This window comes from Lutra lutra, chromosome 14, assembly GCF_902655055.1.
Source record: "Lutra lutra chromosome 14, mLutLut1.2, whole genome shotgun sequence".
In the NCBI taxonomy this organism is placed as follows: domain Eukaryota; kingdom Metazoa; phylum Chordata; class Mammalia; order Carnivora; family Mustelidae; genus Lutra; species Lutra lutra.
In genome coordinates, this window is record NC_062291.1 from 51,569,207 (window position 1) to 51,713,385 (window position 144,179).

Below are 144,179 nucleotides of genomic sequence, written 5' to 3' on the forward strand. Positions count from 1 at the left end.
CGAACGTTAATGTGCATGCAGATCACTTGGGAATCTTGTTAACAGGTAGATTTTGATTCTTTAGATTTCACAGAGGGCCCAAGATTCTGAACTTTAAACAAGCTCTCAAGTAATGATATTTCTGTTCTTCAGGTAAGAGTCTACAGTATTGCTCTTCGGATTTCGCTACACTTTGGAATCTCCTGAGAAGTTAAAACAAAACAAAACACTGGTGTCTGGGTCCCACCTCAGAGGCTGACTAAATGGGCACTATGATTTTTTTTTTAAATTTCTTTTCAGCGTAACAGTATTCATTGTTTTTGCACCACACCCAGTGCTCCATGCAATCCGTGCCCTCTCCAATACCCACCACCTGGATCCCCCAACCTCCCACCCCTTACCCCTTCAAAACCCTCAGATTGTTTTTCAGAGTCCATAGTCTCTCATGGTTCACCTCCCCTTCCAATTTCCCTCAACTCCCTTCTCCTCTCCATCTCTCCTTGTCCTCCATGCTATTTGTTATGCTCCACAAATAAGTGAAACCATATGATAATTGACTCTCTCTGCTTGACTTATTTCACTCAGCATAATCTCTTCCAGTCCTGTCCATGTTGCTACAAAAGTTGGGTATTCATCCTTTCTGATGGAGGCATAATACTCCATAGTGTATATGGACCACATCTTCCTTATCCATGGTCCTCTCAATTGATGCAGAAAAAGCATTTGACAAAATCCAGCATCCGTTCCTGATTAAAATGCTTCAAAGTATAGGGATAGAGGGAACATTCCTGAACTTTATAAAATCTATCTATGAAAGACTCACAGCAAATATCATCCTCAATGGGAAAAAGCTTGCAGCCTTCCCGTTGAGATCAGGAACACGACAAGGATGCGCACTCTCACCACTCTTGTTCAACATAGTATTAAAGGTCCTAGCAACAGCAATCAGACAACAAAGAGAAATAAAAGGTATCCAAATTGGCAGTGAAGAAGTCAAACTCTCTCTCTTCGCAGATGACATGATTCTTTATATGGAAAACCCAAAAGACTCCACCCCCAAACTACTAGAACTCATACAGCAATTCAGCAACGTGGCAGGATACAAAGTCAACGTACAGAAATCAGTGGCTTTCTTATACACTAACAATGACAATACAGAAAGGGAAATTAGAGAATCAATTCCATTTACTATAGCACCAAGAACCATAAGATACCTGGGAATAAACCTAACCAAAGAGGTAAAGGAACTGTACTCGAGGAACTACAGAACACTCGTGAAAGAAATTGAAGAAAACACAAAAAGATGGAAGACCATTCCATGCTCTTGGATCGGAAGAATAAACATTGTTAAAATGTCTATACTCCCTAGAGCAATCTATACTTTTAATGCCATTCCGATTAAAATTCCACCGGTATTTTTCAAAGAGCTGGAGCAAATAATCCTAAAATTTGTATGGAATCAGAAGAGACCCCGAATCGCTAAGGAAATGTTGAAAAACAAAAATAAAACTGGGGGCATCACGTTACCTGATTTCAAGCTTTACTACAAAGCCGTGATCACCAAGACAGCATGGTACTGGCATAAAAACAGACACATAGACCAGTGCAACAGAGTAGAGAGCCCAGATATGGACCCTCAACTCTATGGTCAATTAATCTTCGACAAAACAGGAAAAAATATACAGTGGAAAAAAGACAGTCTCTTCAATAAATGGCGCTGGGCATTACAATTTTTTAAAAAAACATTTATTTACTTTGAGAGAGAGACAGCATGAGCAGGGGGAGTGGCCACGAGATAGGGACTGCAAAAGGGATAAGCAGACTCCATGTGGGCCAGCCTCGGGGCTTGATCCCAGGACCCTGAGATCATGACCCAAGCCAAAGTCAGATGTCAACTGACTGAGCCATGTAGGCACCCAGCATTGTGATTTTTAAGTTCCTTAGGTGAAACTATTGCAAAGTTTGAGAGCCTCTGGTCTACAATATGGAAAATATAAACAGAATAAAATTAATTAGGCTAATAGGCTTAAGTCAGGGGATCCTAAATTCCTCAAGTATCTTGTTTTTATTTGAATCTCTCAGTATGTAACACAGTGCTTGGTATATAATAAGTCTAATAAAAGTTGCCTGAATTGAATTGCGTAGTATCCTGTCCCCACCTCTGAAAGCCTGCCTTACCAATTGACTCAAAACCTTTGAAATGGGTCCGAATCAGACTAGTTAGATAAACTCATCATGTGGCCTGATAAAGTCCAGGATATCAGGCCTAAGTTTATTTCTTTGCCTATTAGACAAACCAAAAAATATGGGAGTGGTTGTAATTGCCCTTCAGGTAATTTGCCCCTTCAAGAAAACAGAAGTGCCTCTTTCACAGCCTCTTGGAAGCTATTTTGTCGGCACTAAAGCTATGCTACCAGCCTCATGGAAGCAGAGATGAGTCCTTCCAACAAGTGGGTCAGCTGGCAGGAAAACTGGCTTCAGAGTAATGGACCTTTTAAACATACTCTCTGTCCTCTCTGCGTGCAGAGCTGATCTTAGCAGTTGATTACATGCTATCTGCTCGACTTTCAAGGGCAGTATAAGCCGTCAGTATTCTTTTCTACAAGTCCAAGATGCATATAAGCTCAGTTCAAGAAAAACCACATAGACCCACAGAACTTTAGAGCCAGAAGGACCCTGCTCTAACCAAATACATCAGTAAGAAAGTTGGGACCCAGACTGGTGACGTCACTTAAGATCTCCCATCTGCTTTATGGACTATAATTTCTTCTTGCTCCTGGTTCAGTAGTACTCTTCACTGTTTGACAGTTTCTACCTATAATCAATAACATTCCTTATACCAATTAAAATTTAATTGATAGTTTGGCCACGATGTGACTATGCCTAAATGACATCAACCATGATACAAGCAGGCCCAAGGATGGTTCTTTTATGGACTGTGCTTATTGTTGAGATTAAAGAACACAACAGAAATATAAAATAAATTAAAATATACCATGCTTTTTGTATAGTTGGTGGAATATAAGAAATGAGAATTAATTTGACCAACAATTAGAATCCTTTGAGTAGTTCAGGGACAATTACATTATAACCCTAGGGTAGTGGCCATGAGAAGCTCCTCTCAGATCTCTAGCTACAAGGATTATACTGACTGAGGTTCCCATCTGCTAAATATTGACATCCATCATTGCATTTGCATTGAGACCATTCTTCTCAGCATGGCAGGGACACTAACTCAGGTCCTGACCTGGGAGATGTACAACTCCTCTGACAGGTGACCTAGGCTCAAGGATTCCCCATCACCCTGGCCAAGTTTTACTCAAATCTATACTGTACTCTGGGGCACCTGCCTAGCTCAGTTGGTGGAACCTGCAACTCAATCTCAGGGTCATGAGTTTGAGCCTCATGTTGTTATAAAGATTACTTAAAAATAAAAACTAAAAAAACCCTTATACTGTACTCAAAGATGCTTCCACCCAACTTTTCTCCTCTCTCTCCAGCACTTGGAGTCAGACCTGAATCACAATCTGAAGGCTCTCCCAGCCTCTCCTTGCTCCAATCCATTTTTTCCCACAGATGTTTCCCTAATGAATTTATCATATTCAGTCCTATATCGGTGTCTGCCTTTGGAGGTCAAATTAACTCACCCAGTGAAAGAAATGCAATTAGATGACTCTAGTTGACTGTAGGGTAAATCATGTTCACATAATATCAAATGCCATTTATTGTTTTTCAACTTTTTGGATTGGTAATATGGTTGAAGAACAGAACATAATCTTTCCAACCTTGTAATATTTGAGTTGGAAAAGAAAAGGGGAAAGAGGTTAAGGGAGGGTAAAAATAAAAAAAAGACTTCTTCTTGTAAAAAGGGAAGTCAAGAGATTGAGTTATAACTTGATGGAAGAATAAATAAAAGTTTAAATATATTATTATAAATTATAAAACTGATAAAGTAACTAAGAATTGAGTCATAACTGTCAAAGTTGGGGGGAATTAGAATAGGAGTTCTTTCTTTTTTTTTAAAGATTTTATTTATTTATTTGACAGACAGAGATCACAAGTAGGCAGAGAGGCAGGCAGAGAGAGAGGTGGAGGCAGGCTTCCTGCGGAGCAGAGAGCCCGATGCAGGGCTCGATCCCAGAACCCTGGGATCATGACCTGAGCCGAAGGCAGAGGCTTAACCCACTGAGCTATCCAGGCGCCCCTAGAATAGGAATTCTTTAAATTCAGTAATTAAATCCTCTCTTAATATAGCAGGAAATCAATAAAGTCTACATTAAATAGATTAATAGCATTATAAGCACACCACAGGCACCCACTGCAGGTTGGGATAGCATCCTCCCCCAAACCTGAACTTTCTTGCTCTTCCCCTCTCCACAAAACAACAGAGCTGTTTTATTTATTTTTTAAATAATTACCTCTTGTTTTTTTTAAAGATTTCATTCACCTATTTGACAGAGAGAGCACAAACAGGGGAGGGACAAAGGGAGAGGGAGAAGCAGACTCCCCACTGAACAGGGAGCCGGATGTGGGGCTCGATCCTAGAACCTTACCCAAGCCAAAGGCAGACACTTAACTGACTGAGCCACCCAGGCACCCCAGAGCTATTTTATATTTAATGGCCACACATTTTTATCATGTAACTTTCTGCTCTGACACTTCCTCTTCTCTGCTTCCCCACTCCTCTCCCAGGACTAAGCCTCTTGTGTGTCTCCACTTCTCTTCTTAGCCAAGGTTCTCAGAATCATTGAGATGTGCTTTCTTCTCCTCTGTAGTCTCCTCTTTTCCTGTAGTCAAGCCATATACATCTCATCTGAGCCCAAACAAAACTCCCACCTTCTCTGGCAGTTTCATATTTACTAAAATAAACTTTCATTAATCCTTTTGTTGTATTTCACTATAACTGAATTAAAAAAAACAACATCTAATTACTAGAAACATGCACAGAAATGCCATGTGTATATTCCCATAATTGCTCTGAACCTATGTCTCTATAAGTGATGAATTAGAATTCTCAATATCTCCTTTCATGGTGGCATCTAGACAGAATAATCAATGAAATAATGAAGGGGAGATGCGTAAGGTTTGGGAAAGCCATAGCTCAGGAGAGGACATAGGTGCCTTACGGATAAACTCTGAAGTTCAAGCATGGATTGCTGTCACTTGAACTGAACACTGAAGACATTGAACACACTAGCCTTTCCTCAGAGAAAGCCATTTCTGTCTAAGCTTCTTCCATTCCTACATCTGGGGTAAAACAGGGTAAGGGTAAAGAAAGAGATGAACATGCTAGAGTTCAGAAGTCAGCCTATGGAGGAGTTTCCCCTCTACACGTCTCTAACTAACCAGTAAATTGCAGGAAAGCCCTAAGAAAAAGGGAATTCTAGTTTGGCCACATCTGTAGATGCTGTGACACACGAATAACCATACGAACGCCCACACCGAATGCACTAGGTACCAGGTACTGTTCTAAGTACATTACGTGTATTAAACTTACAAAATCCTCATGGAATCCCTATAGAAAAGCATTTTGTTCTTTCTTTTGCATGTGAATAAACTGAAATTTGAAGAAATTAAGTAAGCCCAAGATCACATAGCTGAGAAAAGGTGGAAAAGGGACTCAAACCCTAGATGTCTTGTTCTAGAATCTAACATCTAACCTCTCTACAGTATTTTCAAAGTATTCTTAAAATTTGGAATGAGGGATAAGGGAAGATAGGACCAATCTTTACAGAGATCCTGGGGACAATGTTACAGAGGATCATACCAAGCTCAGACATTCTACAATCATAGGTCACCCAACACTGTTTTACATAGGGTCCCAAAATTCCCTGGAAAGAATTGTGAAAAAGAATTCGTTGTCCTCCTTAGCGGTCTTTGATGCTGGGATTAAAAGTTGCTCTGAAACCCCTGGAGAGAATGACCTAAGAAATCAAGGAACTCAGGGTGCCTGGGTGGCTCAGTGGGTTAAAGCCTCTGTCTTTGGCTCAGGTCATGATCTCAGGGTCCTGGGATCAAGCCCCGCATCCGGCTCTCTGCTCAGTGGGGAGCCTGCTTCCGCCTTTCTCTCTGCCTGCCTCTCTGCCCACTCATGATCTCGGTCTGTCAAATAAATAAATAAAATCTTTAAAAAAAAAAAGAAAGAAATCAAGGAACTCAATTTAAGGGAGAGTTGGAGGAGTTGAATGTTGGAAAAGAGAAATTTGGAATAAATTCCCTAGGAAAAGAAGTAAACCCACATTGGAAGGCTGAAGAACCAGTAAACAAGTAGAAGCCAAGACACCCAGTCCTTTGTCCCTGGGAGAAGAACTATGTCTCCCACACTAAAGGGAATCAGAACCTCCTCCCAATGTGGAAGGCAGCACAACAAGAATGCAAGGAAGGAGAAAGTTGTAATCATTTAACAGTCCTTTAAGATAGTCTGGATTTGCCTCGAGCCTTTAAGCTGTGGACTTTGGGAAATGGCTCTGAACCGTAATTCCACTGAACATTAATTTAGTGTTAAGAATAGCTTCACCTCTCTTCACATGCTTTCCCTTCTCCATATCTCATGAACTCCAGCAACCTTATGCATCAATCTCATCAAAACAAACACAAAAAATAAAAACTACTTGCAGATGATTTGTACATAAAAACCCTTTATTGAGGTTTCAGAGGGAAGAATCAATTACTTAAAACTTAATATCACAGGGGCGCCTGGGTGGCTCAGTTGTTGGGTGTCTGCCTTCAGCTCAGGTCATGATCCCGGGGTCCTGGGATCCAGCCTCACATCGGGCTCCCTGCTCGGCGGGAAGCCTGTTTCTCCTTCTCCCTCTCCAACTCCCTCTCCTTATGTTCCCTCTCTCGCTGTGTCTCTCTGGCAAATAAATAAATAAAATCTTTAAAAAAAAAAACAACTTAATATCATATAATCCCCCTTTTTTATGAATGAAAGGAGGAGGGAAAGGAGAGAGGAGAAAGAAGGAAAGAAAAGTGAGAGAGGGATTGAGAGACAGAGAAGTAAAGGAGGAAACACCCTCAACTACTTGATGTTCCTGCCTCTTGTCATGATTCTGGACCTCACATCTTCCCTTCCTCTCTTCTCCCTCTGAAGTAAGAACCAATTCCTCCATTTTCCTTAAAGAGCAATTCAGTTGTAAGTCATCCTCACTCTCAGCCACAGATCCATGATGCATGGCCAAATTCATCAAATGCTTAGTTCAACAAAAAGCTCTTTCCTTTTAACACAATATACTTCCCTCTGAAGGCAATTGTTGTTAGACACAAATAGTATCCCTTCACAGTTTTGAAGGAATTACCCATTTTAAAGGAAATCCGATCACTGTCTCTTGCAATTTGCGTACAATGTAATAAACATGATGTTTTATATATGTTTCCAAATTGACACAGAATACACTCCTTTAGATTACTTGGTTTCAACATTTCTCAAAATTTGACTTTCTGATATGTGTTTAAGAGTCTGTCTCTTACTTTACTTTAACCCTTTATTAATTCAAATCAAATCAATTAACATATTAGTAGGGACTAGGAAGGGAACCCAGGATGGCAATCTGGATTCCTAAGGAAGACAAAAGGCTCAAAAAATTTATGTTAAATTTTACCAATGGTTATCCTTAGTTAAGTCAATCAAAACCATCATTCATATTAACTTTGATACTCCACATAGAAAACTGACATAGGCAATCAAAATGGTGAAAAACACAATACAGCATCTTTATTCCTATATTTGTACTGCAAAAGGAAGAGGATAAATGGGGGATGGGTAATGAGCAGGAACTGGAGGCGGAAAGAGAAGGAAACAATAACAAACTTCAATGTTTATTCTAAGGCACCACTGTCCATTTGAACTATAATTAGAAGTCACCAAATTTTGGGAGGTGGTCTCACTAATTCCAGCAGATGGCAGTGCTGTATAACATGTCAATTTAAAACAAAGTAAAACAAAACAAAAAACTTCCTGAAGCTCTGGACCCTTTAAGAGAGAAAACTTACAAATGATTCTTTTTTATTTATTTGGGTTTCTTTTAAAGTTTTATTTATTTAAGTAATCTCTACACCCAACTTGGTACTCAATTTCACAACCCAAGATCAAGAGTGGCGTGGTCTTTCAACTGAGCCAGCCAGGCGCCCCTAAATGGTTCCTTTTTCGAGTTGAGAAGTGAATATTGAGGTATAAACCCATTCTCTGAAAATTCCTGTTTTCAAATTATAGACACCAAATACAACCCCAGATCTTAGCAATACCCAAAGTTCCAGATATCCTATGGATCCCCTCATCATTAAACACAATTATACGTGTTTAACTAGTGTTTAGTGCTCCATTGGCCTTGGGTATCTGCTGGAACCTCAGGTAGTCACATAAAGTGGCTGTCCCACATCCCTTTCCCTTACTCCCAGCTTCTTCCCCTAGAAAGAGTAGAGGCTGATTCCAACCCATTCAGCCCTATACCTGAGTTCCTTGGAATGGCCTCCAGTTTCTCCAGTCCTTAATGAATTCTTCCTCTCCTAACCTCCATAGTACGCAGAGCCCTTAGCTTCAGGTCAGCATTTAACAACTTCATGGTACTGTTCCCATGGTGATGGTTTCAATTTACCAATTAGGCAATTAACTTGAAATCATGGAAGGTGTGCTCTTTGTATTTTTATTTCCCTACCATAAAAACGATATCAGATGCTGATGAGGTGCTTTAAAGATAGTCATTAATTGATTAAACCCTCTCATCAACTCTTAAAAAGGTTTACCAGCATGCTAATTTTCAGTAATGCCCTTTGAGTTTGAGGCCAGCCATAGGACTGTGCAGAAGACTCCAGTCAGAGACATCTGCTCCTGGTCAAATAGTGGTGTAGTTTTCCTGCGAAGTAAAAGCAGCTTGTGTGCTGCCTGTACCTGAAATCCCATTTTTCATGCACGAGGCACAAGTGTTCCACCTCTTCCTAACATCCCAGGGCTCCCTACGTAAGCCCCCACCCCTAGGCCTTCTACTCAATCTGAGCACAACAGAGCTTTCTAATTAAGCCTGTTTGGGTTGAACACAGTCGTACCATTTTTAGTTTCAGGCCTCAATGAAAAGTTTTAGTTATTTACTTTATTTCCACCAACTCTTCTCTTTGCTACCTTTATTTGCTTTTCCAAACCTGTGCCACAATACTCAGTGCTCTGAAGCTCCTACTAATCCCGGGACACATCTCACCAGGTATTTTATTTAGGCCCACAGATTATAATTATCTAACATATTGTATCCATTCTGGGGCCAAGAGCAACTTCAAGCACACCCAACCCTTCAATCAGCCCCAGTTCCAGGTGTGTTAAATTCTCATTAGCAGTTTCTTCATTCATTCATTTACACACCAAGTATTTGTCCAGTGCCTGCTATATTTTAGGCACTGGACTGACTAGTGAAGAGTCAGTATGATCCCTAGCCTCAGAAAGCTTGTGATTTTGTGGAGGAGACGACATTTTAAGTAAACGCACACATGAATATTAATTATAACTAAAATATATTCTTTTTTTTTAAGATTTTTTTTTTTTATATGACAGATCACAAGTAGGCAGAGAGGCAGGCAGAGAGAGACAAGAGGAGGAGGCAGGCTCCCTGCTGAGCAGAGAGCCCGATGTAGGACTCGATCCCAGAACCCTGAGATCATGACCTGAGCTGAAGGCAGAGGCTTTAACCACTGAGCCATCCAGGCGCCCCCTAAAATATATTCTTTAAAGGAAAAGAACGGAATGTTATGAGAATGTAATGTGGGTCATGATAGTGGGGATATAGAATTTAGATGGGGCAGTGGTTACAGATGGGCTGTCTAGAAAGTAATGTTTAAATTGTACCCCAAAAGTTGAGAAGTGAGCACACTGAAGGATCAACATAGGCAAAAATGACCCAGGGAACCTACCGAGAAGGTCACTGGCAGCAAGAGTGCAGCCCAACATCAAGTCTGTAAGTTAGGCAGGAGCTACACCCTGCTTGACCTTGGAGACCAGGGTTGGTACTGAAGCTCATACCAGACCTGTAACTTATGATTCTAAAATAGGCTCTCCTCGACGGCTGAACGTTGAAACTGAAGTCAGATGTCCAAATTCTTCCACCACTGCCTGAGCAGGGACTGGCAAATTTAGACCCAGAGGCTCTTTCAGAGTCTGCTGGAATCTCAGGTAACCACATATCCCTTTTCCTCATTCATATCTTCTTCCCCACCCTGAACCACACCCAGACTCTGCTCAGGTCCCTGTTGTAGAAACAAGTGCTTTGGGAATGAGAATATGTCTTCACCATTGCTAGGACTGGGGCCTTTCATTCTTCCACCATTGTGTCAGTGGGAAAAGACCTAACTTGCCATCACAAAAGAAAGAATTTTATAATGTTAATTTTAAATTAATTTTAATTAACTTATTATTTAATTATTAATTAAAATTAATTTCAAAATGTTAATTTTAATGTCTTTTAATGCCACTTTATATCTTAAGTCAATTACACATTAACTCCTTAAAAATAATGTGCTTTTTATTTAATTTTAGACCAATCCTAGGTCCAGACTCCACAAAGAGGCCCCTGACACTTAAATAATTAAGAATAATAATGAATGTAATAATCATCACTCTTTCCCAGAATTCAAAAGCACTTTTCACTTATTTGACACCTTCTTAAACTACAGGAAGATAAATCACATCAGACCTGGGGAGAGAAGGAAGAGTTGCAACTTGTAATTCAGACACCCAAATTCCACAGAAAGAAAGGGGACCCAATCATCTTCCTAATGATATGGTTCTTTAACAAGTGATACCAGCCACCCGTACCTTCTGCTTGCGTGAATAAATTATTCTTGCCAGGTTCGGTTATTCCTTGACAGCTGAAGGAAGACATGTCCTGTCAGCTTCATCAAGGGAGAGGGTAAAGGTAGATAATTGTAGATGTTATGGTATGGTTATGTCAAGTTCATTTCACTGTTCTATTTTGGTACATTTGAAAATTTCCATAATAAAATGTTTTATTTTAAATGTTAATCTTTTTATTGTGATTGAATATTTCTAGATTCCCTCTCTCAAATATTTCTCTGTGTTATGGGACCAAATCCCAGTCATCTCTCACTGGTAGCTGCTCTGGCAACAGTTATAAAAATCTATTGTTTGGGGTACCCGGGGGCTCAGTTGGTTAAGCATCTGCCTTGGGCTCAGATCATCGTGATCTTGGAGTCCTGGGATTCAGCCCTGCTTTGGGCTCCCTGCTGAGTGCTTCTCCTTCTCCCTCTGCCCCTCCCTCTGCCCCCCCATACTTGTTCTCTCCATCAAAGAAATAAAATCCCTAAAAAAAAAAAATCATTTAGAATCTATTGTTTGGTGGAGTTAATAAAAAATAAAGACTCAAACTTTGAAGTATGAGAAGGAAAACTCAGCTATCTACCTTGAGTTCACACTATTTCAATTCAATAAACAATTTCAGAATTAGACCCATCAAGACCAGGAAGGTGAGTGCCAGATAGACATTACCATCTTTGTCACCACTGGGCAATGGTACAGGCACTTAAAAAAAAAATTCAGGAGGGAGGAGTCAAGATGGCGGAGAAGTAGCAGGCTGAGACTACTTCAGGTAGCGGGAGATCAGCTAGATAGCTTATCTAAAGATTGCAAACACCTACAAATCCAACGGGAGATTGAGGAGAAGAAGAACAGCAATTCTAGAAACAGAAAATCAACCACTATCTGAAAGAACTCTACGGAAAGCGCTCAGGGAACAAAAGCTCCCGAAAGCGAACCCAGCAAACCCGAGCGGATTACTCAGCCCCGCCCCGGGTAAGGGCGGTGCAACTCTGACTGGGGCAAAGACGCTTGAGAATCACTACAACAGGCCCCTCCCCCAGAAGATCAACGAGAAACCCAGCCAGGACCAAGTTCACCTACCAAGGAGTGCAGTTTCAATACCAAGGAGAGCAGCGGAATTCCAGAGGAGAAGAAAGCAAAGCATGGAACTCATGGCTTTCTCCCCATGATTCTTTAGCCTTGCAGTTAATTTAATTTTTTTTTCTTTTTCAATTTTTTTTCTCTTCTTCTGCTAAATTTTTAACTTTTACCGTTTTCTTTTTTAACGTTTTTTAAATAGTTTATCTAATATATATATATATATATTTTTCTTTTTATATTTTTTATTGGCTTTCTTTTTTTTAATAGTTTCTTTTTTTTTTTTTCTTTCTGAACCCCTTTTTATCCCCTTTCTCCCCCCTCACGATTTGGGATCTCTTCTGATTTGGCCAAAGCATATTTTCCTGGGGTTGTTGCCACCCATTTAGTATTTTACTTGCTCCTTCATATACTCTTTTTTTTTTTTTTAAAGATTTTATTTATTTATTTGACAGACAGAGATCACAAGTAGGTAGAGAGGCAGGCAGAGAGAGAGGAAGGGAAGCAGGCTCCCTGCTGAGCAGAGAGCCCGATGCGGGACTCAATCCCAGGACCCTGAGATCATGACCTGAGCCGAAGGCAGCGGCTTAACCCACTGAGCCACCCAGGCGCCCTCCTTCATATACTCTTATCTGGACAAAATGACAAGGTGGAAAAATTCACAACAAAAAAAAGAACAAGAAGCAGTGCCAAAGGCTAGGGACCAAATCAATACAGACATTGGTAATATGTCAGATATAGAGTTCAGAATGATGATTCTCAAGGTTCTAGCCGGGCTTGAAAAAGGCATGGAAGATATTAAAGCAACCCTCTCGGGAGATATAAAAGCCCTTTCTGGAGAAATAAAAGAACTAAAATCTAACCAAGTTGAAATCAAAAAAGCTATTAATGAGGTGCAATCAAAAATGGAGGCTCTTACTGCTAGGATAAATGAGGCAGAAGAAAGAAGTAGCGATATAGAAGACCAAATGACAGAGAATAAAGAAGCTGAGCAAAAGAGGGACAAACAGCTACTGGACCACGAGGGGAGAATTCGAGAGATAAGTGACACCATAAGATGAAACAACATTAGAATAATTGGGATTCCAGAAGAAGAGGAAACAGAGAGGGGAGCAGAAGGTATGTTGGAGAGAATTATTGGAGAGAATTTCCCCAATATGGCAAAGGGAACAAGCATCAAAATCCAGGAGGTTCAGAGAACCCCCCTCAAGATCAATAAGAATAGGTCCACACCCTGTCACCTAATAGTAAAATTGACAAGTCTTAGTGACAAAGAGAAGATCCTGAAAGCAGCCCGGGAAAAGAAGTCTGTAACGTACAATGGTAAAAATATTAGATTGGCAGCAGACTTATCCACAGAGACCTGGCAGGCCAGGAAGAGCTGGCATGATATATTCAGAGTACTAAACGAGAAAAACATGCAGCCAGAATACTATATCCAGCTAGGCTATCATTGAAAATAGAAGGAGAGATTCAAAGCTTCCAGGACAAACAAAAACTGAAAGAATTTGCAAATACCAAACCAGCTCTACAGGAAATATTGAAAGGGGTCCTCTAAGCAAAGAGAGACCCTAAAAGAAGTAGATCAGAAAGAAACAGAGACAATATACCATAACAGTCACCTTACAGGCAATACAATGGCACTAAATTCATATCTCTCAATACTTACCCTGAATGTTAATGGGCTAAATGCCCCAATCAAAAGACACAGGGTATCAGAATGGATAAAAAAACAAAACCCATCTATATGTTGCCTACAAGAAACTCATCTTAAACCCGAAGACACCTCCAGATTTAAAGTGAGGGGGTGGAAAAGAATTTACCATGCTAATGGACATCAGAAGAAAGCAGGAGTGGCAATCCTTATATCAGATCAATTAGATTTTAAGCCAAAGACTACAATAAGAGATGAGGAAGGACACTATATCATACTCAAAGGAACTAACCAACAAGAAGATCTAACAATTTTAAATATCTATGCCCCTAACGTGGGAGCAGCCAACTATATAAACCAAATAATAACAAAATCAAAGAAACACATCGACAAGAATACAATAATAGTAGGGGATTTTAACACTCCCCTCACTGAAATGGACAGATCATCCAAGCAAAAGAACAACAAGGAAATCAAGGCCTTAAATGACACACTGGACCAGATGGACATCACAGATATATTCAGAACATTTCATCCCAAAGCAACAGAATACACATTCTTCTCTAGTGCACATGGAACATTTCCAGAATAGATCACATTCTTGGTCCTAAATCAGGTCTCAACCATTATCAAAAGATTGGGATCATTCCCTGCATATTTTCAGACCACAATGCTCTGAAGCTAGAACTCAATAACAAGAGGAAATTTGGAAAGAACCCAAATACATGGAGACTAAACAGCATCCTTCTCAAGAATGAATGGGTCAACCAGGAAATTAAAGAAGAATTGAAAAAATTTATGGAAACAAATGATAATGAAAACACAACGGTTCAGAATCTGTGGGACACAACAAAGGCAGTCCTGAGAGGAAAATATATAGCGGTACAAGCCTTTCTCAAGAAACAAGAAAGGTCTCAGGTACACAACCTAACCCTACACCTAAAGGAGCTGGAGAAAGAACAAGAAAGAAACCCTAACCCCAGCAGGAGAAGAGAAACCATAAAGATCAGAGCAGAAATCAATGAAATAGAAACCAAAAAAACAATAGAACAAATCAACGAAACTAGGAGCTGGTTCTTTGAAATAATTAATAAGATTGATAAACCCCTGGCCAGACTTATCAAAAAGAAAAGAGAGAGGACCCAAATAAATAAAATCATGAATGAAAGAGGAGAGATCACAACGAACACCAAAGAAATACAGACAATTATAAGAACATACTATGAGCAACTCTACGCCAACAAATTTGACAATCTGGAAGAAATGGATGCATTCCTAGAGACATATAAACTACCACAACTGAACCAGGAAGAAATGGAAAGCCTGAACAGACCCATAAGCAGTAAGGAGATTGAAACAGTCATCAAAAATCTCCAAACAAACAAAAGCCCGGGGCCAGATGGCTTCCCGGGGGAATTCTACCAAACATTTAAAGAAGAACTAATTCCTATTCTCCTGAAACTGTTCCAAAAAATAGAAATGGAAGGAAAACTTCCAAACTCATTTTATGAGGCCAGCATCACCTTGATCCCAAAACCAGACAAGGATCCCATCAAAAAAGAGAACTACAGACCAATATCCTTGATGAACACAGATGCAAAAATTCTCGCCAAAATACTAGCCAATAGGATTCAACGGTACATTAAAAGGATTATTCACCACGACCAAGTGGGATTTATTCCAGGGCTGCAAGGCTGGTTCAACATCTGCAAATCAATCAATGTGATACAACACATTAATAAAAGAAAGAACAAGAACCATATGATACTCTCCATAGATGCTGAAAAAGCATTTGACAAAGTACAGCATCCCTTCCTGATCAAAACTCTTCAAAGTGTAGGGATAGACGGCACATACCTCAATATTATCAAAGCCATCTATGAAAAACCCACCGCAAATATCATTCTCAATGGAGAAAAACTGAAAGCTTTTCCGCTAAGGTCAGGAACACGGCAGGGATGTCCTTTATCACCACTGCTATTCAACATAGTACTAGAAGTCCTAGCCTCAGCAATCAGACAACAAAAGGAAATTAAAGGCATCCAAATCGGCAAAGAAGAAGTCAAACTATCACTCTTCGCAGATGATATGATACTATATGTGGAAAACCCAAAAGACTCCACTCCAAAACTGCTAGAACTTGTACAGGAATTCAGTAAAGTGTCAGGATATAAAATCAATGCACAGAAATCAGTTGCATTTCTCTACACCAACAACAAGACAGAAGAAAGAGAAATTAAGGAGTCCATCCCATTTACAATTGCACCCAAAACTATAAGATACCTAGGAATAAACCTAACCAAAGAGACTAAGAATCTACACACAGAAAACTATAAAGTACTCATGAAAGAAATTGAGGAAGACACAAAGAAATGGAAAAATGTTCCATGCTCCTGGATTGGAAGAATAAATATTGTGAAAATGTCTATGCTACCTAAAGCAATCTACACATTTAATGCAATTCCTATCAAAGTACCATCCATTTTTTTCAAAGAAATGGAACAAATAATCGTAAAATTTATATGGAACCAGAAAAGACCTCGAATAGCCAAAGGAATATTGAAAAAGAAAGCCAAAGTTGGTGGCATCACAATTCCGGACTTCAAGCTCTATTACAAAGCTGTCATCATCAAGACAGCCTGGTACTGGCACAAAAACAGACACATAGATCAATGGAACAGAAAAGAGAGCCCAGAAATGGACCCTCAACTCTATGGTCAACTCATCTTCGACAAAGCAGGAAAGAATGTCCAATGGAAAAAAGACAGCCTCTTCAATAAATGGTGTTGGGACAATTGGACAGCCACATGCAGAAAAATGAAATTGGATCATTTCCTTACACCACACACGAAAATAGACTCAAAATGGATGAAGGATCTCAATGTGAGAAAGGAATCCATCAAAATCCTCGAGGAGAACACAGGCAGCAACCTCTTCGACGTCAGCCGCAGCAACATCTTCCTAGGAACATCACCAAAGGCAAGGGAAGCAAGGGCAAAAATGAACTTTTGGGATTTTATCAAGATCAAAAGCTTTTGCACAGCAAAGGAAACAGTGAACAAAACCAAAAGACAACTGACAGAATGGGAGAAGATATTTGCAAATGACATATCAGATAAAGGGCTAGTGTCCAAAATCTATAAAGAACTTAGCAAACTCAACACCCAAAGAACAAATAATCCCATCAAGAAATGGGCAGAGGACATGAACAGACATTTCTGCAAAGAAGACATCCAGATGGCCAACAGACACATGAAAAAGTGCTCCACATCACTCGGCATCAGGGAAATACAAATCAAAACCACCATGAGATATCACCTCACACCAGTCAGAATGGCTAAAATTAACAAGTCAGGAAATGACAGATGCTGGCGAGGATGCGGAGAAAGGGGAACCCTCCTACACTGTTGGTGGGAATGCAAGCTGGTGCAACCACTCTGGAAAACAGCATGGAGGTTCCTCAAAATGTTGAAAATAGAACTACCCTATGACCCAGCAATTGCACTGCTGGGTATTTACCCTAAAGATACAAACGTAGTGATCCGAAGGGGCACGTGCACCCGAATGTTTATAGCAGCAATGTCTACAATAGCCAAACTATGGAAAGAACCTAGATGTCCATCTATAGACGAATGGATAAAGAAGATGTGGTATATATACACAATGGAATACTATGCAGCCATCAAAAGAAATGAAATCTTGCCATTTGCGACGACGTGGATGGAACTAGAGGGTATCATGCTTAGCGAAATAAGTCAATCGGAGAAAGACAACTATCATATGATCTCCCTGATATGAGGGAGAGGAGATGCAACATGGGGGGTTAAGGGGGTAGGAGAAGAATCAATGTAACAAGATGGGATTGGGAGGGAGAGAAACCATAAGTGACTCTTAATCTCACAAAACAAACTGAGGGTTGATGGGGGGAAGGGGGTTGGGGGGGGTGGGGTTATGGATATTGGGGAGGGTATGTGCTATGGTGAGCGCTGTGAAGTGTGTAAACCTGGCGATTCGCTGACCTGTACCCCTGGGGATAAAAATATATGTTTATAAAAAATAATATTAAAAAAAAATGCTAAGAAAAAAAAATTCAATTCTTGGCTGAGAAAGCATGATTCTGGTAATGCAGAAGAAAGAACTCTCTTTTGAGACAATGTGTGCTTCCCAACCTTCTCCCTGCTACACATACATAAATGCTCCCAAAGAGAGGCCTGGATCAATAAAAAGCCAATTAAACCACTTAGCTGGAAGTGGTGGTCTTGATAGAACCAGACTCTTGGGAAAACTCTTGGAAATTTCCATTCTAGAATCTTCCCATTTATACGAATTGGGAGAGGAATCATAATCCGAAGGATTTTACCTTCCCAAAGGAGGGTCTGTTTCCAAATGGCTTTTTGAACACACATAAGAAGAAAACCCAAGGCAGGTTCCAGCCACACACAGCTTCCTAGCTTTACAGGATTTCACTGGAGCCAGAGGAATGCAGTGGCTACTTGATGCCTCAGTTTCCACATTTATCAAATGGTGATAATATAGGTTATTATGGGAATTAAATAAGACAATATGTAGGAAGTACTTAGCACAGTAGCTAATGCATTGGAAGTACTCAATAAATGGTTTGGCTTTTGTAAATTATTTGATTGTTTACCACATCTTTATATGCTAGCTACATTTTAGCATAATTCAGACAAGCCCATTCACCATTTAATCCAAACCCGTGTACAGGGAAAAAAAAATATTTTTCCAAACACAAATATAAACTCACTTTATTATGCTTTTGAAATAAGAAAATATTAGCATAAATATCCGATCTATTAGTAAAATCTCAATCTGAAAAGAAGGCCCAATGGTACAATGTATCTATAGAAGTTAGTTTCTTTGCTTTTCTAGTCAATTTCAAAGTAGAGCTTGAAGTGATATAAAGTAATATTTAAGATGTTGAATCATCACACCACAATCTTGTTCTTGATTCCACAAAATACCTCATTCCCACAAATTCCTCCCTTTTGAAATAAACAGTATAGGCACATGGAAGCTTAACAGTAACATTTTGTGAAGTTAGACAATGATAGACTCTAAAATCTACATTTTCCTTGCTGGTTTTCTAAAAATGCTGCTCCAAAAGGGAAGTAAAATATAAATTTATGCATGTATAAAGTAAAAATATCTGAATTATTTTATATAAAATTTTAAAAGCTCCGGTTTCTATACTCATTTTTCGTGAATACTTATAATACTTTAGAGAAATTATATTGCAGAGCTGGATAAACAAAATTTTACTGTGATCACCAGGGAAAAATATGTATAAGAATATTTATAACTATATTTCAAAAAATCTTTAGGCTTGAAGATTCAAGAAATGACATTTAGTGTAAAGTGCTACTCCAAACACACATAAGTTCATTTAACTTTGACTTTTTTACAGATATTTTCCAAATATTGTTTTTAAATTGCAAGTGACAAAGTAAATGGGTTCAAAACTACAGTCTTTAAGTAAAAAGATAACAGGCAACATTCAAATTTATCTTGGGAAAACAACTATAAAATACTACAGCTTTCTTCCATTAAATCAAGTCAGTATTTCATTCTGAAAGCAATGTATTAATATGTAATTTCATGAAGTAATCCAGTTATAGGCAAAGACTTGCTGAACATGCTTAGTCAACCTAAGATCTTCCTCAGTGCTGGCCTCTGGAGGGACAATGGATAAAATGGCCTTCGGGGTCAAAATATTTCTTTGAGGCTCAGATTGTAAATTTTTCAATAGTTACAATCCCCCTTCAACGGTGTAACTTGCTCCTAATTTACAGGTATGACACAATTTGGGGATGCAAATGATTGGAGAGACAGCAGCAGATCTGGCCTTTCTCTTCTTTCCCGTGTCCTCCCTCTGAAGTCAGAAATTACTCCAAACTGTAGGAAAACGGAGTACTTGAGAATGAGTAAATTATTCTAATCCAATGAGTGAAGGTACATAAACAAGTTCTATGAACTCTAAAGTGTCACAGCATTAGCCTTCTTAAGCTTCTCTTCCCTCTCCCCCGACCAAAGCTCTAATTAATGAGTGCTGGGATGCTGAGCCGAATCCCTAAAGCCTTCTCACTCAGGGGAAGAGGCCCAAGTTAGAATCAAGTTTCTAATGATTATCCATAAAAAGATAAAAACTTAACCCAGGGAGAAAGGAATCTCACCTTTAGAATATTTTTCAGGCTAACCTCCCAAGTTCTGTTTTGGGTAATGATGAACCGAAATGTCTGCTCTGAAAAGAAAACTCCCATCAGAGACCTGCTGATTCAAGAATTCAATTCCTGCCCAGCTGGAATTCTGCCAACACTTTCAGTTCCTGGCAGGACTGTGTGTACAATTCAAATAAAAGCTTTGTTTCTAAAGAAAAAAGCGGGGAGAGAAGTGTTGGTGTTAACATTTCAGGTAAGATTTAGAAATCACCCTTGTGACTTGCTGTATTCCGTTAAATTCAGTATTATATTAATAGACGTGGGTGCCTAATCAGAGGGGAGGGGCTCAGCCTTAGGAAGCCTTCTGTGGAGGTGGGAGGTGAAGATGTCAACCCTTTCTCTAGTAGAGTTTCTCACTAGGGCTTTACACGGAGTTGTTGAAGAATGCTTTAGATTCTGCAAAAGGCAGTGATTAATACAGACCTCTTTCTCCAAGAAAGCATCAAGTAAGCAAATCTAACATGCCATTGTTTCCGTTTCCATTCTAACTGAGGGAGTAAGACAGAGGAGCAGAGAGTTGGCAATAAAGCTTCCCAATGTCATCTGCTTTGGTCATGCTTCGAAATTACCCCCCAATTACAGCGAATTATAGCAGCTCCGTCCTAACATACTGCATAGAGTAATGCTCATTGTCTGAAAGGTAAAAGTTCGATTGTGAGTACAAATCGCAAATGAGGAAACTCTGAGCCAGTCCAACTTGCTTTGTTATTTGGTATTCTTCCCTATAAACACGTTAATAAAATAATAACGGTGATTTCCTCGGAAGGCAACGTCTCTGCCAAAATTAAATGCTTCCGAGACATGTGCAGTCCAGTGGTCCCACCTCTCTCAGCCCTGAAGATTCCTAGGCTCAAGGCCATGGGTCATGTGGGGTTGTAACCAGGCACTGTCAGAGCCACACACTGATCGTCTTTGTGATCTAACTCTCTTGCTACAGAATAAGCCACCGATCCATTGGTCCATAGCTGCAGCTTGGGATCCGATTCTTTGGCAAGGAACCGCAGCTGGGTTTTTTTCCTCTTCTTTACGAGTCTAGCAAAGCCAAGCAACACAGAACTGAATATCATTGAAAATCCACAGAGAAGAAATGCCGCCGTGTAGCTGCCAGTCATATCGACAAGCCACCCTGTAATAAGCAACCACAAAATTACATTGTCGAGTGTAAAATCCAATTATTTACGTGCTCCCAAATCTAATGCTTTCTAATGATAATAAACACTAGGTTGCTAACCCCACCATCATAGTTTTGACACACAAAGCCGATCTAAAAACATTGTGCAGCAACTGAAAACTGCATTCTGTTTTCTAGGAAAACTCATAAAACAGATTGTTGTTCTGTGAAGTACTTGGAGGAATGTCCCATTCTTAGTGATCACACAACAAATATTATTATTAATACCAGCAAGTATGGAAGAAAAGATAAAAATAGTGTCATTCAGGGGCGCCTGGGTGGCTCAGGGGGTTAAGCCTCTGCCTTCGGCTCAGGTCATGATCTCAGGGTCCGGGGATTGAGTCCCGCATCGGTCTCTCTGCTCAGTGGGGAGCCTACTTCCCCCCCTCTCTGCCTGCCTCTGTGCCTACTTGTGATCTCTCTCTGTCAAATAAATAAATAAAATCTTTTTAAAAAAATAGTGTCATTCAAATTATTGAGTTGGGATCATTTATGTTTGTTGTATAATTGTACTGAATGTTAGTTCTATTCCCAGTACCCACATACTGTCTATCTCGAGTAACATAACATGCTTCTGGATAAAGCAGAATTCAAATTTTCAGTTGGATCCAGTCACTGTACCCTGTGCAGTTTGAAATCAGAACTTTGGGCCATCGTAGAAGTTGCCAATGCAAACTGTACCTCGTATCACCAGGTATCATTTTGCAATCATGGCTCCCCCCATCTTTATTTCTTCTTGCAACAAATTAATATCAATAGCTATTCCAGCTCTAAATTTTGAGGAGGACCAAGGCATATGATATGCAAAACATGGGCCACAATGATCAGAGAATCAAATTAGACCTTGGCAGGCAATTATTTTGTGATTAAAAAGTTTAAAAAAAAACTCCTCTAAATTGGGGTGCCTGGGTGACTCAGTTGGTTGAGCATCTGACTCTTGGTTTTGTCTCAGGTCACGATCTCAGGGTCGTGGGGTTAAGCCCTGCATCAGGCTCTGCATTCAGTGAGGAGTCTTCTTGAAGATTCTCTCCCTCTCCCCCTCCTTCCTCTCATGTTCTCTCTCTCTCTCTTTCTAAAATAAATAAAATAAATCTTTAAAAAAGTGCCTCTAAACTTAAATCCACTGGAAAGGCATATGATTTTACCTTTCACCTACTTCAATTCATTAGTCAAAAATGTTATGTAGAGGGGTGCCTGGGTGGCTCAGGGGGTTAAAGCCTCTGCCTTCAGCTAGGGTCATGATCCCAGAGTCCTGGGATCAAGCCCCGCATCGGGCTCTCTGTTCGGTGAGGAGCCTGCTTCCTCCTCTCTCTCTGCCTGCCTCTCTGCCTACTTGTGATCTCTGTCTGTCAAATAAATAAATAAAAAAATCTTTTAAAAAATGTTATGTAGAAATTGTTATAAGCCCCACAAAGTTTCCTGCAATTCACAGTATCTCAAATATTTTAGTTATTGTGGGATTTACTTATGCATATATTTCGGAATATATGCATATATATGTATGTATTTATGACATATGTATGACGTATGACTGAGTTGTCATTTTAAAGGTAATTAAATAAATGGTAAGATTCTCCAATGCCTGACAATAGGTATAATGTCTGATTTGCCAAAGGAAGGCCACAGATTGAAAAAAGATCCAGGAATTCCAATTTCATTGATGCACTGTGACTTTTTAAAAGAATTACAGAATTATACTGCTCCTAAAGGTTGGTGAACATAAAAATTGGCTATGGAGGGAGGATGTGGGGACACTTTGGGAAACTGCCCCCAAAGTGACCCCCCAAAAAACATTTTGGGGGCACTTCCCAAAATGAAGCATTAAACATGTAGCCCTGTATCACCAAATTTAAACTGACCAGGATATTTTATCCACAGCTCTGAAGCAACCAGATTGCCCCCCAGTGTGCTTCTTTAGCAATCACTAGCGTTTGGAAATAATTCAAAACTTTTTATTCACAATAGCAGTTAAAGCAGAAATCTTGCCTTCTTCAAAAATTCCCTTCCTTTCGGGGCGCCTGGGTGGCTCAGTGGGTTAAGCCGCTGCCTTCGGCTCAGGTCATGATCTCGGGATCCTGGGATCGAGTCCCATGTCTGGCTCTCTGCTCGGCAGGGAGCCTGCTTCCCTCTCTCTCTCTGCCTGCCTCTCTGTCTACTTGTGGTCTCTCTCTGTCAAAAAAATAAAAATAAAATCTTAAAAAAAAAAATTCCCTTCCTTTCTTCTAAGCACATGTTTGGCTCATTTCTTTTTTGCCTATTTTCAGAGACCTTCACTCTCTTAGTTTTAGTTTAGGCAGGTGATAAAATCAGAACCAATTATTCTCGGGGCACCTGGATGGCTCAGGAGGTTAAGGGGCCGCTTTTGGTGCAGGTCAAGATCCAGGAGTCCCAGGATCAAGCCCCGCCCCAGGTTCCCTGCTCAGTGGGGAGTCTGCTTCTCCTCCTGCCCCTCACCCTGTTCTTGGGCTTGTGCACTCACTCTCTAATAAATAAATAAGCTCTTTTTAAAAAGAACCAATTATTCTCAATCTTTAGTGTGCATGAGCTTCACAAGAAAGCTGATTCAAAATGTAGATTCCTGGAAAGATTCAGATCACAAAGGAGGACCAAGGAATCTGCATTTTGTAACAAGGGCCCCAGGGGGTTTTGACGCAGGGGGTCCCAGAACTTCCATTTTGAGAGACACTGGTCTAGACCACATTCTCCGGGAAGGAGGGAGGGATTCTGACCTGTTTGCTGCCATAGTAGTGCCAAAGGAAATGCTGGTGCGTGCAATAAATAGTTGTCAAATTACTTGTTCAATCATGCTTTAAATTTCTATAGCATTTGATGGTTCACAAACCATTCTAGATGCTTTATCTGATAATCCCCAAATCTTTTTTTTTTTTTTTAAATTTGATAGACAGAGATCACAAGTAGTCAGAGAGGCAGGCAGGAGAGAGAGGAGGAAGCAGGTTCCCTGCTAAGCAGAGAGCCCGATGCGGGGCTCGATCCCAGGACCCTGGGATCATGACCTGAGCTGAAGGCAGAAGCTTTAACCCACTGAGCCACTCAGGCACCCCTGATAATCCCCAAATCTTTAAATCCAAATCTGGCCTCCCTCTAAAGCTCAGATTTCATCTTTAAACAGCTCTGTTGGACATTTTATTGGATATTTCAGATATCTGAATATTTCTAAACTTTTAATTCATTTTTTTTTCTGGCAAAGCCACTTTTTCCAGCTTCCTTATTTCTTTCAACCATGCCATTATTTTCTAAGTTATCTTTGTGTTTTCTCCTCCCTCACTCCCACATGCTAAATTCAGTTGATTCCCCCCCCCCCAATACTTCCTCTAGCCGTAAGAGCTCATTTCTATTTCTGCTGCAGCAGCCCTAATGTAGGTCTCTATCAGTTTGCTTCTGAACTATTAGAATGGAATCCTAACTGCTTCTCCCCTAATTACCAGATCAATTGCTAGGTCCCAGTTTCTAAAATATACTCTCTACCATATTACCCCTTTACACAAAACCCATAATATTATCCAGAGTCTCTGAAGAATATAGGGCCCTTTTGGCTCCTTTGGCTGGCACTCCAGACACTCCATTGTGACACGCTCACTCACCATTTCAGCCTCGCTGCCCGCTATCCCCAAGTGGAACCCTGTACTCCCTCTAAACTTCCCTCTGCATGTGCCTGACTTATTTACAAGTTTTGAACAGCTGCTCCATTCCATTGCTTCTGTCATTAGTGTGGAAGGGAATCAGGACCCTAATTTTGGATTTTTTCTTTCCAAGTAGGCTAAGGTCTCCATTGGCTGGAAGAAAGTTATAAAACAAGGATATAAGTAAGACCATGATATTTTGATGGCTCTTGAATCCCTTTCTCTTTCCCTCTTCCCAACTTATTTTCTAATCCTCATTGTCTATGCATGAGTTCACTGTTTTCACATTAGTATGACAAACAGAAGAGGTGGTTGGGGGATCTCTCCGGAAACCTACCTGCAATGGGCGGGCTCACCAGGTACGGCACTGCATGAAGGAAGTACACCACACCGAGCGCTGAGGACAAAGAAGTGGTCCCCACTATTTCTGCAGTCACTACAGGGATCAGAGTCACGTAGGCACCATCAAAGTAGCCAAAGGTACAAGAGAAAGGCACGAGCAGGGGAAAGCTCTGAAGCATTGGGAGGCAGAGATAGCAGAGCCCATCTAGTCCCACGGCAAAGAGGTAGCAGACATACCGGTAATTCTTCAGGCACCTGTGGATTTGAAGATCAAGAATGAGGGCAGTATGTATGGGTTCTATCTGAGAGCTTTAGAACCATGCCCCCCGCCCCCGCAATAAGCATCATTGTTACTTATAGAGAAGGCTTCCCATGGTTATCTATGTTGTCTGCCTATAATTCTTCTGGTATATGGAGACACAGAATTCATCTTCCCAGAAAACATGGTATGGCAGAAAGTAGCATACGCTCTGAAGTTAGAAAGATAGGAATTTTGAATCCAGCTCTATACCTCCTCATGGCTCACCTCTGATCTCAGTTTCTTTAGCTATAAAATGGGACTGTTACCAATCTTGTTAGGGTTACCCTAAGGATAGTTCTAAAATAACAGGTACAGTATCAGGAAGCTAACATTTCCTAGAAGCCTATCCTACTAGATGTTTTCAGATAGGTCATCCACTGGTATCTGGTACATCATATATGCTCAAAAACCAACATAGGGGCGCCTGGGTGGCTCAGTTGGTTAAGCGTCTGCCTTCTGCTCAGGTCATGATCCCAGGGTCCTGGGATCAAGCCCTGCATCGGGGGCTTTTCCCTCTTCCTCTCCCCATGCTTGTTTTCCCTCTCTCACTGTGTCTGTCTATCAAATGAATAAATAAAATATTTTAAAAACCCCAGCATATAAAAGGGAGAAGCTAGCATATGAAGACATTAAAATGCTTTACCAGAGACTATGAAGGTCTTGTAGGAGGACGAAGTCTTATTTCAAGCCCTCCCCAGTGGTACTTCCATTCCACTTTCCCTCTCTAGCTCCAAACTCATCATTGTTACCAAATGGCACTGATACCATCATTATTACAAAGACTCAGTATAATATCAGCACTAGCAGTTTATGCTTTACAAAGAGTTTTCAACCTACCATCTCACAAAATGCTAAGGGTTAATAAAAAAATATTGCACTGGCCTGTTTTGCCGATGAAGACCCTTAAGGATCTGAGGGTTAGTGATTTTCCCTAGCTCACAGGGATCATAAGGGGCAGAGTCAGCACAAGAACTTAGGTCTCGATTATCTCCGACTGCATACACCTCTATCAAACCTACACCGGGCTACTTCTTGTCGAGTTGATTGTCCAGACGGATGCCCTGCTCTCTGCTCTTTTCCTTACCCACTACATTTTTGGAATTAATTTTAAATATTCATAGCCCTGGAGAATGGCAGTGGAACCCTGGTTAATTACCAAAGACATAATACAGAATCATTGCTCTCCCACGTCATAGCTCAAGTGTGTAGAGTCCGTTTAGGAGAAGATGAGGACCTCGCTCTCTTCAATCCTAGCAGATAAGCATTAGCTGAAGAAAACACTTGGTGGATTTCTGACAACTGTGATTCCCAAACTTAAAATGATAATGAAAGTATTTGCTCTTTGAATTGTCAAACACAAATATGTACCTATAGATCATGTATGATTATTGCCCCTGGTCTTTCTGCCTGAACTGAATTCTGTTCCTCTCTCCATTGCCAGCCCGCCTCTGGGGTCATTAAAAAATAACTAAAACCACAACACCCAGCCTGAGGACTGACTTGACTTGGGATGAAATTAAATCTGTCACCAGAACTTGTAGTGACCACAGGTTTCGGCCACTTAGACTTATCCACTCTCCCAAACTATCTAGGTTGGCAAACTATGGCCAAATCCACCCCACCACCTGGTTTTGCACTCTCTATGAACTAAGAATGGTTTTCTATTTTTGAGAGGGCTGGAAAAAAATAAAAAGAACACGATTATTTTGATACATAAAAATTATATGAGAAATTAAAATTTCAGTATCCAGGGGCACCTGGGAGGCTCAGTGGGTTAAGCCTCTGCCCTTGGCTCAGGTCATGATCTCGGGATCCTAGGATTGAGCCCCGCATCAGGCTCCCTGCTGAACAGAGAGCCTGCTTCCCCTGTTCTCTCTCTGCCTGCCTCTCTGCCTACTTGTGATCTCTGTCTGTCAAATAAATAAATAAAATCTTTAAAAAATTATAAAAAAATTTCAGTATCCATAAGTAAAATCCTACTGGTACACCATCACTTGCGTTTGTCTGTATAGGGTCTACAGCTGGTTTGTGCTATGACAACAGAGTTGAATAACTGTGATCACATGACCCACAGAGCCAAAAATGTTTACTCTCTAGCCCTTTACAGAAAATGTTTGCTGACCTCTCACTAGAAGAACAAGCAAGGGAGTTGCTTTCAGATATGGAAAACATCCCCCCGGTAGGGAACCAGCTGTGGTCTCAAAGGATTTTACCTTCTGTCAGTTAGCCATCCGAATGTGATATTGCCAACAATGTCAATCACCCCAAGTATGGACATAAGGAAAGCGGCTTGCTGGTGACTCACTCCGACACTCACAGCGTAAGGTACCAAGTACACAAAAAGAGGACTGCAGCCATAAGCCATAAAGAGAACAGAGATGGCTAACACGACAAAGTCTGACATCAGTAAAAAACTGTATTCCTGCTGCAAAGAGCAACAGAGGCAGGTCTGCACCCATTTTTTAGTCAAAGTGGAACAGGGAGCCACTCGCTTGAAGTCTTGTTTCTGAGTTCTACTGATGGGGTTCCGCTCTGGAGTCGTCTGGTCCTCTTTCAGGGTAATGGGCCGCATCAAGGCACCGCAAACACAGAGATTCAGAACGAAGCCCCCGAGGATGAGTAGCGCTCCCCGCCAGGAAAACTGTTCAATAAGGAGCTGAACCACGGGGGCCAGAACGAAGGTGCCGATGCCGCTTCCAGACATGGCGATCCCGTAAGCCAGGGCTTTCCGTCTGCTGAAATACTTGCCGACCATGGCAATCGCTGGAGAGTAACAGAGTGCAAATCCAAGACCTAAGAATCGAGAGAAGTCCATGAGTGCTGGCACGCCATGAACAGCCAATGAAAGAAAACATCTCAGAATAAATTTATTTGGATGAAGGAGAATCTGGCCTCTGTCAAACCCTCTGAAAACTATTTTCTACACCAAGCTGCAGGGGAGTCTCCCCCAACCAGTTATCCACAGTTGGGAAAATACAGCATATATATGACTTTCTTCTTGGGAAGAAACCCTTAAGGGATATGGCTTCTTAAAATGAAATGAAGAATTTAAAAACTATCAGACAAACTGAATTTGAATTAACTAGAAAATCAGGATAATGCTGACTTAAAGAAACTTATGCTCCCCATCAATGAATCTTTTTATCTTAAATTATCCAGAGAATTACCTCAACTTTTCACGGCTTATGAAAACACAACTCTGATCATCAGGACCACTCTGGAATTTGGGTTTCAACAGCATATATGGCCCCGTGAAATTCCAGGGTAATTTCACATGACTGGGAAACGTCATGCCAGCTTTTTACACGGACTTTGCATATAGACAGAGTAACTTGAAAATAGTCCTTAAAGTCAGCGGAAAGTCTCTGAAAGGTTTTCAGCTTCAATTCCTTTTAGGTCAAGAAATTCTAAAGGGAGTAAACCCTGGGAATTCATGGCATCCAAATGGAAAAACAGAACCACCGTCAGCTCCCTATTCCATCCGTACTGCAGGGTGACCAATGATCCTGATTTGCCGGGACTGGTAGGTTTCCTGGAGATGAGGTTTTCAGTGCTATGACCGGGGCCCTCCTTGATAAACTGAGACACCCTAGACACCCTAGCAGCTGGGCTCTTTAGACACATTTTCTTAGCCAACAGAGCCAGATTTATAAAAATCACTATCAGATTATGGCTTTTATTGGCCAGGTCACGCTACCTGCTATGTGGCACAGTGCGTAGACTGTGAGTTAGTGCTAATCCACGTCGCTCTGAGTGATGGGGCATATTGCCACTCCAGTGCCACCAACCGATCCCACCTTGATGCCAAACAGTCCCCTTAGCATCTGATTTATGGATGCCCATGGGTTTCTTTTCTTCCTGCAGCATTCATTGTAATTCTCTAAAGTGTACTTCCATGACATTGAGAGAAACCCCCATTTACTGGACAGTGATCTTCACTATAAAGCAGGGCCGACTCAGGTCGACCACAGATAGTATTTTTAGTTCTTGGCAAAGATGTTGGAAGAACGGTCACTGCTGAAAATGTATGTTGCCCTGGCTAATCTCTCATTACTTCTGAGTACAGAATCTCACCATGCTCTGCTGCCCAAGGGGAAGCCACAGTTACTTCTATCATGCGGCCAGTACATTTTCATTACAGCAGTACCATCAGCTGGATTTCCAGCTCTTTCAACTGCTAGGTTAGGTAAGTGTAAACTAGGTCAGCTAAACGGTGCATCTAGCAAGATGAATATTTTATGGATTACGGTTCTGTGGATGTGCTTAACAAAAATTGAATGGGGGTGGGGCGAGACAAGGGGTACCAAGTGCCCTTACCTGTAAGAACTCCCAGAGTGAGGTAGAGATGCTTCAGATTGGTGGCGAATGAGCCCAGGATGAGACCAGTAGAGGCCAGCAAGCCACCCAGCATGATGCCCACTTGGCAGGATAAGTGGTTACTGACAACACTCCCAAGCGGCGCTTCAAAAGCAATAATACATGGGTTTAACAGAAGGGCCTTGAGGGCACTGAGAGAAGACTGTGGTGTTGCATCGGCAAAGCCGAGAATGATGGGCCTTTACAGCATCAAGCCTGTCCTGCTCATTCTATGGATTTGGTCACTGAGGAGAGAGGAAACGACCTGTCCACAGTCACACAGAGAACAGCTAACAAAGCTGGAATGAGACAGGGTCTGCTGACTTGCTTTTCGCTGCCCCCCTCACTTCATTCTCTTACCGTTATAATCCCAGGGCTCTGGGGTGCTTTTGGAACAGTGAATCAGCTCCTTATTTAAATTAGTTATCATCTGTACTGGGATGTGCCTTGTATGTTTTATACGGTTTTGATCATGCACCAATAGCAATAATTACGGCAGTCAGCTGGCAGGGAAGGAAAGTGGACACTGTGGCCAGCAGTGCTAGGCAGGAAAGGCCAGGGAAAGAGACCACAGACACATTTCACAATCTGGTACTGTTTTCAGGCTTTAGGAAACTCTGTGGATGAGAAATCAAATGTTTCACATCCATGGTGATATTTTGGTCGGCCTCCCTCTACTTTGTGGTTTAACAATGTGTCAGAACTGAGCCAACTGCCAGTTTATAGAATATTAATTAAAGCTAGAACAAACTGCAGAGAAATAGAAGTTGAGGGGAATATGACATGTCCAAGATCACCAAGAAGCACTGCTCAGGGCACCTGACACCAAGGGCAGGGTTTTTCACCCTCTTACTCCGTCTCTTTGGGCCTTCTAGACTGATGGCAAGGGAGGTGGGTAGGGGGCAGCACGTAAATTCTTTCTGTGGAACAAGTTGGTACCAGTGTTCTTACTAACAAGATCAGAAGAGCAAGTTCTCTGGGTATTTGTGGAGTATAATTTTGTATTGATCAAGCTGAAACCGTGGCCTGACTCCAATGTACATGACGGAACCAGTCATCAGCCTGATGTCTCCTGTCTAGTTCACACAGTTGCTGGCTGTATATAGAACCTCTGGAAGACGGGAAGGAGTGACCCTCCTGAGACTATATCTAAGTCTATCAGAAAGTGACAAAATTTAGACCAAACTCGATGAAAATTGTTTACTTCCCTGTTTATCCTAGGGCAAAGCGCCCCACCCCCCAGGGAGTGCCCTATACTTGACTCCACTGTCCTGAACTTGTCCATGTCCTGAACTTCACCAATGTTGTACAGTGAGCAGCTGCGCACATGACAACTGGCTACAACAGGTCGGATGGCTTGCATGGCCTCAAGCCCTTGAATTTAAAATTGCTGCATCTAACACAACCCTGCTTGATCACACAGTCACTGTGATGGTGTTGGTCACTGAAGGTCATTTATTCCTCTTCTGGGAATTATGAGTATTCTCCAAAAGATAAAGGTGAGGGAGATGAGTCACCTGTGTCCTCTGAGAACGATAAACATGGCTCACTTGGCATGTTCATATAAAGGCTGTGACTAATAACGTGACCCTGAAAACAAAGGGACTGTCTGATTTAAAAAAAAAACAGGCTAGAAAATACAAAGATATTATTTTTTGATCCCTTAAGACCTTCCAGTGTTATCAGTAGCCATAGCCAACTTAGCCTTCTCCTGAAAGCCAACTTAGCCTTCTCACTTTTTAGCCCTAGAATTGCTCTCAAATTCCTCCCAACAAAGGAAATACATTTCTGTACAATTCAACTGATTCCTGTGTATGTACATTTTTTCCTAAAAAAATAAGTATGAATCAGTACCTAGAATGGAATGAGTTGGTGTTATTTATGAGTTATCAAATAACATAGTATTTCCCTTTTGCCACCATGACATGGCCTGAAGAGTAACAGTAGTTTTTCTTTTTTAATACTAAGGATTCATTTAAATGAAATGTTTAGGGGCGCCTGGGTGGCTCAGTGGGTTAAGCCTCTGCCTTTGGCTCAGGTCATGATGTCAGGGTCCTGGGATCAAGCCCCGAATCGGGCTCTCTGCTCAGCGGGGAGCCTGTTTCCCCCTCCCCCTCTGCCTGCCACTCTGTCTACTTGTGCTCTTTCTCTCTCTCTCTGTCAAATAAATAAATAAATAAAATGTAAAAAATAAATAAATAAATGAAATGTTTAAATGAGCCTAGACTACAAATAGATCTTTTCAACTTGACTCAATCTCAGACACTCTCTAAGACATTAACATAATAACTTTGGTTTAAAATGTTCAAAAAGAAAAATCTCAAGGTTAGTTCTCCTCTATCATACCAGTGGATTAAGAGAGTCCATGAGTTCTGAGAACACTCTATAGACCCTATTTGTACCCTTGGGGTCTCTTGAATGAAATTTTTTTTTTTTTAATTTTTATTTTTTCAGCATAACAATATTCATTATTTTTGCACCACACCCAGTGCTCTATGCAATCCGTGCCCTCTACAATACCCACCACCTGGTGCCCCCAACCTCCCACCCCCCACCCCTTCAAAATTCTCAGATCGTTTTTCAGAGTCCATAGTCTCTCATGGTTCACCTCCCCTTCCAATTTCCCTCAACTCCCTTCTCCTCTCCATCTCCCCTTGTCCTCCATGCTATTTGTTATGCTCCACAAATAAGTGAAACCATATGAGAATTGACTCTCTCTGTTTGACTTATTTCACTCAGCATAATCTCTTCCAGTCCCATCCATGTTGCTACAAAACTTGGGGATTCATCCTTTCTTTTTTTCTTTTTTTTTTTTTTTTACAGCTTTATAAACATATATTTTTATCCCCAGGGGTACAGGTCTGCGAATCGCCAGGTTTACACACTTCACAACACTCACCATAGCACATACCCTCCCCAATATCCATAACCCCACCCCCTCTCCCAACCCCCTCCCCCCATCAACCCTCAGTTTGTTTTGTGAGATTAAGAGTCACTTATGGTTTGTCTCCCTCCCAATCCCATCTTGTTTCATTTACTCTTCTCCTACCCCCTCAACCCTTGAATGAAATTTTAACCATGGTAAGTACACTTCTCTCATGACTTCACCATCCTATCCTTCCGTCATACTTTTCTTTTTTTTTAAATTTTATTTATTTATTTGACAGAGAGAGGTCACAAGTAGGCAGAGAGGCCGGCAGAGAGAGAAGAGGAAGCAGGCTCCCCGCTGAGCAGAGAGCCCGATGTGGGGCTCGATCCCAGGACCCTGAGATCATGACCTGAGCCGAAGGCAGAGGCTTAATCCACTGAGCCACCCAGGTGCCCCCCCTCATACTTTTCTAAGAATAAATGTTTATGCATGAAAAATGAAATCCACTAGCTAAATTATGAATCTCTGGGAAGGGAACAGAATGAAAATAAGACTTGAGCTGTGATGCACATATTGTTGGCCCTCATTTAAGGAGACTACATAGAAATGGCTCACAGTGCTATCTGATGGCTGTTTACATGACTGGAGAATGAGGGGACCATAGCATTTAGAAGAGAGAAGCCTTAGCTGCTTCCCAAATCAGGAGGAGTCCTGTGATGCCCAGCACCCTATCTCATTACGGGAGAACCAAATAATATGGGTCTTTTTGAGAATATTAACTGCCTGTTTCATCTACCATCAGCCAAGGCCATTAATTCCAAGAGCATGTCTGGTTGGGTTTGGCTGAAAGTAGGATCGGTCTTCTCTTTTTGTATAGTCTTAGCCAATTTTTAGCAAACCCTTCCTACTCAGAAAAAAATGGGTAAGCAAAAGCAGTGGAAGATCACTGTCAGGTACAGTTCAAAAGTCACCAGTCTATCCCTGGTAAGTGATACTCACCACAGAGCATGGTCACGCAATCTATAATGGAATGGATCCAAGCCGTTTGGGCATAATCCTGAGTGAAGTATGTCTGGAACTCCACAAAAAAAATTGAAATACATCTGAAAAATACAATGCAAGCATTTTATAGAAAAAAACGTGAATGAACATGGATCTAAACCACAGCTTCAAGTTCTGGGCCCGCTGTTTGAATCTCTGTAAGCTTTAATGGTTTTCGGTGGTACATTGCTGGACCACCATAGGTGGGAAGTCAAAGCTATTGGACCATCTAAAGGATAAGACAAACGAACCTATTTGCCCATCAATAGGGGACCAGCCAAATAAATTTAAACTTATTAGTAAAATGAAATATTTTTAGCTGTTAGAAAGGATGATCTGGTGTGTATTTATTGATCTCAGAATAAATTCACAAGACAGTCTTAAGTAAAAAAGTAAGTTACAAACTAGTTTATATAATAAGGCTTATTTTGGTTAAAAAACAAACAAATGAACATAGTTCATATAAATAGAAAAAGGCCAAAGCATATAAGATAAAAGTACTCAGTCACTATATGTGAATGGTGAGATTATAAATGACCACTCTAGAGAGAGACAGACATATAGAGGCAGAGAAACTTTATGTTGAAAAATGGTTAATTACTTAGGATAAAAAGACATAAGCAATTCAGGAGCGATAGTTTGCACCACTGTACAACTTGAAATGAATGTTCTACAGATCAGCAAGTTTCCTAACTCAGGGCAGGAGTTCTCAGTACTCAGCGACAGCAAGGGTGAATCCGGCCTTGATGGGAATGAGATAGGAAGTGATCAGTCTCTTGGGAGAGGACTACAGTCTAACTCACCATGCCTCAGCAGCCCACGGCAACCTGCTACTCCACTCTTCCTCCCCTCTCCAGCTGCTGCTGGGTGTGAAGGTAGGTGATGGGGAAAAAGAAGAAGGAAGAGAATCAGGTATAACCAGGACAGCTGTGTTAGGCAGGTCCGGCTTTACCAGTGGGCCTCCTCTGGGAAGGCCCAGGATCTGGTACCCAGAAGCACAGAACTTCGGCTGTCATGGTCTTAAAATTCCTAAGAATTTTATCTTCGAGTTTGTGTTTTGTAAGCAAAGTCCAAAGGAACAACGGGGCATGCATGTGACCCGAGGAGATACACACACAATGTGTGTTTGTGATTCTTTACCTTGCCATCGACACATGTATTACTAGAGACACAAACTCTGGTAGTCTCACATGTTGGAGTTCGGTGAGACTCAGAGCGAGCACAGGGTAAGTTACAGCTACGACTGAGAAAGTGTGGGGGTAGAGAGGCCATGCTTTTTTCAAACCAAAACTTGCTTCAAATGCAGAAAGAAGGCAATGGTGTTCTAAGCAACACAAAGGACCGAGGGTTCGTATACTCTTTCCTACTCAGGTTATGTCTGTATTTTACTAGCCAACCACTTACATTGAAAATGATGGCACAGAGGAAAGGGGAAAAGGGAGGGCTATCCTCAATTCCTTTTCTTTTCCGTCTTTCCTTACTCACCAGTAAGCAGAAGATACAGAATATTCATAGAAAGTGCGTGCATCCACGCCATTGCGGATGGCAAGATTTGTTTTTGATGGCTGAGTAATAGTCCATTGTGTATACATGTGGGTGGGGTTAGGATGTATTATGCTAAGTGAAATAAATCAGTCAGAGAAAGGCAAATACCATATAATTTCACTCATATGTGGAATTAAGAAACTAAGCAGATGAACATATGGGAGGGGTAAAACAAAAAAAAAAGAAAGAAAAGAAAAAGAAAAAAGAGAGAGGGGAACCAACCATAAGAGACTCTTAATGACCCAGAGCAAACTGAGGGTTGATGAAGGGACGGGGGTTGGGGATGGGAGAGGGGGGATGGGCATTAAGGAAGGCACTTGTGATGACGAGCACAGGGTGTTGTAAGTGATGGGTCACTGAATTCTACTCCTGAAACCAACGTTGTACTGCATGTTAGTGAACTAGAATGTAAGTAAAAATTTGGAAAAAAGAAAGAAAGAAAGAAAGAAAGAAAGAAAGAAAGAAAGAAAGAAAGAAAATGCATGCATCAAGAAGTGAAGTAAAAACACTTGAGTTTTTGTGTAGGGCTTCCCCTATTCTGCTGAAAATGAACTACATAGGCACGCACGAGCCCCAGGGGTCCCACACAGGAGTTAAATACTCACATTTGTGTTCAAAAGGAGTATGGCAGGATATAAAGATGAATGGTAAGTTCATGCTAGTAAGTTAATATTTCCATTTTTCTTTCTTAAGAACAACTTGGAATAGCAAATTAAGGACTCCATGAAAAATTGAGGGAGACCAGTGAATTTCTACTTTAGCACTTTTAACAGCCCTTATTTTCCTACCTTTTGAACAAAGGGGACTGCGTTTTCATTTTGCACTGGGCCCTGCAGTTATGTTGTGGGTTCTGGGGATGGGAAAGGGAAAAGGGGCTGTAGGGGGTGCTAAGAACTACAACCCAAACCTTCCCAAACATTCTCCCTGAACCCACATGTGCCTTGGGTACATTTTGTACTCAATGGTCAGAATTACCCTGATGCTTCAGACTTTTTAACATGACTTCTGAGACCTTGCATGAGCTGGCTCTTCTTAGTGTCTCCTCCAGCTCCCTGCCACTATGCATTCTTCACTTCAGTTGGACCCAAGGTTTTCCATGACTTTCAACACACCACTCGTACTCTTTCACACCTCTGAGCATCAAAGATTTGTCTTCTTTTCTAGGATGCTCTCAGCTTCCCTCATTCTTTTAGTCTCAAGGTAACTGTCAGCTCCTCCAGGAAGTCTTCCCTGACTACCCGAGTCTGGGTTTGATGCCTCTCTTACATGTTTACATGACACGCGGGGCACTTCCCACATGATGCGCAGATGGCAATTCCCTTCGCATGCGTCTGCATTCTCCACCAGACTGTTGTTCTGTGTCAGCAAAGGCCCTCCCTGTCTTATCTTGCATTTAATCCCAAATACCCAGTACACCACCTTTCGTGTACTGGGGTGCTCATTAAATATTGTTCAAGGTTCAAGGTATTGAGGGAAGGAAAGAAGGAAGGAAGGAAGGATTAGCATTGGTAAAGAAGTGACTGGAAGGTGAGGAAGTAAAAAGGTTGAGTAGAAACTTCAAGGACATAAATGAGGGAATAGGAGGAGGAAGCCTGGGTGCTGGCTGTCCAGGAAAGGGTAGCTAGACAAGGTGGAGTAGAGAGGTGAAGAACTGAATTTCATAAGCTGACAGACAAATGAGTAGGAGGGAAATACAGAAGGTGGAGAGTCAGCAGCCTAAGAAAAAAAGGGTCCCAGATGGCGATGACATTTTGGGATTGTAAATCATCGTCTCTTCTCATCACTAAATCATTCTGAGGGATTTAATATTTGTGTGACTATGTTTGTCTCTTGTGACTTTCTTATTGTTTTATTGCTGTTTTGTTTTCTGCTTAAAGGTTTTCCTAACTGACTTGGCTAGTCATATCGGTCAAACTTTAGGTACGTAAAATTCAAAAATAACCCCTGAGATTCTTATCTAAACATGGGAGCCAGTCTGCCCGAGGTGAAATTTAATAACCACAAACATGCTCTGATTGACCGTGACTTTCATAAAATACAGGAATAATACTGCATCACTGCTTATTTGTTCTCAAAAGGGAAAAGTACTTTTCAAATGGTAAAGGTTCAGGATTTATAGCTTCTAAACATAGGCGCGGCCTTAAAGAAAACAAATGTTATCAGGAGAATGTGGGTTTCTCATTCTGGAAATAATTTTTACTGTCCTTTGGAAAATGTGTGCATCTGACATGTCAGGAACGTTGGGCCATCATCTCTGATCCTCATACAGAATAACTGAGAATTCTAATAATGCTTCTTCATCTTTCAGGGTCTCAAGTTCCTCATCTAGGACATAAGCAGTTTGATAAACATAACTGGGTCAGCCATAATGCATTAGATCATGCTGCAGTTGCAAAAAACTCCTAACATCCTGCAGGGGTAGACAGGCTCTATTCCTAAGAATGAGGAACAAAGTATCGGGACACCTATGTAGCTCAGTCGGTTAAGCGCCTGCCTTCAGTGCAGGTCATGATCCCAGGGTCCTGAGTTTGAGCTCCATGTCTGGCTCCCTGCTCAGCAGGAAGCCTGCTCCTCCCTCTCCCCCTTCCCTTCCCCAGCTTGGGCTTCCTCTCTCGCTTGCGCGCTCTCTCTCTCTCTCTCTCTCAATCTCTCAAATAAATAAATAAATAAAATCTTAAAAAAACAACAACAACAAAATATCACCCAAGTGTCATCTAGTATTCTCAAAGATACTTTCTCTCAAGGGGCCAACATGCCTACTATTTCTACCTTGCTACTCTGCTAGAGAATTCTTCTTTGGCCTCTGAAGAGCTAGATGCTGACAACATCTGGTAACTGGTCAAGACTTTCTTCTGGTTGACAGAGTTGTGCACTGCATCAATGGCAGAAATGATCCACTGGACAGTGTAGCCTAGTAGTTAAAAGAGTTACTACTCACTAACCATGTGACTTTGTTTTAATTTTTGTTTTTGCAGCTCCTTAAATTTTTTTTATTAAAGTAAATGTATATTATTTGTACAGTTTACTTCTGATTTTTATTTAAATTTTAGTTAGTTAACATACAGTGAAATGTTGGTTTCAGGATAACCGTGTGACTTTGGACATATCCAATCTCTCTGTTGTTCCAAGGACTAAACGAATTAATGAATGAAGGGTGCCTGGAACAACATTAACCAGCACAGAGGAAGCACTCAGCTAACATTAGCTATTACTTACAGGAATTCAGCTGTTGTTAGAAGAGCTCCCAATCCCACAGGACTGTAGACATCTATTGCAACTAAGTTAATTTGGATCCAGAAGAGGTTGAGAGAAAAATAGGTCTTACAGCTGGAGGCTTTCTTTTAACATTTAAATCAACTATTGCTTTTTCAAGTCAACTCCAATTCAAGCTGTCCATTTACAAATAGAACATCATGTAATTTCACAATGAAATATGATTCTTAAAATAGAGAATGTGTTTGCTAATAAGATATCTTGAAGAAAAAAATAAGTAACCAACACACATTGACAGAGACAGAAAATAAACAAGAAGGACAGCTTTAATAGCCTGGACAACTTTAACCTTTATGTAAATTTCACATGTAAGGCAGTGTCATCAGTTACAAGGCAAGAGCTGAAATACGATTTTAAAGTGTCCTGGGTCATGATAGTAGCAGTATTTGTAAAGCAAAAGCCAGGGAACAATACAAAAGTCCTTCAAGGGGCTTCTGGGTGGCTCAGTGGGTTAAGCCCTCTGCCTTCGGCTCGGGTCGTGGTCCCGGGATCCTGGGATCAAGCCTCACGTTGGGCTCTCTCTCTCTGTTCAGTGGGGAGCCTGCTTCCTCCTCCTCTCTCTCTGCCTGCCTCTCTGCCTACTTGTGATCTCTCTCTGTCAAATAAATAAATAAAATCTTTTTTTAAAAAGTCCTTCAAAAATGTGTAAAACAAATTATGCTCACATCCTTGTGATGGAATTTTAAGCAGTTATTTTTCAGCAAGTTAGAACCATATGTGCTGATATGGAGATGTGTCCAAGAGGTACTGTTAAGCAAGAAAAAACAAAGTTCAAAACAGTGTGTATAATATGAAAAGAATATGCTTTATATACAAATATAATTTCTAAAAATTTTTTTGGAAAGGTCTGAAGAAAATACAAACAAGGTTAACTTTTGGGAAGTGAAATTGGCATTCAGGAGGTGAGGAAAAAAAGACTATTTTATGCATCTCTGAATTCAAATTTTTAGCATCTGGATGTATGGCTTAATTTTTTTTTTAAGTTTTATTCATTTAGGAGTGCCTGGGTGGTTCAGTTGGTTAAGCATCCTGGGCTCGAGTCCCCGTGGCAGGCTCCCTGCTCCTCGGGGAGCCTGCTTCTCCCTCTGCCTGCCACATGCCCTGCTTGTGTTTACAGTTGTGTCAAATAAATAAATAAAATCTTAAAAAACCAGATTTATTTAACAAAGAGAGAAAGAGAGAGAGAGAGAGAGAAAGAGAGCCAGGGGAGGAGCAGAGAGGGAGGGAGAGGGACAAGCAGACTCCCCGCCGAGCTTGCAGCCTTATTCAATTGCAGGACCCCAGAATCATGACTTGAGCCAAAGGCAGTCGCTTAATCTACTGAGCCACCCAAGTTTCATCCCCCTCTGTATGGTTTAATTTTTAGGTATACAGTTTAAATAGGAGAAAAAAAGACTTAATTGCACAACAGGCACTGATCTTCTGCACTGACAAACCACCCTCGTGGCTGCTTTCCTTGGCTGGATCTTCAGTCCTCTTGGCTGCTATGTGTTCATGACATTGAGTTCCAATGCTGGCTGTGTCTTCACATTTTTCTCCTCTGGGCTTAATTCTGCTCAGCTATGCCCCTCTCAGCCTCCCCTATTAACCTCTGATAATAGGTCTTCACCACTAGCCACAACCCCCTTCTGGCTACCAGCTAAACCCTTAACGGTTCAGGAAGGGGGGCTGCCCACCGTGATCACAAAGTGAGTAGCAGATGAAGGGCACAGACCTGATGCAGCTGGAAACCTCTTTCTTGTTTCATTCCTCCCTGGCCAAATCCTACCCATTCTTCAAGACTCTGGGGATGACTTCCCTAGAAATCCTGCCCTGAACTGCCACGTCAGAACAAACTCCTCTCTCACCCGTGTTATTCTACAGTCTGTTTTTACCTGATGGATATTTTGCACGTTTTGATGTGTATTTTCAGTTATTTGTGCCTGAACCTACCAGGGTCGTGTTCCAACATCTCTGTGTTTTTGGAAGTGCCTAGATAGATCCTTGTCCTCAATGAATGCGTAGTTATATATTAGTGGACCTGATTTCTATTAAATTGAAGTTGAAAATTTAAGGGTACAACCTGAAAGAAATATGCAAGACTTTCAGCCCTTGGTGGCAGTCATGGGTTCTGCTGGCATTTCTACTGTGACTGAGAAAGAACTGGGATTCAGTGTCCTGCCAAACAAGACCAGCCACACAAGATGTTAAATGAGTATTAAAGACCATCGATAAATTAGTGTCCTTGCTGCAAGTCCTCAGTTTTCTACAGACCCCTATCCCAAGTTATGTCCATAGTTTCAGAGGACAACACTCAGAGAATTCATACATCTCCCGGCCTTAATGTGTAGTTGTTTGTACATGAATGGGGGTGACCACTCTCATGACTAGTTAGCAACAGGACAGGAAGAGTAGAGAGCTCTGTAAGAACTGTCCCCTGGCACCATGACTTCTCATCACTGACGTGACAACCCTATGGAGATGAGGAAGTAGCCTACCTTAAGACAACGATGCCATCACCAAGGCAATTTTTTTTTTTTAAACCTATGTCTGGTAAGACTACGCTGTTCTAGAGAAGAAGGTCCTATGTTTGAGGGGACAGAAACTGGCCACAGAGCTTCCTCAAAGTGCCTAAATCTTAGAGCAGAACAAAGATGAAGATTGAAGCAAGGTCACTTTTTGCAATGAAAAGGCACCAAGAGAGGATGTGTGTGTGGATATACACGCTAATGGAAGAACAAGCAGAAGTATGACATGTATATGAGAAATAACAGGATAGGAAAACACCTGGGTTGTGTTGGAAGGAGTCAATGGATTATGTGTGCACATGCAATTAAAGACATTTAAAAAAAAGACTAGAAATCCAGTCCAGTTCTGTCCCAGCAGACAAAACTGTAGGTAAGTCACTTAAGCTCTTTGAGTACCAGTGTCCTAATCTATGACAGCGAGGTAAGCCTAGTCTGCCTAAAGTGCATCATGAAGACTCAATGACCTGAAAGATATCAACCTGAGCCCTCCTTATAAAGCACTGAACTCACTTCCAGAACTTTCCCATCATGGATATAATGGAAGCTTCCACATGTATAAGAACCAAGACTTTCCTTTTTAACTCTATGACTCCTCATACCCCGAACACAAGGTCCATGATATAGATGGAAGAAAATCCAGACTCAACACCAATCACATTATTTTAAATGAATCTATAATTTTTTAAATGATACATAGTCAACCAACCTTTATTGTAGTAAAAACAAATATCCTGCTTCTTTCCTGCAATATATGTTGTTATGGGGGAAACATCAATGCTTTCATTGAGGATGTCATCAAATAAAGTTTTTAGTGCAAATTATTTTGCTTCACTGCTAGAGGTTCATTATCAGAGAAGAGCAACAAGGAGCTCTACTGGAATGAAAGCACACGTGGAGGAAAGAGCTAGCATATGCAGATGTCAAGCATGCACTTACTCCAGATATAAATGAGATGAATAAGTCCCAATGTACACAAGTGTAACTTAAGCATATTCCACATTATGCTCTTGAATAAAAGAAAGAGGAGAAATGAACAAGCAAGAATGAGAGAAGACTGTACTTTTGCTGTTACTTTCTTTCAACCTAGAACTTACCTTCCAGTATCACGGCCAAGTGTAAAATGAAGCAGAATTTAAATTCTAGGTTTTAAGCTTCTAACAGCTCAGTATCTGGTGAGTCAAGAGGTTTTCAAGGATTGTTTTGACCTTATGTATTTTTCTGTTCTGGGATGGGCTGCTTATGAAAACAAATGGCTGGAACAGCCATAACATTTAGTCTAAAAATGCCCTAACACTCCAGGTTTCTGTGCCAGATATCATAGAAGACACCACTACCCAGGACTTGAAGTGTCACAAAATTCCATTCCTTGCAAAGAAAAAGACATCCGAACAAAGAAATACACACACACACACACACACACACGCATACACACAGATATTTTCATAATGACAGGTTCAGAAACAGAACAAAGCAGACTTAGAAGAAAAGACAAACCAGATCACCTCAATCCATGAAGAGGAGAATCCCACCTACCTGGTGACCGCCCGGGTGCAGATGGTAACAAGGAAACAGCCAGCCACGATCATCCAGCCCCAGCCTCCATCTGGAGGAGAGGTAGACCGAACTCTAGTTCCTTTGACCATGTCTTCGATTCTTTTTTCTTCTTTTTTGGGTTACTCTGATAGCCCAGTTACAATCCTGGAAGAGTTTTGCTGTCCAGTGACTTCCTATTGGCATTCAAGATTAGCATGGAATGCTACCTGGCACACAGGTTACTGGCCATCTAAAACCAAAAATCAGGATATATTTATTTCATTGTCATATCCAAAGGTTGATTTTTCACTTGACAAAAATGATCATTACTTTCCTGTGAAATATGATTATTTGTAACTATGAATGCTGTACTGAGGCAAAGACCATTAGTTGTCCTTGGTACCTGTTCTTCTTTTTAATAAGAGATCCTCCCAAATTTTAGATAAATCCATGTCCACCCAGTTTGATACCCTATTTCCTAGCTTCTCTTGAAGGTAGATGTGGAAACACAGTTTAATCTAAGTAAAAGGGATGGAAGAAAAAGTGATGCACCATTTCTGGCTCAGGAGTTCAAAAGCAAAGGCACTTTCTCAGGACTTCCACCACCCCCTTTCCCATAGACAAGCCTGGATGTGAGGGGTGAGACAGCTTCACCCACACAGACCAGGACAGCACCCTGAGGGCTGGCAGAGCTACAGGGTAGAAGGAGCCCTGGTTCCCAGTGATGGTGGAGAAGGGCTGCCTCTTCAGCTCCGGACTTCACAGACCTCTGCACTGTTACACAAAATACCAAAAAGCTTCCATTTTTTTTTTTTTTTGAGTCTCTGTATTTTGGAATCTCTCTGTTACAACAGCTTAGACTATGTCCTACTTATGACACCAAATGACTCCGATAGTAACTTCTTTGGCATTTCTGACTAGCAATACTATAATTTGTATTTATTTTTGTTTTTTAAATTTCTTCTTCAATGCTATCATTTCTATATGATATTGCAATAAAGGCAAGATGAGAATGACAAATAAATGAACCAGAATAGAGAGCCCAGTAGCAAGTACATAATAATTCAATATAGCTAAATAAGGTAGCAGAGATTGGTGGGGGGAAAAAGGATTACTCAATATATCATGTCACAACTCTCCCTCTAGTTCTTAACCTTCCAGATAGGTCAGAGTTAAATGCAAAAAAAAAAAAAAAAAAAAAAACAAAACACAAAGAAAGCAAGCAAGCATTAAAAATCTAGGTGAAAATACAGGCAAACATTTATCTGATCTCTAGATAGGAGAAGGACTCCCTGAGATATAAAGTAATGTAACAAACTAAGAGGAAATTTTTGTTGATTTGTCTAAATTAAAATTTAATATTTCTACATATCACAGGATGTACTAAATAAAGCCAAATGATAAACCACAGACCTGCAAAAAAAAAACCATTAGCAAGATATAGTTCAAAGAAGTAATATCTGCAACATTAATTCATTCAATTACCAGCACTTCCTGAGTGTCTACTAGGTGCCAGGCAGTATTTCAGGGCCCCTCCTATGGTCCCGCCTTTTGTTGTTCTTGACTGTGTATAATCTCTCCCCTTGAGTGCAGGTGGGACCTGTGACTTGCTGCTAACCAGAGTAGGGCACAGGTGACAGGACATGAATCCCATGATTATGTCATGTTATGTAAGACTCAGTCTTGCTAAAAAACTTGCTCTCACTCTCCTGTGGCCTTGATGAACAAGCTGCCATATTGCACATGGCCTGTGGAGGGGGCCATGTCAGGGGGGGGACTGTAGGCAGCCTGGGGGAGCCAAGGATAGCCTCCAGGAGAGAACAAAAAGCTAAAGTTCTCAATCCTACAACAAAAGGGAAACAAATTCTGCCACAACATCCCAAGCGGGCTTGGAAGCAGATATTTTTCTGGTGAGCTTCTAGTTGAGAACAGAGCTTGGCCGACGTTTTGACCCCAGCCTGTGACACACAGAGCTGAGGAACTCGTTAAGCCATGCTGGATTCTGGTCCCATAGAAACTGTGATATAAGGTGCTTCTTAAATTATTCTATAGCATGTCAAACAGGCTTCTGAAATACTATTAGGGATTAATTGTTTGAGAGACAAAAATAAGGGTTCTAATAGATCCTTTTCCCACAGGATGGAGCAAATCACTCAGTTGTTGGTACAATTTGATTATGATCACCAGATGAAATCGAGGTGGTATTAATTCAATGAAACATCATTTCAAATAAGACAAAGCATGCATTATTTGGAACACAGGCTCTGTACCACTTGGTAAATCATGGGCAAAATAAATGAATACACATTTTTTTTTACTTTAAAGCCAGAATTTCTTTTAAGAAAATGTCTCACAGTAGAATCTTGCCATCTTTAAAGCCACCAGAACAAACTGGAAGCCTGTGAATTCAGAGAGCAAACACAGAGCAGAGATAGTGAATGGGATTCATTCTGTTAGAAGACGGGCCCCGAGAACTCCCCTGCACCATGTGCCACATGAGGACAGGGCATAAAGAAGGCTCTCTAGGAGCAAGGAGATGGGTTCTCACCCACTACCAATTCCGCCGGCACCTTGATCTTGAACTTCCCACCTTCAGAACCGTGAGAAATAAAGGTTTGTTACCCAATCCATCCAGTCCAGAGTAGTTTTGTTATAGCAGCCCGAATGGACTAAGACACCTGAAGCTTTAGATGTCCCAATTCCCCTGAGAAATGGATAATGCTGAATACAGCAGGCAGGCCTTCCTTTGTGGCAGCTATCACAGGGAGTGAAGGAGCAGCACATTCCTGGGTAAGGCCTGTATTCCCGCTTTCACCCTGTCCCTGACCTCCTGTCCTGTCCGACCTCACGGTCTCACTCATACACAACACGTGACAGGCCCCTGCAGGCACAGCTTCTCTACTTGTGCCCATACCGTGTTGCCCTAAGTCTGACTTTCTTTTTTTTTTTTTTTTAAATGCAAGGCTCTTTTTTTTTTTTTAAAGATTTTATTTATTTATTTGACAGAGAGAAATCACAAGTAGGCAGAGAGGCAGGCAGAGAGAGAGAGGAGGAAGCAGGCTCCCTGCTGAGCAGAAAGCCCGATGTGGGGCTCGAACCCAGGACCTGGGATCATGACCTGAGCCGAAGGCAGCGGCTTAACCCACTGAGCCACCCAGGCGCCCCTAAGTCTGACTTTCTTGAAGGGCCAGATGTGAGTCATGTTCATGGGATGCTTTATGTTTCAGGCTCTCTCTCACAATTTCAATGCGACCAGCCTTCAAGGTTCTACCCACACCTGCACACAGACACAATGAAATAACTTACTGCTTAGACACCATTAGGTGCCAAGTGTCATGAAATGGTAGAATCAATTGTACAAGGAAAACAGCCGAAGCTCAGAAACCTCTGCCTTGGTTTAGTTCAAGCCTCTTCATAGTTTTTCCATTGAAATAACCCCAAGGGCAAGTTGTTTTCCAACTGAAGACTGTAAGTCCACCAACACATAAATGTCCAATATCCAGACTGTCCCCAGTCAGTTCTGCCCGGTGTTGTTCAGGGGTGCAGGAACAGGGGTGCCTTGGGGGCCCAGTTGGTTAAGTGCCTGCTTTTGGCTCAAGTCATGGTCCTGGATCCTGGGATCGAGCTCCGCATCGGGCTTCCTGCTCACTGGGAAGCCTGCTTCTCCCTCTCCCTCTGCCCCTTCCCCCTATTTGTGCTCTCTTTCTTTGTCAAATAAATAAGTAAAATCTAAAAAAAGAAAAATGCTGAAAAGGGCAGTGAAATATAGTGCAACAGATGAAGAATTAGAAAGTTACTCAAATACTTTGCAGTAATCTAATTGCTGGGAAGTTATCCTAAGAAAACAATTTAAGAGAAGATGGACACTAGGGGTGGAAAATAATAGTTGCATTATGAATAATATATAAAATGGAGACAACTTAAGTGTTCAATAACTGGGAAGTGTTTCGAGAGTTATGACACATGAACAAACAGAACAGTATCCAATCCTTTCAAACCATCAACAAGAAGATAATATTGTAATGGGGGAAACATCTATGATGCCATGTTAAGGGGAAAAACGGTCTCTAAAATGGTGTGCACATTGTGAGGAGAAGCTAGGTAAAACTTATGTAGAAGTTGTGTACTTGCAACTGTCGCAAAGAATACAAGGATATGCAAAAAGGTATATAGTTGTAAAGATGATGCAAAAATACATCTGGTATTTTTGTTATGAAAATTCTTTTCAATACCATTTTATATGTAGTTTTCTTAGGTAGTTCAGGTCTACTCCTGTGATGTAAATATGAGCACGGGCATTTCTTTTGCACAGACTCTCAAGGACTAGAAAGAACCATATCACAGTTATTGAAACAACACAGTGAAAATTAGGTGATAGTTCAGCAGAGGACATTATGTACGTAACAAGCTCCTGCAAAAATAAACTGTTCTGTCTCATTACAAAAGTCTTAAGCATCATTAACTTTTACTTCGTCTCTTGTGTCTCCAGATGATTCCATTTTCACTTGTTTTAGTTGAGCAACCTCTCTGACATTCCCACATTTTGTAAGTTAAGATCTGATTCATGCAGATCTCTCAAAAAAATACAATTGCAAGAAGCTACATGAGTGAGGTAAGTCAGACGCCCAAGCAGCGCGGGGCTGATGGCACCGCGAACAGAGGTCTGTTTTAAGTTAAAGTCAACCTGGGTAAAACCGCAGAACCTGGAACATTCTCACAGGGTTCCAGGGTGGGGAGAAGCAGCTTGGAAAGCATTGGTAGGTGGTGCCATGATTAATAATTCCTCATGAACAGGCCCCCTTGAGCCTCACAAGCCTCAGAGATGGGCGCTATTTTCTCCCATTCACGATGATGAAGCTGAAGCCCAGAGGAGTGAAGAGACTCACGTGGCAGTGCTACATGGAGATACGGGTGGAGACGAGAGACCCTGGCAGATTTGGAGAGTGCGCTTGCCCATCCACCTTCCAGATTTCCAAACAGCTGTTGGACACTGCTATCAACAAGCCATACAAACAATGGTAAAGCTTCAGAACCCACTGCCATGAGTGATCAGGAAAGAAGAAAGAGAGGAAGCCCACAGGTTAACACAAGGGTATACTGCCCAAAAAGCACCTCGTGTTTATCTCAAAACAGGTCATTCAATAGATTTCTATGTATTCAGAAGAAATGCACAGGTTAGACAAGGCTAACATCGTTTCCTAGAGACTTTGGAGCAGCCTGCTGTTCCCCTAGAATACTAGCTTGCACATTTTTATAAATAATTAACTGACCCGATATGGCACAAATATAAGAAAAAAGTCCTTTACTGAATTAATAGTATACCTAAAACTATATGGAAAGGAAGCATGTTACCATCATGTAATTCTTCATTTTACTAATTGGCCTCCAATTTATTCCATTTTGACATCCAACCACTAAAGTGTAATTGCATTCTGCATCTCATTTTGGTTCCAGAAAAATCTTTTTGGAACACAAGAGTCTCTATATTATGATGTTCCTCTAAGATTACTCTTTAATAATACAAATTAGGATATATGCTCAATTTCACTTCCCCTCCTGGCTTTAAAAAATTTAACCATTTGCAGGGACCCCGAGTTGCTCAGTCAGTTAAACTTCTTAAACATCTGCTTTTGGCTCAGATCGTGATCCTGGGGTCCTGGAATCAAGCCCTGTGTTGGCCCCCGCTCAGTGGGGAGTGTGTTTCTCTCGCTGCCCCTGTTTTTCTCTGTGCCTCTCCCCCATTTGTGCTTTCTCTCTCACTTACTCTCTCCCAAGTAAATAAAATCTTTAAAAAAAGTTTTTGTACTATTCTTACAACTTTTCTATAAATGTGAAATTATGTCTGGGGCACCTGGGTGCCTCAGTTGGCTAAGCATCTGACTTTGATCTCAGCTTAGGTCATGATCCCAGGGTCCCGAGTTTGAGCCCTGTGTCAGGCTCCCAGCTCATTGGGGAGTCTGCTTCTCTCTGTGTGCTCTGTCCCTCCCTGCTGCTCATGCTTTCTCTCTCTCTCTCAAATAAATAAATAAATAATTTTTTTAAATAAAATCTAACCATTTGCAAAGAATTCTTGCTAACAGTCAATAACTTTCCACAAAAGCACCGCATTTGTGGGGCAAATCTTTCATGCTGACCTTGGTAAAGTTTTCTGAAGTGATCTCTTCTGCCAGTAGAAGACCTATGCATCTCTTACAGTCCATGTGTTGCTGAGGAAAGTCGACAACAGTCCCTGAAACACTTGTTTTGTTAGGGCTCCCAATACTATCGTCTTCTTTCCTTCCTCCATTCCCTTTTACTTCTGGTGTCTTAGCCTTTAGCTATACCCTTCTTTATAAACTGCTTTGCAGCCACAAAAGAGATAAAGGTGTGTGGGAGAAAGGTAATCAAGAAAGGGAATTAAAACCATTGGGTCTAAGCGACATGTGGTAGTTGTTATAACCCTGTGCAAATCACCTCGTCTCTGCGACCATTTCCTAATCTATAAAACCAAGGAGTTGAATTACTGTTTATCCTTCAAACCAGCTGGCTGATTATTAGGTACCTCTTCCCTCATATGTCAGTACCTGGTCGACCAGGCACTTCTCAGTAAACTGATCACTCTATTCTTTGTTTTGATTTAAGAATCATGAAATTTGCCAGTATCTCTCATTTTTGAGGCATTTCTAAAATATTCCGGTACTGCAGGTAGTATTTTTGGAATATCTCTTGAGGTATTGATTACCTTTTGTTGGCAAGCTGGTTTTCTCTCGCTGCCCCACTTCTGTCATTAAGGCTAAGCCAAGACATTCATTGCTGTAAGAAACAAGAAGGGTGAGTCCCCTCCATAATAAATTCATCCATAAATAAGGAATTATAGGCTTGGGATAACGGGGAAGTTTCTATCACACAAAGGGAAAGTAGTTTCTTAATTCTTTACCATACCACTTATCCACCACTGGTTAAGACTTTAGATAACCGGAAGTGCAGTCCTGAAAAACCTAGACGGCTCATCACTCTTCCTTTTAAAAGAGCTTTCGACCTTCCTTTCTGGGTAGGCTTCTACGGTACACAGTGAGGATAGAAGCCAATACTTAGAAACCAGCAAGATGAGTGTCACCAGCAGAATGCCAAGACATCAATACTAAGGAAAGTTCTGCTTAGGCCAATGAGAACTCAGGGACCTGCCTGCCAACCACCTTGTCCACCATTACCATGAGGACACATGAGTTCTCCCCTAAGCCAGACAGGCAGAAAGGAGACAGAGGAATAAATACCACAGAAAGGAGAAACAACATTTACTTACAGATTAACCTTGGATATAGCTAAATATTGATCCAAAAAGACTGAGCTAATATGAAAGCAAGTACTTAAAATTGGCAAAGACTGCTAGAAACTTTTAAAAATAGGGATATAATTCATACACACCCATTTTGAAGTCTATGTTTCGATGACTTTTGACAATGTATACACTCACATAACCACAACCACCACAACCAAGATAGAGAACATTTTCTTCACCCCAAATCCTCCCTCATGCTCCTTTGCAGTCAATCTCGATCAACCTCAGTGCCAAATCATGGCTGATTTGCTTTCTGTCCAATATAGATTAGTTTTGTCAGGCAAGAATTCTGTAAAAATGGAAACATGCAATATGGACCATTCTGTTTCCAGATTCCAGATGAGTATTTCAAGATTCATCTAGGATGTTGTGTGTATCTGTAGATTCCTTTTTATTGCTGAAGAGCAATGTGTATTATGGATATACTACAATTTATGTATTATTTGTTGATGGACATTAGGGTCATTTCTGGTTTTAGAACATTATGAACAAAGCTTCTGTGACACCCATATGCACGTCTTTCTGTGGACATCTATTTTCATTCTCTTGAGTAAATATGTAGGAATGAAATTGCTGAGTCATACTGTAAGTATATGTTTAACTTTAGAAGAAACTCCCAGACTGTTTCTCAAAACAGCTACACGATATTATGAGTAATAGATTAGAAGTCCAGTTGCTCTAGCATGTAATGGATTTTCAATATAATTTTAATTTGTGCCTCCCTGATGACTAAGAATGTTAATGACTTTTTTTCATGTACTTATTAACTATTCATACATCTTCTTTTGTCTATTCAAATATCATTCACATTTTGAGGGGGGCTCTTTGTCTTTTTATTGAGATGTAAAAATTCATTGTATACTGTAGATACAAGTCCTCCGTAGACATACATATTACAAATATTTTCTCCCATTCTGTGGCTTCCCCATTCATTTCTTAGTGGTATATTCTGAAGAGCAGAAGTTACTAATGTTGATGAACTGGAATTTATTATTTTTCTTTTGTAGAGTCCAATGTATTTCTAGATATTAGTGGTGAGCCACTACAAATTAAAACTTAAATTTGAGGGCAGCATCCCAAACTATGAAATGCCCAGGAGTTAACTTAATATTTGTATTACTTTTACACTAAAAACTACAAAACAGTGTTGAAAGAAATTTATAAATGCCTATAAGGGAGAGAGAGATACCACGTTCATTCCATGGAAGATGTCAAATCTATGCAAGTTGACTGATATTTTCAATGGCTGGGAATCACAGAAGACACCATGTGTGTAGTGGGTCCGTCTTCCAAGTATGCTGGGAGAGGATTCCAACGCTCTTCCACAAAGCCTTTAGAGCTGGGGAGCCATGTTCCTGCTGCTAGCCTTACAGCCTCATAGCCTGGGGCAAGACCAGCCTCTGAAAAGGACCCAGTGTGGAGGGAAGTTAAAGAAACTCCTCTGTCTGCTGGGCTTTGCACAGTCTCTAGCCCAGGAAGCGAACTATTTTTTCCATTTGGAGTCTCTGGGTCTTAGGGATGCCTTCTACTGCATATGGATTTGTTTATTTTTGTTGCTCAATGGTATTACACATGTGCTATGAAAAATAATATTGTTCTTAGTAAAGAAAAACTAGTGATTTGCTTTTTTTCCCTCTCCTTTCTGCTTCTCTCTGCTTAGTCCTCCCACGGATCCTGGTAACAGGGGAATAAATAACTACTGACTTCACCCAGAAATTTGGGGGTGTTTGTTGGGAGCCTTTGAGCACTAAACTGAAACACTGACTTCTGGTAACAAAGCTGCCTGAGTTCCTATGCTGGGTGTGAGACTCTGGGGACAGGAATACTTTACATAAGACCTAGGATAAATAGCAGAGCAATTTATACAGTATTTCATCTACACAGAGGAAGAAAAGGGTACAACTTGTGATTCACATAAGACGCAGAGAGTAGAAAGCACCTTCTTTGCCTCCCTGCCAGCTCCTACCCCGCAGAGCTGCTGATTCTAGGCAACATCAGAAAAATGCCTACTTCTGCGTCTAATAGTTTGTTGACGGTGCAATTCATAACCAGGAGCTTGCCCCCAATTACCATTTTCTGCAGTGATAGAGTTCTTGTCTCTCCTCTTTCCAAGTGCATGTAAAAGAAAGGATAGGCCTGGGATGTATCCCTCTCTGATAAAAAAAATATATATATATAACATGCGGTCAGGAATGTCTGCTCCTGGCAGTGTCTGGTCTAAAGCTGGTGTGACTCAGTGAATAAATCCTTGTGTCTAACCCTGTGCCTTGCAGAAGTCTCAAATTCTAATTTTGCACTCTTAGAGTGTATGGAACTATTAGGTCAGACTGTGTTCTATGAGAGGCTCCTAGACTGCAGAGGAGAACCTCGGGGCTTGAGATGGATCACACAGAGTCTTTCTGTTAGTTCACAGAGAGTCTTTTATTGAAGGACAGGGCTGCCGGTCTATACCACAACATTTTCCTCTCTCTATAACCACGGCTACGGCCATGTTGCTGGAATGGGAGAGGCAAGCTGTCAAATACTTCGGTTGGCTAGAAGTTAACCCCTCAAGTCATGCAGTGTTGGGGAAACTAGTGTTGGAAAGACAGTGCAGGCAGAATTCAGGTCTGCTCAGAGTGTGAGGTCCCTAGGAGCAGGGGACACTTGATGCTTCATGCCTCAGACACTGCCTTGCAGAGAATAGGCACTCAGTAGACATCTAGGGAATGAACATCCCCAATTCTCGAGTTCTGGGTGTTTTCTCAAATCACATGGGGGAAGGAGTACAGGGAGCTTGAGGGATGAGGGCAAGAAATTACCCATCAGTTCTTTATTCCTTTTATCCATTGTCAGACCAGATTAACTGGCTTTCCCTGCATCTGGGTAACAGGGCCTCAAGTGAATATATCTCACTGAGAACACCAGCACAGCCAGGCCCCGACCCCAGACCAGGCCAAACCTGCAAATGTAATTTCACTGCCAGTGTCATGGAAAAATGCAGATTTTTCCTTCTTGTGTAGGGAAAATCCAGTTCTTCCCTATTATGTGTGTCTCTCTCATGAGTCTCCTTTCCTGCACACACAAAACACTTCAGATCTGACCCTTCTAGTCACCCCGACAGGAAGAAGCAATTCTTGGACACCCTATTGGTGTCCAAGTGTTCTGACACTTCTATGCAGAGAAAGTATCAGATCCCCCAGGTTAAGGACTCAGTCCCCGAAGGCTGTCCCTCACCCCCCACCTTCAGACACCAGTCACAAGCCTAGGGTATCATCTGAGCTTCTGACTAACAAACAGTAGATGGGCAGTGCCAACGGTTTCTTCCTTGGTTCCCTGAATTTGCTAGAGCGGCTCACAAAACTCAGGGAAACACTTACTCATGTTTACCAGCTTACTGTGAAAGGCTATGATAAAGGATACAGACGAATGTCTAGATGCCAGAGATATGTAGGCCGAGGTATGTGAGCAGGACTCACAAGCCAGGGGACTTCCATGCCCTGTCCTGGGATGATACTGTCCCGCACCTCCACGAGCTCACCAACCTGAAAGCTCCCCAAGCCCCGACTGCTGGGATTTTATGGACACTTCCTCACAGAGACGTGATCAATCATTAACTCCATTTTCAGCCCCTCTCCTCTCTCTGAAAAAGGGAGGGGGCCTGTGGGGCTGAAAATCCCAAGCTTCTAATCATGGCTTGGCCTTTCTGGTGACCAAGAGAGTGGCTAAAAATGCACGTGGGTTGCTGGAGGGCTCACCTACAGAGCCTGGCACTCGGCCCACTGTCTGCCCCACATTGCACAGGCCATCAAATTCCACAGGCTCTTAGAGATGTTTATTTACGCGCTCTGTAGACTCTGTTCACTGCTTGAGGTCACACAAAGGACAAGGTGTTGCCAAGGCTGAGAATGTGGTGTACTCTTTAGTGCAAGACCGAGGACCAGAATTTCTTTCTGGAAATGAAAAACTTAGAAACGATTTTATAAAAATTCTTTCAAGATGTGGGTGGCTGTCTTTGTCTCTATCCTGACAGAAGTCGTTAGAACGGAACCAGTTCATTCTAGTCCCTCCTAGTTTTGGACCCAGGGAAAAGTTTGGTGAACTTTCACAACAAAGACCTTAGAAGTAGTTCCCAGCCAACTTTTTAACGGGTGAGTTTGCTCCATACATTTTAAAATATTTCCTAAAAGTAAATAAAAAAATATTTTCTTAGCTAAACATGGAAACAGTTATACTTTAATGTTATTTGTTGATTAAGAAACTATATAAAGGTGAGCCTGGGTGGCTCAGTCGGTTAAGTGTCTGCCTTCAGCTTGGATCATGATCCCAGGGTTCTGGGATCAAGTCCCACATCAGGCTGTCTGCTCAGCGGGGAGCCTGCTTCTCCTTTTCCCTCTGCCGGCTGCCCCCTTGCTTGTGCTCTCTCTTTCTCTGTCAAATAAATAAATAAAATCTTCTTAAAAATATATAAAGACATGAGTTAAAATGAATTTCATGGTATTTTCAAATACATTTTATTTTATTTTATAAATCACTAAGGCACTTACAAACATTTGACAATGCCTGACAACAGTGTAAGATGTTATTCTGTTCATAGGCAACGCTGTGTGTATTGTGGATTTGCACACCCTGTACTAAATCTCTCATCTCTTTCCAGGTCAGAGATTCCACCCGCCCCGACCTTGATTAGAAGCCCCTCTCTGTTTATTAAGGGTAGGGCTAGTGCCTCAGGGAACATAAATTCCTTCTGGTTTACTAGGTGTATTATTTACCCAAGGTCCTAGTAGGGGCCAGGAAGTTGGGGGAGACTTCAACAAAGACATTTATAAAGATGTGAGCTATGTTCATAAACTCTAACAAAGGTCAGTAGAGTCCCCTGGGGCTAGTAATGGTGAGAGATATTACCACCGCTGGGCCTAAAGGGCAGAGGGAGCGAACAATACCTGGAACCTTCTATAAAGTTACCATGGGAAATCTTGGGCAAAGGAAAGTAGCCAAGCCACCAGGATCAGTCAGTAAAAGAGCCAAGGACACAAATACACCGGCCTCACACTCCTGATGCTTCTGAGTCCTCGTGGTGGCTGGACCCAAGGGGGACCCAGTTGTCGCAGCTCCTGCATGTCCATTTCCTGGGGTAGAAATGGATGGATGGTGACCTTAGAGGTACAGAGGGAAGCCATCCTGCACACCAGCGTGCGCTGCTTGGGTTGTGCACCAGGGTTGTGGTTGAAAGATGAGGTCAATTCCTGAGTCATCGTGGGCTTGCCTTTGAACAAAGTCAAGTCACTCGAGGTTACCAACTCAAATCTTTTGGCTTATTTCAAACACAAAACTCAGTTGTGAAACCGACCTCCTCTTTTGCTGCTCTTACTTTAGTGCTCCCTTAATTTCAGCCAGCAATTGCCTTCAAAGGGACAAGGCCAAAATGTGCATCTCTGCTCCTAGCCTTCCTCAGACTTCCAAGAGCCTACAAGGTGCCTCAAATTCACATGTCCGAAAACATCATAAGCTCTTCTCCCCTGGAAACACAATGTGTATGTGTGTGCGCACATGCATGCATGTAATACTTTTAGCATTTTCCAGCTAGGCACACTAGCACACTCTGAGTCACCTTGACAACTCCCCAATTCTCATAACAAGTGAGGCCAACTCTTACCACGTCCACTCATGTGCCTCTCACAACTGCCTTCCCACTTGAATTTCCCTCTGTCTCATACCTGAACCGAGCCGGAGCCTGCCCCGGCCTGCCCGGCTCCATCCGTCACTGATGGGTGACCCTGCTTCGACCTCCCTGCTACTCACTCACGGCAAGCTTTTATTTAGTGTCTCAGCGCCTTGGTTCCCTTATCTGCAAGACAGATTTGTGGACAATACCTGCAACCGAGGATAGAGACCTCCTTTCCATTGAATCCACGTGTGGGACATCCTGATAGATGTGACACCCCGGGCCTTTCTCAACCTCCTTGCTGACTTTTCCCCAGAGGAGGAAAGCAGTTATCTGATCTGTGACTTTGGGGGAAACAGATACAGCTGCACTTGGTCAGTTCAGTCCTTCTCTTCCTTTTTTTCCCCACTTGGGATCTGCTTGTTAGTAGAGAGGGCTCCCCCTTCTCGGGTCTTGCATGCGACAAGTGAAATAGGGGTGGGTGGTCCTGCAAGTCGGCCCGTGTTTGCTTGGGGCTGGCAGGGACTGCGAGTAGGTAAACCTGCATTTTTTTTTTTTTATGGGAAAAGTATTGCAGTCCTACCTGGCTTGTTGTCCTAAGCCTCATTCCCCAATTCTCAGTATCAGGAACACTGAAGGTGGCACTTTGGTTTTATTTTTAAAGATTTTATTTATTTATTTGACAGAGTACAAGCAGGGGGAACAGCAGACAGAGGGAGTGGGAGAAGAGGGCTCCTCGCTGAGCAGGGAGCCCAATGCAGAACTCGATCCCAGGACCCCGGGATCATGACCTGAGCCAAAGTCAGATGCTTAATCAACTGAGCCACACAGGTGCACCGCCCCCTTTTAAAAAAAAAAAAAGATTTTGAAGGTGGGATTTTGGTCTTCATCGGTTGGATACCTGTTTTAGCCTCTACGTTGGTTTTGAACTTAGGGAAATGATGAATGTTTTCTAATTGATTTTTTTTCAAATCCCCTTTCCTGACTCGTGGAATTATTTGGAAAATGTAATGAGGTAATCCGTATTATATCATGAAGCACAGGATTGCCCCACAGCATAAACATTCAAATAAATGTTAGCTATTATCAATCACACTTATTGTTAATAGACTGCCTCCCTAAGCATTAGGAGAGGGGTGAGGAATTTAGGATTTCAATATTCTATGATTATTATAATTTTTTGTATCAAAACTGCATAGGAGAGTCACAGTTCTATCAGGGAGAACTTTATAAACTGCAAAAGAAGACCTGGCATCTTTCCCTGTCCAGAGACTTCACACTGGGGCATGTACGTGTGTTCTGAGGCTGGGTGTGAATATGTTCTGAGAGAGTTCTCTGAGAAGGAGGCTTACAGGAGGCCCTTAGCCCATGGTGCACTTGTATGTAGTAACATAACACGGCTACAAAAATATTTTTTAAAGAAAAAAGGGGAGCGCCTGAGTGTCTCCATCAGTTAAGCATCCAACTCTTGATTTTAGCTCAGGGTCTTGATTTTGATCTCAGGGTTGTGGGGTCGAGCCCTGCAGCATCGGGCTCTGCACTCAGCGGGGAGTATGCCTCTCTCTCTCTCCCTCTACCCCTCCCCCTGTTCACACTCACTCTCTCTCTCTCCAGTAAATAAATAAGTCTTTAAAAAAAAAAAAAAGAGACCCCCATTCCTCTGACAGGAAACCCCTCTCTAAAGGATTCCAGAGGTTCCCTGCTCCCTCTACTACTGCTCTTGAGGCCTTTAAAACTGCCATGAATAGGGATGCCTGGGTGGCTCAGTCCATTAAGCATTGGCCTTCAGCTCAGGTCATGATCCCGGGGTCTTGGGATTGAGGCCCCCATCAGACTCTCTGCTCAGCAGGGAGTCTGCTTCTCCCTCTCCCGTGTTCCCTGCTTGTGCTCTCTCTCTCTCTGGCAAATAAATAAATTAAAATCTTAAAAAAGAAAAAAAAAACCTGCCTCTAGTATGAACACTGCATACCATTGTTAAGCACACACAATGGTACACCTGGGGTAGCTCAGACATGTCTGGCTTGGAAACCTAGCTCAGACAACCACTGGCTGAATGACCTTGACTCGGGACCTAGTTTTCTGAATCCCAGACTCCTGTCGCAGACATCTGAGTTCATAGTCCCTCTCTAATAGGGCCTTCATGAGGAGTACAGGACAAAGTACAGGTAAAAGTACTTCCTGCCTATTAAAATATTCTCATATTAACACAGTACAAACTCAAAACATGATTACCTAAGTTAAAACTATACCAGCTACTAGTTCAAATACTGACATGACTACCAAATTATTAATAAATGAATATCTTCACCATAGCTGAAAGCACACCCATATTTCACTGCCTAGAGCATCCAAAGGGAAAAAAGGCCAGAAGGCACCCAATGACTTAATGTTGCTATGTCAACTTTCTCTTATGATCTAGAGACAACACAAAAGAGGTCAATAATGGGCAGAGAGTGGCAGAGAAAATGACAAAGAAAACACTGAAGAAATATCATGGTTTTTGACCATTCAAACCAATTTTCACTTCTTTGCAGTGCACACTGAAATTCTTTGCAGGCAATTATCTGTACACAGAGCATCTGATCCACATTCTCTTCCCTTTTGATGACTTTTCCTAAGAGGTGCATGGATGGCACGTCCCCACATGGATCCAATAAAGTCTTTCCCAGGGATGGTCACAAGGACTGTAGCAGCACCAAATCCACACCGATAACTAGGCTAACTCACGATCAGAACACAAAATGTATGCGCTATGAGCACAACTACAGAAAATACGTATGCATAAAGACAAGATGAGAAAGCAATGCACAGAAATAGAAAGTTGTGTGAAGTAGGAAGATATGAATGCTCTTCTCTCAATTTCTTGGAGGACTCGTAGCCTTCTTATAAAAAGTAATAAAATCATCTTTATAGACTTGCAACTAAGCGTGCACTTGCTGTTTTTAAATGTCACCTGTCACGTCTTTTCTTCCCAACAGGCTGAAAACAAGAAATCAACCTGTAGAAAGAAAACCTTTCTAATCATATTTTAAGTTTGTCTAAGGAAAGTTGACAGAATTTAGTTTTTATTGATTTTTCTTCATATATGTGTCTGGTGTAGTGTGTATGTGTGTGTGTGTGTGTGTGTGTGTGTGTATAAAATAAAAGACTTTATTCCAGCGTGGTCTTTTACTACAATATTCAAGTTTATTTTCCTCTTAGAAAGTGTTGCAACATTTGATGGGTAAACAACAGGGAATGAAAAAGTCCACTTTAGGACAAATGTCCTGGATGGAATGAGAATGTGACCTTCTTGCTCACAGAATTTTAGGCTCACATGAGAACACCATTCCCTCTTCTTTGACAAACTTTTTGAGAGGATGCTGACAATGACAAAATTGTCTTCACTGGGGGCAAGGGGAAAAGGAATTATTTAATGTGTTCAGGAAAAGAATAAATAAAGTCTTTTTTTTAAGGTTTTTTTTTTTCAATTTGACAGAGATCACAAGTAGGCAGAGAGGCAGGCAGAGAAAGAGAAGAGGAAGGAGGCTCCCTGCTGAGCAGGGGGCTCAATGTGGGGCTCGATGCCAGGACCCCATGATCATGACCTGAGCCGAAGGCAGAGGCTTTAACCCACTGAGCCACCCAGGTGCCCCAAGAATAAGTAAAGTCTTGAGTTATACTGGATAGTTTTAGAATCTTGGAATGAGAATAATCTGAACAGAGAAAATAAACATTTTGATTTCAAAAAAACAATCATCTATAAGATTGAAAAGTATAGCTCTGTGTGTGCTTAATTGCTCATGTCTTAAACCTATATTCCTCACTGAGAATTGAGTGTCAAATAATATAAATTCAATTTATTGGACTTCTCATTTCTCAAAAACACAGCCAATTAAGAACACAGCAATGTGGCTGAAGTCCACATTCCAAAGGCCAGTATATTTTTACTGTGCATGCTACATGAACAGGTTTTGGTTTTCAGGCCCACCAATGACAAGCAGTAATCACAGTGGGTGGAGTGAGGGGAGGGAAGGTATCACGGACGAATCTGTAACCAAGGATGAGATCATTGTTACAGGTCTAAGAGCAATAGAGACAACCTAGACAAAAAGAAAGAACAGAGAGAAAGATTAAGAAAAGACCCAGAAAATTCAAAAGCTTGGAGTCATTTTGTTAAATAAACCAGAGCAGAGGTTGAACTCTAGCACTTGTGGCTATCAGCTGAAAGAGTTCTTAAGGAGCTATTTGGGTCCCTGAAGATGGAAGGGGAGGCTGAGGCATGTCTTGGAGCTGGTGGACAGCAGCTCACTGCCTGACACCAAGGAGCGTCTGAGGTTGCATGTAAGAGCCCCATGTGGCTCCTTCTATATATGAAAAAAGAAAAAGACCACAAAGATTGAGAAATGGGCATCCCCTCACCTCAGTCTAAGAAGGGGGTTCAGGATTCAAAAACAGACTTTTATTAAATTTAACTAATTTAATAAATTTAAATAAATTTAATTTAATTTATTAAATCTCTCTGGGGAAGAAAAATTGTCAAAGCCAAAGTCAAATGCAATTTGTGATTTACATGTGTAAACTCTGTGACTGTGACATGAAATAAGTAGAAACAAGTCTAAAAACAGAGAGAAATAGAAATGAATGTTAGAGAAACAGCGGCTTCCTCGAGCCCTTATTTCTCTTTGCCTCAGCTTTGCTTCTCATGTGGGTAACGTGACTCTGAGGGAAAGTTACTTTTGCAGTTGGCAGGTCAAAGGTCCTAGGTCAGAAAACAGTAGATACACAGTGTTCCAGAAGAGATGCATGTGCTTGCTGGTAGCTAATCGACCCCTGCAGGGCAAAAGACGCTCAAGGATGAAATCTGGAAGAAAGGGGTGACACGCAGACCCTTTGACTGCCAGTGGGCCGTGCTCCAGAAAGCTGGTGGGCAGCCATCACCAATCCCTTTCATAGCCGGCTGGGAAGGAGGCCATAGGCTCTGTGCAATCTGTACGAAGAAGGGTCAGATTCCTCCAAAGGAGCATGGCCAATCTAGGCAAGGCAACAAGGCTTCTCTAAGAGGAAATAACATTTGATGAATTGGGTGTTTAAAGGAAATGTCCAGAACGGTGGGGCAAAAAGACAACTCAACATTTTAATTCTATAGATGAATAGCATCATAATAGCCACAGCTATTATTTTGTGAGCACTGATCTGTGGTCCAGGCACTGCGCTCAGGGACTCACATATGTGATGGTCTTTCAGAAGAGGACGTGGGTACCTGCCCTTCACTGTCACTGGAGCTCGGCATCATGGTACCATGATTCTGTTTAGCAGAATTTCATTTTCCTGCCCAAATTGATTCTGTGACTGTAGAAGTAATAAATAAGAGCTTGGCAGACAAACCCCCTCCCTCACACTGATGGGCTGCGGGAGAGGTTCAGGGAAGTTTTAAAATAATCTAGACTTGGGGCGCCTGGTTGGCAAAGACATCTGCCTTTGGCTCAGGTCATGATCCCGGGGTCCTGGGATCAAGCCCCACATAAGGCTCCCTGCTCGTCGGGGAGCCTGCTTCTCCCTCTGCCTCTGCCTGGCACTCCCCCTCCTTGTGCGCTATTTCTCTGTCAAGTAAATAAATAAAATCTTTAAAAAATAATAAAATAATCTAGCTTTAGTTAATTTGGTCATTGTAATGTGTATGCCTGGGACAGGAGCCCCAATAAACCAACCAGAGTGACAGTTTCCCACCAGATGCCCTAGAAGCCTAGAGAGGTTCCCTCTCTGAGCTGTATGGATTACCAAAGGACAACCGCCCTCATGTAAAGGAAATAAGGAGGATGGCTCTGGCCCAGGACACAGAGAGCTCACAGGGAACTAAGATACAGGCTCTACCCAGACACAGCAAGCTCTGGTTGAGTTTATTCTGCACAGTATCACGATAATTAGAAGCTTTGATGTGACAAGAGCCAAAATGAAAATACACATGTCAGAAACTGACTGGAGGGACTTTCATTCCTGTCAGTTCTGGATACCGTACAGCCTCATGGAAGGAGTCTTTCATGAGAAAAGAATGATTGTGCTTTTTACTTTTAAATAGTCATCCCTAGAAAATGTGGGCATGTTAATATCGGTGGCATTGTCATTGTCAAAAAAAAATTAAAATTACTCTGGGTATTGTTTTCATTGAAATAAGGAAATAGGCTCACCCATTTATAGACAACACTGCTTTGACCAAAACAGTACTGCTCAATATGATCATCAGTATCACAGCTCAGATGTGGCTCCCAATGAGTGTTTGGTGTTTCCAAAAATCACAGTCACTTTCTTGGAGTGAATAGCCACTGTGGATGATAGTCAAAGAATATGTTAATGGTTTAAAGTAGTTGTAAAAAATGAGGCTCCAAAATATTGTGAACAATGATAGGTTGACCTTAAAAATTCCTAAGGTGGCTGCTTTTAAGAGGATGATATCATTCGGATCTGTATTTTCTTTTGAGTCAACATTGTATTACATGTATTTAAACAGGTGAACAGATGATGAAGTTTGTTATTTCAGAAATGGTAAAAAAAAAAAAAAGGTGTAAAAGTTATTGTGGACTGGAAAGGCATCAATTCAATACACTGCAATGATCAGGAGAGTCAATATAATTGCTGGTCATCATCAAGGGGAAACAGGACCAGAATAAAAAAAAATTCCCCTGTATCAAACATCAGCATCCATAAGGCTATAGTTCTGTTCGTCCGAAAACCAAGAAAAATATAATTTCAGAAGGGTCAGAGGTAGATGACTACAGTGTTTCAAGACACGAAGGGTCGTCACAGGAAGAGGAATTTAAAAGTAGGGCTCTTCTTCAACAGTCAAAGAAAGATCAAAGGTTGATGGGCTTGAAGATTACAAAATCACGATGAGTGGGTATGATGAATCTGGACTTACAACGTATCTCAGAACCTGCTGGTAATTCCTGAAGTCCAGAAGAGATTGCGGTGACTTAGACATGAAATAATATTCTCTGATTCCCAGACTTTCCAACAACCCTCCACAATAGCTGGTCCACATTTCAATTCTGACACTATCAACCCGGAGTCAGCATCAGACCCACAAGTTCAAGGGCACAGTCTGAAAGACTGCACCCGCTCCAGATGCCATCTCAAGTTCTGGGCCACCCGTACTCCTGACGGATCAGCTAGAAACTGAGGCTCTCCCAGGGCCCTCCTCAGGTTTGATAACTTGCTAGAATGCCTCACAGAACTCAGGAAAACACTTTATTTATGTTTACTGGTTTATTATAAAGGATACAGATGAGTGACAAGACCGAAAGGTATTTAGGGCAAGATCTGGAAGGGTCCTGAGTTGGCAATTGGTAGCTTCTGTCTGTGGAGTTGGGGTGAGTCACCCTCATGGCAGGTGCACGCATGTGAATGTGTTCAATAACCTGGAAGCTCTCTGAATCCCGTTCAAGAGTTGTTCTAGAGCCTAATCTCCAGCCCCACTTCTTCCCCACCCTCGCTGCATCCCCCACAGGACATCAGTGAGTAGGGCTGAAAGGCCAAATCACATGATGTTCTTCTAGTCACCAGAACCATCCTGAGGCTACCAGGGGCCCTACCCTGAGCTACCTCATTAGCACAAACTCAGGTGTGCTCAAAAGGTGTTCCTTATGAAGAACAAAAGACATCCTCCTATCACTCAGGAAATTCCAAGGCTTTTAGGAGTGCTGTGCCAGGAGCCAGGAACAAAAACCAAATACATTTTTTATCATACCACAAGTATGTTAATGTTGAAGTCTCATCTGAAACATCCAGGTAAAATAAATGTGAAATTCTATGTGACAGGCCAGACGACCATTTCCAGAATTTACCCCCCCTACCAAAATCTCATTCCACAGCTCTTGGTGTCCTCACCCAACTTTGAAAATACAAAAGAGATGAGAGTCTAGAAATTAAAGAGAGGATTTTTTTTTTTAAAGACAGTTTTTTGTTTTTTTTTTAAGAGATGGGGGAATGCCCCTACCCTGCCTCAAGCTTAGAAAAAGTAAGGTGTCAGTGAAGCCATTGGGGGACCTACTTGGGACTGTGGGCAGGGGAGGATCTGACTCCAAGCCTAGGGAATCAGAAGAGTGGCTGATGCTCAGCTTTGATCTTGGCACAAAGGAGAGTGGCACTACCCCCTCTCTCAAGAAAACTCAACAGGTGCAGTGGAGTTTCCCTTGGGTCAGACACAGACCTTGCTGAGGAAAGAGCTGCCTGGAGCCATTCCAGTACTGCTCAAGAGGACATCCTGCCAGAGTGAGATGGGATGCTCCTCTAACACCAAAGGTCCTTAACTGCTGGAGAACCAGGAGCCAAGGAGGTCGTACTACATGTCTCGCAGGTGTTGCGCCAGGAAAGGATGAGCAAAAAACTGACCAACCAACCACCACCAACAAAAACCCAATAAGCACGAGGGGGTAGGAGAAGAGTAAATGAAACAAGATGGGATTGTGAGGGAGACAAACCATAAGTGACTCTTAATCTCACAAAACAAACTGAGGATTGATGGGGGGAGGGGGTTGGGAGAGGGGGTGGGGTTATGGATATCGGGGAGGGTATGTGCTATGGTGAGTGTTGTGAAGTGTGTAAACCTGGCGATTCGCAGACCTGTACCCCTGGGGATAAAAATATATGTTTATAAAGCTGTAAAAAAAAAAAACAAAAAAAAACCCAATAAGCAAAAAACAAGAACCCAAACCAAACAAATAAACAAAAAAATCACACACTATATTAAGAGTTGACAAGTGCAAGATTGTGCCCTATTCTCCTAATCCCCACTTCTACTTGAACCAGTCTCTAGAGGAGCTTAAAAAAAAAAAAAAAAAAAAGAAAAATTACAGCAACCTTGTAAGAAAGAGACATTAGGCTGGCAAAGTGGAAAGAATCATGCCTTCTCTCCCACTCCAAACGACCAACTTTTTAGTGGCCCTCCCTGCATGAGAAGGTAAGGACTGGCATTAAATCCAATTCTATGTTCTTATTATTTGCATGAGTTAGCTCTTCTAATTTCTGAACCGAGACTGTGTTTGTGACTTGGCGTGACCAAGGGACCACCTGTAACCCAAGAATGAATGGAAAGCCAGGGTACCAGGTTTTCATTCAGAGATGGCACTGAATAGGTTCTAAAGGAAAATAGATGAAAAATAAAGTTGCCACTTTATTACATTCTGTAAGTAGGGCTCGTTCCACGTACCACCCACACAAAATGAGGCATATTGATAGGACCTACAAAAAAGTTAGGGAACTCATCTCCAGAGGCAATACCAATTTAAGTATAAACAGATTCAAGAGAAGTTTAGATCAATTCATGGGTAATATCAAAACGGGTTACCAAGAGAAACACGGAATATTTGGAAGATGCTGTCACACTTTGTGCTAACATGATAACCATGTCTTCCCCCTGGCTTCTTTTGTTTCTGGTGTCATACTTACGAGCAAACAAAAGATCAATTTCTGTGTTTTAAAACTGTGTGTATCTTCATTGGCCATAACTGTTATATACCCAGACAGAATAATCTGTCATGATCATTATTTCATTGACCAAGGCATTTTAAATAAGACTCTATGTAGATGATGATAAATGTACAGAGACTATCCACTAAAGGTTCTTCTTGATCTTCCCTTGAAGTCATCCTTCAGCTCATGTGGCTGAGACAAGAGCAGTTTAGAAACAGGCATGAGGACAACCCATCCAGGCCTAAAAGAACTTGCAAAAATTAACTATAAATCATTTATGTGGGTGAATCTGTATTACTTACTCATAGTTGAGTATCCCTAAAATGGAATCAAATGGATATAATTAAATGGATATCATTTATTCCATAAAGTGGAATAAAAAGAATACCTTACATTGGTTATATAGTGCTATGGAGCTTATAATACATTTATTTATCACATTATTACATTATTTATTACATTAGGACATTTATTACTGTATTTCAGCCTCCCACCCTCTAGTGAGAAAAACAGAAAAGGGTAATGGTCAGCTCTTGCTTCTTTTTCTGCCCAGCATCCCTGGCCCTTCCTCTGGGCAGCAGCTGCTCTGCTTGGGCCTCCCATCCATTCTTAGTTCACACGCCTCAGGAAACTACATGATCCTGGAGAGGCCTGGCCAGTTGGAGACATGGATTTATCCAGATACTTGTGAGCCAAGCTTGACCAGTAAGATTCGGCCATGGGTTATTTGCTGAAACAACTGGGAAAGAGTGCTTTCTTTACATGGGGTTCTCAAGTCCCAGAATGACTACATAGAGCTTGCTGGGAGCTGTTTTTATCTCTACTTGGAGGGACCCCCCACCTAAAATGAAGTCAACCAGGAAAGGGAAGGAGTGAGAGAGAAATACAGATTTCTGAAGTTGTGTAAACATTTGAATTTGGTGATGTCTAAATTCTGCCCCTGGGGTTCTCTGTTTAGTATACAGATGAATTCTTTTTTTTTTTTTTTTTTGGTCACGTTGCATTTGATTTCTATCTCTTGCACCCAAAAATCGTATCTAGTTTTTATAATCATTGTTATTCATGGCTCAGAGCCTACATCTTTCCAAGATGGTCCCGTAATTTGTGGCTGAGGCAGGAAGCAAACCCAAAGCTGTCAAACTCTCCATCTGTGTTTCTTCCCAATTCTCAATTCCTTCCCAATTCCCCAGTTGGCTCTCCATCCCACATGCTTATACTACCCGTGTTCTACAGGCCTAAACAAACACATTTTTATCTCTTTTTGCACACTCATGTAATCAGATGGGCCAGCAGCCACGTCAGAAGTAAAAGAATCAGGAGAATGAATTTATAATGTGAAAGAGACAAATGAAGGGTTCTCACCAAAGTAATTTTGTCAAAGCAGACTATTACCACATCAGTCATCAGTTCCTTTAGTGCTTAAACTTCTGGAAGCCTATGAGACTGAAATACTGTGAGCCACAGGAACAGAGCAGAAATAAAGAAAACCCAAGTAATCATATTGGCTCCATTCCTGTTGGTAATTAATCACCCACACGCTACAATTTTTTTCTTGAGGAACTATAATACGGTGATGTTTAGTATTGAAATTTTCACTTATCTAATATGAAAGTCTGCCAAAAATACTAAATAGAAGGTTTTCCATGCAACAAAGAAGACTGTCAGTCAAGGATTGGGAAGGACATGGAGCTAATTCATGAATAAAAAATGTGTTCAATCTCACGCTGTTAACAGTATTTGTTGATTCAATTTTTTTGAGTCGTAGCAGGCAGTAGCGATCAAAAGTTTAAATGAACTTGACTTTGGTGTAGGCATGTCATACAGCCACACTCCTCCATAGGCACATATATGTTTGGATAAGGGCACGTCGGCATTCGTCATAACTGCAAACATGCTGGAGTAAGTTGCCATGAGCAGAGAATCAGTTGGATAAGTTGTGGTACATTCAACTTCCAATTTAATATAGCAGGTTGAACACACATATTTATATCTACTCTATCCTGAAACACCACAAATAGTAAAGAAATAAAAAAGAAGCTGCAAAGAGGAAGGGCCCAGGCGAGAAGAGGACAGTGGGTTAAATGATGTAAAGCACATTCGGGAAGCTGGAAGTGAAAGGACAGACGGTATACAATGCAGCACAACAGGGAACTAAAAGCTAATTCAACAGGGAAGGAATACAGTAAGAAGTAAGCCAACCGCAGAATCCTTGGAAGTGTCAAGAATGAAAGAACAGAGATTTCTAAAGGCAGTGAGTATGGGACAGGGTTAAAAATAAGAGCATTAATGGAAAGTCTTTAGCCATCCCCTCTCTGGAAGAAACTAGATTTTACTCTGTGGAAACGCTGCATGCTACGTTACTGGGGATAGCCGATAAAGCTAGAATGGGGGCGGGGCACTACATGAACACAAGCGGATTAAATCAATATCATGCTAAATGGTAAAACACCCCGGCACCATATGCCTAGCAGCCAGTCTTCTGACTGCTAGGCAGAACACAGAGATGTAGCCTTGGAGAAACGGACCACACTGAGAAAAAAGGCATTTTCACTTGGGAGATGCAGGAACTAAATCCAACAGAACTGCTCACCACAACACAGCTGCCAGTTCACAAGTCCTCCCATCCTGTCTCATTCCTCAACAAATAGACAACCAAAGATCACCAGCTAATTAAAAGCCTCTAATACAAGAGCTGGGTGGGATGGAGGACTCAGGAGTGGGGCGGGGGGCAGGGTGGTAATGAACACAGAGGAAATAAGGACAATTCAGAGCATAAAAGAAAAGGACAAGGATATGAAAGAAAAAAAATTTTTGTTTAAGATTTTTACTTATTTACTCGATAGACACAGAGAGAGAGCAAGAGAGCACAAGCAGGGGGAGTAGCAAAGGGAGAGGGAGAGGCGAGCTCCCAGCTGAGCAGGGAGCCCAATGTGGGGCTTGATCCCAGGACCCTGGGATCATGACCTGAGCCAAAGGCAGGCGCCCAACCAACTGAGCCACCCAGGCACCCAGAAAGAAAAATTTTAAAACCACTCAAGAGAGATAAAGAAAAGACAGCTCGCAAATGAAATGGGAAAAGGAAGCTGTAACATAGAAACATTCGGGAACTAAAAAAGAAGTCTTGGAATTAAAAATATGAGAGGGGCACCTGGGTGGCTCAGTTGATTAAGCATCTGCCTTCCGCTCAGATCATGATCTCAGGGTCTGGGATTGAGCCCTACATGGGGCTTCCTGGTCAGTGGGGAACAATCTGCTTCTCCTTTTCCCTCTGCCCTCCCCCCTCCCAACCCAGCTCATGCACACTTTCTTTGTCTCTCTCTCTCAAATAAACAAATAAAATCTTTATAAAACATATGAGAATAGAGGGATGCCAGGATTGCTCAGTCAGTTAAGCATCTGAATCCTGACCTCAGCTCAGGTCTTGATCTCAGGGTTAAGAGTTCAAGCCCTGCAATGGGCTTTGTGCTGGGTATGGAGCCTACTTAAAATTAAAATAAAAGTTAAAAAATAAATAAAAATATGAGAGTAAAAATGTAAAATTCAATAGAAGAATTGGAAAGTAAAGTTCTGTCCACCCAGAAAGTAGACAAAAACACAAAGATACAGAATATTAGGAGAAATAAGGAAATTATTGGATAAACTCAGGAGATCCAACATTCAGAGAACAAGTGTCCCAGGAACAGAAAAGATACATGATGGAAAACACTACAGGGGCACCTGGGTGGCTCAGTGGGTTAAGCCTCTGCCTTCGGCTCAGGTCATGGTCTCAGGGTCCTGGGATCGAGCCCTGCATCGGGCTCTCTGCTCAGCGGAGAACCTGCTTCCCTTCCTCTCTCTCTCTGCCTGCCTCTCTGCCTACTTGTGATCTCTGTCTGTCAAATAACTAAATAAAATCTTAAAAAAAAAAATCCCCACATGAAAGTGTGCAAAAAAAAATTAACAAAAAAACCCAGAGCCCCCAATCTTACCCCATTCACAAACATCAATTTCCAGTGTATTATAGAACAAAATATAAAAGGTAAAACAATTAACCCTTAAGAAGACAGTGTTTAATCATTCACCTCAGTGCACCTTATCACATAGGCATTTTATCATCTCATATCATCACAAGAAGGTGAGTACAGTAAGATGTTTTGAGAGAGAGCACAACCATATAACTTTTATTACACTATACTGTCACAATGGTTATATTTTCTTAGTATTGTTATTTATCTCTTACTTTGCCTAATTCATAAATTAAACTTTATCCTAGGTATGTTAAATTAGATTAAAAAAAACTTAAATTAGATAAAAATAAATAAAATAAAAATAAATAAATTAAATTACATAAAAATTAGATAAAAAAAGATAAATCAAACTTTATCTTAGGAAAAAACATAGTGTAAATAGGGTTCAGTATTATCCTTGGTTTCAGGCATCCACTGGGGATCTTGGAGCATATCCCCCAAGGATAAGGGGGGACTGCTAGATCCACATGCTGCGTCCACTCAAAACCATCCTATCAGGTCTTGCACCACATCGATAAACATGTTCTTCTCAGGTCAAAGAGAATATCCAGCTTCTTTGGTTTTATGTATGTGTTCTTTTTTCTTTTTATTAATTATTTTTATTAAAATATAATGTATTATTTGTCCCAGGGGTACAGGTCAGTGAATCATCAGGCTTACACATTTCACAGCACTCATCATAGCACATATCCTTCCCAATGTCCATAACCCAACCACCCTCTCCATACCCTCCTCCCCCTGGCAACACTCAGTTTGTTTCGTGAGATTAAGAGTCTCTTATGGTTTGTCTACCTCCCTGGTCCCATCTTGTTTCATTTTTTCCTTCCCTATCCCTCAAACCCCCTGCTCTGCCTCTTAAATTCCTCATATCAGGGAGGTCATATGATAAGTCTTTCTCTGATTAACTTATTTCACTGAGCATAATACCTTCTAGTTCCATCCACATTGTCAAATGGCAAAATTTCATTTCTTTTGATGGCTGCATAGTATTCCATTGTATATATATACACCACATCTTCTTTATCTATTCATCTGTTGATGGACATATAGGTTCTTTCCATAGTTTGGCTATTGTGGACATTGCTGCTATAAACATTCAGGGGCATGTGCCCCTTTGGATCACTACATTTGTATCTTTAAGGTAAATACCCAGTAGTACAATTACTATGTATGTGTTCTTAAAGAATACAGGTAAAAACAAAGAAATTCAGAAGTTAACATGTAACTCTTGATACCAATAAGAAATGTTTATTATTCGTAAATCAAACTATTGTATATGACTTTTTTTGTATCAAATTTCTGAAAACGCAGACCAGGTCTTTTTAGCTTAAGTTGGAAAGCACAGCGGTGCAACAGGGGTAGTGGCACGCCCACGGGGAGAAATCCCTGTTCTTCATTCCCTGGGAATTCAATTCCCTGGTACAGGGGAAAGAGCACTAGATCAAGGCCTAGAGAGTCTCCTGCATATGCAGTTGGTTAGAAGCAGAATGGGATGAAATCGCCTGACTCTTAATCCAGCTGCATCCTATTACATGCTATTGCTACCCGGTGCACAATTACTGATTTAAGCATTAGAAGGGTATAGACATCAGAAAGAAAAAGAAAACCCAGAATGATTTCATTGAAAGCATGTTTCTCTGGAGGTGCCTGGGTGGTGCAATCACTTGAGTGTCGTGATCTTGGGGTTGTGGAATCGAGCCCCACAGGTCCCACGCTCAGCAGCGAGTCTGCTTCTCCCTCTTCCTCTGCCCCTCCCCTCACTCTCTTGCTTTCCTTCTCTCAAAAAAATAAAATCTTAAAAAAAAAGAGCATGTTTCTCTTAATTAAAGAAGGCCCTTTCTAACAATATACAAAATAACATTTTCTTATTGAGGCCAAACCCATACTTTAGGTATGTACGTTAACTATGTATTTATTCCCTCCAAATCGTAAATTATAAGGGCACTCAGACTACATAAGATAAAGTTAGGATTGGAGGAGTCAAGATGGCGGAGAAGTAGCAGGCTGAGACTACTTCAGGTAGCGGGAGATCAGCTAGATAGCTTATCTAAAGATTACAAACACCTACAAATCCAACGGGAGATCGAAGAGAAGAAGAACAGCAACTCTAAAAACAGAAAATCAACCACTTTCTGCAAGGTAGGACTGGCGGAGAAGTGAATCCAAAGCGACGGGAAGATAGACCGTGGGGGGAGGGGCCGGCTCCCAGCGAGCGGCGGAGCAACGGAGCACAGAATCGGGACTTTTAAAAGTCTGTTCCGCTGAGGGACATTGCTCCAGAGGCTTAACCGGGGTGAAGCCCAGGCGGGGTCAGCGTGGCCTCAGGTCCCGCAGGGTCACAGAAGGATCGGGGTTGTCTGAGTGTCGCAGAGCTCACAGGTATTAGAACGGGGAAGCCAGCTATAGAGACAGAGCCGAGGAGTGACTCTCAGCTTGGGGTTACCTTGAACCGGTCGCAGGCGTGGTCAGCTCGGAGTGCGGCCAGAGGCCAGGGTGGCGGGATTCATTGGGCGCTGTTCTCTGGGGGCGCAATGAGGAGTGGGGCCCCGGGCTCTCGGCTCCTCCGGGCCGGACACCGGGAGGCCGCCATCTTCATTCCCATCCTCCGAAACTCTACGGAAAGCGCTCAGGGAACAAAAGCTCTCGAAAGCAAACCTGAGCGGATTACTCAGCCCGCCCCGGGTAAGGGCGGTGCAACTCCGCCTGGGGCAAAGACGCTTGAGAATCACTACAACAGGCCCCTCCCCCAGAAGATCAACGAGAAACCCAGCCAAGACCAAGTACACCTACCAAGGAGTGCAGTTTCAATACCAAGGAGAGCGGCGGAATTCCAGAGGAGGAGAAAGCAAAGCACGGAACTCAAGCTTTCTCCCCATGATTCTTTAGCCTTGCAGTTAAATTAATTTTTTTTCTTTTCTTTTTCAATTTTTTTTTCTTCTTCTGCTAAATTTTTTTAACTTTTACCCTTTTCTTTTTTAACATTTTTAACTAGTTTATCTAATATATATATTTGTTTTTCCTTTTTATACTTTTTCTTTATTGGTTTTCTTTTTTTAATTTTTTTTCTTTCTTTCTGAACCTCTTTTTATCCCCTTTCTCCCCCACCCCACGACTTGGGATCTCTTCTGATTCGGCTAAAGCATATTTTCCTGGGGTTGTTGCCACCCTTTTAGTATTTTACTTGCTCCTTCATATACTCTTATCTGGACAAAATGACAAGGCGGAAAAATTCACCACAAAAAAAAGAACAAGAGGCAGTACCAAAGGCTAGAGACCTAATCAATACAGACATTGGTAATATGTCAGATCCAGAGTTCAGAATAACGATTCCCAAGGTTCTAGCAGGGCTCCAAAAAGGCATGGAAGATATTAGAGAAACCCTCTCGGGAGATATGAAAGCCCTTTCTGGAGAAATAAAAGAACTAAAATCTAGCCAAGTTGAAATCAAAAAAGCTATTAATGAGGTGCAAACAAAAATGGAGGCTCTCACTGCTAGGATAAATGAGGCAGAAGAAAGAAGTAGCGATATAGAAGACCAAATGACAGAGAATAAAGAAGCTGAGCAAAAGAGGGACAAACAGCTACTGGATCACGAGGGGAGAATTCGAGAGATAAGTGAGACCATAAGACGAAACAACATTAGAATAATTGGGATTCCAGAAGAAGAAGAAACAGAGAGGGGAGCAGAAGGTATATTGGAGAGAATTATTGGAGAGAATTTCCCCAATATGGCAAAGGGAACAAGCATCAAAATCCAGGAGGTTCAGAGAACCCCCCCTCAAGATCAATAAGAATAGGTCCACACCCCGTCACCTAATAGTAAAATTGATAAGTCTTAGTGACAAAGAGAAGATCCTGAAAGCAGCCCGGGAAAAGAAGTCTGTAACGTACAATGGTAAAAATATTAGATTGGCAGCAGACTTATCCACAGAGACCTGGCAGGCCAGAAAGAGCTGGCATGATATATTCAGAGTACTAAACGAGAAAAACATGCAGCCAAGAATACTATATCCAGCTAGGCTATCATTGAAAATAAAAGGAGAGGGCGCCTGGGTGGCTCAGTGGGTTAAGCCGCTGCCTTCGGCTCAGGTCATGATCTCAGGGTCCTGGGATCGAGTCCCGCATCGGGCTCTCTGCTCAGCAGGGAGCCTGCTTCCCTTCCCCTCTCTCTGCCTGCCTCTCTGTCTACTTGTGATCTCTCTTTCTGTCAAATAAATAAATAAAATCTTTAAAAAAAAAAAAGAAAATAGAAGGAGAGATTAAAAGCTTCCAGGACAAACAAAAACTGAAAGAATTTGCAAATACCAAACCAGCTCTACAGGAAATATTGAGAGGGGTCCTCTAAGCAAAGAGAGACCCTAAAAGAAGTAGATCAGAAAGAAACAGAGACAATATACCATAACAGTCACCTTACAGGCAATACAATGGCACTAAATTCATATCTCTCAATACTTACCCTGAATGTTAATGGGCTAAATGCCCCAATCAAAAGACACAGGGTATCAGAATGGATCAAAAAACAAAACCCATCTATATGTTGCCTACAAGAAACTCATCTTAAACCCGAAGACACCTCCAGGTTTAAAGTGAGGGGGTGGAAAAGAATTTACCATGCTAATGGACATCAGAAGAAAGCAGGAGTGGCAATCCTTATATCAGATCAATTAGATTTTAAGCCAAAGACTACAATAAGAGATGAGGAAGGACACTATATCATACTCAAAGGAACTATCCAACAAGAAGATCTAACAATTTTAAATATCTATGCCCCTAACGTGGGAGCAGCCAACTATATAAACCAATTAATAACAAAATCAAAGAAACATATCGACAATAATACAATAATAGTAGGGGACTTTAACACTCCCCTCACTGAAATGGACAGATCATCCAAGCAAAAGATCAACAAGGAAATAAAGGCCTTAAATGACACACTGGACCAGATGGACATCCCAGATATATTCAGAACATTTCATCCCAAAGCAACAGAATACACATTCTTCTCTAGTGCACATGGAACATTCTCCAGAATAGATCACATTCTTGGTCCTAAATCAGGTCTCAACCGTTATCAAAAGATTGGAATCATTCCCTGCATATTTTCAGACCACAATGCTCTGAAGCTAGAACTCAATCACAAGAGGAAATTTGGAAAAAACCCAAATACATGGAGACTAAACAGCATCCTTCTAAAGAATGAATGGGTCAACCAGGAAATTAAAGAAGAATTGAAAAAATTTATGGAAACAAATGATAATGAAAACACAACGGTTCAGAATCTGTGAGACACAACAAAGGCAGTCCTGAGAGGAAAATATATAGCGGTACAAGCCTTTCTCAACAAACAAGAAAGGTCTCAGGTACACAACCTAACCCTACACCTAAAGGAGCTGGAGAAAGAACAAGAAAGAAACCCTAAACCCAGCAGGAGAAGAGAAACCATAAAGATCAGAGCAGAAATCAATGAAATAGAAACCAAAAAAACAATAGAACAAATCAACGAAACTAGGAGCTGGTTCTTTGAAAGAATTAATAAGATTGATAAACCCCTGGCCAGACTTATCAAAAAGAAAAGAGAGAGGACCCAAATAAATAAAATCATGAATGAAAGAGGAGAGATCACAACAAACACCAAAGAAATACAGACAATTATAAGAACATACTATGAGCAACTCTACGCCAACAAATTTGACAATCTGGAAGAAATGGATGCATTCCTAGAGACATATAAACTACCACAACTGAACCAGGAAGAAATAGAAAGCCTCAACAGACCCATAAGCAGTAAGGAGATTGAAACAGTCATCAAAAATCTCCAAACAAACAAAAGCCCGGAGCCAGATGGCTTCCCGGGGGAATTCTACCAAACATTTAAAGAAGAACTAATTCCTATTCTCCTGAAACTGTTCCAAAAAATAGAAATGGAAGGAAAACTTCCAAACTCATTTTATGAGGCCAGCATCACCTTGATCCCAAAACCAGACAAGGATCCCATCAAAAAAGAGAACTACAGACCAATATCCTTGATGAACACAGATGCAAAAATTCTCGCCAAAATACTAGCCAATAGGATTCAACAGTACATTAAAAGGATTATTCACCACGACCAAGTGGGATTTATTCCAGGGCTGCAAGGTTGGTTCAACATCCGCAAATCAATCAATGTGATACAACACATTAGTAAAAGAAAGAACAAGAACCATATGATACTCTCCATAGATGCTGAAAAAGCATTTGACAAAGTACAGCATCCCTTCCTGATCAAAACTCTTCAAAGTGTAGGGATAGACGGCACGTGCCTCAATATTATCAAAGCCATCTATGAAAAACCCACCGCAAATATCATTCTCAATGGAGAAAAACTGAAAGCTTTTCCGCTAAGGTCAGGAACACGGCAGGGATGTCCGTTATCACCACTGCTATTCAACATAGTACTAGAAGTCCTAGCCTCAGCAATCAGACAACAAAAGGAAATTAAAGGCATCCAAATCGGCAAAGAAGAAGTCAAACTATCACTCTTCGCAGATGATATGATACTCTATGTGGAAAACCCAAAAGACTCCACTCCAAAACTGCTAGAACTTGTACAGGAATTCAGTAAAGTGTCAGGATATAAAATCAATGCACAGAAATCAGTTGCATTTCTCTACACCAACAACAAGACAGAAGAAAGAGAAATTAAGGAGTCCATCCCATTTACAATTGCACCCAAAACTATAAGATACCTAGGAATAAACCTAACCAAAGAGACTAAGAATCTATACACAGAAAACTATAAAGTACTCATGAAAGAAATTGAGGAAGACACAAAGAAATGGAAAAATGTTCCATGCTCCTGGATTGGAAGAATAAATATTGTGAAAATGTCTATGCTACCTAAAGCAATCTACACATTTAATGCAATTCCTATCAAAGTACCATCCATTTTTTTCAAAGAAATGGAACAAATAATCGTAAAATTTATATGGAACCAGAAAAGACCTCGAATAGCCAAAGGAATATTGAAAAAGAAAGCCAAAGTTGGTGGCATCACAATTCCGGACTTCAAGCTCTATTACAAAGCTGTCATCATCAAGACAGCCTGGTACTGGCACAAAAACAGACACATAGATCAATGGAACAGAATAGAGAGCCCAGAAATGGACCCTCAACTCTATGGTCAACTCATCTTCGACAAAGCAGGAAAGAATGTCCAATGGAAAAAAGACAGCCTCTTCAATAAATGGTGTTGGGACAATTGGACAGCCACATGCAGAAAAATGAAATTGGATCATTTCCTTACACCACACACGAAAATAGACTCAAAATGGATGAAGGATCTCAATGTGAGAAAGGAATCCATCAAAATCCTCGAGGAGAACACAGGCAGCAACCTCTTCGACGTCAGCCGCAGCAACATCTTCCTAGGAACATCGCCAAAAGCAAGGGAAGCAAAGGCAAAAATGAACTATTGGGATTTTATCAAGATCAAAAGCTTTTGCACAGCAAAGGAAACAGTGAACAAAACCAAAAGACAACTGACAGAATGGGAGAAGATATTTGCAAATGACATATCAGATAAAGGGCTAGTGTCCAAAATCTATAAAGAACTTAGCAAACTCAACACCCAAAGAACAAATAATCCCATCAAGAAATGGGCAGAGGACATGAACAGACATTTCTGCAAAGAAGACATCCAGATGGCCAACAGACACATGAAAAAGTGCTCCACATCACTCGGCATCAGGGAAATACAAATCAAAATCACTATGAGATATCACCTCACACCAGTCAGAATGGCTAAAATTAACAAGTCAGGAAATGACAGATGCTGGCGAGGATGCGGAGAAAGGGGAACCCTCCTACACTGTTGGTGGGAATGCAAGTTGGTGCAACCACTCTGGAAAACAGCATGGAGGTTCCTCAAAATGTTGAAAATAGAACTACCCTATGACCCAGCAATTGCACTGCTGGGTATTTACCCTAAAGATACAAACGTAGTGATCCGAAGGGGCACGTGCACCCGAATGTTTATAGCAGCAATGTCTACAATAGCCAAACTATGGAAAGAACCTAGATGTCCATCAACAGACGAATGGATAAAGAAGATGTGGTATATATACACAATGGAATACTATGCAGCCATCAAAAGAAATGAAATCTTGCTATTTGCGACGACGTGGATGGAACTAGAGGGTATCATGCTTAGCGAAATAAGTCTATCAGAGAAAGACAACTATCATATGATCTCCCTGATATGAGGGAGAGGAGATGCAACATGGGGGGTTAAGGGGGTAGTAGAAGAGTAAATGAAACAAGATGGGATTGGGAGGGAGACAAACCATAAGTGACTCTTAATCTCACAAAACAAACTGAGGGTTGATGGGGGGAGGGGTGTTGGGAGGGGGGTGGGATTATGGACACTGGGGAGGGTATGTGCTATGGTGAGTGCTGTGAAGTGTGTAAACCTGGTGATTCACAGACCTGTACCCCTGGGGATAAAAATATATGTTTATAAAAAATAAAATTAATAAAAATTTTAAAAAAAAGATAAAGTTAGATATAGGTACAACTCTTCATCTAATTGTGTACTACTTAAAAACAATAAGAAACAAAAAAAACAAAAAACAAAAAAGAACAAGAAACAAGTATTACTTTTATAATCAGTAAATAGAAAGTAAACATTTACTAGTTCAATTGATTGAGGTTAATTACATTAGCTATGATCTCTCATTTACATACGACAGGCTAAAGTATAATTACTAACATGGAAAGTTGTTCTAGATATATAGATATGTGAATGAATTACGTTACAAAACTAGGCATGATCTACCCCATTTTTACCAAATATATATAATAAAAATATTTATAAAACCTCTAGAACATTATATATTAGAAAGTCAGGATATGAAAAGGGAAGACTATGGACTATAAATGCAAAGTCAGGTATTAGGCAAAACTATACATCAGATCATATTACTCCCCTGCTTAAAACTCTCTAATGGTTTCCCCTTTCCCTGAGAATACAACCTAAACTCCTTATAACCCATAAGACCTTGAATGATCGACACTTTTCAAATCATCATATATCCCCTTCTAGTACCCTAACCCTTCCCCTCAGTCATGGAGAAGTAGCATCCTAGCCCTTCTTTCTGTTCTCTGAACTTGCCAAATTCATTTCTGCCTCATAGCCTTTGCACTGGCCTCTTCATGCCTTGAAAGCCCCTTCATGCTTAGAAAGCCCCCTCATTCCTCATTTTTACATGGATGGCTCCTTCTTGTCATTCAGATCTCAGGCCAGATGCTTCTTTCTAAGAGACCTCTTCCCCACCATAATAATTTACGAGGTCTCCTATCCCCACGACCCCTTAATAACTCTCTAACTAATTAGGCTTTTTCATTACCTTATAGCTACCACTATTTGAAGTCTCATTCATTAATTTAACTGTTTATTATTTGCCTTCTGGACAAAACTGTAAGCTCCACGAGGGAGGGAATTTTGCCTATTTTATTTAAATGCTGCTGGGTTCCCAGGACCTAGAACAAGTTTAACATTTAGCAAGGCCCCAACGAATATTTATTGAAAATTTAAGATGAATTGCTTCATAAATAGAAGACAATTTGGGGCGCCTGGATGGCTCAGTGGGTTAAGCCGCTGCCTTCGGCTCAGGACATGATCTCAGGGTCCTGGGATTGAGTCCCGCATCGGGCTCTCTGCTCAGCCGGGAGCCTGCTTTCCTCTCTCTCTCTGCCTGCCTCTCTGTCTACTTGTGATCTCTCTCTGTCAAATAAATAAATAAAATACTAAAAAAAAAAATAGAAGACAATTGGATCCTTACCGTGGTGTTTTCCATCTCCGTTATGCAGATTGGCTACTCACAGATTCACGACCGCTGAAAAGCCCTGCCTGAGAGGAGTGAGGGGGGTACACAGCCCGCACAACCACCTTATGATGCTGGAATTCAGGCAGGAGTGACGCCCATAGAAATATTCCTGGTACAACTGAGAACTGGATCCTGCACACCTTCGCCAGCTGACGGGCAATGCTCCTGAGAATTCAGCATCTTGCCCAGAGGTTTGCCGTGTTTCAGAGCCGGGCACTGGAGGGCTATCAAAAATGTGTCAAGTGCCTTGAGCCCTTGGGATTACACAAGCAAATAAACATCACTCATCTTGGCTTTGCATTTGCGAGGCGTCAATAAAGTCGATACCCATTCCATAAAGAGCACACGTCTATGCTTCCAGCTGCCAAGTTACATTGGCTGCCACAGACTGAGACCAACACGATGCTTATAAATATTAATTCGCAGAGGATCAGGAATTCCCCAACTTCATATCCATTAGCCCTCCATCTGTCCAAAGAAGCCAGCAGTCTGCTCTCTCTTACCTCTTTGGCAAAAATTTAGAAAATGAGAAGCAACGGTGCCCGGCAAAGCTTAGAGGAAACTCGTGTTCTACCCACAATCAAAATTACAATCTGAGGTCAGGGGCTGGGGGTTCCTAGTTGGTAAGAAGTACCTTGTCAAAACAGACGAGCACTTAGTTCCTTTCTCTCCAGTGAAGGTTCTCAAAAGCAGCCCCAGATCCTTCAAAACAACAGACTTCAAAAAGGATAATGCGGTCCTCTCTTTGAATAACAGATCTTATTAAATTATAAATATGTTAAAATGACTTATTTCTCATGGAACTGGCTTCTTTTTTTGTTCATTACTTTCTTTTTATATTAACTATGTCTTACAGAAGTGGTAGGTCCTTGATTAACCTTATTATATAAACATGACCTTGTTTTTATTTAAAGATTGTAAAATGATGTGGTGACTTCGGTAAAAAGAAAACTCATGAACTGCTCACATAATGTCCTCTCATCCATAGTTGCTATCCCAACCCCACCTAGAATGATAAAAGCTCCCCATAAAATCCCACAAACCTGGGAAGGCCCTCTTCCAGTGGGTGGCTGCCTTCTTGTGAGGGGTGGACACAGTGATGAACAGAATGTGCGGGGAGTGGAGGCACCCTGTATGGAGAGACGGGAGGGAAAATCCAGCGAGGGCTGGAACACATGGCCTTCTAGATGTGCCTTGAGAAGGAGGAGACACAAGCAGATGAGTCAGAGGCAGTGACTGAGAAAGACCAAGGGGGCCAGCAGGGTGGGGGATGGGGGTGCTCAGCCCGAGAAGCTGAGCCCACAGTCAGACTGTGGGCAGTGATGTCTGCTGCTGTCCCCATGCGAGGTGGGCCACGGAGGCCTGTGCTGGGTGGGGCTAGGGCCCCAGAAAGCAGTGGCAGGCCTGGAGGAAGAGCAACCTGCGTGCTGGAAGGCCAGAAGTGAGAGAGAAAGGGGCCCCAGAGCCAAACTCGAAGTTATCAACAGCTTCTCCTTTGAGATGTCATCTCCGAGAAATCTGGACACAGGAAGAAATGTTGACATCAAAGGAGCAGTGATGATTCATCCAGAAAGACCAGGATGAAGACGCAGAATTGCTCTCATGCCTCTCATAGGGGATGTGTCCTCAGCTTCCACTCCCTCTATCTCTCGGAGGCCCCAGACTTAGTCAGCAGATCTCACCACTCTTGCTCACATCCGCACAAAACCAGCTCCAAGTGCTAACAGCTCATGTCTGGACCATTCAACAGTCTCTTTGATTTTGCTTCAAACTAGGCAGCCAGGATCATCATGTCAAAACAAAACCACCAAGAAAAGGTTCCCACAAAAGGTCACTGATAATTGATTAAAAACACCCCATCACAAGTACAGAGAGCGTTTGCTAAGCCTTCCCTTATCACCTGACCCCCGTTCCTTCCTCAAAAACAAGCAGAAAAGCCACCCTGTCGGCCTGCACGTGATCCCATATAGTAATTTGAAAAAGAAAGGAATAAATTATATTATTGCACTCTGGACAACTCTTCTTTGCATGAATGTAGTCGTTCACTCTGTGAAAGGATTTCTTTTGGGTCTTTCTGAACTGGTACATAGGCAACCCTAACCGCTTTTGAAGCCAACACAGACTCTTGTGATGAATGAGCCTTGAAACACTTTGGAAAATTACAGAATATATAATGCACAGACTAGGAAGAAAGTAACTTTCCCTTTCATTTGTAATCAACCAAGATGACCAGCCAAAACCTTGCCAAATAAACATAACCCAAAAAGGAGATTTCTTTGTGCTAAAAATCCAGTTGGGGGAGGAAGGTGGCCTCGGGCACAGAACGCCACACGCTGAGACCTGGTTGTGATTGGTTGCTGAGCCTCATGCACAGCCAACAAAGCCTGGGGCTGCTTCACAGGGCAGAGGAACGAGCAAGAGGCAGCCAGGCCCCAAGCATGGGAGTGGCCGTGGATGGCCACAACGTGAAGACTGTCCCTGTGACAGCAGTGGCGCCAAGTCCAAAATCAGCAAGTAGGAGGCCCACCTGGAGGCTGCACAGCCAGACAAACAGGAGTCACTGCCAAGGCCTGAATTGAAGACATAGCTCGACTCTGAGCTTTAGGCATTTTTAATTACACATATCATACATCCTTAATGAAGAAAAGGGAGAGAATAGTCATCAGAGAGAATAATAAAAATCATCTACACTATTTTCATTTGGAGTAGGTCCTCTGGAGAAATGGTTTCTCTATTATGTACATATGTAAATGCATCTTTGTAAATCAATTTTTAAAAGATTTTATTTATTTATTTGACAGAGAGATAGAGAGTACAAGTAGGCAGAGCGGCAGACAGAGGGAGAGAGGGAAGCAGGCTCCCTCCTGAGCAGGTAGCCCGATGCGGCACTCGATCCCAGGGCCCCGAGATCATGACCTGGGCCAAAGGCAGCCAGCCGCTCAACCAACTGAGCCACCCAGGCACCCCTGTAAATATATCTTTCCATATATCCATCACAATGAATATCATAAAAAACAAACCAAACAAACAAAAAACAAAACCAGAGAATAACAAGTGTTCGCAAGGATGCAGGAAAATTGGATCCCTTGTACATTGTTGGTGGGAATGTAAAATGCTGCAGCCTCCATTGGAAAATGATATGGTGGCTCTTTTTAATTTAAATTTCATTTTAATTTAAATTAAAATTTAATTAAATTTAATTTTAAATCAATTTTAATTTAAATCAAGATTAAATCAGATTTAGAGTAAAATTAAAGTTAATTTTAATTAATTTAGATTTTAATTAAAATAAATTTTAATAAATTTAAATTTTGATTGAAATTAATTTTAATTAATTTAGATTTTAATTAAAATTACTTTTAATTTAATTGTGATTTAAAATTTAAAATTGGATTATCATACAATCGACCAAGTCCACTGCTGGGGGTATACCCAAAAGAAGTGAAAGCAGGGATTCAGACAGATACCCATACATTCACATTCATAACGGCAATATTCACAACAGCCAAAAGGTAGAAGCAATTCAAGTGTCCAGATGAATGAAGAAACAAAACGTGGTGTATATACACAATGGCTTACTATTCAGCCATAAAAAGGAAGGAAGTTCTGACACATTTCAACATGGATGAACCTTAAAAACATGCTAAGTGAATGTTTTCCCCAGTCACAAAGGGACAAATATTATATGCTTCCATTTATGTGAGGTATCTGGAATAGTCAAATTCATAGAAACAGAAAGAACAGTGGTTCTGGACTGGATGGACGAAGAATGGAGAGTTACTGTTCAATGGGTATGGAGTTTCAGTTTGAAATGATAGAAAAAAAAGTGCTGGAGATGCATGGTGGGGATCACTGCACAACAATATGAATGTACTTAATGGCACAGAACTGTACTCTTGAAAACATTAAAATGGTAAGTTGTACTGTATATATTTCACCGCACTTCAAAAAAATCCCAAAGTAGGGGCTCCTGGGTGGCTCAGTGGGTTAAAGCCTCTGCCTTAGGCTCAGGTCATGATCCCAGGGTCCTGGGATTGAGCCCCACATCGGGCTCTCTGCTCAGCAGCGAGCCTGCTTCCCCCGCCCCCACCCCCGCCTGCCTCTCTGCCTACTCGTGATCTCTGTCTGTAAAATAAATAAATAGAATCTTTTTTAAAAAATACCAAACTATAATCATTTTATATAATTTGTTCTTTTGTTTCATTTGATACCATGAATGTTAGTAAATGTATTCTGATCATTCTAATAGCTGTAAAGCGTTTGTACAAATGCACTATAATTGATGTTACCATCCTCTGTCGTTGCACAGATGTTGGCTATTGTGGACATTGCTGCTATAAGCACTGGGGTGCACGTGTCCCTTCTGATCACTATATTTGTATCAGGAAACAAACTGAGGGTTGCTGGAGAGGATAGGGGTGGGAGGGATAGGGTGCCCGGGTGATGGACATCGGGGAGGGTATGTGCTATGGTGAATGCTGTGAATTGTGAAGACTGATGAATCACAGACCTGCACCGCTGAAACAAATAACATATTACATGTAAATAAAAATATATATAAAAAATAAAAGTATAAAATGCCCCCTCCCCTTAAAAAAGGGAACAATATTATTAACTCGACTGACAGATCAGGTAAGACTCTAAGAAGAGGCACTGAGCCTGTCCTAGTCCACTTGGGCTGTCCTAACAAAATACCACAGTCTGGGGTACCTGGGTCGCTCAATGGGTTAAAGCCACTGCCTTCGGCTCGGGTCATGACTCCCAGAGTTCTGGAATCGAGTCCCATGTCGGGGTCTTTGCTCGGCGGGGAGCCTGCTTCCTTCTGTCTCTCTGCCTACTTGTGATCTCTTTCTGTCAAATAAATAAATAAAATCTTAAAAAAACAAAACAAAACAAAACACAGTCTGGGGTGCTTAAACGACATGCATTTATTTTACTGCAATTCTGGAAGCTGGAAGGGGGGATCAGAGTGCCAGCCAGGTGGGGCGCTGGTGAGAGCTCTCTCCATGGCTTGCAGGGGCTTGCAGAGAGCCACCTTCTGGCTGTGTGCTCACATGGCCTCTCCTCAGCTCTTCTCTCTCTTCCCCTTCTTCTAAGGATGCTAATCCCATCATGGGGTTCCACCCTCATGACCACCTCTAAACTTGAACCTCAAAGGCCCCACCTTCTAATAATGCACCACTGTTGGTTGGGGCTTCAGCGTATGAAGGGGAGACACAAACACTGAGCTCCTAGAGTGCCCACTGGACTTTGTATTGAGGTAGAAGTGTCCCAGAGATGTTTGGCTACAATTTCAGTGGGTGATGTGATCCTTTGAGGGCATACAGTGTCAGCAGGAACACCCATGTCTTCTGTAAGACATGTGGCCATCAGGACTCACAGATCCCTCCAGGGGAAAATGCCCCAGGTTGGGAATGCTGAGACCCTGGCTGGGCAGATGGCTGCCTCCCAGCTCAACACAGAACACCCACCTCCCCCCCTCAATGTTCAAGACAAGCAGGAGCTCTGGGCACATACATCCAAGCAGCTCCCGAGTCAGGAATCCTGGCCACAAACACTCACATTGGTAATACTCGTTCAGTTGCTAAAGACAGCCCCCCAGGCACTGAAGCCTGAACAGAACAGAGGACTAGATCCCTGCCGGTGGCCAGCATTACTCTTTTCAAAACTATCAATTTGGCCTCACTTTGCAAGCCCAGAAGTTCTGTTTGGGAAAATGAGATAAGTGCAGTCACAGATGGTTCCTATCCCCATTTTCCCACAAGAAGCTCAAAGAAAAGGCACATGGCTTCCTCAGTTCAAGCTCCCAGGCTTGTTATTCTAGTGACCTCATCAGAGTCATACCGCCGGGCAGAAAACCAGGCCTGTAAGAGCACGGCCCCGTGAGGGATGGGGCTTTGGGGTGGGGGGAGCCCCCGAGGCAAGGAACCTGCCTACTGGGGCACTCAGATACCGCCCAAGTCATTATCAATTAGTCATCACCACCAGTACAGGACAGATGGAATTGTTTGCAACGCTCTATTTTCCATTCAACAACAAAACTAGAGGGAAATAAACCAGGGGCTGCCTTGTAGAGCCAGTAATATTTTATGATTAAGGTTATTTGGCAAATTAAGGCAACAAAACCAGCAGAATGCCAAAAAGAAGCTACCTCAATTCTATTGTAATTACAGCCAACACACTTACCTGGAAACACTGGCTATGAGAAAAAGGCCTCAAAATGAACAAAGCTGGAATCCATGCAATTTATTACAGGAACCAGTGTGTCTGTCTCATCTACTTATGCTCTGCCCATCATTCTAACTGGCTTAGTCATTTGTTTTCCAAGGCAGTAACAAATGAGACTGTAAACGCTAGGAGGGCAGGGATTTTTGTCGGTTTTGTCAGCTGATACTTCCTTGGCAGTAAGAACAGAATCAGAGTATCTGTCCAATGGTGACATGATGTTCTCCGCAACTGGGCAAGAGCCCTGTCCCTCCCTATTAAATCATAGCTCAGCTACTTCATGCTTGAGCTCCCAAAGAGGGGGGATTTTGCAACCCCTGGCTTAAGTGCCACCACAGATCATTTAGTTGTAAATGGATACTGTAAATAACTGGTAAGATTTCTTGTAGGAATCTATGTATTCTCTCTGTGATCTTGTTTCCACGAGTTATGGGCTTAGCACCCTATTTTTACCTGACAAGGTGAATGCCTACCTTGTTTCCTATTCGATTATAAATGCCTTCAAACTTGTTATCAGGGCACACTGGTTGAATCAAGCCAAAAAGGGAAATGTTAGCTCAGTGCCTAGTCTTGGGAGGTTCTCCAAGCTGAGCTCCACCTGGACAGGAAGACAGGGAGTAACTGTTTTAAATTCCCTCATGTTGCTCGGCAAATCACAGGAATTAAGTGACTCTGTCCCATTTGAATTGTAACATTTCTTTTGGGTTAGCATTCTGCCCAAGTTACGAGAGTTTTGTGGACAACCTGACATTTCCAAATAAGGGTCAGGGAGCCACTGAGTCCATGATAGGCAAACGGTTCTTGCCAAGGCCTAATTCAAGACAAGTTCAAACGTTTAAGAGCCATTTTTTAGAAATCCAAAATGAAACCCTATTGGCAGAAGGGGGAGATTAAAAATACAAAATGTAACCCTGATTTACTCACATGTAGAATTTAAGAAACAAAACAAAGGAGAACAAAGGGAGAGAGGCAAATCAAGAAACAGACCGGTAACTTTAGGGAACACCCTGATGGTCACCAGACAGCAGCGGGGTGGCGGGATGCGGGGTTAGGTGATGGGGCTTCAGGAGCGCACTTGTGGCGAGCTCTGGGTATGGAAGCATTGAATCACTATACTATACAGCTGAAGCTAACAGAACACTGTATGTTAACTGCACTGGCACAATATATTCAAAAATAATGTAAACCTGAGATGTGAGAGAAAGTGGGGGAAGCAGTATGCCCTTTTGTTCCCTTCTGTAAAGTCTGATTATTTTAGAGGTAATTTTGAACATTCAAATCTGGAAAAAGCAGCAAATAAAGAAGGTGCCATTCTAATGCATAAAGATCTGGGTAGAAATGCAGGCTTTCCCCCTAACTGGCCCCGTAATCTGGTAGGAGCGGCCTCCTGGGTCTCCAGTTTCTACCTGCCCTCCCCAAACAACTCAGTTGCTACCACAGCACTCTCCCCCCACCCTGGCCCCCAGTCCTGGTCACACTGTGTGTTCTGTTGATGGTCACCTCCAGGGTTCTACACGTTTGCTTTTTCCGCTTATCCCACTTGACACACTTTTGTTTAAAATTAGCTCAGGAAATGTACAAAGGACAAAATACAAATATAGTTTGTATCATATATGCTATGGTTGCAACTATGAGTTTTAAAAAATTCATTTAAGATTACTGATGGTTCCTTCTTCTGACTTTCTATTGCTCATATAGCTTCATTCATCAATGTATCTGGTGGGCTTGGAAGAGTTGGGGAGAAGTATCGTTCAGAAACTCTTGAGACAATTACGTGGGAAGTCAAGTCATATGAATGCAAGTCTTTGTAGTCCCACCACAATGCCAAAACAGATACTCCATATCATACTGCATCAGCAGAAAACCCAGCATACTGCATTTCACTGTCGCCATCAAGGACTCCCATTTTGTCTCAGAGTAGAGCAGAAGTCCCAGCACGAGAGCCAGAACTACGAATAAAAAGCAGATGTGTATCAAAGATAGACCTTCGGGGAGTCTATTTGCATGCAGAATGAGAAGCCTCAAGGGCAGTAACTCACACTAAGGAAAAGATGAATCAGGATGGACGAGTTTAGTTTCTCCCCAGGACTTTACAAACTAATGGGAAGGAAATGGCATCAGCTGAGCCACAGAATCACAGTTTTTATTATAATTGCAAGGGGTACCTGGGAAAATGTAAGTTAGATGTTATTAGAACAGTTCAGATTTTCTGGAAATATTTTATGATCCCAGGCAGATAAAGCACCACAGACTGAGAAAGCACTTAATCCCCAAATAATGCTACAAGTGTGTCATTTTCGCCATCCAGAAACCTTCCATGAGCCAATCAGGCAATCCCTATAAAAAGTTTCTAACGCTTTGACCTAGATCCTTCTTCCGGGAAACTATGTGATGGATAGAAACCAAAATATGGGGGAAGTTCAGTTCAGTTCAGTTCAGTTCACTTCACTTCACAGTGATGTTCAAAGCAGGGTAATTTGCAACATCAAAAAAAAATGATGCCACCACCACCTACTGCCTTCAGTACATGATGGAACTCATGACCCCACTAACCCTCAATACAGATGCACATTCAGGCTTGACTTCTTCCTGGGGCTCAGATGAGATAATAGAGATAAGCGTCTAATAAACATTTGTAAATCCCTCTACTATTTCAAAAGCATAACTACACAAAAATCTTATATTTGGGAAGTAAAGGGAAAGAGAAAAGGATCAACTGTTCTAAAGGCACGTGTACACCTGTGTGTTGCAAACCCCTAGTGCAGGGAGCCCTGAACTAGTTAGTTAGTGAAAGACCGTCAGTGGCAGACATCGGAGCAATTGTCAGAGGCTCGATAGCCAGCTGCCACTCCCAGTCACACTGGCCACTGCACTGAAACCCACAGTGAAACTGACCACCAGCCTCTTCTCTAGCCTTACTGTTCCAGATCTCAGCTTAACAGGGTCAGAAATAAAACATTTAGAATGCCTTGAGTATGATGGTTGCTTGATATGTGTTTAGTGAATTATATTACTAGAGCAAGAGTCTGGAATACATAAGTGCTCAGTAAATGGAACTGTTATTCATATCATCATCATCATCATCATTATTAAATGAAAAATGAGCTCTTAAAGTTTATATAGTTTTCAACTCCCATGATGATCCTCTCAGAGAAAACCGAAGCTCACGGAAGTTGGTAATTTGCCAGAGTTCATAGTGCCAGCAAATGCTGGAGTGGAACTTGACAGCCGCCATCCTGAGGCTCCTTCCCCTTGAAAAGGCTGGAATTTTATAACAATGCCCCTGAGCTTTCTCTCTGTCATGGACATGATTCCCAACATCCAGTCCATCCCAAGTGGTTAATCAAAATCACAGCAATCCTGTTGGGCCTGCCAGTCATGGGCTGATTTAAGGAAAGGGCTGTGACCCCCTCTTTGCCAGGGACAAGGAAGTCTTCCGGGAGCTTCTGGGAAAGATTCGCTCACTACTGAGAAGACATGAAGATGCTGCTTCTCCCCCCATCCCCCAGCGGATGTTCCTGTCTCCATGTGACCCTTCGAACAACTGAAGCCATCTGGAGACCATGAGGGCAATCAGGTTGAGAATGAAATGAACACATGGCAGGGACAGAGCCAAAAGAATCACAGAGAAGTAAAGCCAGAGCCCAGGACGTTCTGCTAACTGAAGAAATCCTTTTCCTTACCAGTGCCATCAGTCCAGCTTGGAGTTTTTGTTCCGTATACCCCAGAACAGCCTGCCTGATTCACTATCCGCACAGGCCACTCGCCTAGGCCTGGCACACATATTCTGTCCCCGAGCAGTAGCTCCAGATCTTCACATGTGGGGCATCTAAGCTTACCTCGGATCTAATTTTGATTTCCTGCAACCCTGAATGGGCAGAAGAGCAAAGCCAACCATGGTATGCACCGCTGTACAAAGGGAGCATGCGATGCTGGTTCCCATCACATGGCTAACTACAGAAGCCCCACTGAGCCCCGCTCAAGTTCTGGCCCCTCTCCCATGACCCCCACCCCCACAAAGCACAACAAAGCTCAACAGCTGAAAGCCTGATGATCCTCAGTTTCTTCCCCGCCCACTGTGCCGCTCACTCCCAGAGAGGAGAACGAGGAGGGAGAAGGAGGAGGTGGTTTCATCAGAGCACACAGTCCTTTCTTTGCACGGTGATAAAAGAGGATTTGGCTAAAGCATCCAAAGTTACTTTGAAAGGTGTTGTTTTGCCAACCAATACTTGCAAGTTATTTTTTTCAAAAACTACAGTGCAAGATGGGAGCGATCCAGCCATTCTGTGACTTGCCCTGTTGGGAGCAGGCGGTGGTATTTATTGCATGCCAGAGATCAGCCTTCTGTGTCCTTCCCTAGAACCACATCATACTTGGGTTGTAGCTTTCTAAAATCCAGACCAGTCCTTAGGGCTACTGGGCACCATCCTCCAACAAGAGGCACGGTCTAGTCAACATGGGCCCAACATTCTGTAGATCTCAGCCTCAACCTTGACCTCGTCACGTCCCATAAGATTCACCTCCATTCAATTCAGCCATGTACTCCCAAAGCCATCAACCAATGATCACCTGTGCCAATCCTCACTTCTGAAAACTAGAGCTGATGTGAGATGTCCCAAACCCCAACCTTCTATCCTTCACAATTCCCTAACTCCTACCGCAACTGGTTTCCAACCTCTCTGAGCTCCCAGGCCCCTGGCCTCTCCCTCTCCTCCCATCCCCTCAGCTTGCCTGCTCTTCAGAGGCTAGAGCTCCTTCTCCATCATGTCACTTGCTCTCTTTCTGACACCCCCATTCCTTCCAAGCCACCAGTCCGCAATTTTGAATCAACTCAGACCAGCCAAACATTTCCGTTCCTATTACTGGTAAGGCAAGTTCTGCCAGAGCAGATCTCTCAACCTTGCAAAGCAATGGCACAATTATGATTTCCAACACAAACCAAGTGCTTGGAATGACTCAGCAACAATATTTCTACCTATTCCATTTGCACATTGCTTATTCAAAATAAGTACTCCATGTTACCCCGCAGCAGGATGGTGGACAGCGTTGAAGGCATCCTGGTCCTGCCTCCGGGCGGCTGTTCAACTTCAGGCCAGAGGCTTCACCCATCTGGGCTGCCATTGCCTCACTTATAACATTAGGAAAATAACTCCGTCCTCACATGACTGTTGCTAGAACTCAGAGACTTCACGTGGGGCGGTAGTTTGAACAATGCTTAGAACATACAAAACGCCCCCCGAAAATGCCAGTTACTGTTTTATAGAGAAAATGTGGGCTGTTTTTACTCCATTTTTTTTCCCCTTCAGCTTATTCATCCACTTCTTCCCTATCCATGTGCACCCTTCATCCCTTTTGTTCCTTTGGCAAAGAAAGAGGCTTCCCTTCGTATTTGATTTCTCAGGGTAGTGTCCCCTCTTCTACATTCTGTATTTTGAACCTAGACCTTCAGCTTATAAATTTCCTCAAGTATCTGTCACCTTGAAAGTGAGAAGGAGGAATGTGAGAGAGGAAAGAAGGGAAGAGAACTCAAGCCAAGGGGAGAAAGTCCCCTTCACCCCTACCACCCGGGGAAGAAAGCCCCCTTCACCCCTACTGCCCTTTCAGCTGCCCCCAATTACTTTCTTCCCTTCACAAACCCAGCCTCCTAAGGACCTGTCCACACTGACTGTGTCCTCATCCCTTTTCTCACTCCTACCTCAGCAGAATGGAATTTGCATCCCCTACACACCGCTCAAGCTGTTGTAGACACCAATGACTCCTAATTGCCAATAATAACTCTGTCATCCCTAATTAACTGGCTTCTCTGTAGCACTTGGCACGCTCTCTCATTATTGAAACTTTCTTCCTTGAATTTCCACGACCAGAGTCTCGCCTGTTATTCCTCCCTCCCCACCCCCCCACCCCCGCCCAAAGACCTATGCTTCTTACTTTCCTTTGCTAGAGCCTTTTTTCTCTGGCCACTCATTAGATATCATGTCATTTACTCATTCATTCAACAAACATACTGGACACTTACCATATCTCAGGTAGCATGACAGCTGCTGCGAGCAGCTGAGTAGGGACAGCTGAAGCACAACCCCAAGAGGCACTATTCACAGTGAGACACAACTACGCAGACATATGAATAGCGCTTTCTGGAATTGTGCAAGGATTTTATCTCTGACCCATCTCACATCTCCTTATAAACACTCTCCTTGGGTGATCATTTCCAAACACAGGACTTAAGCCGTGAACAATGGCAGTGACACTGTAAATAAGACGTAGTCTCTGCCCTCACAGTTGCTCTAGAAAAAGATCGGCATGTAACTAGAGTGGGAAAAGGAGGGTACAGTGACCAAGATGTGCCCTGGGTATAATGTGAACACACCCTAGTTATTCTCCACAATTTTTTGACCCATTTCACACTTCATTCTTTACATGTTCCTCAGGTAATTACATCCAATTATGTCTTGTTCATCCAATCCTGTCATGTTCAACTGAGCTGATAATGCCCACATTTTGGACTGCTCTCCTAGAACATCAAATTGCCTACCAGACCTCTCCACCACATACCCTGTAAGGGCACCAAGCACAAAGACGATAAATACGAATAAAGCAGAAGTCTTACCATGAGGCATGAACCTTACTCCCCAGGCACCATTTCAACAGACCGCTCGTTTGTCACCCTCTTGGACCTTTCTTCAAGCCTCATTCAGAAATGTTTGAAGCACAAGCTAATTTTATCACCAAAACCCCATTCCCACCCCCACTCCTCAGTTTAAAAGCCTTCAAGGAGTACTCTTGGCAGCTAAAGCAAAACTGAAACTCCTTAGTGCGGACCACGAAGACCCTAAATGATCTTGCTCCCGCTGGTTCTTCTGGTCTTATCTGGCATGGAGCCATACACACGCCCTGCGGGTCAGCCATCCCTAACCACCCTGGGGAGCCACGCAGGTCTTTCAGTCCACAGTGTTACTTTCCCACCTCAGTGCCTTTGTACATGTTGTGCCTGGTGCCTAGACCACCCTTCCTCAGGGTGATCACCACATGAGTTTCTACACTTCCTTAATGGCTTGACCAACCCAGGCAGCATTTAGACCCTCTGGCTTTGAACTAAAGCAGGGACTCATCACAATGCCGTGATAACTCGTCTGCCTAGGAGACAAGTAATCTGCGTCCCCTAGGAGATTGCAAGCCTTTGGGTAAGACCCCATCTATTCTCTGTGGGCCTTCAGCACCTGACAGTGTCTAGCACGTGCTGGGGACTCAGCAAACATTTGCCTGATGAAGAGGTAAACTCCCTGAGTTATTTTAACATTGCTTAAGCACAATATGTTTTTATTAGGACCTTTAAAAGTAATTAATTCTATTCCATCTAATTCTCAAGACTCTTCCCACCTTAAAACTATTAAGACTTAAAAAAAAAAACTTGAAACTTTGCCTTAATCTAGCCTGTATCTGCAGCCAATTAGGTATATGATCATACAAGAATTTCTAAAGAAATTTCTAAAGAAAGCAGAATGTGCCAGAACGATTCTGAGAGACCAATTCAGATGCATCAGCTATTCAATGTCGTTTGAAATTTCTTTTAGTTTTTGAAGTTTTATTTATTCATTTATTTATTCAGTACACTCTACACTGGGCATGGAGCCCAACACAGGGCTTGAATTCAGCACTCTGAGATCAAGACCTGAGCTGAGATCCAGAGTCAAACACTTAACTGACTTAGCCACCCAGGTGCCCCACCCCACTTTCATTTGAAATTTTAATTACACCTTCATTTCTAATAAAATTAAAACATAGGGTTGTCTACAATTTTTCTTTTCTGAATGTGGAAGAAGTCAACTGAGAGAAGTAAAAACAAGAGGAAAAAAATGTGTGGTGCTTAATTTTTTGATACAAGTCACTCTCAACTTTCCTCACCCCCATACCATGCCTGCTTTATCATTAGAACCCCCTAACTATTAAGTAAAATATATTTGCCAGTGTCTTACTTATGAGCATTTATTTATTCTTTATCAGGGTACTCTGACTTCTCCTAAGAGGGTTTATAAATTATGTTAATACACTGTTGCCTGTTGAGACTTGTAACACATTTGCTAAACAGCTGGCCAACACTGAAGGCAAAGTCTGTGTCAATGACACAAAATAAAACATCAGACCTTTGTGGCATGGGGACTTACCTGGGGTCTCACTGGGACCTTACCCAGAACCTAGTAGTCACCACTCTAGTCCCACAAGGGAAAAGGAAGACATGGCAGGGGGTATGTCTGGATTTTAAAAAATCAAGAAACTATAATACTTCTTAACAAATCACTGCATGCCAAAAATACCGCAATGGCTCTCTCACTACCAAATCCATGAGGCAAACACTCAAGTTTATCTTCTCATTCTGGACATCAGTACACATATAGAAGGAGCCCTCAAAGAGAAACTTCCTTGGCTGGCTTCCACAGCCTATGCTCTGACCCTACCCCACACCCCCGCCTACCCACATATACACTCATGCTCCAATTCTTTCGACAGTTATGCCCGAGCATATGTGGGGAAATAGCAAACTAAAGAGGGAACTTCGCTGACCAAAGTGTGAGTACAGAGAGTACCTGACCTAGCACCGCCATTCCTCAGGATTTCATCTTTGACCCACCTCACGTCTCTCCATCAACACCCTCCTGGCGTGATTACTTCCACACACACAGGACTTAAACTGAGTCTCTATGCTAATGACTTCTAATCTATGCTTCTTGCCCAGAATATCTAATCACTCATTTGATGCTCTCTCTGCACAGGCACAGAGGATATAAAGTAAATAAGACCAATGTCTTCCCATGCTTTTTCAACACAGGTGCACGATAGTATTTTGAAACAATTAGGAGCTACCAGAACGACATAAACCAAATTTGGCAGAGAAAGGGAAGCAGAAACTTATAACCATGTGGCCTAATCATTCACAAGCTTGTTTTCACCAAGAAATCCCGTGTTCAGAGAAAATCTTACTTGGAAACCCAAAATGTGAAATCAAGACCAGCACAGCACTCAGGTTGCCAAAGAGATCACCAAAAGGAACCCCAAGCTGGATGTAGGACATCTTTCCCCACACCGTCCCCATGCCCTTCATGTCCCGAGACTCCTTGAAACCCACAGAAAACCGCAAAACACAGTTCAGACTGATCAAGATCCATGAAAGTGCTACATTTATTTATAGATTTTATGTATTTATTTATTTGTCAGAGAAAGAGAGAGCGAGAGCGAGCGCACCAGCAGGCAGAGTGGCAGGCAGAGGCAGAGAGAGAAGCAGGCTCCCCACCAAGCAAGGAGCCCCATGCGGAACTCAATCCCAGGACACTGGGATCATGACCTGAGCCGAAGGCAGAGGCTTAACCGAATGAACCACCCAGGCGCCCCAGAAGTACTACATTTAATACAAAAATCAACAGTGAAAACACATTAGGGGACAGCTAACTGGTAACAGAGGGTGAGAATTCCCACTACTGTTGAAAGTAAAATAAGACTAAATGTCATTAAAAATAAGATCAGTTCTGGGATGCATGGGTGGCTCGACTGGTTAAGCATCTGCCTTGGGCTCATGTCATGATCCCAGAGTCCTTGCTCAGTGGGGAGCCTGCTTCTCCCTCTGCCTGCCGATCCTCCTGCTTGTGCATACTCTTTCTCTGACAAATAAATGTATAAAATCTTAAAAAAAGAACAAAACTAAGATCAGTTCTAAGAAGTCCACTAGATCAGTGTTTTCACCTTGTCTATCATCTTACCACATTTTCTCAAAGACGGTAAAAGCATTTGTACCTTAAAGTTACTTGTGGAAAAGCCCAAGTGCCAATTCTTCCTAGATCCGTTTTATTAGAGTTCAACCATCTTCTACGGCCGTCCATTCCACAGGTAAGGAGTAGCAGCCTGCTAACTGATGTTGTTCTTTCTCTTTTTAACTTCACTGTCTTGCAGGGTGTGGTTTGAGATAAAATTTACCCTTTTACTCATCCTAAAGACTACAATTCGGTGATTTTTTAGTGTCCTCACATGTTATAAAGCCATCACTGCCATCTAATTCTAGAATAAAGCCATCATCCCCAAAAGAAACCATGTACCATTGTCAGTCACTCTCCACTTTCCCACCCCCATACCACGCCAGCCACCAATCTACTTTTTGTCTCTGTGGATTTGCCTACGTTGGACATATCACACGATATGTGATCTTTTGTATCTGGCTTCTCTCACTCAGCGTAATGTTTTCATGGTTCATCCACACTGTAGCATGTGTTGACATCGTTTTTTAGAAATGACTCACTTTTATGGGCCTATAGGGCGATCCTTTAGTTTTTATAGAAAAAACATCCTTCGGCACTTACATTATATCATTTTATGTAATATTTCGTTAAACTGCAAAATTACAATAGCATGTACTGGTGGTAGGCTAGTGATAAACAGAACTATGAGCAAACACGACTATGAGCATGGCCCTGAGCTGATAAAAGCAAAGTACACCAATTCATTGTGATGACAACTACTTCCCACAGCGGCCTTTGCACTGAGGAGCGACCAGGAAGGGTTCTGGAGGGAAGAAGAGTAATGGCTAACCCTGAGTTGGGTTTTTTTTTTTTCTTAAGATTTATTCATTTATTTTAGAGAGAGAGTGGGTGGAGAGGTAAGAGAAAGAGAGAGAATTCTGAAGTAGACTCCCCACTGAGCGTTGAGCCCAACACTGGGCTCGAGGTAGGGCTCCACCCTACCACCCCAAGATCATGACCCGAGCCCAAACCAAGGGGCAGCCATTTAACCAACTGAGCCACGCAGGTGCCCTGAGTTGTTGTAGCGTCGGTCAGTATGCCATTATCCAAGATGGAGAGGGAAGCATGCAGAGGGTGTAGAAACGGTCAGGGTTCGTTATACAACCCAACACAGCCTTACCTGGCCCTCCAAAAGGAAGTCCTCCATAGGTCTTCAAAGAAAAAAAACAGAGATAGGTTCCCATAAAGATAGATATACCCTTCTACTTCTAGAAAGCTTTACCAAACTGTCTGTCAAGGAGAAGCTCAAACATGTCCTCTCTATAAAGTCTTCCCTAAACCCTGATTACTTATAGTGCCTGCATGCTTTCTCTCCTCCCTTTTAATTTCCAGAGTACTTGTCTACCTCATGGAGCTCATAACCCGGATGACAGCCAGTCATATAACATCTTTTTTTTTCCATACCTGGCTGAAAGCTACCTCGGAGGCAGGTTCTGTGTCTTTGCCTTGCCTGCTGCCAGAGCATAGGGAAAAAAAGGAAAAAAAGGTGCTCAAAACACAATCTTTATACCAATATTTAATAAGGAGAAATTCACTAAGCATTATTTATTTATTAAGTAAAGAAGGAGCACATTAAATAATTAATTTATTTAGGCATTTCCTACCTGGCTAGAGCAACTCAGCCCATTCATCAACATGGGGTCAAAGAAGAGGGAAAGGAGGGATGAGCTTAGGGATGAGCGTCTGATGGGGAGAAGCAGGGGGCAACTGAAGAAAATCAACGAGTCCGGGTGCCTAGCAGCCATCAGAAATCATGACTCTCCTCCAAGGGCTTCACAGAGACCACTTTCAAATAGGACATTGTTAGATAATGACACTTCCTGATGTCCTTTGATGGAGAAGAAATTAAAAACAGATGGAAAATCTTTGTACTCAAAATCTCCCAACATCAAATGTGGATTTGGTTTTTCCCCAATTAAATTGTTATACCATACCACTTTAATGGGTGAGTTTTGAGATATCCTACAAAGGTCCTTATAAGCAAATAGCTTCCAAATTAGCGATTTTTAAAAGCAAACCAATAGGGTAGGTAAGGAATGCATAAACAACCCCAAAGTCTGCACTGAATATTTTTTTTGGCTGTATATGACTGAAAAACTGCCAAGTTCATTTTGATAAGCCTTTGTTAAAAACAATAAACATGCCTAAGCTTGCAAACCATGCTGTTTTGAAGAAAAAAGCAGTTGAGGGAATTAGAAAATGCTTAAAACTGGAATGTCTGAATAAAACCTTCTGTGGTAACGGATTTACCAAGAAGTCACAACACTGTGAAGCCTAGGAATTGGAGAGGAGTGGGGGACAAAATGTAAAGTGAGAAAAAATGAAAGCAGAACACCTTCTGCATAAATAAGTAAGCAGCTACATCTTACCCACTGGTACATTACAATAGCAACACGACCACGGGCACGCTAACGCTAGTGAGAAAACGAACCCTCCCATGCTTCATTAAGTTTAATGTCACCACAATGATGTCCCTGCACTAAAGGAAATATAATTTAAGGGACTCCGAATGAACATACATAAAATAACCAAATGTGGCACCTGCTCTTCGCGGGGAGGATATCCTTTCAAAGAAGTCAAAGTAATTTATCTGAATTCCCTTCTTTGTTTTCAGTGATTATAAAATCAGCAGGATCAGGGGATTGGAAGGAAGAGAATCTGGAACATTTAAGTTCATTTCCCTTCTTTAGGCAAAACCAAAATTCTTTTCTATCTGCCAAGCAAAATCCAGAAACATTCTAATGAATGCATTATAACTTGAGCTCCACAGGATTAAATCTTTTTGCTGCATTCACTGATGATCCCAAATGCCCAGAACAGCACTGGGCACACAGTAGTCACTGCAGAATACGGCAGGTAAATAAAGAGCTCTGTTAAAAATTGAGAAACGTAAAAAGGTATGCAATGCCTAAAATGCTAAAGAAGTCAGCTTAAAGTCCCTTTCTCAGCTCTGTTATAAGGTCATGGTGTTAATCACAACACACAAACGATCCTCATATAAACCCCTTTTCTCAAGTTGGCTCCAAAGTCATACGTTACACCTTTTACTCTAACTAATCATCACCAGAGGGAGCTGAGATTCCAGAGAGATATACGGGTAAATTTAGTCCACCCACTTTGATTAGTTTTCTTTTCTGGATGTTCACCTAGGATGTATCTGAATATTCATCACTGTTCAAGAAGAATGTAAATATTATTTAAATTTAAAGGTTTGTATTTTTTAAATTGTATTACAGAAGTGGTTTGGCTAAATCAACCTCTCATTTATTTCAAAATTCCACAAGGTAAAATAAATAAATAAAAAATAAGAACAGGAATATAATTATAGGTGATTCTAGTTTCATCGTTTTTGTTCAAAATGCCTAGCAACAATATGCTTTGCGAGTGTCACTAAGTGGGAAGGAGAAGGCATGGACTGTGGTGTTGGCTCCATCACCAATGAACAGTGAGAGTTTAGCCAATCTTTGCCAAAAGGAATCCTGGCTTCCTGGCTCACCAGGGGAAGGGTTTGGGATAGATGATCTCTAAAACCCTTTTCAATTTTTGGGGCGCCTGCGTGGCTCAGTGGATTAAGCCACTGCCTTCGGCTCAGGTCATGGTCTCGGGGTCCTGGGATCCTGGGATCAAGCCCCGCATCGGGCTTTCTGCTCCGCAGGGAGCCTGCTTCCCCCCTCTCTCTCTGCCTGCTGCTCTGCCTACTTGTGATCTCTCTCTCTGTGTGTCAAATAAATAAATAAAATATTAAAAAAAAAAACCCTTTTCAATTTTTAAGATCCTGCCATTACATGACCAAATCCAGTCACTCAGTTACTATTCCTTATTTTCACCGTTTATTTCTTTAACAGACAGACGCTGGGCACCTCAGGAGGGTCAGACACCCTTGGCTTAGTTCGGCAGGACATTGGCTTAGTTCGGCAGGACATTGGTGGAGGGAGGGTGAGACAAACTGCAGGGTCCATTGATGATTTTATCTTTTTTTTTTTTTTAAGATTTTACTTATTTATTTGACAGAATGAGAGAGAGAGCAGAAGCAAGGGGAGTGGGAGAGGGTGAAGCAGGCTCCCCGCTGCTCAAGGAGCCAGATGCTGGGCTTGATCCCAGGACTCTGTGAACACGACCTGAGCTGAAATCAGACGCCCAATGTACTGAACCACCCAGGCCACCCCCACCCCCTTGATGATTTTAAAAGCTAGTGATCTCAGAAATCCGTGGAGACAGTGTGTTTCTAAATTTGTCAGGCCTTGTCTTTCTTCCCGGGCTAAGCCGGCTGCAACTTCAGAGTACCGAGATCTCAGCAAAGAAGCAAACAGGACGGACGAATTAGAGTCCCATCAGAATGGAATGGTTTAAATAGTGTTCTGGTAGGTTCCATCTGACTCAACATTTAAAAAAAAAAAGTTGTAAGATGGTCAGAAAGCTGAATTGTGAAAATGGAAGGCTAACCAAATGGCCCCACTACTTAATGGAATCATGCTTTAGAATTTTGCTTGTCAACACTTGTCCCTGAGTTTGCACTACAGGGATCACACGGCCTTCCTTAACGACAAGAAAGAGCTGAGAAATTAAGTTCAGTCATTTGAGAGTTTTGAAGGCTAGTTGGTGTACTATTAGTACACCGTGCACGAGAAATAAATATTATTACCTAAGCAGAAGAAGATAAAGAAAAAGGAAAAAACTCACTGAAAGCCAGTCCAGCAGGAAAGCAGTCTCTATAACACCGGGAAATCTACCTTTGGAAAGCACTGGAGATGGATATCAAAGCCGCTTCCTTTCCAGCCACCTGCCCAGAAACAGCTGGAGCGCGGGCCCAACGCCGACAGGGAGCACATGTCTGTCCCTCTAATCCAATCCCAACATGCGCCCCGAAGAACCCGGCTGGGGTAGGGGGGTTCCGGCTGCGGGTGCGCTGGGGCCGCGGGAGCCACCGAGCGCCCTCCGCAAGCTCCACCACGCCCAGCCCGAGGCCGCCCCGCCGCCCCGCCACGCTGCATGCCCCGGGTCTCCTCGAGCCCCCACGCCGCCGGGGAACGGGGAGAGGGACAGCCGCTCGCGGGAGGCTGCGCCCCGGACAGCCCCGCCCGACCGGTGCCCGCGCCCCGCAGCACGCCCCGGGCGCGCAGTCCCCCCTCTCCTGGCCCCCGCCCGGTCCCGCCGCGTCCTCACCTCGCGTGGACCGCTGTATCCCGGGTGGCGGCGCGCGGACATGCCCCGTGGGCGCACCCACCGGGCCGACTCCCCGTGCCGTGGCCCCTTCCCGGGCCCCAGCCGCCGCGGTCCGCGCTTCCGAGGGGCGGGGAGCGCTCGGGGCGGAGGCGCCAGCGGCGCTGGGGCCGGGGGCCCGGCGGGCAGCGCGGGAGGAGGAGAGCGTCGCCGGGAAGCGCCCAGAGCGCGGCCTGCGAAACGCGCCGGCGGGTCCACCCCCGCCCCGCCAGCGCCGCCGTGGACTCCCGGGTGGGCGAAAGGGGTTTATCCCTGGGATCCGCTCTCCAGGCCGAGGCTTGGCGCGGGGGCGGAGGGACACCTCGCGGTTATGCAATGGGTCGGCCCGCTGGGTCCCCAGCCAGCTCGCCCCGGCACCGCCCTCGTCTCCGCGGGGTCCGCCGTGACCCTTATCAGCCGCGCGCGCCCCTGACCGAGGCGAGCAGAGGTGGCCGGCCGTTCGCAAAAGAACTTTCCCCTGCAGGGTCGACGAGCAACGTCTGGAGAAGGAATTCAAGGACTCCCTTAGACGTAGCTGGCAGGGATGCTGCCGGCCGCGCCTCCCAGGTCACAGCGCACGACCCCGAGTCCCCGGAGTGTTAGTTAAAAGCGTTGTCTCTGGGAGTTAGGTGGACCTGGATCCAACACTCCTGAAAAGCTTGTGATCTTGAGCAAGTTAAGTCCCTCGGCCTCAGTTTCTTCATCTGTGAAATGAGAATAATAATAGTCCGCTTCAGGTGTTCGCCCAGAGGACACAATGAAAGGAAGTGCAGGCGCCGGGCATGTCACACGCCCCCCCGGTCGACGTTACTGCTGTTGGTTGTGTGGCGGCTCGTCCCCATTCCTCAAATGTTGCCTTAAAGGCGGCGGTTTCAATGACCTAGGGAAAGAGCTTCCCGGGTTTGCCCAGAGTACCCCGCGTAAGGCAGATTCTAGGCTAACCTTCCTGTAAATCAGCCTGTCAGAAGCAGGTTCTCTGAATTGTCTGTCTGATTCCCGTTTCTTGGGGTCTACACCCTTGCCACTCAGCGGCATCTTTGTCATGTGCGAGCTTGCTAGAAACGCGGAATCTGGGGCTCACCCCTGGCACCTCTAGATCACAATCTGTGTCTTAACAAGAATCCCTCGGTGATTTAGTCGCTGGTACATCAAAGTTTCCGTAAAAGTTGAATTTCTTGGAAAATCTTAAAAAGGGGCTGCAAAGCCCTACTGAGCAGTAGCCATATAATACTTTAGGATATTTTAAAAATAGACTAGGAGACCCTTCCTCATTTTACCCTCTGGCTGTTTTATTTCTTCTCCTTTCTCTAATCTCCTGCTCTTTATAAATCTGGATTTATGTCTTATTTTTCACTGCAAAAACCTTTGGGTTACAACTGAATAATGATTAGTAAATCTATGTCTAAAACACACGTAAGAATTAGCAAATATGGCTTGTAAAAGAATTCATTAGCATTGAAAACAGATTTATCAATCTAGAGCCTTGGAGAGCCCTGAATGCTCACCTGTGAAGGTCTTTAGGTTCAAGACTTGAATATTTTTACACTTCAGAACATTGTTTTGGGTGGCAAATAAGGTCCATTCTCCATTTAAATAATGTAGGACAACCAGTTTTTTAAAAAAGTTTTGAGGTCACCTGTTCGGTTCTGTCATTAAACATCTGCCTTTAGCTCAGGTCATGATCCCAGGGTCCTAGGATCAAGCCCCGAAGCCTGCTTCTCCCTCTCCTACTCCCCCTGCTTGTATTCTCTCCCTCCCTCGCATCTCTCTGTCAAATACATACATACATACATACATACATAAATAAATAAATAAATAAATAAATAAATAAAAATATCTTTAAAAAATAAGTTTTGGAAAGAAAAAGTTTTTGAGAATAGAAACCTCACCTTCCTTCTATCTGACTGAAGTCATCACTCACAGAGAAGCTCTAGCAAAGCCCGAAGCATGCACTTTGTTTATTTCATTAAATGCTATGTGTTTGGGTTTTGTGTTTGTTTTTGATTCTTGGAATGTTCAGATTTAGTCTGCCTGATTGTAGCTCTGGCAGAATGATTTCTGTCTTGTGTGAGTGGGATAATTGCAGATTGTTGATGAGGAGGAGGGTAAGGCTGCCTGACAGTGCCTGAGTTGGAAAGGTCAGTTCCATCTGCCCACCCAAGGCTGTTGAACAAGCTATGGCTTGCAGATGGGCAGTGTGGACGTGGAGTAGGGAAAGATGGTCAGAGGAGAGGAATCTCCGTTCTCCGAGGCTGGGGGTTTGGAGGAGCTGGGAAGGGAAGGAAAAAGACCCTTCTGCTTGCCCTGGAATCCAACCAGGCAGGAAAGGAAAAAGGCAACATTTCTCCTAAACAGTGCTACCCCACAGAACACCCTGCATGGGTGGAAATGTTCTGCCTTTGCGTGGTCCAGATGGCTACGAAGTGTGGCTATTTACATATATTTTAATGAAAACTCAGGGTTTTTGTGTGCATTAGTGTTTAGTGTGCATTAGTGCTAGTCTGTTGGACTAACCAAGTTTCAAGTGCTCCATCCCAGCATGTGGCTAGTAGCTACCATACCAGACGGCAGATAAGACGTTTTCTTCATCACACAAATTTTAGTTACAGTGGTGGCTTAGAGGCCAGGATTTTGATGAGGAAGTAAGCCCCAGTGTTCCAGCTTTTCCAAATTCTTGTCAGGACCTCAGCTGTCCTAAGGTGGGTGTAGGAATTGATCATGAAACCGAGGTCACTGAGTCCTCGGGAGGGTCGGAAGGGGCTAATCCATAATCATTCCAGGGAATGAATGTCATCCCTGCATACAGTAAATGTGCAAAAATCTTACCAGAATAAGCATTAACAGTTATTTTACTGTAAAGAAAAGTTGTCGGGGGGACATAGTCCTACAATTACATCACTATTAGTTAAATAGCCTTTTGCTGACATGGTTCAGCAGCTCTCCTCCCTCAGCAACCATTTATAGCTCTGCACCGACTCCTCCCCTCCCCTCCTCCTCCCTGCTCAGAGCTGGGCACCACCTGTACTGTTCTGGCCTGAGGCTCAGCATACTTGCTCAAATCCCTACTGTTTGTGACCAATAAATAGGAAGTGTGTTAACTAAAATCATATTGCACCATAGTTCAGGGGAATCAATTTTCAGTTGAAATTCTCGGAAGTGTGACACCTTAGAGTACATTATGGAAGGAATTGTTTGTTCCTGTTATTTGGTCAAACAAGGGTGTGTGGACTCAGCAGAGAGAAATGAGAACATTGGCTCCAGATAAGTAATATTTGGGGTGTCCACATCAGACTGGAAGCTACAGAAGCTGGGCGGCAGGGCCTGGGACCAACAATTTGAGGCTTTTGCCTAACTAGAAGTTGAAAGTTTATTTTCATGTGCAATAAAGATTCTCAGAATAACTACAAACAGGGGCCCCTGGGTGGCTCAGTGGGTTAAGCCGCTGCCTTCGGCTCAGGTCATAATCCCAGAGTCCTGGGATCGAGCCCCGCATCGGGCTCACTGCTCAGCAGGAAGCCTGCTTCCCTTCCTCTCTCTCTGCCTGCCTCTCTGCCTACTTGTGATCTCTCTGTGTCAAATAAATAAATAAAATCTTTAAAAAAAAAAGAATAACTACAAACATCATTTAAAAAGGTGCAAGTATTGTCTGCAGTCTGTTATACAAATCAGGGCAACACGCGGAACAGGAAGCAGGGAAATTCTTCCCGGCACTCCAAGAAACACGGATTTCTGAATGACCTTCTTCTCAAACTCCTATTCTTCTGGCTTCTTTAATAAAATCACATCCTATGGGCTGCTTTGGGTTCCCACTTTCTTTATTGTCTTCCTTGGTTCCTTTTCAGCACTTCTTTTCTTACGAACATTTTCTTAGAATTCAGCCCCTATTTTTCTGTTCTCTTTTCTTCACCCCTATCCTACACCCCTCCTGTCATGCCTGTGGCTAACACCTGTCTGAGAGGCAGGACATTTCTGGTTCTGACCTCTCTCCAGGGCTTCTTGCCAGACCCCCGCCAGACACTGTCATTTACCTTCTCCCTACCCCATTACTTCAAATGTTAACCTTTCAGGAACTGAAGTTATCAGTACACTCTGTGGTTAGCCTCCCCCACCCAGACTTTCTATTTTCTCCTCTTTGATATCACTGCCTTGGTCTTTGGTGCTGAAATTCTCCCATCTCCTGTGACTCGAAACAATGGAATGATTTTAACCCCTTTTTCTTTTTCATGGAGTCGTGGTATAACTGAAAGACATTGAATTTGGAATCAAAAGACCAGAGTAAAAACTTCATTTTTGGGGCACCTGAATGGCTCAGTGGGTTGAGCCTCTGCCTTCGGCTCAGGTCATGGTCTCAGGGTTCTGGGATGGAGCCCCGAGTTGGGCTCTCTGCTCAGCAGGGAGCCTGTTTCCTCCTCTCTCTGCCTGCCTCTCTGCCTGCTTGTGATCTCTCTCTCTCTCTGTGTCAAATAAATAAATAAAATCTTAAAAAAAAAAAAAAGAAAAAAACTTCCATCTTTGTCAGTCCTTGGCAAGAGGAAATTGGGAAATTTCCTAACCCTCTTAAGCCTCATGTTTCTCATCTATAAAATTAGACCAACAGTACCTTTCAAAAAACACGGCTTGGGCAGCTACTTATAGACTCTCACCCTTCACACTCATTACATTTTGGACCTGATAATTCTTCATCATGAGGATGCCCCGTGCATTGTAGGATGTTCAACAACATCCCTGGTCTTTACCCATTAGATGCCAGCAGTAACCCTCTGGTCATGGCAATCCCAATTGCCTGCAGACACTGCCACATGTCCCCTGGCCAGGGACAAAATCACCTCCTGTTAGCAACCACTGGGTTTAGAGGAATTCTGGGGGGAGCAGAAGGGCCTTCCTCTCTGGGTCTGTGAGGATTCCATGAGACTGATGGGCATTGAAGGCAGCCCGCACAGAGCCTGACCAGGTCAGCATCAGCAGAATATGGATATCCACTCACTCCTGAAGCTCTGTCAAGGGGAGGTATTTTCTGAAACTCACAGTTGAGAAACACTTTCAGAAAAAAAAATCAATTTAGATTGTGTTGTTCTACATTATTATTCTATCCTAGCAGGTGCTGTTTTTGAGTTTAAGCAACAATAAGACACATTTCTTACATTAAATTTTCTTAATAGTTTTGTTCTCTCCCTATCTGTTTGATCTCCAGACTCAGATTCCCTTACGCATAGCTCACTAGAATTACTAGACTTCCATTAGTCCTGTGTTTCCTTATTCCTGCCCATCTGGACAAAGAGCCTTCCTGATACTGTTCATGCCCTTCATTCTTTCTGCTAGAAACTCTGGTAGTTCCTGTTTCCCTTATTTACTCTCACTGAAATGGAACTCCGCTGTTGGTTGGCCATCATTCTCTTCCATCCAGCCTTTCTATCCATCCTTCATCATCATACCCCCCACCTGTCACTCTGCATCATAGTCTCCTTTTTGTTCTGTCACGTCATCATGCACATTCCTGCCCCCTTGTTCTTTCACCCACACATTTCCCCCATACCTGGACTTTGGCTTCCTCCCTTCCTCTTGGTTGCCTTTATAGACTTGATAACATCCTTCAAGGCTCAATTCAAATCCCAACTTCTACTGATGCTCGTAACTTTCTTTGAAAGGCATCCAAAAAAAGATAGACGAATGGATGGAGGGAGAGACAGAGATGGAAAGTCAGTTGACAAAGCAATTTAGCTGAATATTCACCTAGAATCTAGCAAGCAGCAGATGCATAATTTTTCAACTTTTTCTCTGTTTGAAAATTGTCCTAATAAAAATAAATGAGATAAAATTACAAAAAAAAAAAAGCCAAAACAAACATATGAAAGCCTTCCCATCTATCTAACTCTAGTCCTTCATGACTAAGAATTTAGGCTCGGTGGCTCCTGGGTGGCTCAGTGGGTTAAAGCCTCTGCTTTTGGCTCAGGTCATGATCCCAGGGTCCTGGGATCGAGCCCCACATGGGCTCTCTGCTCAGCAGGGAGCCTGCTTCCTCCTCTCTCTGACTGCTTCTCTGCCTACTTGTAATCTCTGTCTGTCAAATAAATAAATAAAAATCTTTAAAAAAAAAAAAAGAATTTAGGCTCTGGTGTTAGGTAGACCTGGGTTCAAAGCCAGCTCCACCTCTTGCTGGCTGGATGACCTTGGGCAAGTTCCATATCAGTGCAAAACTTCAGCTTCTTCACTTATGAAACGACAGAAGAACACCTTCCTTGTGGGACTGTCGCAAGGTTAAATGAGACATAGACTTCTCTCATGCCTAGCACAGGAGCTGACACACAGTAAGGACTTAATAAGTTATTCACAATAGGAAGATACGGAAATCACCTAGATATCTGTTGATGAGAATGGAAAAAGAAAATGTGGTATGTATTTCTAAAATGGAATATTTTTCAGCCATAAAAAAGGAACAAGCTCCTGTCATTTGGAACAACACGGATGAACCCAGAGGACGTCATGCTATATGAAATAAGCCAGACACAGAAAGACAATTACTGTATGATCTCACTTAGAAGTAGACTCTAGAACATTCAAACTCACAGAAACAGCAAGTAGCATGGTGGTTGCCTTTATCAATGGTGGAAGAAATGGCTATAAACTTTTACTTATGAGTAAGCTCTGGGAATCCAATATACCACGTAGTAACTATAGATAATCGTGCTCTGTTTTATATTGGAATTTGCTGAGTGAGTAGATCCTAAGTGTTCTCACTGCACACGAGAATGCTAACTACGTGACATGATGGAAGTTTTATTAGTTTGCAGGAATCATTTCATAAAGTATGTATGTATCGTATCATCATGTTGTGCACATTACGTCAGTTTTTTCAATCATACTTCAGTAAAGCTGGGGGGAAAATTAAAATACATGTTAGCTGAAAATAACAAACACTCTTCCCTTGAGGATGGGCCTGGCCCACAGACATCATGACCCACTCTTTCTTGCTCCCATGAGTAGTGTAAGGCCCTACTGATTTTTTTTTTAAAGATTTTATTTATTTATTTGACAGAGAGCGAGAGCACAAGCAGGGGAAGCAGCAGGCCGAGGGAGAAGCAGGCTCCCTGCTGAGCAGGGAGCCCGATGTAGGACTCGATCCCAGGACCGAGGGATCATGACCTGAGCAGAAAGCAGACATGTAACGGATAGAGCCACCCAGGCGCCCAAAGGCCCTACTGATTTTAATAACATCAAGCTTTGTTTCCCAGTGAATTTACTCAAAATCTTTCAAGTTATTGCTGAAACTTTTATGTCATTTTTCCCCCCAAAGGATATGTTTGGCTTTAGCATTTTGGTTCTCCAAATTGAATTTAAATAAAGTCATTTAATGTCCATAATGTTCGCAGAGGGTATACCCTTCTTTCCCACCTCTGCATGGCTGGTGGGAGAGCGGGAGGGGTTTACGGAATTCCCCCAGGGCCCCCGGGTCCTGTGTATTCATTCATTCTTACAGTGACAATTTTCCAAGTGAGGGAAAGTGGCTCAGAGTTTTGGGGAGCAAGAATGTCTGTCCCTTTCTCAGTCCATCTAGCTGGACTGAGAATCAAATCGACATGAGACAGATTAACAAGAGAAGATCAAATGTACTAGGGTACTTATGGGGAATCCACACAGACATGGAAGTTCTGAAGACAGGCCAGATGCGGTATATTTGTCTTCCTGAGCTAAGGAAAAGGGGTAGGGGTCTGGCACTTCAGAATGCAGTTCACCAGGAAAGAAGAAGAAAAGAGGAGTTTTGGTATGTAGATGTTTGCCCTGCCATATAGATGGTCATTTAGATAAAATTCACCTCTGCCAGATAACCCTTATTTGGGGAAAGACCCACCCCCCAACTGACATTTTTCCATGCAGTTAGCTGAGGGGCAAAATTTCTCAAGCCAGCAGGTCTAGAACTGCCTGTAGCTCAAACTAATGTTCATACCACAGCGGCTGGTCTCGGGGCAGCCTGCCTGCAGCCCCTACCCAGTGGTTACACGAATTGGCCAGTATTGTGCAACTAGGAAGCAGTGCTAGTCCGTAGAACCTGATGTAAGTCTGGAGTAGCCGGGATACAAAAACAGCGGGCACCCTCTCCAGATGTTTCCATACCCTTTGTGATGTGAATTTTTATCTTCCCCATCCCTATTGCCCCACCCCTTGAATTGGGGCTAGTCTGGCCCTTGTTTTAGCCAGTAGGAAAGAGGAATAGCAGGGGACCATTTCTGAGTCTCTCTCTCTCTCTTAAAGATTTTATTTACTTATTTGAGAGAGAGAGAGAGAGAGAGAATGCATTGGGACAGGGAAAGGGAAAGATTCCCTGCTGAGGAAGGAACCCAATGTGGGGCTCTATCCCAGGACCTTGAGATCATGACCTGAGCCCAAGGCAGCCACTCAACCAGCTGAGCCACCCAGCTGCCCTGGGGCCATTTCTGAGTCTTAAGGGGCCATGCCCCGTTAATCTCTCTCTCTCTCCCTCTCATTCTCTGAACGCTGCATGGCCACAAGAACAAGCCTGGGCTAGCCTGTGGGATGATGGGAGAACCCAGTTCAGCCACCTTAGCCAAGGCTCCAGACACCAGGAGAGCCAAGCCAAGATCACCAAAACTGGCTACCATCCCCACAGCTGGCTTCAGGTGTACTAGTGAGCCCCCCAAGAACAGCTCAGATCAGCAGAACTGCCCAGCCAACCCACACAGTCATACACAAAGATAAAGATTTACCATCATAGCCCCTGAGGTGTTGTGGTTGTTTGCCGTGCAGCATCATTTAACCAAGGAAGAATATAAATTCACGACGCCGGCAGATCTCCTTTGCACCTGCCAATAGCATGAAGAGATATGTTTTTGCAAATGCCTCTACTAGAAGTCTTTTCTCCCCCAGTTTTTATCATGCTATTTTGTTCTCTCCAAGTACTCAAGGAGGAAAAAACATGTTGTGAGCAATATACTTGGAAAGAATCTGCATTTAGTAGGTCAATGGAATGAGCAGCTAAATTGCACACAGAACCACAGTGGGTGTCTCTCCTTCACTTCTATCATCAGATGAATCCTGTGTAAACAAATCAACCAGCAGTTTTGAGTGTCTGGTCTGTATAGGCACTCTGCACAGGGCCATAGTATTTAAGAAGTGGCTCCTGTCTTCCAGGAATTTACAATCTAATTGACACATAAGTAGCTGTGAAATGAGAGAAACAGAGTAACAATAAAAGATTTCAAGAACCATGCACCACAACCTTGTGTCTCGAAAAGAAAGGAAGTCAGCCCTTGCTAGAACTCAGAAGTGGAAGGGTTGGCAGAGGACCGCCCAGGTGGGGGCTGACTTGACAGGTGGGGCTGGAACTCTTTCTGGAAGCCTTTCAATAAGCAGCTGGGAGGCCTGTCTCGGTAGGCGCAGCGACAGGTAAAATACCAGCAAAGGGAAAGCGCAAGGTGTATTTGGCAGAGAGTAAATAAGTCCTTTTGATGAGAGCAGAGAAAATCAATAGGACGAAGTGCCTGATGAGATACAGAGTGGAAGGGGCGTGAGGAGTGTGTGTGTCTCCAGCCCGAGGATGGTGATCATTAACAGAGAAGTTAGGAGGGAGCAGCTGGTGAACTCTTCCATGTTAGGTGGCGGAACCTGAGGTGGGCGTGAAATGCCCAGCAGGCTGCTGGGAATTCAGGGCAGGGGCCAAGGGGGAAGGGCAGCATTAGAGATGGGGCTTGAAAGCTTTTAGTGCAAGCAAGCGGAGATGAAACCAGAGCAGAAGGGCAAGGACTGGATCTCGGGGAATGTCGGCAATGTCTAGTGGGGGAGATAAGCAAGAGGTGCAGCTGCCCACTGAGCAGGATGTCACAAGTGCCAGAGGAGTCACAGAAGTGTGATAACCACTCGGAGAAGGTCGGAGAAGGGACGGAGACACACACCAGCAGAGCAGAAACGTTCTCTTCCAAGAGAGGGAGTGATAATGGGACCACGCGGCTTCTGTTAAGTCAACTGGAGGGATGCGTGGTTTGGGCTGGACGTCTCACCTGCTAACAACAGAAACACAGTAGGGACTGATGACACTGATGACACTCGAAAAAGAAACCACGCAACAGAAAACAAAAGCCAGCCAGCTTTGTTTAGGGCTGATTTACCCTTTTTGACCCTCTGTGTTGATCTTCTTAATGGATTAATTAGCACATTTCTGCTTCACCTTTATTCATTTTAATAAATAGAACTTGTTGGACGGGGATAAAGCCAGTCCAAAGTATAAAGCATCAAGAGAAACAATGACCAAATCCTTTGAAACTTTCTTTTTAGTTTTTTATACACTGTAAGTACATCTGCAATGTTCTACAAGCTGTGCAACAGGTTCTGTTGTATCTACTGTCTTAAGCAGAAACACATATTTACACAGCCTTATTACTTAATTCTTGTGGTTCTAGATGACATTATGATAACATCATTAAGAAAGTACAATTCAGGGGCACCTGATGGGCTCTGTTGGTAGCACACATGACTCTTGATCTCGGGTCGTGAATTCAAGCCCCACACTGGTATGGCGTTTACCTTAAAAAAAAAAAAAAAAAGAAGGAAAAAATGTACAATTCATCCCAACTACTGGAAGAACCACTCATAGAAATTCTAGGAATATAAATAATAGCCATTTGTCCTATTGTATTTCAGTAGAGAGTGAAGACTAGAAAAGCACAAAGTCAAAAAAGAAAAAAAAGTTCCTTTAAAAAAAAGAAAAAGCTGGGGCGCCTGGGTGGCTCAGTGGGTTAAAGCCTCTGCCTTTGGCTCAGGTCATGATCCCAGGGCCCTGGGATCGAGCCCCACATCAGGCTCTCTGCTCGGCAGGGAGCCTGCCTCCCTTCCTCTCTCTCTGCCTGCCTCTCTGCCTACTTGTGATCTCTGTCAGATAAATAAATAAAATCTTTAAAAAAAAAAAAAAAGAAAGAAAAAGCTTACAAAAAGGAGCCATAAGTCTGCCAACAAACAGCTTGCCAGTTGCTGTAAGGTATTTCTACCCAACTCGGGTCATGATCTCAGGGTCCTGGGATCGAGCCCTGCATCGGGCTCTCTGTTCAGCTGGGAGCCTGCTTCCTCCTCTCTCTCTGCCTACTTGTGATCTCTGTCTGTCAAATAAATAAATAAAATCTTTACAAAAAAAAAAAAGGTATTTCTACCCAGCAATCTGCAGGTTAGTTGAAAGCAGCGGATACGTAGTTCTTATCAGCAGACACATCCATATTAACCATCTTATCTGTATCTGCTCTAAATGCTCTGATCCAGGAACCCTACCTGTAGGAACCAGTATTTAACAAGCTTTCCAAGTGGTTCAGCTCCCTAAAAACTGAGAACCATACGTGGGTAATCTAGGGAGACCCAAGGGTGGTTGGAGAGGAGAAAGGCACCCAGCAGACTGGACCCAGCCTGCCCCTTTTCTTTTTCTTCCTCCTTAAGTAGAACAGCTCTATTTATGGTTTTATTATATTGGGATTCACGCATTCCATTTGTCAAGCCAAGTCATCCCTTACCTCCCCCATCAATCCATCATCAAGTCCTATCCATAACCTCATCAAAACATGACACCTGATCTGCCCCACCTGTTTTCCAGGGGCACTGCCCACACCGTCTGGTCTGCAACTCCTAACCCCCCCGCTTGTGGCTGCTCTTAGCCTCCTCCAGGCTAGTCCCACTAGAGCATCAAGAACATTTTCCTCAAAACTTAATTGGGGGGGGCACCTGGGTGGCTCAGTGGTTAAGCCTCTGCCTTCAGCTCAGGTCATGATCTCAGGGTCTTGGGATCGAGTCCCACATTGGGCTCTCTGCTCTGCAGGGAGCCTGCTTCCTCCTCTCTCTCTCTCTCTGCTTGCCTGTCTGCCCACTTGTGATCTCTCTCTGTCAGATAAATAAAATCTTTAAAAAAAAAAAAAAAACTTAATTGGGATCACATTGCCTTGCAGCCGAAAACTCTTCTGCGGCTCCAAAAGGGCCAAAACAAAGAAGCCTGGGCTCCTGGGAGCACGGCGCGCGAGTGTGTCAGACCCCCTACGTCACCTGGAGCCACATCCCATGTCTCGTTAGAACTGTGGCCACGCTGGGTTCTTTGCTTGGCATCAAGCCAAGGAGGTAGAAGCCTTTGCATCTCCTCTTCCTCCTCCTGGACAGCTCTGCATCTTCTTCTGCAAACACCTCCGCTTAAGTATCATCTCCGCAGAGGTCTCCCGAGACCATGCCACTTAACCCAGTCTCCCTGAGTCTCCATTATTCTCCATCTTAGCCTATGTTTTCCTTCATAATTTTTTTTTTTGCAACTTGAGTTTTTTGTTGCTGTTTGCTTTCATTTTGTTCTGCTCTAAACTAAAAGTTCAAGGTGAACAGGAACCTGTCCGTTCCGTGTACCACAGTGCCCCGCGTATATTGGGAATTTGATTATTGGATGAATGGATAAAAGGACCCCAAGTTTTCAAGGTGTGGAAAAGTCCCTGATTTAGACAAGTTAGAAGCTCTCATTTGGGTGGGGTAAGAGTGTGCAATTCAGAAATTAAACATCATTTTAGGGTGATCTCAGTGACTGAAATTCCCAAGCCCACAGGATGCCTGGCTGGCTCAGTTGGTAAAGTGTGCAACCTTTGATCTCAGGGTTGTGAGTATGAGCCCCGTGCTGGGTGTGGACATTACTTAAAAATAAAATTAAAAAATAAATTTAAAAAATGAAATTCCCCAGCCCTTCGCTCTTCCAAACTAGCGGAGCTAGATCACATTGTTGTCAGGAAACTTCCATGAAGCCAAAAGCTTGTTTTGCCCCTTATGAAGAGAGATTTATTAATGTTCATCTGTAAGTATAAAGATATCACAATAAGAAATAAGAAGAGTTAGAGCTCTTTGTGGGAGAATGCCAATTGATTACACAGCATGTGTTATTAATACTTATTATGGCTATATTAAAACCCATGAATCACACGAAGTCTCATTTTAAAACTATGGGCTTTTGGCCAAGAACATTAGGACAATCTATTTTGGAGTTAGGAATCATCATCTAGGGAGGGTCTAGAGCAGTTCAATTTGGCTGCTTGCCAAGTATGGCTCGATAGTACATTGCATTTCCCATCACCGATGGAAAAGGATGTGTGAGAGGAGGGAGCCTTGTCACACTCAGAGGGGTGACAGAGGGTGGGGACCATGAGAACTAGCTCTAAGGTCCCTTCCAATTGCTTCTGATTTCTCAGTTCCCCTTTGCCAACTCAACCCAACTAAAGAAACAGTTACTGAGGGCCCCCTGAGTGCCAGAAACCGTGCTGGGAATATGACAGTGAGAATTGAGACATCCACTCTGCCCTAACAGAATAAATGGGAGGTCAACAAGACTTAGCAAATCCAGAGGGTGACGTCAGCACTTGGCCACCGCCTTGGAATAGCAAAACACAGGAATTAGCCACGCAGAGTGAACAGTCAAGAAAATGGAACTTTCTTGAATAGTACCACAATATTTTTAGCTCCTGTTTCCATGAAACAAGATTTCCAATGCACTGGAAACGGCCCCAGAATCTGAAGCCCAGCTGCCCTCTCCTGAATGTTTCCTTATCCCCTTGTTCATTTGAGCTCCTTCACCAGATCCACATGGCCATTGTGTTTCCTGTGTGATACGGAGCCATTTCTTTCTTAATTTAATAGTAAAATGCATATGCCCTTCTCTGATTAGTCTTGGGAAATAATGCAACTGCCGACTTACCCGGGATTTCTTGACATGTTACCTGCAGCTGGTTTCCCATACGGGGTTGTGTCCATGTTACATTTGACAGTGCCATTGGGGTGCCCATTTGGAACCCCTGGTAGCCATTGGAGCACATCTTGTGCTTTTATCCAGCCCTTCTCCCCACCCCCCGCCAACCGCCGGGGCAATAACATCATTTTTCACATTAGGTACTACATTCATTGTTGGGATGAATCACATTCTTTGAATCGTCTCAGCACCAACACTGCCAAGTAGCATGGCTCATATCAAGTCCAACTTATTTAAAGTTGACAAGAGTTATCTCATGGTTGTCAGACATTTCCGCCACTTTTTTTTTTTTTAAATCAGTTTTACTACTGAATGGAAAGAATAGGGATGTTGGGCAGTCATTAATGTCTGAGTCTGTTATTTGCGCTATGAAATTAGAGGACTGAATTAGGTTAGAGATGAAGTTACTAGGCAATGAGGCAAATTTAGCTCTCAGCTGAGCTCCTGGATTGGCCCTCATGGCATTAAAAAATTTTTTTTCATTCATAGGCACCTTTCTAAAATTGGGAGATTTCCCATGGAAGTCCAGATTCTTGGTTTCTTCTGCAAAATCCAAATCTGAATTCCCTGGAAAATTCTGGCTTCTGCGACTCCCTTCCACGTCTCACATCTCATGTTTGAGAATAGGAAGGCACTGCTCACCCAGCTCCTTCCTCTTCTGTAGCACCTGACGGTGATGGTTCTTGGAAGCCACCTTTCTGAGAGCTGTTCTTTCTGTTTGGTGACCTAAGGAAAACGGTGTGTGTGCTGAGGGGAGGGGGGTTTTGGTTGTAAAAAAGAGAGAGCAAGTAAAAAACGAGAGAGAGAGACACACACACATACAGAGAGAGAGAGAGAGAGAAGAAAATTCTAGCTTGAGCTGACGGGGAGGGTGTGGTCTTTAAATTGGATTCTGTTTTTCATTTAATGCTAGTTCCCACCTGGCCCATTTTTACTTATTTATATCATCTGTCTAGCCCCTCTAAGCATCTGAATTTCCACAAGATCATCTCTAAATCCCCGTCTCTCTAAATACATCTAGATGTTTCTAAGATATTCTTTCAAGGGTGTTGAGCCTCTGCAAGCACGTATATCTCGTCCTCCCTGTCCTTCTAGAATATCCACCAGGCTAAACACAAAGACACAACAATTTTCTGTCTTCCTCACTTAACTCCCCAGTGCCCAGAAAAATCCCTGGCACCTAGAAGGCACTCAGTAAATATTTGTAGAATGAAGTGTTCAAGGTTAGCAACTACCTTTGGAAAGTTGTTCACGATGATTCACAAGCAAACTAGTGTTTCAGAGGGTCCACATAATCACGTTAATTGCAATATCATTATATTTTATGTTACGCAATAGAGAGGAATAACCAGTTTAAATTGCTTTGATTTAAATAATTTGTCGTTTAAACTATGAAGTCTTGGGTACAAACACAGTCAAGCTTTTATAATTTCTTTTTACTTCTATGGGAAGGATAGTATATATTCTAGGCAGAAATGGAGCAAAAACGAAGAGCCTGAGCCTTCAAGAAATGAAGGACTTACTTCCTTGACTAGAAGGCTTGAACAATACATTTTCCTCAAGCGAGTTATCTGCACGGAGCCAGGGTGGGGATAAGTGGGACAACACTGCCCTCTTGTGTTCAGAATTGGAACTTACATGGCCTTTCAATGCTGACACCAGAGAGGCGGTCAACACTTGAGCAAACCAGGCACAGGGATAAGTACTAGAGAGTGATAATGAGCAAAACCCACACAGCTCCTGAGATCTCGTGAGAGAAATGCTCATCTTTCAAAAACATAGGGAATTTGTATTTCAAATACATATTGTGGAGGAAAGGATATGACTTTGAAAATGATTCAGCTCTATTCCCTACCTCTTAAGATAATTAGCCTAACGTAGATCAGTTTATGGAGAGCCTTCTATGCTCTGGCTCTGTGCTAAAGTGGAAACGATAGTCAGGTGGTTCACAGGTGAATAATTTGCACAAGAACAGAGAGCTTGTAGGTGGTGGTACTAAGATGTTTAATGTTTAACTCTTACATTCCGTAGGAACTGAAAACAAAACAAAACAAAACACCCCAAGATACTCTAACAGTGTTCCTTAAATATAAGGAATGTGTGAACCCCTTTTAAAGGAATAAAAAAATTCTTACAGATATCTCCATCACCATTTCCCAGGATCAACTTAAATTCATGGTGAAACCCAATAAGAAAATGAATCCAGTTAAGATTGGACAAAAGACCTGGACACTTCACCAAAGAAGATATACAAATGGCAAAGAAGTGTATGAAAAGATGGTCAAAATCACACATTCTTAAGGAATTGCAAATTAAAACAACAATGAGTTACCTTTACACCACCTAGTAGAATGGTTAAAATCCAAGACACTAACCCCAAATGCTGGTGCAGGTGCCAAGCAAAAGGAACTCCCATTCACTGCTGGTGGGAATGCAAACTGATGTAACCATTTGGAAGAGAGTTTGGCGGCTTCTTACAAAACTAAACCTATTAGAACCATACAGTCCAGCAATCACTTTCCTTGCCCAAAGGCATCAAGAACTTACGTCCGCACAAAACCTACCCATGAATGCTCATATAGCTTTATTCATGGTTGCCAAAACAAGATGCCTTTCAGTAGGTGAACGGGTGCGTACATTGTGGTATATCCATACAATGGAATATTATACTGTACTAAACACAAACGAGCTATCAAATCATGACAAGACATAGAACTTTAGATGCATATTGCTAAATTAAAAAAGGCAGTCTAAAGTGGCTAACATGCTGTATGATCCCAACTACCTGACATTCTGGAAAAGGCAAAACTCTAGGGATATTAAAAGATCAGTGGTTGCCAGGGGCTCAGAGGAAGGAGAGATGACTAGGCAAAACATGGGGGATTTTATTGTTTTTCTGTATGGAACTATGATGGTGGGTAGGTGTCTTTACACATTTGTCCAAGCCCATAGAATACACATCATCAAGAGCGAACCTGAATGTAAACCTTGGACTTTGGTTAACATTGATGTGTCAATGTTGGTTCATCAACCGTAACAAGTGTAGCTGTCTGGGGCATGACATTGACAATGGAGGAGGCTGTTGTTGGGGGAGGCAGATGTGGGATGTGGGAATTCTTTGCATTTTCCTCTCAATTTTGCTGTGAACCTAAAACTACTCTAGAAAATAAAGTTTACTCAGTGTTTTAAGTCTATGATGAGAAATTTTGCTATTCCAAAATCCGGGAGAATGCACTCTGAGAAATCCCGTGTTTGTTTATATTCCTTGCCATTCCGGAACAGAAACATTCCTAGTGAGAAAGTGGAGGTGACAGCAAATGGTAAGAGATGCAGGAGCATATGTTTCAGAATGCTGTCGCATTTGGGAAAGGACTCATAAATAACCATCTCAAAAGAAAAGACTAAGAAAACCACCTCATGTGAGGTTCGCATACACCAGCCATCCTGACAGAGCCGTGGACAGCATTCGCTCATTTCGTCGGCAAAACAACCCTAGTGACATTGTCTCATTGTCTCACTTTCCAAGTCAGGGCACGGAAAGATTGCTCTGTTCCTAGCCCCCTACAGGTAAGATGGGGAACGCCATCTGACCCCTTCGTCCTGCCATCTCCTTAATGACAACAGCTAGCCCTGGGGCCTCCAAAAATAGTTCTGCAGGTTGTTTATTGTGCAAGGTTGCCCCCCCACCAAAGAAGCTTGGGGACAGAAATCCATTAGCTGGGCTGCAGCTTCCCAGAGAGGTCCTTACCTAATTAGCACAAAGGTGCTCTGAGCCAGGTTCCGAGTTGAATTGAATGCTTGTGTGGATGTAATCTCATTGAGTCCATTTGCCCCACGCCTCCCTCCCTTTCGGCTTTCAAGGTCCCAGGGCTTCCTGTACATGCAAAGAACTCTGTATTGCTTACATTTTAAGAAATTGAGGTCATATGAATCACTTGCAAACCTATCTGTGAACACCCCTGGCTTGCTTCAGTTTTATCCGTTAAAAGATGATTATAGGTGTTAACTGCTCTAGCTTTTAACTAAACTGCTAGATCAACTAGGGGAGAATTTGTAACTTTGAAATAGACCTTAAATAATTTAAAAACATAACAAACTGTTTTAAACCTGTATTTTCTGCATTTTAGTATTAATGTACTTTCCTATTCATTTATGCATCCAATAAACACTTCGTGTTTGTTTCTTTTGTTTTTTATTTGGGGGCCGGGCAGTATTTGGTCATGAGAATTTGATAAATAAAACATTTGCTACCTTAAAGAAATTCCTAGTCAGGGTGCCTGGCTGGCTTAGTTGGTAGAGCATCTTGGTCTCAATGTCCTAAGTTCTAGCCCCACATTAGGTATAGAGATTACTTTAAAATCTTGGAAGAAGGAAAGGAAGAAAAGAAGGAAGGAAAGTAGGAAGAAAGGAGGAAGGAAGGAAGGAGGGAAAATTTCTAGTCAAATAAGGAAGAAATATAGGGACTAGAACTCATTTATTTGTTTACCATTATATACTTAAGGCTTGTTATATGTCAAACTCTGTTGGGCACTAAATTAAAGGTACAAAGAATCTTTGAACTGTTATCACCAGATAGGACAAATGCTTCTCGTACTAAGAAATATTGTTGGTCAAATCAAAGTTACCTCATCTAAATAAATACAGTCGAATTCTCCAGTACAAAAGTCACTTACTTAAAATTGCTGTAGTTTCCTCGCAGAATCTTCTCAAACCACTCTCTCTGATGAAAGTCTCAGAGAAATGCTCAAAATGGAATTGCTTTTTAAATTGTTAAAATTCTTTTTTTAAGTAATCTCTACACCTAGTATGGGCTTAAACTTGTGACACCAGGATCAAAAGTCACACGCTCTATTGACTGAACCAGTCAGACCCCCCAAAATTCTTAAAATTCTTGATAAGCTCTGAGCTTAATTACACTACCTAAAAGAGAATAACGTTTTTATGCATGATGTAAATACTGAGTATGAATTTTTAAATCTTCAAAATTAGTAACAATGAGCACAATACTTCCCAGATAGTGGGGCATTTTCACAGACATATTTCACTTGATACCCATAAATCCCTGAAAGGAAGTTGTTAATTTGCTTTCATTTCTTTCTGGGGGATTAAGTATGCCCAGTAAGAATTTCTCATGAACCTTTAGCTAATAGCAGAACCAGAGTCTAAACCAAGCCAAATATCATGCAGATTTTACAATGACATACAAACTTCTCTACAATATTTTGTTATGCCACTCTAGACAGGGATGTTATTATTCATTAACAGCTTAATAAAAAGATTTATGTTTTGATAATTCAAGATGAAACAATTACTGTAAACAAATCTGGAAAGTAGTATCTAATTTGGTGAAAGCCACTGTTGTTTATATCAACATATAATGGCTAGATCCGTAACATTTTGTATGTTGTACTGTCAAAGAACACATAATGGCTCATTCATCAGGCATTGCAATGAAAGCAGTCCTTGAATTGATGTAATTTGTTTCCATAATTTCACTAACTTGCCAGAACCACCACCAGGAAATTCCTAGGAAAGTAGTGCCATCTAGTGGTAACATCAGGTACCTGCAATCAACTGCAGATACACAGAATTTATTTAGCCCTAAAAAGGAATGAAATACTGTTAAGTGCTACATCATGGATGAATCTTGAAAACGTGGTGGTAAGTGAAAGGACACAGGCATTAAAGGCCACCTATTGTATGACTGCATTTATATAAGCTGTCTAGAATAGAGACAGAAAGCAGATGAGTGCTTGCCAGGGCCTAGGGGAAAGCAGGAATGGGCAGTGACCACTCAGTATGCAGAGAGTTTTCTTCTGCGGTGAAGAAAATGTTTTGGAACAAGACAGTTGATGCATAAGGTGGTGAAGGTACCAATGTCACTGAATTGCTTGCTTTAAAATAATTGATTTTGTTATGTGAATTTTGCTTCATTGAGACATATTTTTAATAAAATACATACATGAAACATAGTAATCTGTAATAAATGCATTTAACACAAAACATAATAAACCATATGTGTCCTGTCATTTGTGGACTGAGGCAATGCTCTAGGTGCTATGAGAATGTAAAGGTGTGTAACACAGTTTCTATCCCTAAAAGTTACAGTTTAGTGGCGAAGCTTCATACATTCAAATACCAATAGTAGAAGGTGGAATGTGATAAGTGGCACAATGGAGAGGAAAGATGACTAACCACCTGGAGAAGGGCACAACACTTGTGGGGGGTACTGAGGCTGTGCCATGATGCAAAGACCCTGGGAAAGTTTCCAGAGCTGGAGCCTGATGGAAACCAGCACAGGTGCAGAGAAGCTCAAGTTTAATTTAAACGGACTACCATCGAGCCCAGCAAATGCAGCAGTGCGCATCGCACTGACGCCTGTTCTAGCAGCCGGATCCAGGCACTAATATTCTGAAAGGCAGCACTCATCTAGAGGGCACAAGGTCAGCAGCTGCAAGCACACTCCCACTACACTGCATTGCTGAGAGGTTGGGGCAATCTGTCCAGGCCTGGCCGCCCAGAACTGGGGCAGGTGATGGTGAAGGGTGGTGGCTTGGGGGAGTTCCACCCAACGGATCCAGAGCCCGGATCTGGGCGGACCAACTTGGAGAATTATATCGGAAGTGAGGGAGCAGAGCCTAGAGCCTGAACTCAGATGTCAGGACACAGTAATCATCCCTTCTACCCCCTAGTGTTTTTTCTTGCCTTGCTGCCTTTGGGTGGTTGTCTCGTTTATTCCCCATTATTCAACATGCAGCAAATATTTGCTGAGTCCCAGAAGCTGTCCAAACCTTGGAAACATAAAATAAAAATAAAAGACAAAATTCTGGCTCAAAGAGCTCATAGTCTTCGAAGAACTAATCTGTTAACAATGATCATATGGTCACATGATTTGCTTTAGTGATGATACATACAGAGGTGCTCAGGGAAAGGAATCCCTAAGTCTGATTGGGAGAAAGAAAAGGTCCAGTGTTCCCCAATCTTATTAAATCCAACAGCCCTTCCTCTTAATAAGACATACATTGTAATGCCCTTTTTGGCCATCCTGAAATGCAATTCCTAGATGTAAATTACCTAGCAGAATTTTAAAAGAATCAACCCAATACCCTATATTAGACTCTAAAATTAATGCAAAGGAATAAAAAGAGTAATTTATAAAATAGAATATTTCAACAAGTAAACAGTCATAATCTCATTAAAAGGTAAAATGGGAGCACCTGGGTAGTTAAGTCAGTTAAGCGACGGCCTTCAGCTTAGGTCATGATCCTGGAGTCCTGGGATCAAGCCCTGCATTGGGCTCCCTGCTCAGCAGGGAGTGTGTTTCTCCCTCTGTCCCTCCCCTGCTTGTGCTCTCTCTCTCTCAAATAAATGAATAAATAAAATAAAATAAAAATAAAAGGTAAAATAGCTTAAGCTTATGGTAGAATTGCCACAAAGGTGACAGCTAGAATACAGAATGGTACAGAATAATACAGGTGTATAGTGTTGGTAACTTAAACGCACATGCACCCACACAAACTTGTACAAGAATGTCTGTGACGGCATTATTCACCATAATGGAAAAGTGGAAAGAGCCCAAGTGTTTATCATATCATGAATAGATTAACAAAAGGTGATACCTCCATACCATGGAATATTATTCAGCAATAAAAAGAAATGAAATACTACAACATATCGTGGCACAACATGAACAAATCCTGAAAACAGTATGTTGTGAGAAAGCCAGTCGCAAGGACCACATGTTGTGTGATTCCATTTATACGAAATGTCTAGAACAGGCAAATCGACAGAGACAGAAAGTAAGCTAGCAGTTACCTAGAGCTCAGGAAAAGGGTTAGAGACAAAGAAGGAATGACTGCCGATAGGTATGGGTTTTTGATGAGGAGTGATGAAAATATTCTAAAATTGACTGTGGTAATGGTCAAACAACTCTGTGATTATACTAAAAGCCATCGAATCACACACTTTCTTTATTTATAGATACTTGTTTATTCAAGTAATCTCTACCACTGACATGGGGCTCAAATTCATGACTCCAAGATCATGAGTCGCGCTCTCTTCCCACTGAGCCAGGCAGGTACCCACTGACTTGCATACCTTAAACGAGCAAATTGTATGGTTGGTAAATTATGTCTCAATAAAACTGTTTGTTTTCTTTTTAAGATTTTATTTATTTTTTTGACAGAGAGAGAGCGAGTGAGCACATAGAAGCAGGGGGAGTGGGAGAGGGAAAAGCAGGCTCCCCACTGAGCAGGATGTCTCATGTGGGACTTGATCCCAGGACCTCTGGATCTGAGCCTAAAAGCAGATGCTTAAGAGACTGAGCCACCCAGGTGCCCTCAATAAAGCTGTTTTTAAAAAACAACTTACCGGGGTACCTGGGTGGCTCAGTCCGTTAAGCTTCTGCTGTTGGCTCAGGTCATGACCCCTCTGCCCCTCCCTACATCTCGTGCCCTCACGCATGCGCATCGTCTCTCTCTCTCAAATAAATAAAACCTTAAAACACACACATACACACACACACACACACACACACTTCAAGATAGAACAGGTCCTGATAGATATCATCTGCTAAAGTTAGAGGTGGTAATATCCCAGTATAAATTAAGAACAATATAAGTCGTGATTCATGATCTTACTCAATAAGGTATCTTTCTTGATGCCTAACATTAAATGTAACTAAAAACAAATAGAAATAATACCACCGTTAACCCAAGACCGCTAACAATGAGCCAGGTGACGAGGCCAACCTCATCAGTGATGTCATGTTGATATAATGTGATAAGAATGGACTTTACCTCTGTGGTCTTCCCCAAATCCATCACCCCAGCTCGATCATGGGAAAACACCAGATAAATCCCAACTGAAGGACATTCTACATAATGCTTGTCAGGTACTTAAAACTGTCAAGGTCATCAAAAACAAGGAATCCAAAACAAGAAGAGCCTAAGAAGACATGATAACAAAATATAAGGTAGTATCCTGGATGGGATCCTGGAACAGAAAAATAACACTAATTAAAACTACCATTAGTTAATAATATTGGTTCATCATTGTAACAAATGTATCCTGCTAATGCAAGATGTTACGAGAGAAAAAACCAGTACACTATATATGGGAGCCCTCTAGCATCTGAGCCCTGTACTATCTGAACCCTGTCCTATCTTTCCATTTTATTTTCTCTAAATGTAAAGCTGTTCTGGGGTACCTGGGTGGCTCAATTGGTTAAGCGTTTGCCTTTGGCTCAGGTCATGATCCTGGTGTCCTGGGATGGAGCCCTGCATTGGTCCTTTTGCTCAGTGGGGAGTCTGCTTCTCCCTCTTCCCCCTGCTCCTGCTCTCTCTCAAATAAATAAATAAAATCTTTTTTTTAAAAAGCTGTTCTAAAATCAAAATACGTTTAAACAAGTATTTCAACACACAATAAAAGTAAGGATTTATATATTTCATGCATTTAGAGAAGTATAGATAATAACATAAAAGCCACTCTCCTCCAAACTGAGCTTACTTCTCAACATATGAAACCACCTCATGTTCATCTATGCCTTTCTCCCCTAAAAACCTTATCTTGAACTTCATGTTTATTAGTCCCATGCATGTTATTATTTTTTGTGTGTGATTTTATTTATTTACTTGAGAGGGACAAAGAGTGAGAGGGAAAGTATGAGAGAGATGAGGGGCAGAGGGAGAAACAGACTCTTCGCTGAGCAGGGAGCCGGAGGTGAGGCTTGATCCCAGGACTCTGGGATCAAGACCTGAGCCAAAGACACATGCTTAACCCACCGAGCCACCCAGGTGCCCCCATGCATGTTTTTATATTTCTTTTTTTTTTTTTTTAAGATTTTTATTTTATTGGGGCACCTGGGTGGCTCAGTGGTTGGGCCTCTGCCTTCGGCTCAGGTCATGATCTCGGGGTCCTGGGATGGAGTCCCGCGTCGGGCTTTCCCCTCTGCAGGGAGCCTGCTTCTTCCTCTCTCTCTCTCTGCTTCCCTCTCTGCCCGCTTGTGATCTCTCTCTGTCAAATAAATAAAATCTTTAAAAAAAAAAGATTTTTATTTTATTTATTTGACAGACAGAGATCACAGGTAGGCAGAGGCAGGCAGAGAGAGACGGGGCAGGGGGAAGCAGGCTCCCCGCTGAGCAGAGAGCCCGATGTGGGGCTCGATCCCAGGACCCTGGGATCATGACCTGAGCCGAAGGCAGAGGCTTTAACCCACTGAACCACCCAGGCGCCCCTGTTTTTATATTTCTAATATACAAGTATATATCCATAATCAATCTGTAAGATTAAGATCACATATTTCCATGAGTACCTAGGCATGCAAATGAACAGAAAAACAATTGGAAACATAATAGCCCAAATTGCCATGAGTGTTTCCTTCTGGGGACATGGAGGGTGAACAGGGGTAAGGTGGGACTCTCATTTGATGTGTTACTGAATTATCACAAGAAGGTTATGTTACTTTTATAATTTTTAAAAATTATTTTTTTTAATTAATCTCTATACCCAACACAGGACTTGAACTCACAACCCTGAGATCAGGAGTTGCATGCTCAACTGACAGAGCCAGCTGGGACCCCTGCTTTTATAATTTTTAAATTGGCAAAACAACAACAAAAAGAGCCATGGTTTATTTGTTTATGAAAATGTAGTCTTTATTATTGTTGTTAAAGATTTTATTTATTAATTTGACAGAGAGAGAGAGATGGCAAGAGAGGGAACACAAGTAGGGGGAAGGGGAGAGGGAGAAGCAGGCTTCCTGCCTAGCAGAGAGCCCGATGCGGGGCTCAATCCCAGGATATTGGGATCATGATCTGAGCCAAAGGCAGCCGCTTAACAATGGAGCCACCCAGATGCCCCTTTATTATTTTTTTAGAGAAGGAGAGAGAGCAGGAGGAAGGGACAAGGGAGAGAATTTTTTTTTTCTTAAGGTTTTATTTATTTGACAGAGAGAGATCACAAGTAGGCAGAGAGGCAGGCAGAGAGAGAGGGAAGCAGGCTCCCTGCTGAGCAGAGAGCCCGATGCGGGGCTCAATCCCAGAACTCTGAGATCATGACCTGAGCTGAAGGCAGAGGCTTTAACCCACTGAGCCACCCAGGCACCCCGGGAATGAGAGAATTTTAAGCAGGCTACACACCCAGCTCAGAGCCCAACACGGGGCTCAATCTCACAACCCTGAGATCATGACCTGAGCTGAAATCAAGGGTTGGACGCTTACCCAACTGAGCCACCCAGGGATCTCAAAGGAAACAGGCTTTAGACCACATCATTCTTCTGCTCAGAAAAGCTTTCACTAGTTGCCTTCACCTGACACAGTGTCTTAACACCCAGCAGTTCTCACTAATGTTTATTAATGATACAATGTTATGAGTACTCACTTTCAGTATTCTTTGCTGCCTTGAATCCAATGGCTCTCAACCCTGATTTCACATTTAGGCTCATTTAAGGAGAGTTAAACAATACTGACGACCCAATCCCTTTCCTGACAAGTTAATTGATATCTATGCAGATAGGGCCAAGGAATCCGCATTCTAACAAGTCTCACTAGAGATTCCTAAGCTCATTAATGACTTTATCACAGACCAAACATTTAAGCAGACTTTTTTTTTTAAGATTTTATTTATTTATTTGACAGAGAGAGATCACAAGTAGAGAGAGAGGCAGGCGGAGAGAGAGGAGGGAGCAGGCTCCCTGCCGAGCAGAGAGCCCGATGCGGGACTTGATCCCAGGACCCTGAGATCATGACCCGAGCCGAAGGCAGCGGCCTAACCCACTGAGCCACCCAGGCGCCCTTAAGCAGACTTTTAACACTTGACTGAAACATCTAGATGTTTCTTGGCCTCGTTAGCAAAACATGTATCTTGTATTGTAGAAAACTACTCAATACTAAACAGAAAAAAAATGCTTGAAAAATTGAATGATGTTGGGATACCTCGGTGGCTCCGTCGGTTAAGCATCTGCCTTCGGCTCAGGTCGTGATCTCAGGGTCCTGGGATGAAGCCCTGCATCGAGCTTCCTGCTCAGCGGGGAGCCTGCTTCTCCCTCTACCTGCTGCGCCCCCTGCTTGTGCTCGCTCTCTCTGACAAATAAGTAAATAAAATCTTAAAAAGAGAGAGATTGAATGGTGTGTATTTTTTTTTATTTAATTTTTTTATTTTTTTCAGCATAACAGTATTCATTATTTTTGCACCACACCCAGTGCTCCATGCAATCCGTGCCCTCTACAATACCCACCACCTGGTGCCCCCAACCTCCCACCCCCCACCCCTTCAAAATTCTCAGATCGTTTTTCAGAGTCCATAGTCTCTCATGGTTCACCTCCCCTTCCAATTTCCCTCAACTCCCTTCTCCTCTCCATCTCCCCTTGTCCTCCATGCTATTTGTTATGCTCCACAAATAAGTGAAACCATATGAGAATTGACTCTCTCTGCTTGACTTATTTCACTCAGCATAATCTCTTCCAGTCCCGTCCATGTTGCTACAAAACTTGGGGATTCATCCTTTCTTTCTTTTTTTTTTTTTTTTTTTACAGCTTTATAAACATATATTTTTATCCCCAGGGGTACAGGTCTGCGAATCGCCAGGTTTACACACTTCACAACACTCACCATAGCACATACCCTCCCCGATATCCATAACGCCACCCCCTCTCCCAACCCCCTCCCCCCATCAACCCTCAGTTTGTTTTGTGAGATTAAGAGTCACTTATGGTTTGTCTCCCTCCCAATCCCATCTTGTTTCATTTACTCTTCTCCTACCCCCTCAACCCCCCATGTTGCATCTCCTCTCCCTCATATCAGGGAGATCATATGATAGTTGTCTTTCTCCAATTGACGGTGTGTATTTTTATAATAAAACTTTGTGGGTAGAAATCAAATGTCTAGGCAAAATACTTGTCAAATTCCTTGCATTGTCATGAGGACTTTAGGTGGCTCTTGGGAAATATCTTTTAGTTGAATGGATGGAGAAGACACAACAAATTTAAAAAAAATTACCAGTGAGCCCGAAAAAGCGGAGGAAAGTCTAAGTGGAGGAAACCCTCACTCGTGCAAGATTTATTGAGTGCTTACTGTGTGCCAGACCCAGTGCCAAACCCTAGAGTCATTAAGAGTCTACCAAAATTTGGACTTCTTGGGTTTCCATGGCTGAAGTGGGGAGAGAAATGGTGGCAACATGTATTTTGCCTTTATACAGTCCTCTCTCATTTTCTTACTCATTTTCTGATGAAGAAAATGAATTCTCTCTGTGTTTTGACTTACACTAAATCTCCAAAGACCTAGAAGCTGAAGATAATGTCCCCACTGGAGGACAGAGTGAGTGAGCCCGGAAGGGGAGGGGGGCAAGAGTCCTGAGGGTTTTGGCCGCTTCTGCTCACTCCCCTGAGCAGTTGTGCATATCTTCAGAGTCATCATTTCCGATCTGGCGTTCCAAACCTTCTTTACTCTTCCAAGGACACAGTAAAAGAGGGTAAATGATGTCCCCTCAAACCTCAAAGCAGCAAAATGTTAAGGAAATCCAAACAGACCACTTTGGTGATTGACGCAGGGGGCCAGTATCCGGCTGCCATCTGTTTCCAATCATGAGCGACACAAGGGCTCCATATTCGTCAATAGATATGTGAACCAGCTACCAAGACGAATTTTTGCTAATAGCATATTTTTAAAGCATACACTTCCAAATTTGATGTGTAGCAAAACTATAAAGATTTTTTTTTATATATAAAAGGCTGGAAAGCCTTTTCCAGTAGAATGGAATGTAAATGTCAATTTTATGCTTATTCTGTTTCTTCACTAAAGTAAGAAAAATTTGTCTTTGGTAATCACGCCAGTTGACTTTTCTCATCAATGTGTGTTATTAATCACCAGCATAACCCCAATTTGACTGAAACAGCAAAATGTGGTGTAGTCCTGTGATTAGAACATTCTTTATAGCCTCTGCCTTTGTTTTTTTTAATCTTTTTTTAAATTTATTTTCAGCATAACAGTATTCATTGTTTTTGTACCACACCCAGTGCTCCATGCAATCCGTGCCCTCTCCAATACCCACCACCTGGTTCCCCCAACCTCCCACCCCCCCACCTCTTCAAACCCTTCAGATTGTTTTTCAGAGTCCATAATCTCTCATTATTCACCTCCCCTTTCAATTCCCCCCAACTCCCTTCTCCTAACTCCATCAGAAAGGATGAATACCCAACTTTTGTAGCAACATGGACGGGACTGGAAGAGATTATGCTCTGCCTTTAATTGATTCAAATACCAACCTGAACCTTTCTTGGAAGCAGTAGTCTCTGTCTTATACCCCATTCTCTGTCTCAGTACCTTCAGGAAAGTATTGTTGGAAATAAAGAAATGGAGGGAAGGGGCGCCTGGGTGGCTCAGTGGGTTAAGCCGCTGCCTTCGGCTCGGGTCATGATCCCGGGTCCTGGGTTCAAGCCCCACATCAGGCTTTCTGCTCAGCAGGGAGCCTGCTTCCTCCTCTCTCTCTGCCTGCCTCTCTGCCTACTTGTGATTTCTCTCTGTCAAATAAATAAATAAAATCTTAAAAAAAAAAAAAAGAAATGGAGGGGAGAGAGAAGAAGCAAACAAACAAAAAAGCTAGTGAGAGAGAAGGAGAGAGAAATAATCACGAAGTAGTGTTGACTTGGGAAGCAGAATATGTGCCTCAAAAGGTTGAACAGATGCCAGTTCTTAGCGCAGGACAGGGCCGCCAGGGGTTGTCCGCCATCCACACAGCCAGCTGCCACTTTAAAGAACAATGAGGCTTGGCTTCAGTGCTGTAATTGGTTCAAGTGTCAAAATCATTTGGGATTTTGTATACCTCATTACTCTGGACTGAAGTGCAACAAGGAAGTTTTAGGAGGTTGTATTTGCATGAAATGTAACAATTAAAGGAAGTTCAGTTTGAATAGGGTTTTTAATATAATAGAAGTGTTTATTAATGATAAGATATAATAGCAATCCATAAACTCACACCATAAGTCCATGAAACGGCGTTGACCTAAATGTAGATACATGTCTATATCTCTGCTGTGAAATGATTTCAGATAGCTTAAGCTTTCAAAATGATGGAACTTACGCTTTCAGAATAATACAGCATAAATTTACAGACTAAGAACAAAAAGTAAGCCTTTTTTTTTCTTGATATTTTCACTTCATTATCATCTCATTAAGTGAGAAAAAAGACCACATGTCTCTAGTTCTAGATAAATTAAAAGACCCTGGGGAGAAAAATTTTAGCAATTACATACTAAGAGTTGAAGACAATATGTTTATTTGAGTAATCTTTAATTTAATAGGGTACAGGTTTTTTCAAAGTGACATGGTTTCAGGATGTCCTAAAAATTAAGAGTTTGGTAAAGATACCTAAATACCAAATGAATAAGTGATTTGCAGTCACTTGGGAATTTTGGCATTTCAGTGCCCAGTGAATTTAAAACAACCCCTCTTCTTGTCTCAGTTCATGGAGAGCACTACTTATTTTCATTTTATTTTTAATTCTTAATTATATTTTAATCCCAAGGCAGTTAACAGTGTTCTCTTTGTCTCAGGTATACAATATAGTGACTCAGTATTTCTGTACATTACTCAGTGCTCATCAGCCAAGGTGTCCTCTTAAAGCCCTTCCCCACTTCATCCACCCCACCCCCCACCTCCCTCTGGTAACCATCAGTTTGTTCTCTATAGTCCAGTTTTTTGTTTTTGTTTCTGTGCTTTGTCTCTCTGTCTTGTTGTCGTTAACTTTGTTCGTTTTGTTTCTTAAATTTCATATAGGTGTGAAATCCTATGGCATTTGTCTTTCTCTGACTTGTTTTGCTTCGTATTATTCTCTCTAGCACCCTCCATGTTGTTGCAATTGGCAAGAATTCATTCTTTTTTTATGGCTGAATAATATCCTATTGTATAGATATAGTACACCTGTTTTATCTGTTCATCTATTGATGGACCCTTGGGCAGCTTCCATAATTTGGCTCTTTAAATAAGCCTTCAATAAACATGGCGGGGGGCATGCCCATGTGTCCTTTTGAATTAGTGTTTTCATATTTGGGTAAATACCCAGTAGTGGAATTACTGGTTCATATGGTAGTTCTGGTCTTAATTTTTTTACACTTGATCTTAGCCAAAAGGCCGAGAAACGATGGTCTTAATTTTTTTTTTAAGGAACATCCATACTGTCTTCCACAGTGGCTTAATTATTCCAAAAAAAAAAAAAAAAAAGAAGTAATGAATTTTGATTACTTTTATGTTTAAATTGGAGGAAATGGAAAGATATCTGTCAGGCTCTGGATTGTGCCAAGCTAGAGATGAGCTTTGGGACTAAATGTAACATCTGGCTCACAAGAAGCAATTAATAAACACTTGTTGAATCCAATAGTCCTTTTGCGGCCTGGTGATTAACAAACTGGGATTAGCTTAACGTCTGTCATGGAAACCTGTATAAACATGCTCTCTGTTAGAAAATGGAGGTTTTGGTCAACATTTTTCTTGCTGTTGTTGGAGAAAACTGGGAGGCTCTCTAGGTGAAGGACTATGTGATTTCAAGGAGTGATTGCTGGCTTCCCACAGCCTAAAATAAGCAGACCTCAGCCCTGCCTCTGCTATTCAGGACAACGGTCCTTTTGGAAAAAATGGAATCTCTAAGCTTCTGTGCCACTCGTCCTTAAAATTTCCATTGTGTTTGGGGAAGGCTTAGAACATGCAAAGTGTTTGAGTAATCAGAGACGACAGCAACAGGCAAGGGCAGGCTGACCTTGTGGAGATGTCTTTTGTCACTGCCAATGGAGAGAGGATCATGGCTCACCAATGGGGAACTTCCTTCTGAAGCAGGGTAACTACTGAGCTAAGAGATTCCTTCTCCCTTGCAAACTCAACTGAGAACGTTCTGAGGCCAAAGGAGGTATTGGAGAAGTGTGGGAGTGGGACAGGAGGGGGTAAAACAGTGCCACAATGGCGCTGGCAAAATCTGTTTCCACATTGTGTGGGGACACATTTGTGTATTGTTTTAGGGAGTGACAGTCATCACCCAGTAGCCGCGGCTGACTGAGGTGGTGCCATCCTTCTGAACACTGAGACAGCCGCTAGGTGTGTTTGATCAGCCATTGGCCACCTAACAAGGCTGCTTTCCTGCCATTGTAACTGAACCAAAGGCGGGGTTCACCCGCCCAATGTGTAGCAAGCCACTAAAAATGGACGCTGAGCTTTTGAACTGAAGAAAGACTGGCTGTTCACTGGTGTGGCACTCAGGAGAATGGGGAGCTGATGCTTACAAGTCCCAAACTCATTGATGGCTTGCTGGTGAGGGTTTTTAAGGGTAAAACTGGAGGCAGGGATCTCCTGAGCAGGCGGCCCTATTGCTGGGAGGACCACGAGGTCATGTGAGCGGATGTTACTTAACAACTTCTGATCCCACTTTGTCTGGTTTCCTGGAGCCCTGTTTCATCCCCAAATGCTTGGAATTTGAAAAATATCTTTATTTTACATCTGGTGATTATATCTTTAGGGCAGTGCTGATGAACTGTTTGTCTTACAGACTGCCTTGAATGGTAAGCAATCCCGTGAGCCTAGGCCTGTGAGTTCCCTGGCCTGCACCGACGTGCCCATGGGCGATATGGCCTCCAGTGTTAGTTTTTCTGTGTGAACTGACAAGATGGGACACTGTGTTCACAATTGGGTGTGACCTGCCAAAGAATTAGGAAGCTTTGGGCGAAGTCTGCAAATCATTTTTTTTTTAAAGATTTCATTTATTTATTTGACAGAGATCACAAGCAGGCAGAGAGGCAGGCAGAGAGAGAGAGAGAGGGAAGCAGGCTCCCCGCTGAGCAGAGAGCCCGATGTGGGGCTCAATCCCAGGACTCCGGGATCACGACCTGAATCGAAGGCAGAGGCTTCAACCCACTGAGCCATGCAAATCATTTTTAATGCTTGTAGCAATGTAACCGTTAGTACAGGAATTCTCAAATTTTAAGTATTTAAGGGTCATCTGGGAAGATTTTTCAAAATGCACTCGGGGGACACCTGGGTGGCTCAGTCGGTTAAGTGCCTGCCTTCAGCTCAGATCATGATCCCCTGGTCCTGGGATCTGGCAGTGTTGGGCTTCCTGCTCAGTGGGGAGTCTGCTTCTCCCTCTCCCTCTTCCCCTTCTCTGCCTGCTCTCACTCTCAAGTAAATAAATAAAATCTTAAAAAAAAAAAAGTGCACTCTGGGACCTCAGTCACAGAGTTTTGGATTTAGAAAGTCTTGAGAGAAGTCCCCCCTTTAAGCAAACTGTCCAGGTTATTCTAAGACCTGTGGCTTATACCACACTTTAAGATACTCAGTATTATAAGCATCTTCTTCAATAAAAGCCATCTGACATCTGAAATGCCACTAAAGTAATTGTGCTGGGCTAAGTTTGAGAACAAAGAATTTGATTTGCAAAAAGAAAACTGTCTTTAGGGGCACCTGGGTGGCTCAGTGGGTTAAGCCTCTGCCTTCGGCTCAGGTCATGATCTCAATGTCCTGGGATCGAGCCCCGCATTGGGCTCTCTGCTCAGCAGGCAGCCTGCTTCCCCCCCCCTCTCTATCTGCCTCTCTGCCTGCCTGTGATCTCTGTCTGTCAAATAAATAAATAAAATCTTTAAAAAAAAAAAAGAAAAGAAAACATCTATTTCATTTTATAAGAAAGAAAACTGACACAGAAATCAACAAAAGTAATTTTGGCATGGGTCTTCACAATGACAAGTCAGTATTTTGTAGAGTCAAGTATTTTTTCCTGGACAAGGTAAAATATATATTTTAACCACACAGAAGTTTAGTCAATACATTTTGTTGTGTTTTGTTTTGTTTTCAAATTTTTATTTATTTATTTGTCAGAGAGAGAGAGCACATACAATCAGGAGGAGCAGCAGGCAGAGGGAGAAACAGACTCCCCACTGAGCAGGGAGCCACATCTTGGGATGTGGGGCTCCATCCCAGGATCCCGGGATCATGACCTGAGCTGAAGGCAGATGCTCAACCGACTGAGCCTCTCAGGCGTCCCTGTTGTGTGTTATATAAGGACTCCAGTGTGTACCGATCTGCATCAGTGTTGCTGTAGAATGTGAAGGAAGTGTGAAGAACAAAGAAAGAAGGCCAAATGGAAGAATGTTCCTATTAACTGAATGACAAGGAAGGAAGGCACCTGAGCTAGGATCTCAGAGCAGCCAATGTGAACTTGTGAAGAAATTTTGGTGAGATGAACTGTAGGCGTGATAGTTGCACAGCCAGGCTTTATCTCCATACACAAACCCTTCTGGAGAATGGAAGCAAACATCTGGATCACTTGGACCCAAAGAAGCCTTGAGTTTCCCCAGAAGGCCGTTTTGGGATTCTGGATTATTGGCAAGAGATCAGGGGAGTGTTTCTTTACCTCTTCGAGCATCAGTCTTTTCCCCTGGCCAGTGAAGCTAGGAACCCCCACCTCCTTTGTTGTCTGAGTGGATTCAAGGCAGTTGCAGGAGAGCCATGCACAGGAGGGCTTCATCTGTCAGTGCTGTCATTGTTAGGAACTCCTTTCCATGTCAACACCTTTTATTCCCATGTGGCAGCTTTGAAAGGGCAGACCCAGGGCCCCTCATAGAAGCTCAGGTTTGGAGGGTGTTAAAGATCATCTCTGTTCCCAGCCCTCCCTCTTCCTTCAGTGCCAGGTCACAACCTTGTGAGAGTTGAAGGGAGTTCAAAGAAGGCTTAAGATCCGGCACCTTCCTAAGGGATATTTTTTAAACAATTGTTTAGCATTTATTTGGGAATTTTAAAATTAGAATGACAGTGGAAAGCCTAATTTCCACTTCTCATACTTGGTGGTCTGGCTTTGGGCAAGGCCTTTAGCATAGTTTTGCAATTTACCACTTGAGTGATCAAAGTTAACTTCTCCTGAGGTGCACTGGCAAGACTTACTGCTTCCACCTAAGTTCTGTTGTGGCACTGAACCAATGAATACAAGCTGGCCTTCGAACAGGAGCAGTAATTAATCAGTAATTAACATTATGTAACAAATTTATAAATCCCTAGGTCTTAGAGTGTGTATGCCATGGTATTTCGAATTTGCTCAGCATCCCAAAACTAGGCAGTTTGGTGTTTCCTTTTTAAACCAATCTTAATGCCATCTACCCTTTAAAAATGTTAATTTCTTATATTCAAGCGAGGTTACGTCTTGGTAGTATCTTTCTTGATGGCCACCCAAACAAATTTTGCCACAGATGAAACTGTCCTTAGGGTTCTCTGAGAACAAAATTTGTAATGGACAGAGATCCCGACAGCCTGATTTTGCCCTATACACCTCACGCTTCCATTCACCATCATCACTGTGACCACCACGCCAGCGGAGGTCGGACATGGACTGTAGGACGCAGGCCAAATGATGGGAAGAGTTGTGTAATCAACTAAGTGTTCAGGGCAGAGCCAATAAAACTCAATTTTCCTGGACAACCAAAAGTTGCTATAAATTGTGTGGGTAGGATCTCCCTTCTCCCCTCCGGTTTGCCTGTCTAAACATTGTGAAATAACTACTTGATAAATTCAATGTTGATATTGGCACACACAAAGATAGACAGGAATGACTGCTCATTTCAAAATTTATCAATCCAATATAACTAGTAATCAAACTCCAAAGGAGACCTTAAAACTGTTCCTGTTTAAAATTCACAATCGCATTTAACTTGCCTAATTTCAACCCACACACTTCTGGAGCGCAGTACAAAAACACTTTTGGTCTGTATTTAAAATAATGTGTCACTTGCCAAACTATTCAAATATCTAATTTAAAAATATACTCTGCCAAAATTACAGTTTTGATATAAACTCCAGATTCATTACTTGCACAGTTAACTCGGGGTCTCTTTCCCCCCTACACCACATACACAACACATACACACACACACACACACACACACAACATAAATGCTAGAAAACAGTCTAGAAAACACAGTCTGAGAACAGAATAGAAAACATATTTACTATGTCAGGGTAAATAAACCTGATTAGTTAATGGAAAACAATTATTTTAGAATTTATAGTTTGGTTTGTTTTTTTTTTTTAAACAGAGATCACAAGTAAGCAGAGAGGCAGGCAGAGTGGAGAGAAGAGGAAGCAGGTTCCCTGAGGACCAGACGGCCAGATGTGGGGCTCCATCATGACCTGAGCCGAAGGCAGAGGCTTTAACCCACTGAGCCACCCAGGCGCCCCTATAGTTTTCTTTAAAAGTAAAATTTAGTTATCTCTTAGAGACACACAAGGTCCACCTGTCTCACATACGGCATGTGCTAAAATAGACACAATTCTTCAGCCGTGTCATGGCGGCCAAATGGCATAAATTCTTCAGATGCCAAACTTGGCTAAAATAGCAACAGTAAATCTCACTGAATTGAGTGAAGGGAGGAAGAGAAGAGAGAAGAGAAAGTGCAAGATATTAAGAAAGGTCCAGTTTTTTCATGTTGCTTTATGACCTAAGGGAAAATTTAAAACTCTCCTTAATCTGCAACTGTAAAAAGGAAATCGATTTGTTTAAAAAACAAAAACAAAAAAATACCCAGCAATTTACACAACTGGAGCTGAGGCTTTTTGCCTTTATATCACAGTGTCCCTACTGTCACCACATCAGCTTTGGGCCACACAAATTTTACTAAATGCACTTGGTGGTTGTGTCTAAAAATGTGATCATTCAAGAAATGTACAAGGAAAAGAAGGTGGAAAAGCAAAATAACAAGTAGACTATGTAACAAAATTAAAAATGATGTCAGGTCAAAAAAGAACAGCCAATTATTAACATACATATTTTCACTTTTGTGCAATATTCAAAGGATTTTTTTCAATCTTTGAATTTAACTTGCTTTTGAAAAATGACTTTACTGAAATATAATTCATATGCCCATTTACTGGAATAAAATCCATATGCCCATTTAAAGTATATAACTTTGGACACCTCGGTGGCTCAGCCAGTTGAGCGTCCCAGTCTTGGTTTGGGCTCAGGTCATGATCTTATGGGTTGTGGGATGGAGCCCCATGTCAGGCTCCATGCTCCGTGGGGAGTCTGCTTGAGATTCTCCCTCTCCCTGTCCTGCCCCCCAAGTGTGCTCACTCATTCTCTCTCTCCCCAATAAATAAGTAAATCTTAAAAAAAAAATAAAGTGTATAACTCAAAGATTTCTAGTTGAGTTGTATAACCACCACTACCTCAATCAATTTTTCATCACCCAAAAAAGGAACCCTCTTTTTTGTTAGCAGCAACTCTTCATTTCTCCCAAACCCCTAGTCCTAGGAAACCACTAATCTGCTTTCTATCTGTATAGATTTGCCTATTTTGGACATTTTATATAAATGGACTCAAATAATACCTGGTCTTTTGTGACTGGCTTCTTTCACTCTGCATAATATTTTCAGACTTTGTTCATGCTGGCATAGGCATCCGTACGTCATTCCTTTTTACAGACAAATAATATTTACAGCCATAATTTCCCCCTAAGCACAACTTTGACTGCATCCAATACAGTTTTGACATGTATTGTCATTGTCATTGATCTCAAAGCATTTTCCGAGTTCCTTTGTAATTTCTTCTTTGACCCATTGATTATCTAGGCGTGTATTAATTTTCATGTATTTATGAATTCCCCAAATTTCTTTTGTTATTGCCATCTAATTGAATTCCATTGTCATCAGAGAACATAACTAGAATGACTTCAATCTCTTCAAGCTTGATGAGGCTGGTTGAATGTCCTAAGCATGTGGTCCATCCTGGAGGTGGCTCCATGTGCTCTGAAGGAGAAGGTGCATTCTGCAGCTGCCTTATAGGGTCTTCCTGTGTTCCGCTAGCGTTTTATAGATGTCTGTTAAGTCTGCTTGGTATATAGCGTTTATCGGGTCTTATATTTTCTTGTTGATCTTCTGACTAATTGTTCTATGTGCTTTGTGAGGAGGGATATTGAAATCTCCACCTGTTGCTGAATTTTCTATTCCTCTCTTCAGTTCTACCCATTTTTGCCTCATATAATTTGGGGCTATGTTATTTTATTTTTAATTATAAAAGCTTTTTCTCACTTGATAATATTTCTTTGCCTAAATTCTTATGAGGGGGGCGCCTGGGTGGCTCAGTGGGTTAAAGCCTCTGCCTTCAGCTCAGGTCATGATCCCAGGGTCCTGGGATCAAGCCCGGCATCGGGCTCTCTGCTCAGCGGGGAGCCTGCTTCCCCCTCTCCCTCTGCCTGCTTCTCTGCCTGTTTGTGATCTCTGTCTGTCAAATAAATAAATAAATAAACATCTTAAAAAAAATAAATTCTTAAGAGGTAATTTTCAGGAAGTCTTGTAAGAGACTCTGAGAGGACAACTATTTTTAAGGATCCATCCCCTGATGGGGATTTTATTGACATATCTTCAAGCTCACTACAACATTTCACATATATTAACAAGTTTTGTTTGCATTTAACAGTTGCAAACAAACTCCTAACAAGTTTTGTTTGCATTTAACAGTTGAGGAAAGTGAATCACTGAGAAGTTAACTTGCCTAAACGCATACAGCAGGTGGCTCCAGAGTACCCCATTGCCTCTGATTCTGACCATTCAGATTCCTCCCTCCGTCCCATTCCCAGAATGCTGCAGTCAAGCTTACACCTTTGGAGAGTACCTGGGAAGCAACTTCTCTGGAGGATATCACCAATCCCAGAGAAAAGATCCAAAGATACTGACAGGGAGGCTCTCTAAAGAAATGACTGAGCCAGATAAAGTCCAATCAACAAGTTCTACCCCTTATTTAAACTTTCGGGTGCCTGGGTGGCTCAGAGGATTAAAGCCACTGCCTTCGGCTCAGGTCATGATCTCAGGATCCTAGGATCAAGTCCTGCATCGGATTGAGTCCTGCATCGGGCTCTCTGCTCATCAGGGAGCCCACCTCCTCCTCTGTCTCTCTGCCTGCCTGTCTGCCTACTTGTGATCTCTGTCTGTCAAATAAATAAATAAAATCTTCAAAAAAAAAAAAGTCTCAATCAACTTCTGGTCACACAGTGGAGGATCACAAGACATCTAGGGAAAACCTCTGAAATGAAAGACAGAGACCAAAACACAGGAAAAAGCAACTTGGAGGAGTGATTATTCAAAGATGTAAAAACATAAAAGACAACGTTATCTTTTGAGAAATAAAATACAGGCTAAAAAAAGGCATGAAAAGAGCCCTTGCGAACTCCAGCCTGATGGTAGAAAGAGTAGCTCTTCTCCATAGAAGAGCTGGAAAATAAAGTTGAAATGAAGCAAAAAGATTAAGATGAAAGAAAAATAGAAGAAAAACAATAGGAAAACTAGACAACCAGTATAGGAAGTCCAACATCTAAACAGGAATAGTTCCTGAAAGAGAGATCAGAGAGGGGATGGAATTACAAAAGAAATAATATTAAAACATTTTTCAGGGGCGAAGGATACAAATTTCTAGTTTGAAGGAATCCGTTATGGAACCAGCTGAGTCAATGAAAATACATTCACACTAAGGCCTATCATTACAGATTTTCAGACTACTGATGATGTGGTGAAGTTTCTTTCAGTAGTTAAAATATTTTTAACCTATTCTCTTATCACTTGTGTGGTCTTTGAGAAGTCCACTGCAGGTCCTAGCATTGTTCCCTGACATGTACAGTCCCCCCAACTCCTCCCTTCTTTCAAAGTTTTCTCTTTGTCTTTGATTTTCTGCAGTTTGAAAGGATTTACCCAGGTATAGATTTTTGGTATTTATCCTGCTTAGATTATGAAGCTTCCTGGATCTGTGGTTTGGTATCTGTCATTATTTTTGGAAAATTCTCAACTGTTATTACTTCAAATATTTCTTTGGTTCCATTCTCTCTTCTTTTCTGCATTCTAAGTATGTGTATGTTACACTGTTTGAAATGTGCCACAGGTCTTAGGTATTCTGTGCTATCTTTCTCATTCTGTTTTTTTTTTTAATTTTTTTATTTTTTCAGCATAACAGTATTCATTATTTTTGCACCACACCCAGTGGTCCATGCAATCCGTGCCCTCTACAATACCCACCACCTGGTGCCCCCAACCTCCCACCCCCCACCCCTTCAAAATTCTCAGATCGTTTTTCAGAGTCCATAGTCTCTCATGGTTCACCTCCCCTTCCAATTTCCCTCAACTCCCTTCTCCTCTCCATCTCCCCTTGTCCACCATGCTATTTGTTATGCTCCACAAATAAGTGAAACCATATGATAATTGACTCTCTCTGCTTGACTTATTTCACTCAGCATAATCTCTTCCAGTCCCGTCCATGTTGCTACAAAACTTGGGTATTCATCCTTTCTTTTTTCTTTCTTTTTTTTTTTTACAGCTCTATAAACATATATTTTTATCCCCAGGGGTACAGGTCTGCGAATCGCCGGTTTACACACTTCACAGCACTCACCATAGCACATACCCTCCCCAATATCCATAACGCCACCCCCTCTCCCAACCCCCTCCCCCCATCAACCCTCAGTTTGTTTTGTGAGATTAAGAGTCACTTATGGTTTCTCTCCCTCCCAATCCCATCTTGTTACATTTATTCTTCTCCTACCCCCTCAACCCCCCATGTTGCATCTCCTCTCCCTCATATCAGGGAGATCATATGATAGTTGTCTTTCTCCGATTGACTTATTTCGCTAAGCATGATACCCTCTAGTTCCATCCACGTCGTCGCAAATGGCAAGATTTCATTTCTTTTGATGGCTGCATAGTATTCCATTGTGTATATATACCACATCTTCTTTATCCATTCGTCTATAGATGGACATCTAGGTTCTTTCCATAGTTTGGCTATTGTAGACATTGCTGCTATAAACATTCGGGTGCATGTGCCCCTTCGGATCACTACGTTTGTATCTTTAGGGTAAATACCCAGCAGTGCAATTGCAGGGTCATAGGGTAGTTCTATTTTCAACATTTTGAGGAACCTCCATGCTGTTTTCCAGAGTGGTTGCACCAGCTTGCATTCCCACCAACAGTGTAGGAGGGTTCCCCTTTCTCCGCATCCTCGCCAGCATCTGTCATTTCCTGACTTGTTAATTTTAGCCATTCTGACTGGTGTGAGGTGATACCTCATGGTGGTTTTGATTTGTATTTCCCTGATGCCGAGTGATATGGAGCACTTTTTCATGTGTCTGTTGGCCATCTGGATGTCTTCTTTGCAGAAATGTCTGTTCATGTCCTCTGCCCATTTCTTGATGGGATTATTTGTTCTTTGGGTGTTGAGTTTGCTAAGTTCTTTATAGATTTTGGACACTAGCCCTTTATCTGATATGTCATTTGCAAATATCTTCTCCCATTCTGTCAGTTGTCTTTTGGTTTTGTTCACTGTTTACTTTGCTGTGCAAAAGCTTTTGATCTTGATAAAATCCCAGAAGTTCATTTTTTGCCCTTGCTTCCCTTGCCTTTGGCGATGTTCCTAGGAAGATGTTGCTGCGGCTGAGGTCAAAGAGGTTGCTGCCTGTGTTCTCCTCGAGGATTTTGATGGATTCCTTTCTCACATTGAGATCCTTCATCCATTTTGAGTCTATTTTCGTGTGTGGTGTAAGGAAATGATCCAATTTCATTTTTCTGCATGTGGCTGTCCAGTTGTCCCAACACCATTTATTGAAGAGGCTGTCTTTGTTCCATTGGACATTCTTTCCTGCTTTGTCGAAGATGAGTTGACCATAGAGTTGAGGGTCCATTTCTGGGCTCTCTATTCTGTTCCATTGATCTATGTGTCTGTTTTTGTGCCAGTACCAGGCTGTCTTGATGATGACAGCTTTGTAATAGAGCTTGAAATCCGGAATTGTGATGACACCAACTTTGGCTTTCTTTTTCAATATTCCTTTGGCTATTCGAGGTCTTTTCTGGTTCCATATAAATTTTAGGATTATTTGTTCCATTTCTTTGAAAAAAATGGATGGTACTTTGATAGGAATTGCATTAAATGTGTAGATTGCTCTAGGTAGCATAGACATTTTCACAATATTTATTCTTCCAATCCAGGAGCATGGAACATTTTTCTATTTCTTTGTGTCTTCCTCCATTTCTTTCATGAGTACTTTATAGTTTTCTGAGTATAGATTCTTAGTCTCTTTGGTTAGGTTTATTCCTAGGTATCTTATAGTTTTGGGTGCAATTGTAAATGGGATGGACTCCTTAATTTCTCTTTCTTCTGTCTTGTTGTTGGTGTAGAGAAATGCAACTGATTTCTGTGCATTGATTTTATATCCTGACACTTTACTGAATTCCTGTACAAGTTCTAGCAGTTTTGGAGTGGAGTCTTTTGGGTTTTCCACATAGAGTATCATATCATCTGCGAAGAGTGATAGTTTGACTTCTTCTTTGCCGATTTGGATGCCTTTAATTTCCTTTTGTTGTCTGATTGCTGAGGCTAGGACTTCTAGTACTAAGTTGAATAGCAGTGGTGATAAGGGACATCCCTGCCGTGTTCCTGACCTTAGCGGAAAAGCTTTCAGTTTTTCTCCATTGAGAATGATATTTGCGGTGGGTTTTTCATAGATGGCTTTGATAATATTGAGGTATGTGCCGTCTATCCCTACACTTTGAAGAGTTTTGATCAGGAAGGGATGCTGTACTTTGTCAAATGCTTTTTCAGCATCTATGGAGAGTATCATATGGTTCTTGTTCTTTCTTTTACTAATGTGTTGTATCACATTGATTGATTTGCGGATGTTGAACCAACCTTGCAGCCCTGGAATAAATCCCACTTGGTCGTGGTGAATAATCCTTTTAATGTACTGTTGAATCCTATTGGCTAGTATTTTGGCGAGAATTTTTGCATCTGTGTTCATCAAGGATATTGGTCTGTAGTTCTCTTTTTTGTTGGGATCCTTGTCTGGTTTTGGGATCAAGGTGATGCTGACCTCATAAAATGAGTTTGGAAGTTTTCCTTCTATTTCTATCTTTTGGAACAGTTTCAGGAGAATAGGAATTAGTTCTTCTTTAAATGTTTGGTAGAATTCCCCCAGGAAGCCGTCTGGCCCTGGGCTTTTGTTTGTTTTGAGATTTTTGATGACTTTTTCAATCTCCTTACTGGTTATGGGTCTGTTGAGGCTTTCTATTTCTTCCTGGTTCAGTTGAGGTAGTCTATATGTCTCTAGGAATGCATCCATTTCTTCCAGATTGTCAAATTTGTTGGCGTAGAGTTGCTCATAGTATGTTCTTATAATTGTCTGTATTTCTTTGGTGTTCGTTGTGATCTCTCCTCTTTCATTCATGATTTTATTTATTTGGGTCCTTTCTCTTTTCTTTTTGATAAGTCTGGCCAGGGGTTTATCAATCTTATTAATTCTTTCAAAGAACCAGCTCCTAGTTTCGTTGATTTGTTCTATTGTTTTTTTGGTTTCTATTTCATTGATTTCTGCTCTTCTCATTCTGTTTTTTGTTTGAATTTCTGTTTAGAAGTTTTTATTGACAAATCTTCAAGCTCACTGATTCTTTCCTTAGACCATGTTTGGTCTGCTGATGAGCCTATCAAAGGCATCCTTCATTTCTGTTGCAACATTTTTAATTCCTAGGATTTCCTTTTGATTCCTCATTAGATTTTTCCATCTCTCTGTTTACATTGCCAATCAGTTATTGTTCTTTTTCCATTAAAGTCCTTAACGTATTAATCATATTTATGTTAAACTGCTTGATTGCGAATTCCAAAATCTATGTCCTATTGGTACCTGATGCTTGGTTGGTCTCTTCAGACTATTTTTGTCTTGCCTCTTAGCATGTCATATAATCTTTTACTGAAAGCTACATGAGATGCATTATGTAATAGAAACTGAGGTAAGATGGCTTATTGGTGAGGTTTATGTGACTCTGGCTAGGAGTTGGGCTGCATTTAATGTTTGCTATAGCTGTAGGTACCAGAAGCTTCAAATTCCTCTTGTGGCCTTGTTTTTAACTCTCCATTATCTTTGAGTTTCCCTAATAAGTTCTTATTAAATAGAATCTGCACCTTACAGCTCTCTTTCAGCTGCAATCCACCATTATTATACTGAAGCTGTGGTGATGTGGTGGTAGGATATGAGGGGAAGTATCCATATTCTGAAGATGAAATCTCAGTCTTCCTTTCAGTGGGCCTGTGTCCCTAGACTGTGGTCTCAAGTGTTTCCCAGCCATTTCTGTTTTCTCAGAAATATGTTTCTCCCTCCTCTTCCCCAGCAACCCCTCCCCTAGCCTTGGTTGAGATAGGGATGCAGCAGGAGGCTGACGTTAGGTAACTTCCTTTCACCCTGGGGTGAGATAAGTCTCTGATAAACTCCTGTCTCCTGGAAAACAGCCCTTTTTCATGCAGAGCACTCTAGATGTATTTCAAAATGGTTTCTTTTACTCCCCCCCACCCCACACCAGAGACACAAGAGAATTTTTCTTGGCTCTCCACCACAAGAACTGGATGGGGTTCTTAGAGGTACAACCCCTGAAAGTGTGGAGAACCTCCCTAAGACCGTGGATAACCAGGAATTTCTTACTCTTATGTTAGTCAGCCTCCATGTTTGTCAAAATTGCCATTTAAGTGTCCTACCAGTTTATGGGTGGTAGGTAAATTGATTTCAGCTTTGATTTTCTGTTATTTCTTGTCTCTTCAAATTTCAATGTGACAGTTTGCTCTATGTCCTTGATTCTCTGATAGGTCCAAGAAAAGTTATTGATTTTCAGTTTGTTTAGTTTCTTTCCTTTTTTTTTTTTTTAAGATTTTATTAATTTATTTGTCAGAGAAAGAGAGAGAGCCATGAGCAGGGAGGAGGGGCAGAGAAGGAGAAGCAGGCTCTCCGCTGAGCAGGGAGTCCGATGCAGGGCTTGACCCCAGGACCACAGAAACACAACCTGAGCCAAAGGCAGACACTTAGCCAACTGAGCCACCCAGGTACCCCAGCTTTTTTCTTATAAGGATGGGAGTGATGAATTGTAAGCTCTTTACATGTTAGGGTTGAAACCAGAAGTTGAAAAATTCCTAAAAGCTTCTAGAAAAGAGAGGAAAAATAGTCACATAGGAAGATCAGGAGCCGAAATGATATCAGTGTTTCTCACAGCAATGCTGGACGCTTGGCAATAATAGGGCTATGCCTTCAAAAATCCTGAAGGAAAATATCTAACCCAAAATTCTTTATTTTGCAGAACTATCAATTGAGTATGAGCATAGAATAAAAATATTTTTAGAAATTTTTAGACGTACAGCTACTCAAATCTTTCCCTTTATCACCCTACCCTTTCTCTGGGAAGCTGCTGTGGTTAGAATGGTGAACTAAAACAAGACAGACCAGCAGCCAATGTTGAAAAATGAGTTTCTGATCAAAAATACAACCAGGCATCATTGGTTGGAATGCTGAGCATACCCCTCTCCAAAATCCTCCAACCAGGACAGTCTCTGTGGCTATGAGTCTTAGCTACAACCTTGGTGGTCTGACATGTCCAAGTATACCCTTTTCCTGCCCTTGGCTTTGCTTTTACACCCGAGAAAGCACCATTTGTCATGAATAAAGTATAAAGAGAAAGAGGGGAAAAAAAGAAAAAAGAAAACATGGGTACTGCAGTCTTTTCATAGTCTTCTGGAACTTTTAAACTTTTTAGATTATATGCATATAAAACTTACTAAAATTAAAAAAAATA

At 42.2% G+C, this 144,179-nt stretch overlaps 1 protein-coding gene across 3 annotated transcripts; it reads right to left on the reverse strand.

Annotated features, from left to right (window-relative positions):
* Positions 1-18,274: 18,274 nt before the first annotated feature.
* On the reverse strand, positions 18,275-100,287 carry SLC16A12 (solute carrier family 16 member 12). 3 transcript variants are annotated; one of them, XM_047703222.1, is made up of 8 exons: positions 99,791-100,287; positions 49,063-49,133; positions 42,342-42,591; positions 33,442-33,545; positions 29,535-29,678; positions 27,431-28,010; positions 24,912-25,171; positions 18,275-20,888 (listed from the first exon to the last, which is right to left on the reverse strand). In XM_047703222.1, the coding sequence occupies exons 3-8, from the start codon at positions 42,449-42,451 to the stop codon at positions 20,626-20,628; spliced, it is 1,461 nt and encodes a 486-aa protein (XP_047559178.1). In that variant the 5' UTR covers positions 42,452-42,591; positions 49,063-49,133; positions 99,791-100,287; the 3' UTR covers positions 18,275-20,625. The 3 variants fall into 3 exon arrangements, with proteins under 3 accessions (XP_047559178.1, XP_047559177.1, XP_047559179.1); XM_047703221.1 differs by lacking the exon at positions 49,063-49,133; XM_047703223.1 differs by lacking the exons at positions 42,342-42,591; positions 49,063-49,133.
* Between the last annotated feature and the right edge of the window lie 43,892 nt (positions 100,288-144,179).

Bases quoted from the DNA above. Each gene is read 5' to 3' on its own strand.
- SLC16A12 (XM_047703221.1), bottom strand. From the start codon at position 42,451: ATGGTCAAAGGAACTAGAGTTCGGTCTACCTCTCCTCCAGATGGAGGC. The intron at 28,011-29,534 runs GTAAGGGCACTT...CTCGATTCTTAG, and splicing joins CACTCTGGGAGTTCTTACAG to GTCTTGGATTTGCACTCTGT. The intron at 25,172-27,430 runs GTAAAATCCTTT...TCAAATCCACAG, and splicing joins GGATGGCTAACTGACAGAAG to GTGCCTGAAGAATTACCGGT.